The sequence below is a fragment of the Cricetulus griseus genome, chromosome 3 (assembly GCF_003668045.3).
Source record: "Cricetulus griseus strain 17A/GY chromosome 3, alternate assembly CriGri-PICRH-1.0, whole genome shotgun sequence".
In the NCBI taxonomy this organism is placed as follows: Eukaryota; Metazoa; Chordata; class Mammalia; order Rodentia; family Cricetidae; genus Cricetulus; species Cricetulus griseus.
Genome location: NC_048596.1, coordinates 199100631 through 199239229, shown reverse-complemented (window position 1 = coordinate 199239229; position 138599 = coordinate 199100631). Strand labels below are relative to the sequence as shown.

Here is a 138599-nt window from a genome sequence, read left to right as displayed (position 1 = left end):
ATTAGTTTGATTGAGGGCATATGGCCCCTGTCCTGTCAGCATTTCAAAGGTCCATTGTCTCTGATTTTTATTTTCTGTTGTGACATTGGCCTTTGCCTGTGCCTGGGCTGCATCATACCAAAGAGCCTTCCACTCCATATATTGTCCCATATTGGGGAGCACTGCCTTTACTGTTGTCTCCCAATCAGTGGGTGTCATAGCATAGTTGGCTAGCCTTTCTACTTGTATTGTTGTAAAATTGGCATTGACCCCATACTTCCGGACTGATTCAGCCAATTCTTTAATCTGATTATAGTCTACGGGAGTATGTACTCTCGCCCCCTCATTTTCAAAGACTGGAAAAGCCATCTGCAATTTCCTTCGCTCCTCTAATGGTAAAAAGGAGTCGGTACCAAATAATGGGGGTGCTGATGGAGGTACACCCGCTGGATTAACAGGAGATGGCCTCATATTTGCTTTCACTTTTCTATCAGGGTGGTATCTGTCTTGCTCTAGCTCTGTTTCCTCGCTAGAGTCTAAAATCTCAGAGTCTGAGTTGCTCAGCTCCAAGGCCTCTAGTTTCACCGTAGGGTAGAGGCTAGGTTTTGAGTCTTTATTTCTCTTAAATTTACCGGGGTGTGACCGGTTATTCCCTATTTTCTCTCCCCCTTTTTTTGTATCCTGGGGAGGGCCTTTTTCCTTAGACATGTCCTTCCTTTTTTGAGCTCCTAATCTCTCATCTCGTTCGGTTTCTGATATATTATCCTGTACCTCTTTAAGCGTTTTTTGACTCTCTGCTACCATGGGACGGCAAGCCTCAATCTCTAGACAGTTTTTAATTAGGTCTCTCTGTTTTGAAGAGCCCATTATGCTGGAGGCTACCTGGGGTAAGCTTGGTCGCGAACTGGAACACCAGCCACGGTGGGCACAATATAAGACCAATGTAATAAAGACTAGAATTAAGGCTTTTATTGATCCATCCCATAGTGGTGACAAATTAAAAGCAAAGTCAAAAAAGAAGGTGTCAGAATAAAGCATACCTCTCCGAACTTACCACCCTGCAGTTCTGAATCTGCCCCGTCCGAGGGGTCTCCGCAGTGCCGGCGATGTTAACAAGTTCCCGGGTTTCGGCACCAGATGTCCCATGCGATTGTCTCGCCGGCAAGAACCACACAGGACATTCGGATCCTTCTGCAGTAAAGCTTTAATGCGTCTTGAGAGGAGAGCATAAGCTTACCAGAGCGGAGACCCCGAGCCAAGAATCCCGTCCCCTTATAAAGGCTCACAAACTCTGAGCGATGCGTGTACAGCTGGGATAGGTGCATGACTCGTCACCCTATATGACGCCATGGAATAGGCGGGGCTAGGCAGTGGAAAAACACTGGGCACATGTATACCAACGTTGTTTACTTGATCCGGCAGCGGATGTCAGCGCCATCTTGTAATGGCGAATGTGAGTGCGGCTCCTCACAGTTTTGGTTTTGTTTTGTTTTCTGAGACAGGGTTTCTCTGTGTAGCCCCAGCTGTCCTGGAACTCACTCTGTAGATCAGGCTGTCCTCAAACTCACAGAAATCTGCCTGCCTCTGCCTCATGAGTGCTAGGATTGAAGGTGTGCACCACCATGGCTTCTTTTTTTTTTATTAGCTAATTTTTTTTTATTTAAATTGCAGCTGTCTTGAGTTCCCATGGTCTGATTTAAAGCTGAAGCCCAGCTAAAAGGGGAGGGCTGCTTTTAAAAACAAAAGACCACAATCTGTCCCTGCTTAGGTAAGCTTCTGCAGGTGTGAGAACATCCAGGGTTTTTTGCATTCATATCTAGAATTTCTAGCATTGTCTTAACAGCCTCAGGTTGCTCACTAAACTAGCTTCAGACCTAAAATGGAGTCCTCAGCTGCTATAACACCTGAACTTTGACCATCCTAGGAGAGTGCATCAACCAGGTGGTGTCCCTCACCACCTCTTCAAAATCAGTGTTTGATTTCTAGCAGCTTACCTTTCCCCATTACCTGTGCCTCCAGAGCCAGGCCAGAGTTCAGCTCTGTGGGGAAGATAAAGCATAATGTACAACAGGCTGACTTCCCTGCCAGTGCCCTGAGGGTGAGGTGCTCAGACAACTGCAGCTGTAAGAGAAACTGTAGGCCAATTAGCAGGATCTTAATTAAACAGCTTATTTGCTTTGCATCCAAATTATAATTTATATGTCCCATCTAGACTTGGGTACTTCTCCACTGTTTAACATTTTCAAGATAACTGTGGTGTTCCCTGCTGTGCACTGTTTGTTTGTCCCCTGGCAGGGCACTCCAGGAGACCCAGATCCTGGAACCCACTTTGATTGGAAGGTAGCCCCCAACTTGTCTGCAGCTCAGTCTAAGTGGAACTTCATAGTCTACGGCCTCCCTGCTTTAAAAACTGTAAACTGGGCCGGGCAGTGGTGGTGCATGCCTTTAATCCCAGCACTCAGGAGGCAGAGGCAGGTGGATCTCTGTGAGTTTGAGACCAGTCTGGTCTACAAGAGCTAGTTCCAGGACAGGCTCCAAAGCCACAGTGAAACACTGTCTCAGAAAAAAAAAAAAAATTTAAAAAAAGGAAAAGAAAAAAAAGAAAACAATAAAAAACTGTAAACTGCTACACCATCACAGGGGTTTTATACAAGGTGTTAAGAGACATTTGCTTAGGGAACTGCACTGCATTGCACTTTCCATCTCAGGCATCATTTCAAACGTAAACAAACCCTACAGTGTTGTCTCCCACTGGCAATATGGCTGGCTCTAGAGCACCTGAGTCATGAAACTTAGAGTAAGCTCTTGCCTCACAGTTCTCTGAGACTGTTGGAAGCTTGATTGGGGGCATTACCCATTCCCCATCAGTGCACTCTAAGGAGTAACCAGGGAGATCTGGGAGGGAAGGTCAAAGGCAATGAACAAGTTTGCACACAGGAACTGTTGTAGTGGAATCAGGTTGTACCTAGGAGAGATAGCCTCCGCAGCCAAACTACCTGAGAAGCTGCAGGGGTTGACTCCATGCTGCCTGGGTTCAGCCTTCCCTAGTCTAGTGACTCACCCTTACTCACTCCATTCTGATTGGTCCACTGTTCTCCCTGGCCACACAATGAGGGAGCTTTATGGAACTTTCAGGAGCTCTTCTCTGAGCCATTGATCAAAGTCAAGATGTGGAACTGCCCAGACTGTTTCATTTTGTTTTGAGCAGGGTCTCATGGAGCCAAGGCTGACTTCAAACTCATGATATTCCTGCTACTGCTTCCTAAGTTCTGGGATTACAGCCTAGATGCCCAGACTACTATTAAGAGCTTTTTCCCATAAGGGGGTACAGGAAAACTTGGGGAGACACCCAGAGTGAGCTGCCTAGCAGCTCTGAGCCTGAAGCTTTTCCCTTCAGCCAGGTGGCCATACTCTACCTGACTCATGTTCATTCATCAATGAACACTATAACACCCGGTATGGGGGATGTGTGAGGAAAAGGACTAGTAGGACATCTCTTGCTGCATGGGCTCTGGCTCTGTGATGCTCACTTGGTCTCTCTGGCTCTTGTTACAGGGCATTGACTTCTGCCCCGGTCAGAATGTCTCAGGAGTCACAACCCATACCCAGGAAGAACACACGGAGCTACCCCTGATCTTTCACCTGGGACGTGACCCAGGGGAGAGATTCCCACTCAGGTGAGGCAGGGGTAGGGTCTCCATGCTCCAGACACTGGCCAGACAGGCCAAAGGTGAGAACCACATCTGAGTGGTCTGTCTTCCATGGAGTTACTCCTCTGGTCTCAGAGGGAATGTATGCCTCTTTGAGGACATGAACTACACAGAGGGATCCCAGAAACCTCCACCTCCACCTTGGGCCATGGTTGCTTTGCTCTCTGGAAGCTCTCTTCTCGCTTTCCTTTCCTGGTTACTTCTCATCTCTGCCCCTTCTAGGACCAGTCCCAGCAATGGGTCCTATACTCTGAGCTACCTTCAGGGCATGAGTGAGGGATCCAGGCTTAGGATACATCTATCTGTACTAACTAGCCCTGGGACTGACAGGAGGGAAAGATTGAGAGTAGAAATGTTCAGGGACATGATCCTAGATTCTAGAGTAAAGTGCTTCAGGTGACAGCCAGCATTGTGGAGCTGAGGGTTGCCTGCTGGTCCCCACTGGGCAGGAGTCCTTCAATTCAGGAGTTGTTATCCCTGGCTACCCACAGTGACAAATTCTGGTGAGTTAAATGGCCACTGTAGGGTTCAAAGATACCCCTCCTACTTTCCCCTATTCACAGTGAAGATCACAAGTCACTGCACACACAGTGACTGGAATCACATCCACCAAACTCCAAATCTACTACGGCTCCTCAGCCAACTCTGGCCCAGTTCACTCTGGCTCTCCCTGGGAGGCTAACACAGCTCCCTTAGCAGGATGGTAGGTGCCTTAGGTCCTGGATTACAAGTCCTGTGTCCTATAGCATTCCTGCCAGGTTGGAAAACACAGCCTTCTGCTCAGTGACAGGCCATGGCTTGCTAATCAGAGATTATAAAACAGAGGACTTTAATACACCATAAGGATCACTAAGGCTGTTCCTACATCTTGTGTGAGTAGTTGTATGTCTCCAGCACCTCGGAAGGCAACCTTTTAGAAATTGGGTCTTGTAGATATTGTTAAGGTCAAGATAGCAATGAGGTTATCCTGGATAGTGGTGGGGCATTATTCTGAAAGAAGAGGGGAGAGACATCAAGGGGGAAAGTCTGCTTAAGGACAAGGCAGAGATAAGCCAAGGGGTTGGACCAGGCAGAAAGGTACCTCTCAGGTTCTCTAGAGGGAGTGTGGCCCTGTAGTGTCCCAACTTCAACCCTCTAGCCTCCAAACTGCGGCTGTGTGGAGCCTCTTTTCCTTTCTCTCAAGCAGAGACTGGTATTTCCTCAAGGCCCACTAGGGCATAAATGTCACAAACCACAAGGAGCTCTGTTGATAAGGGAGGGTGGAGCTGCAGGGTTGTTTGGCTCTCCTAAAAGATATGTGTCTTGATTGATCACCACTGGCCTCCTGCCCTCAGGATCAACCCAAGGGTCACAGTGTCTTACAGTGGTGCCCCTGCTTCATTTTCCCACATCAAGTTTATGCTCAGTTTGGGCCCTTGGGGAATTTTTCATTCTGAGATGCTTCTTCTCAAGGCCTGTTCACTTCCTAAAGGTAAGCCCTACCTACCAGACTCAGTGAAGGCTTGCACAATTCTACCACCTGCAGCAGCTGCCCAGCCCCTGTCCCAAAGCCACCTCCTGGCCCAAGGGCATGACTCTCTCAAGACAGGGCATTAGGAAAGCCAGAGGTGAATTTTGGAGAGAATGTCCCCATGGCAGACTCTCTATGGTTTTACCTGCCTTGCTGCTTTTCTGCATTGAGCCTCTTGAAAAGCAAGATGATAGTCACAGACTGGGAGCCTTGGGACAAAGTCCTTAGCACTAGCTGGCCATGGGACAACAGATGTATTTGGCCACAGTACCTGCAGGGATTTTGGAATGCCCAGGACTTGGAATTAACAACAAGCCATGAACACGGCAGCACACAAGAAGTATAGGGAGGTACCATACAAGGGCTGGAGGTTATGGGTATAGGCAAGCCTCTGAAGATCCAAACCCATAAGGAATTCACCCTGTGGCCCTGTCATGTTGTGTGTCTCAAGATACTCCATCTGTGTGGACAGAAAACTCTGATGCTAGAAGTTGGACTAGAACATAACTGAGTCCCAGGAGCCTAAGTCCTCTTCCTAGGAGGCAGCTGTGCTGGAAGAGGCCCTGCTATCATCAGGGAGCAGTCAAACCCAGTACAACGTTGGAGTACAGCCTAAGCCTCTGAAGTCCCTCAGGCCCCTTGGGGTCACAGTGATGGTTGGGGTACCTGAAGGGTAGGAAGCATATGGTCATCTTCTCACCAGCCATCCTGAGACATTAAGAAATATGAGGACTTGTTTCACATGCAGAATTCTCTCTGCCCACAGTTTGTCAAAGCTTGAGTTACAGATATCTGAGATTTGTCTGCACCCTGCATGTACACAGCCCTAGGCTCTGCCCTCTTTACTCCATGTGGGCATATCAGTGGTGTGTGTTGTGTGGAGCCATTCATCACAGAGTGAGTGTGCTATGGCTTGCTTCACACTCAGCTAAAGGCTCCCTGACAGTCCAGCAGATGGTTATGGCGTAGGTGTTTGGATGGACCTTGTTTGAATGGTCAGGTGAGAGGGCAATGTACAGAAGGGATAGGATAAGACACAGACTGGATATATAGCTCAGTGTAGAGTACTTGCCTAGTGCTTCCATCCCTAGCACCTCCCAAAAAGAAAAATAAATGTAATTGATCTTATCTGGGAGGGAAATTTAGCATTACATTTTTATTTATTTATTAGAGACAGGGTCTCAGTATGTAGCCCTGTCCTGGAACTCATGATGTAAACAAGGCTGGCCTCAAACTCACAGAGATCAGCCTGCCTCTGCCTCCTGAGTGTTGGCTATAAAGGTGTGAGCCACCATGCTCCCCCTTAGCATTAACCTTTGAGGAACCACCAGCCACTTCCCAGGGCTGGGGCCTTGGCTGCTCTTGTCCTTCCTCCCCATGCTGCCCAGAGACCGACTTGTTCCCATGGGATGTAGCAGCTCACAGGTTTTCATTTATAGTTACCTGAGGACACATGGTGTAGGCAACAGTAAACATGATTTAAAATGACAAAAACACTTGGTCCCCATAGATGTCCTTGCAACTTCATTGTAGGACCACAGTTGTTGATAATACAGAGGTTGCCATGTGCCATCTGCATGGGTATCCTGTCTTCTTAGTGAAAGGTTCATCAAACACTGGAGGTGCCTATGCTGGAACTTTAGGGCTGTGTGTGCTGTTTTCTTTCCATCTGTACCTGACCCCTTCTCAACATGAGACAGTCCCTTCTAAGGAAAAAGTATGTGTCATATGTGCATGTGTTTCAAAATAGTACCAACTGTTGTGGCAGTTCCTGTGGAGAGGCCCCAGTCCTCAGGACCGGTCTCTGACCCACACCCTGGGTTCTTATCACACACAGGTCATGTTGGCAGTAAACAGAGGACTCCCTGCCATGGCTCAGATTCCTAGGCCCTTATTTCCCTCCCCCGGTGGAGTCTGACAACAGGAGAGCAGCTCACAATACAGAAAGCTTTCCAGAGAGGGTCATGAGTCACCAGGTGGGAGCCCACAGCCCACTCTGACTTCAGACTGCCATCTTTGCTCTTCCCACCTCTGGAAACCAACTCAAGGTCTCAGGCTTTCCAGGCTAGACCATTTCATGTCCTAGAATGTCGGTGAACCTCCTGAGCTGCCTGCCAGGAGCTGATTGGCCTTAGACACAATAGTCCTGTAACCAGAGCTGCCTTCTCTACAGCTTTGCCAGTGCTGAATACCAGGATGTCCTCAGCAGGATCACCCAGGTTGTCCAGCAGCACCAGAAGTCCTTGGTCCCTGGACAGCCCCAGCTCAATGTGTGTAACCAGGCTGTCATGGTGAGTGGTCCAAGCATGTATGCTGGGGTTTGCCTGTGCTTGGCTACTGTTACCCATGCCAGACACTGGTCTCATCCTTGGCTCCCTGTACTTAAGCAGCTCACCAAAGTGAAAATCATTGTTCTGGGAGGGAAATGAACAACATCCCACTAATACTAAGGATTATTGGAGGGTAAGTAGCCTTGTTCAGGACCAGGCTGGGCACAGCCTCCTCTGAGGGTCCCACTGGGAACAGCTTCTTCACTACATTCACAGACTGGTGACTATGTTGTTGGTTATTGCTAAATTACTTCTCAGGGGGAGATGTAAACATCTACCCCTCCTCCTAAAGACCCAATAGCAAATGGAAGTACATTCCACCAGTGTTTACTCTGGGGAACCAAAGAATGTATAGGCTTTCTTATAGGACAATGGATGAAGAGTTACAGGCAGGAACATGGAAGAGGAGGGGGAGTTACTTAAAGTAGCCATGCTGGAAGGTCTGTACCCAGCAAGTATGACTCCCCCATTGCTGTGTAAATAGGGGTTCCTCCTATATATTCTAGCCCCTCCCCAGACCCAAAAGGCTGCCTGCAATTAGGGCAGAATTGCATGCAACTGAACAGAAGGAATGGCTGATTACTTAGATGAGAGCCCTATGCTTCCCCCAGTAGTCAGTCCTGAAAGGAAGTCAATAGTCAGCAAACCAACCTGTCATGATCTTCTGCAAGGAAGCCCAGCTAAACTCCTGAAGATGGTAGCAGTTTGGCTCAGGAGATAGTCCCCACCATATTAGTGTTCTGACCTCTAAATGACAGTGGTAGATCGAGGAGTTTCTTAGGACTACCAGGTTTCTAGGGCTTCAAGAACTCGGTTATCCTCATGGTAGGGCATTGCTGTTCCCATCTAATCTACAGCTGCTCTGTAGCTCAGGCTTAGTCCATTGAGTGGCCTCAGGGGAAAATATGGGTCTTTTCCTAACAAATTGCTGTAGCACTGTCTAGAAGTTTTGAACAGCTTCATTTTCTATGCCAGTCAATAATTAATAGGCTGGAAAACTCTGGAGTACAACAGGCAGCAGAGAAATTTCAAGCACCACACAGAATCAGCAGTTGAAGAAAGGCATTTATTGGGGGTGAGGAAACACACACATGTAGCAGACACACAGAAAACAAACTGTCTGTGAAGCAGAAAAATCCAGTCTCTTCCTAGGACTTGGGTTTTCCTTCTCTAATTTAGGGTTGGTCAGTTGAAGAAAGCTAGGGTGTATGATTGGCCCACAACTGATGTGTGGCATGTCCTGAGCAGGCCTTGAACTGGTTGAACCAGTCCATAAGCAGGGGGCCTGCTGGTGGAAGACATAAGTCTACAATGCAGACTGGAGAAATGGCTCAGAGGTTAAAAGCACTGGCTACTCTTCCAGAGGTCCTGTGTTCAATTCCCAGCAACCACATGGTGGCTCACAACCATCTGTAATGAGATCTGGCACCCTCTTCTGGCTTGCAGGGATACGTGCAGACAGAACACTGTATACAAAATAAAGTCTACAGAGCTTTTGTCTTAAGCTGTCAGGCTTTTGTGACAAGTGAGGGGGGTAAGGAAAACATTGCCGTCTTGGAAATTCACCATCTATATCACCTAGCCATGGCTTCTCCCCTGTCTGTCTATCTACCAAGGAGTCTGTCTAACTCCTAGTCTCTCAATGGTTTGGCAGCCTCTTCTTCCTGGCTTCCCCCACTTGGAAGCTGCCCTAGATGTAAGCAGTTGAGTGAAGTTCTCTCCTGAGGCTTCCCTAGCTGGGCTTCACTTTCCTGGCTACTTGCCTTCCAGTTGGAACCCCACCCACCCCCTTTTCTGCAGAGCCAGAGCTGCTGCTTGAAGAAGGTCCTGGGCTCCACACCCCTGAACTCTGGATGGCACTACAAGTGGGTGGGTAAGGTGGGAGGGCCACATCTTGTTAATTGTGCCCAGACGAGTCTGAATAACTGCAGTTTATTTTCTTAAATTTCATTTTCTAGAATTGGGCACCCCCAGGCTGTGAAAAGTTAGGGAAGTGTTTGACACCTCCTGAGTCTGTTCCAGAGAAGTGTTCCTGGGCCCATTAGCCAGAACAGAATCTCCAGCCAGCCCTGCAAGTGCCTACAAGACTTTGGCCTTGGGACTGAGGGATGACAGAGATCAGCTGCCCTTGGCCCACCACCACTGGTTAGATGGCCCCTGCAACCAGTAGCAAGGTTCCAAGTCTGCACATACTGGAGACCTAACCCTGAAGTCCACTTTCTAGCACTGCAGCCCATCTTCCCATCTGGCTATTGAAAAAGAAGCAGTTCATGGCCTTGACCATGACCCACTGCTCCAGTCCAGGGTCTGAAGGGGTGTCACTTTGCCTTCTCACTGTCCCTGCATATATTTCAACCTTGGTGTTGAAGACAAAGCTGAAGATTTCAGTGCTATGCAAAGGAGCCATCATCTATCTGGCCATCAGTCCTCATCCCCATGTCAATTCCCTTGAGTTACCCTCCTCTTTTCCCACTGGCTACACACAAGAGGTAAAGATATCACATTGTGTCAGGTGGTGGTGGTGCACACCTTTAATCCCAGCTCTTGGGAGGAAGAGGCAGGCAAACCAAGGCCAGCCTGGTCTACAAGAGCTAATTCCAGGTCAGCTAGGTCTACACAGAGAAACCCTGTCTCGAAAGACCAAAATAAATAAATAAATAAATAAATTAAAGAAACCACATTGTCCAGTCCAAGGGGAGATCTGTCACTGCCCCATGGAAACAGGAAGATGACATCCTAAATTTCTGGCTTAGCACACTGTGGAACCATTTCTGCTGTGCCTGCCACTGTCATGTGCAGGCTACAAGATATAATCTCCAAAACCCCTTCCTGAAGGCTCATGGGAGTTGTTCATCATGAACAAGTTTTCACATCTGTGCAATGATTGTAATGCCAAAGCTGAATTGTAAAGGTTGGGAAATGATAATGAAGAGAAATTGAGAGACCAAGAATAAAGGAACAGAAAGTGTGTTAGCTCTTTTATCCAGGTTGGTTTTCTGTTTGTTTGGGTTTTTGTTTTGTTTTGTTTTGTTTGTTTTTGAGACAAGGTTTCTCCATGTAGCCCTGGCTGTCCTGTAAACCAGGCTGGCCTCACAGCCAGAAATCCACCTGCCTTTGCCTCCTGTGTGCCAGGATTAAAGGCATGTGCCAACATGCCCACCTATCTTGGTTTTTAAAATAGAGATGATTAGATGATACTAATGATGGCCCATGTACCTTTTGCATGAACTTCCCCTGGGGAGACAAACATCTATATGCCTCAGACAAAATACCAATGACAGACCAAAGTAACTATTGCATCCAGTGAGTGAGTTCATTGCTTACAGGATCATGATGACCCCAAAGCAGCTCCATCACCCTAACTGAAAAGTCTCAACCCAGCATGGATGACAACTTCCCTATAGATGCATAGATGGAGCCTCCCTTTAACCTTACACCATATACATATACATACATACATACATACATACATACATACATAGTCTAACACCTCCAAAGACCACCGTAGATAGAATTACAGCAGGCAGGGAGGTGGGGGTGAGGAAAGGAATGATTGGAATCTATTAAAACGTCCTCACACCCTCTCCTTGATGGAACATAGGTCCAATCTGGAGGATTTCTTTTGAGCAATTATAACCGCACTGAATATGATAATGGCCATTATACTCAGAGAACAGTCTTCCACATGACTACCTGTAGGCCCAGGTACTGTGCTGGGCAGGTAGATCCCACTCCTCTGTCCCTGGCTATCCAGATCTTCTGGTCCCCTCTCCAAAACCAAGAGGGTACATCTTGCCGGGCGTGGGCGTTGATGGCGCATGCCTTTAATTCCAGCACTCAGGAGGCAAAGGCAGAGGATCTCTGTGAGTTCGAGACCAGCCTGGTCTACAAGAGCTAGTTCCAGGGCAGCCTCCAAAGCCGCAGAGAAAAAAGAGGGTACATCTTGTTGCACAGGAGGGTCTGTGGCCTCAAGGTAGGCACCCCTACCCCAACGTGCTACCCTGCTTTCCCCTCCATTCCAGGCAATACGCAATGTACTTGTATCTCTGGACCTGAAACTATCCACCAGTTTCCTGAAAGCAGGGTTGAATCTCAATCCTCGCACTGCACGTCCGGAAAGCAGTACACAGAGCAAAGGAACGTAAGGCGAAACCAGGCTAAGGGATCCGGACAACACCCACACCGGCCCCTCCAGGTCCAGAAAGCTGGCCCTGCGAGAAGCGGGACTGAAAAGGCTTGCGGGAGCCAGAAATCCAAAAGGGTGCCAAGGCATGCGTCCTTTTTCCACCCAGAAATAACCCCAGGCTTTCAATTTGAGGTTATTTCAATATCCAGCAAATGCGTTACTTCCTGCCAAAAGCCAGCCTCCCCGCAACCCACTCTCCCAGAGGCCCCGCCCCGTCCCGCCCCCTCCCGGCCTCCCCTCGTGCTGGATCGCTCCCTAAGGACGCCCCGCTCCAGAAGCCCCACCTACCAAGGACGCCCCACCCTTGTTCCCGGACTGGTATGACCCCAGCCTGCTGACATCCCTCCGCCCTTTCTCGTGCACGCGGCTATGGCGGAATCTGAGTTGCAGCTGGTGGCGCAGCGCATCCGCAGTTTCCCCGACTTCCCCATCCCCGGCGTGCTGTTTAGGTGAGATCACGAGCCAGCAAGGCGTTGGAGCCCTGTTCCTGGGCTCCCGGCGCAGGCGCATGGGCAGTCTCGGGGATCTTGTGGGGTCTCCGCCCCCCTTTCCCCGGCCACCAGCCTCTCCTTGTTCCCAGGGATATCTCGCCCCTCCTGAAGGACCCCGCCTCCTTCCGAGCTTCCATCCGCCTCCTGGCCAGTCACCTTAAGTCCACGCATGGCGGCAAGATCGACTACATCGCAGGCGAGTGGCCATGCCAGGCCGTGCTGGTCCCCCACTGTGCAGGCTCCCCTCCCTTCCCTTATGTCACCCTCAGTCCATCCCACACCTATCCCTTCTTTCTTCAACCCCTAACCCTCTTTTAGCACTCTGTTTCTCTTGCCTTGGTCCCTCGTTGACCCTGGATGAGTACTGCGTCTCCCACCCCTGCTAGGTCTCTGACCTCCGCCCTCAGTGCCTGTTCTACTAGAGATGAACTCTGCTCGGTCCTTGTTCAGGGCCAGCCCTTCTCTCTTGGGGTGTGAAGTTGGCTAGCAGCCTGGAGGCAGGACTGTAAGAAGCATACGTGTGCTTTGAGAACTTTGAGGAAGGCCCTGGAACCTCCTTGCTAGGAGTAGCACCTAAGATGAACTAGATGCTAAAAAATGCTGTATCTTTGGGGCACACGAGGGCATGCCTGGGCAGGCTTAGAGCCTGGTAGTCTCAGGGGCTGCACCAAAGTGTAACTCTTGTGCTAAATAACTTTCACTTACCAGGCCCCGTGCAAGCACGGGCTTCAGAAACACCCTAGGGTCGCTGAATGTCCACCAGGGGAGTCAGACATGTCCCAGAGGGTGAGAACCCCAGAGAATTCGGTAGCCCTGACATGTGCTACAATTACTGATGCCCACTTCCTACTGGTTCCTCCTGGCCATACCTCAGGAATTAGGGCATGCTATCTGCCTGCTACAGTAGCTCATCCTCCCTGGAAGTGACCCCAGACATATACCCTGAACTGTAACCGATAAAGTGCGCCTGGGCAGATGTATTTGAGAGGTGGCAAAAGTAAACCATAGGTGTCCCCGAGCTAGATACAGAAGGCAGATAACATCCCCAAGGCTAAGCTGCTGCCCCAATAGCCATCAGCCTTCTAGTTATAGCTAGTAAGACTTAGTATTCCTGGTCAATACTATTCACTCAATCCTTACACCTCAGCCCTAACACGCCCCCTCTCTCATCCTAACAGGCCTAGACTCCAGGGGATTCTTGTTTGGCCCCTCCCTAGCTCAGGAGCTGGGCCTGGGCTGTGTGCTCATCCGGAAGCGAGGGAAGCTGCCAGGCCCCACAGTGTCAGCCTCCTATGCTCTCGAGTATGGCAAGGTAAGCAGGCAGTGGGTAGCTGTCTAGGAGTAAATGTGGGGGCTCAGAGAGGTTAAGTCATCAGGCCAGGTTTATACCACCAGGAAACATGGAGAAGCTAGGGGTGGTGGTCACTTGTTAGCTACTAGACTCTCACTCTACTTCCTGTCTGCAGGCTGAACTAGAAATCCAGAAAGACGCCTTAGAACCTGGCCAGAAAGTGGTTGTTGTAGATGATCTCCTGGCCACTGGAGGTAAGAGCCACTCTGTAGCATAAAGAGGTTTCAAAGGGATAAGCCCTATCCGGGGTGCTGACTAAGCAAGAGCCTTACTACCTGTGTCTTTCCTCGTCCCTTCACCCCAGGAACCATGTGCGCTGCCTGTGAGCTGCTGGGCCAGCTACAGGCTGAGGTGGTGGAGTGTGTGAGCCTGGTGGAGCTGACCTCACTTAAGGGCAGAGAGAAGCTAGGATCAGTACCATTCTTCTCTCTCCTGCAATATGAGTGACTGGAATGGTTGCTGCATCCCTGCCCTCAGCATCTACGGTTGAACAGTGGCTCAGCCTTACCAAAGTGACCTTTGTGAGCCACCAGCTGCACTTTCTCTAACTCTATTCACTCATTTCTTTGGTCAGCTGATGGCCATGCCTATGGACCACCTGGGTCCTTGCATTTTATATATGTGCTGAGTCCTGGAGCAGAGCAGAGCTACTGTGGGTTATGACACAGCAGATCAATAAATAGTTTGGTACATATGGTGCTTCCTGTTGTCTTGTTGCATGGATCACGTTCCATAGCTGCCAGGTGACAGTCCCTGTCCCTTGGGATTCCCTGTGCAAATGTTCTCCACAGAGTCAATCCCACACACTGCCCCGGCCGTAGGGTCTTATAGAACCAGAATCCGTTTTAAGCAAAAGGCTTTCATCAGTAGTCTCTAGAGTGACATGATGGGAACAGGGGCTCAGTGTCACCTTGCAGACCTCTTCAAAACAGGTGGAAACCAGTAGGCACAGCTCTGTATAGATTTCACAGCCTCTAGGAAGTTTTCTGGGCCATTCCTTTAGGACCAAAATGGAGAGAGTAGCCCAAGGGAATACCTTATTCATATTTTGTTGAACATCAATACCAGGTTGTTTGTAGGGATGCTGAGCCACACCCCCAGCAAGACTGTTCCCATCCAGACTTTTACTGGCCTGGTCTTGCTAGCCATAGAAGAAAACATTGCAACAACAGCAGGGCATCATTTATAGGTATTTTATGGTGACCCATTCAGTTTAATTTCTGTATTACTTTTATTTAAATCTTACGTGACTTTATTAAAAGCCAAGATTAACAGTCACATCCAAGGTACAGAAGGTTAAATAAAAATTTTGATCTCAAAACCTATAGTTATTTCCATTATATACAGAAGGCCCAATTTCACTCTTGCCATTCAGAACTCTCTGTCCTTATGAAAGCTGGCCAGAAGCCCAAGTTCTCTGTGTGGGTCTTAAGGCTCTAAGCAAGACAGCAGCTTTCATGAGCATGGAGAACAGGCTAGGCTTTGGCCTAAGGCTCCCAACTGGACCTTGCCAGTACCTAGATGAGTAGTTTGTGGGACGGGCATCTAACATACTCTGCTCTCCAAATCTACTTCCCCAACACCCACACAAGTGCTGGGTCTGGGGTACCCAAAGCCTCAGGAACCAATTTAGCACTTTATGGGCACAATTGCTGCCCATACTGGCAGTAAGCCCTTGGGCCTGTGACACTGCGAGGGATGCTCAAGTGCATTGTACTGATAAAGGGAACAGACTATCAGGTAAAGAAATGAGTCACAACCCCTCAGTGTGGATCTGGTGGGTCAGCCTTTCAGTGAGGCCAGCTAAGTCAGCAGCTTTGTCCAGCTTGATGTAGGTGTCCATGCGAATCCGATGCAGGCTCAGCCAGTCTGGCAGCAACTCAGATAGGAGCAACACGTGTTTCTCCATCTCCCCTGTGGAAGTGCATTGTGGTTAACTGAAGCACAGTGCCTGGATGACTTGCTTAACTCACTTACCCAGCCTGGTGCCTTACACCCCTCAAGGCTTAACCTGTGTGCAGTGGATCCAAGCAGAGGCCTGGGCCCTGCTCTCAAACACCAGGGGGATGAACAGCAAGGGCAAGACACACATACTCCAAGCTTGGTGACAGCTTGCTCCAGGCCTGACAGCTGAGATGAGCCCCTAAGCGGCAGAACTGGGATTCCAACAAGTCCATGGCAAGCAAACTGTCCCTGGTCAGAAATGGACCCAGCTCCTTGCCAAGGACACAGTGAGCATGACCATGCCCACCCTCATCACCATCTCTTAAGTTTTACTTATTATATATGTGTGCAGTGTTCTGCCTCCATGTATGCTATGCCTGCAGGCCAGAAGAAGGCGCCAGATCTCATTACAGATGGCTGTGAGCCACCATGTGGCTGCTGGGAGTTGAACTCAGGACCTCTGGAAGAGCAGCCAGTGCTCTTAACCGCTGAGCCACCTCTCCAGCCCCCCCTCACCATTTTCTTGCTTTGTACAAACCTGGGCTCAGGGCAGCTCGGCAACTGTCCACCATCCTTGCACAGACCACCTCCATAGTGAGTGCTGGCTTGCGCTCAGACACAAAGACACCACGCAATACACGAGCCAGCTCTGGCAAGCGCTCTAACCGCTGCAGCCGAAGCTCCTGTTCTGGGCACCGCGTCATCTGTGCCAGCTGCTTTTGGACTTCCTTGGCCCTTATCTGTATGGAGTGGTTTAACAGCAATAGTTACCAAGGCCCCCTCTTGTCACCAATGCCCTCTACCCATTAACCAGGACTTACCCGCTCCAGCAAAGCTTGGGACACACCCTTCAGGGCACTGGGAGAAGCAGCTGGTGGAGTGGCTGGTGGGGTGGCTGGGAGTGCTGGACTAGAGGACCCAGGGCTACTAGACTCAGCCGAGCGCAGGACCAGGTTACTCAAGGCCTTCTCCATCTGCAGTGTTGGCACAGGTCAGATGTCACAAATGGTAACTAACTGCCCAGTCCTGTGAGGGGAAGCCCTTTGCCCTGCATGGGTCCCACCCAGGAATCCCCTCTCTCTCCAGGCCAAGTTCCCTAGTCTTGGAGGCCCAGCAGATATACACAGCCAGCTGAGCTGGTGCAGTGAGTGTGTGAGTGAGAAGGTTCGGGGCACATCTTATTTCTGTGTCCTTAGCTGAGAAAATATCAGATAACCAACCCAGAGGCACTCAGCTATTACCTCCACCCACTGGGGTCAGGCTGCCGTACTCCCTGAGGAGAACAGGATGAATTAGAGGCTAGAGAGCCTCACCTTGGGTGACATCAAGCTGCGGGCTCGGGCCAACACCTCCTGGGCAGTGGTGAGCTTCTCCGTGACAGGGGGCTGGGGCAATTCAGCTGGTTCAATATCAGGCACTTCATCCACATTGAAGCGTGGGTGCCAGCGTGTCAGCTGGTCTTCAGGCACAGCCATGGGGGGGTTCAATGAAGCAAGGAAAGCCTGGAGGAAAGGAGTGTTGGGCTACTCAATTCATTTCCAGCTAGAAATCCCTGGGCAAACAACTTAGCCTTTCTGTGCCTGGGTACACATAGCCAGGTATAAAGAGGCACGTTCCAGCCAGGCGTTGGTGGCACACGCCTTTAATCCCAGCACTGGGGAGGCAGAGGCAGGCCTGGTCTCCAGAGTGAGTGGCAGGATAGGTTCCAAAGCTACACAGAGAAACCCTGTCTCAAAAAACTAAAAAAAGAGGCACGTTCCTAGCATACAGGCACTGTTGACAATGACAAGGGAGCCTCCTCAGGGTCTCAAGGAAATCTGGAGGTCCCCAGCTTTTGGGTTCCAGGCAGCTCTGCCCCAGCTCCAGCCTATAGCATATGTCAGTAGTGGAATCAACCCTCCTCACATTTTAAGATAGCCATAGCAAGGGATTAATTAATAGAAACCTTTGTATTTGCAATCAGAACAGCCACTGAAGGGGGAGCGGGCCACTTTAAGACCATGACCTCTTACAGCAGGGATTGAACCTGCTCAATGACCTCCACAAACTCCAGCACTCACCTTGTGATGCTCTTTGACTCGCTCTACCAGGTTCCGTCGGAAGACCTGCCTGCGCTGCAAGAGGCACGTGGCTGTGAGCTGGGTGGCACCACCACTAGTCTCTGTAAGAGGAAAACAAGGTGATTCCAGGCCTGTCCAGTTGCCCACCCGTGACTCAAATCCAACTACCAGTGCTGATACCAGCGTGTCATGCTCCCCCACAAGAACAAGGTGAGTGAGCACACCCACAGCCTTGCCAGAGACTCACCCTGGTCCAGCAAGGGTTCTATGGTGAGTTGGTAATCAGATCTCTTGATGCTGTCCTTGAAAGTGGGGACATTGCATTCCTGGCGGAAGCAATAGGATGTGGGGTACACGGTTTTGATCTGGCCCACATTGCGCTCTTCAAAGCGTCTACAGAAGAAAGAGAGGGCTAGGTCAGAAGGACCACACAGACTGGCATCAGACTTCAAGGGCACCTAAGCCACTCTCCCTCAACACTCACTTGCGCATCATGTCCTGGACACCTTGTTTGACTTTAGCAAAGGTCACAGTCTCAGATCGATTGTGAAGCATGCCCACAATGGTGTCCATGCTACGGAACATCTCGGCCAGCACTTGATACTTGTAGGGCAGGACAAGGCCAGGGGGACCAGGCTGGGCCAGGGCATGGAAGCGCTGGTAGGCAGGGACTTTCTTGACACTGTCAACAGGAAGGAGTCTCACTAGACCATCAAGCCACACAATCTGAACCCCCCTCCCCGACGTCCCCACCAGACAACAAGGTAGAAGAGCCCTTCACAACCAGAGCCTTGTCCTCGTAGATCTACTGTGCCAGTGAGGACCACCAGAAAGAGACACGCACCAGCCTGCTCGACATACCAGCTCTGCCTCACCTGCCTGCCCAACACCCTCAGCTTGGAGAAAGAGAGACCCAGACAGGCACAGCATCCACAGCTGCCCATAGTGCCAAGAACAAGCCAAAGGCAGAAGTGACCATGTCCTTTTCAGCTGGGGGACAAGTGCATAGTGCTGGTGAAGAGTAGACTATATGTCTAGGCAATCTGGCTCCCAGCCCCATGGCCACACTAATTGTCTCCCGGGAAGTCATGGCCACCCATCCACTCAGGATCTACAGTGCCTCCCAACAGCCTGTCCTTCCCTGGACCTTGTGGCTCACTAGGACTCACCATGGTTGCTCTGTGGAAACCTTGGCATCTGATGTAGAAGACTCAACAGCATTCTCCTGGATTCTGGCCTTCAGGGCCCGAGCCTGGGCTCCCAACTTACGTGCCCGCCTCAGGCAGGACTGGAGCTCTGAGATGGTGTCTTTTGAGGGGACCTACAGACACAGATGCTGTTAGTTCTAACAGTTATTCATAACCCTACCCACAGCCCACCCTCAGTCCAGCCTCCTTACCTTGTCCCGCTGCTGAGCTGTGGCAGAAAGGCCTGGTCCTTCTGAAACAGTGGTGCTCTTTATTTTCTTGACAGGAGATGGGCTTACTGGGGAACTAGGGTCAGCTGGAGAGCTGGGATCAACTGGGGAACTGGGGCAGGAGTCCTGGTAATCAAAAAGCTACAGATGAATACACTAGGGTGGAGAGGGGTGGGGGGGTACCTGCTCTGCAAGAAGATCACTGGCCTTAAGAGCCAGAACCAGGTTGTCAGTGAACTAGACCCTAGGCTGGGGGGGAGGGGGTGCCTGTCAATTGATGACACAGGAAAGATCCACTGGTCTGGGGGGGGCTCCTCCTCCTCCTCCTCCTTGAAGTAGCCTCCAGGCCTGACTCTCTTGTGTTTTCTCTCCATTTCAGATGCTCCAGCACAATTCTTTGCGGAACTATCACCCCCAACCTTTGCCTGCTGCACCCTCCCAGCAAATCCAGGTTCCCCTCTGTAGGGCAGCTGTTGGCTCCCCTGGGGGAGACAGAGGAGTGCCTAGCCAGCTCCAGACTCTACTCCTCCCTCAGTCTTGGCGCCCAGTTCCCTGCCTCAGCTCCCGATGGTCAGTGTTCCTCTCCTAGCCAGGGGTCCTCTGGGGTCCCAAGTGCGCCTCACCAGTCCAGGAAGCCGCAGCCTCCGGCGCGCGGGCGGCGCGGCCTGGTCGCTCCTGGGTTCGGTGGAGGGACGGGCGCGCTTGCGGCTGCTGCTCCGGATGAACTGAGGGGTCACAAGCCCACTGGGGCTCGGGGTGAGACAGGCCGACTTAGCCCGCGGAGCAGCAAGGCCCGGCCGACGGCGCGGATAGAAATCGGTAACACGACTTTGCGCCATGGCGCCAAAAAGCTAGTTCCCGCGGATTTCGCGCGGTTTTCGCGGATTCGGCCTTGCCCCGCCCAGGCTGTACCATCACGCGCAGCTCTTGGAGGGGGAAAGGTGCATACTCCAGAGCATGCGCGCTAGCATGCACCAAAATGCGCGTGCGTCACGTCGGGCACCTCCCTGCCGCCTTCAGTTTGAGTGAGCGGGAATGGGAGCGGCCAGGAATGGGTGGACCGGAATGGGCTGGACTCATGACCACTGGCGCGCTGACGTGCGGCACAGCACATGCGCTGTCAGTCATTTACAAGCGCTAGCTAGGCTGTGGAGCGTACGGGTCTCAAATCCACGTCGCGCGCAGCACGAAGTGGGGCGACCGCTAGCCAATGGCTTCTGGCCCGGCAAAGAGGCAATCGGATGAAAGACGCCTTTGCTCCTGTTGTTCACATTTGCAGAATAGCCTGGTCTCGCATGCCAGCAAAGTAGCTGGATCGAGTCCCAAGCAGCTGCTGAATATCTGGTCCCAGACGCGCGATGAGTCTACACAGCACGGCTCAAGCAACAGAACAGGCTCCAAAGCATCTCGTTTCTCTTGCCACATCCGGGCTATAGAGTGCAGAGGTCGGCTCTGGGAGGGGGCTCCAGAGCAGGAAGCAGCCTAGAGGCTGGGAAATCAGGAAGGCCACGCAGAAGGACTGATTTCCTCATCACCTGATTTCCTCAGTCACTGCCACCCAACGCTCCCAGCACTCTGGAGGGAATGGCCATGCACATAGTACTGTCATTTTGGGCAAAGGTGGCTCCCAAGGAGGAGGGAGGGCATAAGGGGAGGGACAGCGCGGAAGCAGGACCTGGGAGACCTGGATAGCTGTAAGGACAAGCTGCACCGAAGGAGAGTTCCGAGGAGGTGGGCGCTTGTACAGTTCAGAGCATCAATCTAAAATGCATCTGCAGCTGTGGGGTGAAGGACCAGGATTTAGTAGTGAGTTTCCAGACTTGGTGCTCGCACCTCATGGGTGTGGTATGCCCTAGAGCCTCACAGCCGGCGTGAGGTCTTCTGGATGCTTCGGAGCAACCTTAGTAACCATTCCACATTAGTAAGGCCACCCCTGGAAAGTAGGCCTTTTGTATGACTCAGCATTGGAGCCCCTCAGGAAATCCTGGTTTGCCTCAGTGACAGGACAAAGCCAGCTGCCTCCTGGTCACAGCTGATAAGATAAGTGATGCATGGCTGAGCCAATCAGATGTTTTCCTAGGACTAGAGAATGCTCTGGGGTAGGAACTACCTCCACCCTGTGTGCTAGTGGCCTCTCAAGGTAAGGGCAAGCAAACAAGTGTAACTCCAGAGGACTCAAGCCAGACCCAGCAACTCAGGTGTTTTGAAATAGATCCCCTTTGTTTTTGTTTTGTTTTGTTTTTTGCAGAGATGAGGAATGGAACCCAAGGCATTACACACACAAGCCAATGGCACCCTACCATCTGAACTGTGTTGCCTAACTGTGATAGTTAATCTTCTTCATCAGCTTGACGGGGATTTAGAGTCACCATGCCTCTGGGCATGGGCATGTCCATGAAGGATTTCCTCTCTCTTCCTTTCTTTCTTATTTATTTTGAGTCAGGGTTTCTCTGTATATGAGTACTGGCTGTCCTGGAACTTGCTCTGTAGGCCAAACACAGAGATCTGCCTGCTTCACACTCTGGCCAGGCCCTCCCCCAAACTGGGAAGCAAAACAACTCCTTACATTTTATCAGATTTTTTGTCAAGGCCTCTTCCAATCCATGGAACCTTAATTAAAACATGGTCACAAAAAATCAAAGTAGCCTGGCAGTGGTGGCACTGGCCTTTAATCCCAGGCAGAGGCAGGCAGATCTCTGTGAGTTCAAGGCCAGCCTGGTCTACAAGGCAAGTTCCAGGACATCAGGGCTATTACACAGAGAAACTGTCTAAAAAAAAAAAAAGCCAAGCCAAACCAAACCAAACCAACAAACAAAAAAGCCACTCCACAGGAAGCTTGATTAAAGCCATTTGAGGAGGGAAGAGTTTGTTTTTTAGCCCATGGTTTGATGGTACAGTTTATCATGGCAGGGGAAGCCTGGCAGCAGGAACAAGAGGTAGCTGGGCACAGTGAACCACAGTCAAGAGAGATGAATACTCAGCTTTCTTCTTTTCATGTAGTCCGTACAGTGGCACCACCTACACTCAGGATGGGTCTTCCCGCCTCAGTTAAACCCTTTGGGAAACATCAGCGGAGACACACCCAAAGGCATGCATTGATGGTGATCCTAAATCCTGTTAAGTTGCTTTTGTTTTGTATTTTGTTATAACAATGGAAAAAATAACAGTCATCACCACTTTCACCATTATCATCAAGACCATCATCTTCTCACCACCTGAGGATCATTAGAGTTGCCATAGGTCCTCGGTATTGATGATAGTCACATTCTGACCTTGCCTCACTTCCCTAGAACCCACTCTGGTTCCCTGAGACTTGCTCCCTGCCAAGCTACAACCTCAATACAGGCACAGAATGAATGGTTGCAGGCTGTGCCCTTCTGTTGCATCCTGGTGTCACCCGAAAGAAACAATGACAAGAAAGTGTGACTGCACCGCACTTCACTGGCTTCAAATTCATTTAATGAAAGAGAATGGCTTCTGTCCAGGTTTGCTGAACAGACAGCTCTGCTTCCTGTTACTGAAATGGCTTCTCTGTCTCACTCAAAGTGTCTCTCTAGGTCAAACCGACATGCAGGTGAAAAAGCTGAGACTGCAGGCGTACAGCTGCTGAGCCAGTGATCTGGACTGTCCCTCCTACTTCCAGCTCTCCACTTGCTGCTCTCCTTCACACTCCCAGACAGGAAACTGTAACTGATGCTGGAACAACATAAAATCCCTCAGGGACCTGCTGAGGATCTGTGAGTCACCTGCAGCCACGGAGGAGCTTTTTGTGTCTTGGCTTTTAACTCAAAGTTTGTGGCCAAATATAGAGAGGCAGCTTTCACCTTCAATGAAGGCATTTGGGTCTCAGCCAGTATTGATCTGCACTTGGCTCCCTGTCTGCCAGACAACCTTGGAATCCGTTATGGATGGGCTAGAGCAGGATTCCTGGAGAAGATGCTATTGCTTGCCACAGGTTGAATGATGCTAGCAGTTTTTTCTCCCTCCAAGAGCCAGTCTCCTTGTCAGTACCAGGGTGTCTTGTCTTATGGAACCTGCTTCACAGCTACGTGAGGAGCTGAGAGTCTCGTTATATCTCAGTAACGACAAAGGCCCTCTTCTCACACTTGATTTCAGAAAGCAGCAGGTGGGGAGAGGCTAACTCTGCTTTAGCCCTCTTAGCTTCTTTCCTGTTGCTGTGATCAGATACCCTGACAAAAGCAACTTCAGAGAGAATTGATTCAGCTTGAAACTTCAGATTCCAGTCTGTCATGATGAAGAAGTGACAACAGTGGGGAGTCTAAGAGGGAGCTGGTCACATTACATCCAGAGTCAAGCACAGACAGCAAAGAATTAATGCAGCAAAGAATTAATGAGCTACTGCTCATTAGTATGCTGGTGCTTGGCTTGCTTCCTCTACTTCTACAGCCTAGGATTCCTGCCAAGGGAATGATGTTGCCCGTAGTGGGCGGGTCTTCCAATTAACTAATGTAATCAAGATTGTTCTTCATACGCATGCCTAGTGGCCTGCTTCTCCAGTGGTTCTGCATTCTGTCAAGTTGGCAAGTAACCATTGCATTCCTTGTGTGGGCATCTAACATTGCTCTGTTCAGTAGAAATGCAGCGTGAGTTGTGTGGTTCCAAGTTTTCTACTAGTACATTACAAAAAGTAGTAAGAATCAGGTGACAATATTTTGTTAAAGTTTTGTATGGTTTTGTATGGGTCTTTTGCCTGCTTGTATGTCTGTGCATTGCCAGTGGAGGTCCAAAGACATTGGATCCCATGGGACTGTAATTACAGTTGGTGGTTGTGAGCTGCTATTTGGATGCAGGATATCAAAACTGGAACCCCTGAAGGAGTAACCAGCACTCATAACTACTGAGCCATCTCTCTAGCACCAGGTTGCAATACTTGTAATAGCCTGGTGGTGGTGGTGGTGCACACCTTTAGTCCCAGCCTGGAATACAAAGTGCTTTCTAGGACAGCCAAGGCTGTACAGAGAAACTCCTTGAAAAATAAACAAACAAAACAAAACAATACATATAATAGTTAAATTGTATCAGTTATGCCCAAAATGTCTCTCAAAATAAATAAATAAATAATTTATTGTTTTGTTTGAGACAGGTCTCTCTTCATAACCCTGGCTGTTCTGGAACTCACTGTGAAGACCAGGCTGGCCTTGAACTCACACAGATTGACCTGCTTTTGCCTCTGCCTCCAGAATGCTGGCATTAAAAGTGTACACCACCACTCCCAGCTTCTTTATATTTTCCAGAGACGGTCTCACTATGTATCCTTCGCTGTCCTGGAACTCAGTATCCAGGCTGGCCTCAAACTCACAAGACATCTGCCTAGCTCTGCCATCCAAGTGTTAATATTAAAGGCGTTCAACACCATACTTGGATAATAGATTTTTTTAATGAGACATTTGACATTTTCCTTTATTATTGACCACCAAAATCACCTTGATTATCATCACCATCACTGCCATTACCACCCTCATCATCAGCACCACCACCACCACCATCACCATTGCCATTGCCATTATCATCCTGGCTGTGTTTACAGCTCCATCTCTATTGGTTGAATAGCCTTAGATAGAATGCTGAACCTCTCAGCATTCAACTCCTCTCTTGTCCCTCCTATTTCAAATGGAGCTGCAAAGCTTGGTGGAAGTAGGGCATGGTGAGAAGCCTAACCTAGACTCTGTCAGCAGGAAATGACCTATGGGTATCAGCCTAGACAGCAACCCACCCTGACCACAGCTGAGGTATAAAAGTCCCATGGGCACAGAATCCTCACTAGCTGCACAGTCAGCTATCAGGACCAACTATGACACAAGGCCCTGAAAGCACAGCCTGGTCTATTAGGTGGAGGGTCGAACAATTATAGACTTGGTGCTGCAATTGGATCTCTGGGCTCTGGGTGCCAGTGCCCTTCTTTAGGACCACTGGTCAGCTGGGCTAAGGTACCCAGCTGCCTCTTACCTGCCTGTTACCCCAAGTGCCCACTGAGGGCCACATACTTAGCCCCTAATTCATGGTGAAGGGGCTTTGAATTTTTATGAGAACTCAAGAGAAAATGCCTAGAACTGTCGGAATAACTCAATAAAACCCTGGCAGCACCTCCAACATTCTCCCAAACTACGGAGCTTCTAGGAGGAAGCCAGGGCTTGATCATGGTGAGACAAACAGGCTCATCCCAAGGCCCCTTCCCCTGAACCCTTTCCAACAGGCATTTCTGGGCTACCAATGCTTTGCTACTCCTCTGCCCAAGGTTTCATTGTCCCTGGAGGAAAAGCAGAAGCTCCCAGAGGCCCAGAAGACCTCACAGAGCACCTCCCTAAAGTACTGCTTTGAGTGCCCCAGCAAGCCTACATGGCCAACTCCTATGTATCTGCAGCCTCTGGGACTCTGGCTGTTTAAGATCTGTTACATTATGGAAAGCTCCCATGATTCCCTAGCTCCTAGAACATTCCAGTCTACATGAAGTGTTTAATTTCCTATTTCTGGCAGGGAGTCTGTATAGATCTGAGAGCTGGAGAGGAGCTGAAGTAGTTATCTGGAAAAGCCCACAGCATTTGTATCGCAGGTGGATGGCATTAAGATAGTCACTCAGGTGGCTGAGGCAGGATTGCCTCAAGTGTGAGTTACAGTGTGAGGCACTTATCTTACAAACAAACAAACAAAGCTGGGCATTGGTGGTACATGCCTTTAATTCCAGCATCGGGAGGCAGAGGCACTTGGATCTCTGAGTTCAAGGCCAGCCTGTTCTACAGAGAAAGTTCCAGGACAGCCAGAACTACACAGAAAAACCCTGCCTCAAAAAAACCAAAACGGGGGCTGGAGGGATGGCTCAGAGGTTAAGAGCACTGGCTGCTCTTCCAGAGGTCCCAAGTTCAACTCCCAGCAACCACATGGTGGTTCACAACCACCTTGAATGAGATCTTCTGGCATGCAGTCAGAAGACTGTATATATAATAAATAAATAAAATCTTTAAAACCAAACAAACAAACAAAAAAAAAACCAGAAAACAAACCTGAGGTCAGATGCAGCATGTTCGGGGCCTGAATGTGAAACTCAACCCCTCTTAGAAAAAGTGCTCACCACTAGCCTCACTAGGTGAAGTATAAGCCAGAGTAGGCCTGCCTTCTGGGCAGTGCTGAAGAACAGAACCCATCCACAGTTAGGATTGATGACAAATGTGATCTGACACCGTGACAGGAAAGGCAGCTCTGGCCCTGGCATTTGGGGAAACAATTTCTAAGCTGGGGCATTTGAGCTTTGAAGTCTTGTAGCTGGACCTGTGATCTTTAGCAACCTTTGATAAAGTCTGTCTGTGGTAAGGAGGAAGAGACAGACACACTTCAGGGAAAGAGGAAGGTCCCAGATCCTGGGCGGACATAAACAGACAGGTGGCAGATAGCAGAAGGAGTCAGTCATGGGCCCCACCCCTGAGAACACATTTCTGGTCTTCCAGCAGTCCATCCCAGACCTGGCGTCTTGGAGGGAATTCCCAGCATTCCTGCACCAGGCTGTGCCTGAGAGATTTCTGAGAGGGTATCTACATTTCCCCTTCACTTGGTCCAGCCTACAGATGTGCCCCTGCACAAAGAGGTGATAAAGGAGTCTGCAGGGGACTTTATCTCTCAGTGACCTGTCTAAAAGTCCAGCTCAGGGCTGAGGTAATGGGTGTTCACTGAGCCACTCTTTCTTTAGTAGAGAAATCTTCACAGCCAGAGGGAGTGAGGCATACCGGGTGCTGGCAGAGGCGCTGGGCCTGTTGACTGATGGCCCTGTCTCCCGTCCTCCCACCATAATTAAAGACCAGCTCAGTGAAGGGCTCAAAGAATCCAGAGGTGAGAGGGGGGTCCTAAGGGAGAGTGAGGGGACACAGACAGCTGCAATGGGGGATGCTATGTTCAGGAGTAAGGTGTGGAGCCTGCAGGGACCCTAGCTTTGAGGTCTATTTTTTTCTTCCTCAACAACTGCTGAAGTAGGTGAATGAAAAAGACGAAGACATGACTGCTCCTAGGTATGGTTGGGGACGTTTATTGTAGAATAAGAGAGAAAACAGCCAGAGGCATCTGGAAGGGTCCAGACTGAGCCAGGACAGCAGACTGAACAGGGCCATGAGAAGAGAGGGGGTGGGGCAGAGTGAAAGAGGTAGAGAAGGAGGCCAAGAGAGCATGTAACCAAAATGGCTGAGGTTATACAGGGTCAGAAGGCTGGGGAAGGGCAGAGCCCAGCCCCAAGGAGGGAGATTAGGGTAGAGGGTGGGGTAAGAAGTGCTGAGAGGGCTGGAGAGATGGCTCAGAGGTTAAGAGCACTGACCGCTCTTCCAGAGGTCCTGAGTTCAATTCCCAGCAACCACATGGTGGCTCACAACCATCCATTATGAGATCTGGTGCCCTCTTCTGGTGTGCAGATATACATGGAAGCAGAATGTTGTATACATAATAAATAAATAAAATCTTAAAAATGATTAAAAAAAAAAAAAGAAGTGCTGAGAGAAGCCACAGGTACTGAGTGAGACTTGTCCTGGGTTTCTTTGACACCTAACCATAGACACTGTGTCAGGACAGTGTATACACATGCCAATAAAAGCCAGTGCTACACACATGGCAGGCAGACACTCACACCACTGAGCCACACCCAAGCCAAGGGTTGGGGACTCTTAACCTGGAACACAGGGAAGCAGAGCTGGAGCTAAAGGCTCTGGCAAGGATTCTTCTGAGGCTGGTCCTTCAGGGAACATGAGTGGCAAGGGGGACCAAGAAAGACCAAGCAGGACAGATAGGGCCCGAGAGGCTGGTCTTGACTGGGCTATCTCCATAAAGCTGGACACTAAGTCACACTCAAGGGTACTATAAAGACCTGGCCATACCTCAGGGCTTGGGTATTTACCCACAGCTGTCAAAGGGCAGCTAGGCCCCATTAGAAATGGACATATGTGGGTGCAGGAGTGTCCTAGCCATCTTATCCTCCCTGCCAACAAAGAACTATAGCAGAAAGTAGGTATGGGTGGGGGCAGGATTAAGGTTGGTGTTGGTATGAACTCATTACTCTCCATGGATACAAGGTATGCAACTTGCTGGTTGGGGTTGGTAGTTAGCATTTGCTAACTTGATGTCAATGGCCCTTATCCTGTGATTCTCTCTGCTGGCCCTGGGTATGCCTAGTCACTGAGATGGCCCAGGAGCTCTAAGATCTATAGTCATCATGGTTACACCCAGGAGGTAGGGTATCACAAAGTTCATCCACCTTAGATGTCCAGACATGTTGACCAGGGCAGCTAAGGGGCTCATAAGTCATCCAGAAGAATTAGGAGTTTGGGGATGGCATCCAGGTGGCTGTATGACAGAGGGAAATACTCTGGGTGCTCTCTGAGGCACTAGTTAAACAGCAAAGATTGGTTAACTTGAGATCTGTAAGTACTGGTCATGGTCACCTGTAAGGACAGTAGTGACATAATCAGCAGTTAGGCCTTGGATGCCCAAGTCCTTACCTCTCATCTCTGCTCCTGACCTGGGTATGCCGTTGGGGCATGAGAGGAGGGCTATCCTCACTGTTGCCAGCATGGGTGTGCTTTCTGCCCTTCCCTGAAAAACAGGTAACTTTTCTTCCCCAGGGGCTGGAAGACACCTGGGCACCCTCAGCCTGCAGAAAGCCAGACCACGGAGGGATAGGTCAAGCTTCCAGAGTGGGGACGGACCTTTCTTTGTAACCCCTCCTGGAGCTTCTGAAAAGGAGGAATGGGCTGAGTTCATGAGCAGTTCCATCCCTGAACAGGGCCCCGCCTCCACACCCAGCTGTGGGCAGGAAAAGACTGAGTGGCAAGAGTAGCCAAGTCTGCACACAGGCCTGTACCTCCCCTGCTGGCTCTGATCAGGCCCTGGAAGAGGCCATGCTGTGCTTCCTGGTTCTCCTTTGGGAGCCAGACCTGGGGGAAGGGGAGTCCAAGGAGCACTCACCAGGGCTGGAGAGCAGGTGACAGAGTTAATAGCAGCACTGTTTCTTGCTCACTTTGTTCCAAAGTTGGCTTCAATTGGAAAGCCTGCTCCCTCCCTGGGAGAGCCACTCAGGCTATCATTGCTCCTTAGAGATAGTGCAATGGTTCAGGGCCAAGGAAGGCTGGACAGAGGTCATCAGTTTTAGCTCCTCTGTGGCCTGTCTAGAAACAACCTCACTGGGACATTTGTGCGGTTCAGTGCAGCTCTGGGCTTGGGTCTGCGCCATCAACCTCAGGTTGCTTTGGGCTTATCCCTCCAAAATCCCCACTCCAGTCCTGATCTGGTTTCACTGCCTAGATGGGCTAGTATAACCACAGATATCCTTCTGATGCTGAACTCATTTGGAAAATGCCGATGACTAATCTGGCCGCCTTCCCCCATCTTTCTCACATGAATGTGGGCTGAACACTGGCCCCTGCCCCCACCCTATTCCTGTTAGTAATTTGCCAAAGGTTCCTGGCCACAAGCCCCACTGGCATGCTTCCCAGAGGGGTCTCCACTACCAATCTTATTTTTCTCTATTTTTTTGAAAAACATCTATTTGGTGTGTGTGTGTACGTGTGTGTGTGTGTGTGTGTGTGTGTGTGTGTGTGTGTGTGTGTGTGTGTGTGTTTGTGCCACAGCATGTACGTTGAAGTCAGAAGACAACTTTTAGGAGCCAGTTATCTTCTTTCCCCATGTGGGTTCTGAGAGCTCCAAGTTGGGTAGTCAGACTTAGCTGCAAGCATCTTTACCCACTGAGCTCAGCCATCTTTCTGGCCTTTAGACCCTTAACTGTTTGTTTGTTTGTTTGTTTGTTTGTTTGTTTGAGGCTGAGTTGCAGGTAGCTAAGTCTGGCCTTGAATTCCTGATCCTCCTATCTCAATACTAAGTGTTGGGATAAGGGTTTCTCTGTGTAGCCCTGGATGTCCTGGAACCAACTCTGTGGACCAAGTTGGCCTCAAATTCACAGAGATCCACCTGAATCTGCCTCCCAAGAGCTAGGATTAAAAGCATGTGCCACCACTGCCCGACCATACTGGACTTTTAAATTTGTTTTAAGACATGGTCTTACTTTGTATCCCAGACTGGCCTTGAGTTTGCTGTGATGCTCCTGCCTCTGTCATCTGAATGTTGGGCTCACAATGTGTCCCACTATGCCCAACTTCAATGGTCAACCTTTTAATTCCACCTGACATTTAGGCAACAGGCAGATTCTAGATACAACTCCAAATAATAGATATGGAGTCGGGGTCCTCAAGATTCTTGTCCTAGCCGGGCGTTGGTGGCACACACCTTTAATCCCAGGACTCAGGAGGCAGAGGCAGGTGGATCTCTGTGAGTTTTTTTTTGTTTTGTTTTGTTTTGTTTTGTTTTTTTCAAGACAGGCTTTCCCTGTGGCTTTGGAGGCTGTCCTGGAACTAGCTCTTATAAACCAGACTGGTCTCGAACTCACAGATATCCACCTGCCTCTGAGTGCTGGGATTAAAGGCGTGCGCCACCACCGCCTGGCTGAGTTGTTTTTTTTTTTTTAAAGATTTTATTTATTTATTTATTTATTATGTATACAACATTCTGCTTCCATGTATATCTGCACACCAGAAGAGGGCACCGGATCTCATAACGGATGGTTGTGAGCCACCATGTGGTTGCTGGGAATTGAACTCTGGGAATTGAACTCAGGACCTCTGGAAGAGCAGCCAGTGCTCTTAACCTCTGAGTCATCTCTCCAGCCCCGGATCTCTGTGAGTTTAAGTCCAACCTGGTCTACAGAGTGAGTTCCAGGACAGCCTCCAAAGCTACAGAGAAACCCTGTCTGGAAAAACCAAACTAACCAACTAAACAAACAAATAAAAAGACTCTTGTCCAGTGTTATCACAAACAGGGATAGGTCTTCAAGTGGGAAAAAGTGGGGAAAGGACAGTCCTCTGACTACTGCCAGGCTCTGGAAGGTGAAGGTATCTATAACCATGTGTAGAGATTGGCTTGTGTGAAGGCAGGAGGGCAAGTGACAGCTCCAGGTATGTTCCCCAACATGAGTGTCCCAGGTTCTCTCAATCTAGAGAGACCTTCTGGGGCTATCAGCTGCTGATTCTAGATGGAGATGGGAATGCCATCTGCTGGGTGGCATCTTGATAAAGCTTATTTCTGTGCCTAGGCCAAAACAGCCCTTTGAAAGAGTCCTCAATCTGCAGGCAAAGGCAGGTACAAGCCAGCTTTCCAGTGATTGATGAATTTCTCTGTTTCTAAGAATGGGAACAGGTGCCGGGTGTTGGTGGTGCACGCCTTTAATCCCAGCACTCAAGAGGCAGAGGCAGGAGGATCTCTACGAGTTTGAGGCCAGCCTGGTCTCCAGAGCGAGTGCCAGGATAGGCTCCAAAGCTACACAGAGAAACCCTGTTTTGAAAAACCAAAAAACAAACAAACAAAAGCCAAAATAACAAAAAAAAAAAAAAACAAAAACAAAACAACGAATGGGAACAGGCATTTGACAGAAATGTACTCAGGGAGCTGAAATAATAGCTCCCCAAATATCACAGTTGTTGTCCAGGAGTCAAGGAAGCAAGATGCTAGAGAAGTCAGCAACGTGGGCTGCCTCTGGGGGTGGAGGCTGAGGATGTGCTATTTGAAAATCGTGTCAACAGGTTTGTAGGTTTTTTTTGTTTTGTTTTGTTTTTTGAGACAGGGTTTCTCTGTGGCTTTGGAAGCTGTCCTGGAACTAGCTCTCATAGACCAGGATGGTCTCGAACTCACGGAGATCCACCTGCTTCTGCCTCCTGAGTGCTGGGATTAAAGGCGTGCACCACCAACGCCCGGTGGAGTTTGTAGTTCTTAAAACTGTTTGTTATAGTAAATCACACAGCATCAACTTGGCATTTCACCCAGTTTTCTTTTTCTTTCTTTGAGATAGGGTTTCTCTGTGTAGCCCTGGATGTCCTGGAACTTGCTCTGTAGACCCGGGTGGTCTTGAACTCAGAGATCTGCCTGTCTCTGCTTCCTGAGTCCTGGAGCTAAAGACATGGACTACCACCCTCCACCATTTTAACCATTTTAAGGTGTGCAATCTAGGGGCTTTCAAAATCCTCTTCCTCTTCCTTCTACATTGTTGGAGATAAGGTGGCTCAGGCTGGCCTCATCTTGCAATTCTCCTGCCTCCTGAGAGCTGGGATGACGGACGGGTTTGTGCTACCATGCCTAGCTCCAGAAACTTTTAAGTTCCCATTAGCAATTTCTTTCCTCCCCACACTCTGTTCTGGCAGTCTTCTACTCTCCATGTCTGAACTGACTTAATCTAGATACTTTTATAAAGTCAGGCATGAACTCAGCACTCAGAGGCAGAGGCAGGCAGGTCTCTCTGAGCTGGAGGCCAGCCTGGTCTACACAGCAAGTTCCAGGCCAGTCAAGGCTACAACAGTGAAACCCTATCTCAAAAAATTAAGTAAAACATGGCCAGATGGTACTGGATACATACAGTTTGTCCAGCAGTCCTTGGGTGATGGACCTTTAGTTTGTTTCTACCTTTTGTTCTCAACACTCAAATTCCAAGCTCTGCTTGAAAATTGGTTTCCAAGTTTTCAAAAACCGACCAAACAACCAAAAACACACAAACAACCCCCCCTCCGGAATCACACTATTTGTGGCAGACACCCACACTTGGCTCAGTGTTTTCCAGATGTTTAGTGTGCAGTGGTGCCATAACTTGGTTTTCTGCTATAACCAGGTAATACTCAACTTCATGATGGTTCATGTTTACCCACCCATTCAACCACTAATAGACACATGGGTGTTTCTGCATAGAATTAACATTCCAGTATAGACAAGTAGGATGACTGGATCAGCTCTCAGAAAAAGTAGGAACTGTAGTGGGAGAGCCTAATCTCTCAGTCTACTCTGGCCCTGTTCTATCCTCCCCACCTAGGGAACATATTCCTAGCACTGCATTAACTCAGTGTGGAGATAGCACACTGGCTATCCTACACGCTTTCTGGTGGCTGTAGGAAGATGAGAGGTTCTTTATCCTTGGCTACCTAGCAAGTTCAAAGCCATGTCTAAAGAAAGAGGGAGAGGGATAAAAGTGACACAGAGATGCCAGGGCTGTGGGCCAGGCAGGCTCTTCCTGGCCCTGCCTGCTCCACCTCTCCCTGCTTGGCAAGCAACAAGTAGGAAAGTTCTGATCCTAATAATCTGGTCCGTTTTATTTGACCTAGGTAACACAGGTATGTGACTGACCATGACACCACAGGGTAGGAGGCTTCATGCAAGCTGAAGCAGCATGTTTGCTCTGTTGAATGGGAGGGTTGCACAGAAGGGTGCCACAATTTTTCCAATGGTAACACTGTATCTTACAATGCAGGGAGTCTTCAGATATTCTTTAACTGTTACAGCAAACAACACAGTAGGATACATTTTAGTTTCTCTGACAGTTTGCGCGCTTAGCTTTGGTCTTTATGTTTTTACCTTTTGTTACTTTGACAGTTGTGGGACACAAACATTTCAGTTCTACAGAGGTTCTCAGCCTTTGTAACGCTGCATCCCTTTAATACAGTTCCTCATGTGGTGACTTCCAACCACAAAATGATTTTATTGCTACTTTGTAACTGTAACTTTGCTACTGTTATGAATAGTAGTGTAAATATCTGATATTCAGAATATATGATATGCAACTCTTGTGAAAAGGTCCTTTGCCCAGCTCCCAAAGAGGTCACGACCCACAAGTTGAGAACTGCTGCTCTGGAAGAAGGTCTGAATGGATTTCAGAACCTTCTCCATGCCCTGGCAGCACCCCCTCAGAGCCAGACTACAGGTGAGTCTTGGAGACAAAGTTAGGTAATGTTTAAACACTAGATATCCAGGGAAAGCCCACATTTCTGGTGGTTTTGGAGAACTGAAGATTCCGGGGTGGTGATTGGTTGGCTTTAGCCTGCTGGTGCCTTGAGGCTCAGTAGTGGTCACACCATCTTTCCTGGTCCTTAATCCTCTGCCCCTAACTCCACTCACTCCCTAGTGCAGCTGAGTTTGAACATGCTGAACTTGGTGCAGCTGTACAGTCTTGGGCCCCTTTCTCTTTCTTTTTTCCTGTCCACCTTAATACGGAAGACTGAGCCAAAGCAGATGCCTTGGGTGAGGTTCCCAGCACGTGCAGGACTCAGACCTTGTCTGGGCACCAATGAATGGGACAGTAGGTGCTTGGCAGCATTTGCTACCGTCTATAGCACACTGATTAAGACCAAACCACACAGTGGTGCACGTATGACTTGGAAGCAGTCCCAAAGTCCCAATCCAGACCACAGTGGGATACAGCTGTCTGCTGCCAGTGTCTCTCCACCCCAAGTACCAAGTCCTGGCCAACGTGGCCGCCGGTGCCAAAGCCTCGAGAACTTGGAACAACTGACAACCCCCAGGGGGCGCTGCGTCCTCGCGGCTTGAGGAGCCAAGCGAAAAGTTACTCCAGCCACGAGGGGCGCAGTTGCGGTGGGTGCTACCGAGGGTCAGGGGAGTCAGGCCCTTGGGAGTCTTTTGTATTGCCCCAACTCCGGGTCCCAGGCTCCGCCCCCCCAGGGAGAAGCGCCCCACCGGCACTATGCGAGTCACTGCATGGGCTGTAGGGGGTCTTCTGATGTGTGTGGACCAGTCTCCGGCTCACAGGCACCAGGCAGGTCCCGAGGGCCGGCGCGCGCGCGCGCGGACTGCGCTGGGCAGCGAGGGGTGCCTGGGAGAGCCAGGCCGTCGAGGGAAGCGCGGAGGCGGGCACTCCGGGGAGGGCGGGGGCCGAGCTTATAAAGGCCCGCAGGCGGGTGCAGGGAGAGAGCCGCCGAGTCGCCGTCTGGCCCAGTTCGGCCTACAAGAACCGCCCGCCCTCAGTTCCGCCCGGGGCGGGCTGACACCCCAAGCGCGCGCGGGCTCCGGCCGTCGGTACCAGAGGGCGCGGCCGGCCCGGACCCCGGCCAGAGGACGAGGCCCGCGGGAGGTTCTAGCAGCGGCGCGCCACACGTGTGGAGACCCGCCCTGAGTGCCATGGCGCGTGGTTCCTCCGGCCCCCACACCTCCTTTTAGCCACGGCGGCGCGACCCCGGGCGGTCCCCGGGCCTCGGGGCATGGAGCCGCACGTGCTGGGCGCCGGGCTCTACTGGCTGTTGCTGCCCTGCACTCTCCTGGCGGGTGAGTGGAGGGAGCGGGTCGGAAGGCTGCGTCCGCGTCCCCCTGCGCTGCGTCGCCCGGCCCCGCGAGGGTGCGCGCGGGCGAGCATAGGCGAGGAGATTCCCCGGGACTCGCGGCCCAGGGCGCCCGCATTCCTCAGGCGTGAGCGTGCAGGCGACCCCGGCGTGCTGGGGCAGGGCACCGGGTGGAAACGCGGCAGGCAGCGGCGAGGCATGGGTCCCCGAGCGCCCCAGATAGCGTTGGGTGTTTCCGCGCGGGCTAGGAGGAGAGGCCCGGGCGAGGGGCTGTTAGAGGGGAGCGAGAATTTCTCTTCTCTTTTGTGTTTGAAAAAAAAAAAAAAGAAGAAGAAGAAGAAAGAAAGAAAAAAGTCAAACTTGCATCACGACTTCCTGACCAATCTGGGAGAAGGCGGCGTTCTGCCTGTAGCTTTTCAAGTCAGACTTTTTCTGATCCAGCTCTAGGCACAGTGTTCTTAGTCCCAGTCCCGAGGCTGACTATTCCATGCCTTGGAAAAAGCTCCTGTCTTCCTCATGCCCTACTTGGTTACCTTCCAAAAGGACTGGGGCACAGGGCGCCCCAGAAGTCTCTGGCCTGGTGTCTGAACTGGAGATCCCCAACCTTGGCATGTGTCCTTTGCTTGAAAAGAGCTCCTCTCCTTCAGTGATAGGGGCTGGGGTCCTCTGCAGCTCTCCCAGCCTCACCCAGGGCACCGTGCCCAACTGTTCACCCACCCTTATACCTCCTGGAGCAGTCAACTCCCCTCCAAATGTGACCGTCTCCACGCTCAGATTAAGCGATGGAGCGGTTTGTGTTGTGAAAGTTTGTCTGCCTATGTGAAATCCTTCTGTCAGAGGTGGGGGGATTGTGTTTGATCCCCTCAGTTCCTCCAGGGACACTGCTTGCTCACCCAGTTGTAGGTAGATTTCTTAGGAACAGGCTCCTGGGGTGTCAGGCATCCTGGCCAGACCCTACTGTGACTTCCAGACAGGCTGAGTTTTGATTTGTAGCACCGAAATGTGGTGAGACATGGGGGAAATTTTTCAAGGCAGGAATCAATGAAAACCATTGAGCTTGAAAAGGAGGGGCCAGGGGACACTGTCCTCAGCTCAGCCTGGACTCGGGAGAGCCAAGGTCCAGGGCCTACATTGGTGGCTTGTTTTCCTCACTGGGCTGTAGACAGGCAGACTGTAAAAACAAGCTGAATGGGTTGACCATAGTGTAGAAGACAGGTACCCTTCTTAAAGGGATAGCTGCAACAAGAACTGTTTCTCGGGACATCTGAGGCTCCTGGACTGTCTGTCAGTGCTTGGGGACAAGAAAAGCAAGGCAGGGAATAGGTGGTCTTGTGTGGGAAGAAAGACTTCATCTTCACCGCAGAGGTAGAGGTCCTTTTCTACCGACAGGGGCCTTCTTAAACAAAGTTGGCAGAGTTTTCTCTGACAGAGCAGATGGTTTATGTTTTCACATCATGAAATACTCTGATATTTTTTCCAGTGGTTAAAAAATGCACAAACCATTCTTAGCTCATGGGCAGTACTGAAATTGATCGTGAGCTCAGGTCCAGCCTGCAGCTAGTGACCCCTTAGGATCAGTCAGGGCTCTGAGGTCCCCTAGCTTTTCAGCTGCAGTGTGTGGGTGGCAGGGGAAGCTTCCAGTCTGAGTCTGGTTAGGATGTGAACCAGGTTTTGCCAGCTCAGGGGGTTCCCACCCAAGCTGTGTGTTAGTCACCTGGGGAGCTTTCAAAAGGATATTAATGACTAATAGTCTTGGCTTTCCTTAGGCCCAAACTGTCCCCCCAATAAAGTTCATTCACGAGAACATATCCAGGCACAGGCCACACCTACACTGACTCTGAGCCTAGGTGTGGGCTTGGACATCAACAACTTTCTTTATGTTGGAGGGGGGGTGGGCAGGGGACACAGAGTCAGCCAAGAGCACTGCATGGTGCCATAGGAGATGCTGGCATCCTGTTCTTTGCTATGGAGTATTGCCATCTCTAAGGGACTGGAGGTCGAACATTCACTCTATCTCTTGTGCAGGTTTCCTCACCCTCTACCCTCTGAACAGTTTGAGTCCTGTCCTGTGTTTTATAAATAAGGCCTTCACAGGTTAGTCATCCTATATGCTGGGTGCTAGCTCAGGCCTTCACAAAGGTTTGAGTCATCCTGGAGCGTTCAGCCCCCTTGTCACTCCCCTAACTGGATCACAACCTGGAAAGCCAGGCAAGGTGATGCCCCAGCCTCAAGGGCATAGTGACCAGCTCAGGTGACCTGGAGACCTAGGGATCAGGGACCAGGGATGGAAGCTTCCAGAGATGTCCAGAAGGGGTGTTTTGTGCTTGGGGGAGAAAGGACCAGAGAGGCCTCACAGGGAACCAGGAACTTAAATACCAAGCAAGAACCAGGTAGTAAGAAAGCTCATTGAGATTGACAATCAGAAAGACCTGTGGTAAAGCAACATGGTCCCTACTCTCAGGGTCCAACATATGGCACCCACCATAGTATGTGGGCATTGTTATATCCATGACAGAGTGGCACTTGAGCTTGAGTGATTGTCTCTGAGAAGTATCACTGTTTACAGCAGGAATGTTTTCTCAGAATATTTTCATTGTCACCATTTACTGTCCACTGTGGGAATATATCTGGCTTGCCCACCACACACACACACACACACACACACACACACACACACACACACACACACACACACACCTCAGACAGGAACTGTCTGTCCTCACTCAGTGGTCATGTCTATTGCTGAAGCTCTGGGCCAGCAAGGGCAGTAAGATGGCAGAGAGCAGAGCCTCTCCTGCCACTGGTGCTGGTCTTGGTAGTCACAGAATGGGTGAGGTCCACTTCCCCCTGCAGCACTGTGGGGGACTCCCTGCTGAGCCTTGGTGACTGGGCCTGGCAGAGGGGTGGGCCCCTGCCTCCATGCTGGGTCTGGGAGGGAATGAGTAAGCAGGACAAGGAACCCAGTAGGTCCCAGTATGTTTAGGGGAGGAGCTGGGGACCGTCTGAGAACTGAGGGAAGATCACATGTCATACCATGTTCTTGCAGGTGGTCACCGGCTGTCAGGGGGAGGGTCCTGCAGAGGAAGTGACCTTGCTGGGGTGGGCAGAAGTGCTAGTTTCTGATCCTGGCCCCAGGCTGTTTCCTGGGCGGTGTCTCCTCCTGCATGTCCTGACAACTCTTAAGTTTGCTCTCTTACTGTCAGAGTTGGGGCCGACAAGGCCTTTGACTCCACCTCTGGGCCCCGTGTGAGCTGCCTGCCTGCGGCTCTGAGATCTCCTTTCAGTTCTGTTACCTATTTTAGAAATGTGTAATCAGATGTTTGCTTCTTCATATACATTTGTTCTTCTCGCCAAAGCTCAGCTTTCACACCTGCCTTCTATTGCGCTATTGGCGTTTGGGCTCCGTGTCAGAATGCAGCTGTTTGGGATTAGGATGGATGATCAGAATTAATTCACAGGCCCAAGATCGTATGGATGGGAAGGGACAACCCTGAAATGAAGCTTCCTTTGCCCTCTTTGCTGGCAGGTACCTGTTTAAGGTCATGTACTGTGCTGTGGGTGAAAGACAGCATATAGCAGCCAGTTCTTTCATCTCGCTCTGAACTTCCTGACCTTTAACCTCTTTCCAGGCTTCATCTCCTCCCCTGTAAATGGAGCTATAAAAGCTTTAAGACCACTTCCAGACTCTGATCTCTGGTCCCTGGGCTGTGACTCTCACACCCAGGCTGGGGAGGTGGATGGGTCAGCTGTTTTTGGAGGAAGGCCAGTCCTTCATCCCGTGCTTCCTCCTTGGTCTTGGTGGCTAGGAGCCCCTGAGTGCTTTCCCATGTGTGCTGTGCAGGGCCAGGCATTGGTCATCAGTGGCTGGGTCAGGTCTCCCGGGAGCTGAGTAGAATGGGGGGGGGGGGAGTGTTCCACTGCCAGGTTCCCTTCAGCACAGATGATGATGATGCTTCTTAGGAAAAGTAGGCACTGGTGCCCTCACTTTCCATGCAGAGGACCTGCCCCCGAGGGGGTCTACAGTCCTGTACCCTGCGTGGGACACCAAGCTGCACACTCAGATAGTATGCAGCTTCCTGAACCCCCTGAGTTCATTCATGCGTCCTCTCATCTAGGTCTTGTGGGACAAAGTACTGGGTAGCAGCCAAGAGCCAAGTTCTGGTTCCAGGCCAGTGGTGCCTGTGCATAGGGTGGGGGTGGGGGACGGGACTGATGGATGTGGTGGAGTGCTGACTTCTTCCTGACCAGGTCTGAGGGCACTGTGAGCCCCTGCAGCTGTTCATAGGTAGAGAGAGGCTCAAAAGCAACAGTTACACCTATAAACAGGATCCCATTAGCTGTCCTCAGAGGGACTCCTATGAAACATTCAAAATGGTATTTCCCAGGAATGGTGTCCAAAACAGGGCCCCCAAATAGTCCCATCCCAAAGGACTCCCTAATAATGATATTCCAAACAGGTCTCCTCAACAATCCCTCTAAGTGTGGCACTCCAGAAGTGCCTTCCAAAGTAGTCTTCTCCCTCCTCTATCTGCACAGAGCAGTACTGGTGACCAGGGCAGATGACCTAGCTGCCTGGTGCTGGGTTATGAAGGCCAAGCTGGCCTGGGTGGGCAATAGAAACTCAGGATGAGGCCATGAGTTACAGGAAGAGGAAGGTATAGGATGGGGGGGTTAGCTAGTCTGGAGGGAAACAATAGGCTAGAGGATGAGGTCACTGTAGCATTCCAGGGCCCTCTGCCTCCTTAGAAGGAGACCAGCTAGAGAGCCTACTGCTAGATAGAGGCAGTGCTACCGGGGAAGGGTAGGGTCAGGAGAGCCCTCCCTGTGCCTGGCCCCTCTTTGCGGAGAGGCCTCCAGGGGCAAGAGCCCGGGAGGGAGGGGAGGCTGGGTGGAGCCTGAGGATGCTTCCCCCCCCCCCCCCCCGCCAAGTTTTCAATTATAGTTGCTCCCTTATCTGTATGGCACATGCTCCAAGACACCTGGTGGAGCCTGTCTTGGTATCTAAGGCCTATAATCCCAAATACCTTGGAGGCCAAGACAGCAGGATCACAGGTTCAAGGCCTGTATGGATCACTTACCAGACTCTGTTTTGAAGTAAAAAGCAAAAGGAGCCAGCAGTGGAATAGTACCATTATAGAGTGATGGCATAGAACCCAGGATGCCTGGGTTCAGTCCCCAGCACGAGGGAAAGCAAACCAAAAACCCTGGTGGACCTCTTGTAATATAGTCAATAAACTATTTTTTTCTTTTTCTTTTTCTTTTTTTTTTTCATTTTCTTTCTTTCTTTTTTTTTTTTTTTTTGAGACAGGGTTTCTCAATATTGCTTTGGAGGTTGTCCTGGAACTGGCTCTGTAGACCAGGCTGGCCTCAAACTCACAGAGATCCACCTGCTTCTGCCCCCCACCCCCCACCCCAGTGCTGGGATTAAAGGTGTGGGCCACCAATGCCGGGGTGTTTTTATCTTTTCTTTCTTTCTTTCTTTCTTTCTTTCTTTCTTTCTTTCTTTCTTTCTTTCTTTTAAGATTTTATTTATTTATTATGTATACAACCTTCTGCTTCCATGTATATCTGCACACCAGAAGAGGGCACCAGATCTCATAATGGATGTTGTGAGCCACTATGTGGTTGCTGGGAATTGAACTCAGGACCTCTGGAAGAGCAGGTGGCACTCTTAACCTCTAAGCCATCTCTCCAGCCCCCAGCTGTTTTTTTTTAAACAAATACCTATGGTAGATGTTTGAAATCTACCAGTGTACCAAACAAACTCCTTATATCGTCCATCGCTCTATATGTGCAACTGTGACAAGGTTTAATTTACATATTAGGCACAGAGGCTGACCACAATAGTTAATAATGAGATTAAATAATTTCAACCATATACAGCACTAACAGTTATTTAAGACAGGCATGGTGGCACAAGCCTTCAATCCCAGCACTAGGGAGGCAGAGACAAGATAGATCTCTGTGAGTTCAAAGCCAGCCTTGTTCTATTTATCAGAGTTCCAGACCAGCCAGTACTACGAAGTAAAACACTGTCTCAAAAAAAAAAAAAAAAAAAAAAAGTTATTTAAGGCTTGGCAAGATGGCTCAGTGGGTAAAGGCTCCCAAAAGCTGTCCTCTGAGTTACACACATACTTAGTACATGTGTACTCCCCATGTATATACACACAAATAAATAAAATATTTTTAAAACTTATGAAATGCATACTTCTAGAATTTTTCTTCTTTTTAATTTATTTATCTTTATTTTATGTGGTTGGGTGTTTTGCCATGGGTGTCAGGTTCCCTGGAACTGGAATTACAGGCAGCACTGAGCTTCCATGTGGCTGCTGGGAATTGAACCCGGGTCCTTTGGAAGAACGGTCAGTGCCGTTAACCACTGTGCCATCTCTCCAGCCCCCCACTTCTGGAATTTTTCATGTAGTATGTTTGTACTGTGACTGGGTGTAGAGAGATTGAAAGCTCAGGTCAACTGAGCATAAATTCCACTTTAATCCTTTTACTTATTTATTGGTTTATCAAGACAGGGTTTCTCTGTGTAGCCCTGGCTGTCCTGGAACTCACTCTGTAGACCAGGCTGGCCTTGAACTCAGAGATCTACCTGCCTCTACCTCCCAAGTGTTGGAATTAAAGGCCTGCGCCACCACTGCCCAGCTTACTTTAACCCTTTTAATTTCCAACCCCCATCCTTGTTTCCAGGATGGCTGGTCCTTCCCTAGCTCTTTCTTGTCTCAAGCACAAGGGGCATCTGCTGCTGTGGCCTATTGCTACTGTCCTGTCACCTCATTTTGACCTTCATAGTTAGAACATCCATGGTTGTTTTGGGTTCTTCCTTATGTCCTTCCCTTCAGTTGCTTCTAGGTTTCTGGTATCAAAGGCACCTCTGTCCTTTCATGTGTTTCTCTGGGCTGGATGCTGAGTCCTGTCGTATTTATACATGAAGATCACATGTGTCCAGGTAGCCACTCACACTGGTCCCTTGGGGAACTGGCTACCAAGGGGAAGGAAGCAAGCATTGCCTTGTAGGGGACAAGAGCCAGACCAGCCTCTGGGTGGTATCAGATGCCTTAGTCAATATGTGCTACCTCTTGACTCCCTGTAGCCATCCCAGGAACCCTTGCTGAGTGGGGTGGGTCCATTTTCTGGCATGTTTTAATAGCATAATTATAGGGGGTATTTTTGGTTCTCTGTAACAGGCTGACGGGGTCAGCCACGACTGTTTACCAGGCTGCAATGTGCACGCTATTTTTCTCTGTAAGTATATATAGCTGAGACCATGTCTTCTCTGGGTTCAGGCTGCTGAGGGATGGTGGCCACCTCAGCCTCCTGTGGTTTCCTTTGCCATTGAATGGGAGCCTAAAATGGTCCCAGGCAGCAGCTGTTGGGCTCTGAGGAATGTGAAGCTGGGGTGACCTGTCTTAGTTACTCTTCTATTGCTGTGAAGAGACACCATGACCAAGGAAACTTATAAAAGAAAACATTTATCTGGGGGATTGCTTACAGATTCAGAGGGTTAGATGTTCATGGTGGGAAGTGTGGTGTCAGGCAGGCATGGCGCTGGAGCAGTAGCTGAGGGCTTGCATCTGATCCACCAAGCAGGAGGCAGAGAGAGCATGAGACTGAGCCTGGTGTGGGCTTTTGAAACCTCAAAGCCCACCCTTAGTAGCACACTTCTTCCAATAAGGCCACACCTCCTAATCCTTCCTGAACAGTCCACTAATTGGGAACCAAACCTTTAAATACATGAGCCTATGGATGCCAGTCTCACTCAAACCATTATACCTCCCATCCAGGCCTTGAACCTTCCAGGTAGCCTGGTTAAGGCCTGAAGAGGGTGTGTGTTAGGCCTCCTCCCTGCTGCTTGGTTTTCCTCCTGTGTTGAGCAGCCACCTCCATCCTCCAAGCCTTGGCCATCCTCCAAAGAATCTTTAGCAGGAGAATTAAACTGCTAAGGAAGTAAATCCCCAGGGTCTCATTGAAGGCCTATGCCTGTTTGGGACCCGAGGATGAGGTATGGGTCCTGGACAAATGGTCTGAGGTGAGCCTTGGAGACTGCAAGCATAGGGTTTGGCATTCACCTCCTGGAACCCCCCCAAACCTGCTGTCTGTCTGCTGACACCTTGCACCCCAGCTCCCAGCATGTGTGTCTGCCTCTGTGCTACGGCTCCAGCATGCTCTGGGCCCTCCCTTCTCTCCGCTCTCTCCCCCCATTTACTTGATTTCTGTTTATGGCTAAAACACTGTTTAATAGCATCATCCTGATAACATTACGGGGAGTTTTAAAAGGGAAATGAGGGTCTGGCGAGATGGCTCAGCAGCTATGCGTGTGTGTGTACTGTACTTGGAGAGGACTGAAGTTCAGCTCCCAGCACACACATTGGACTGTTCCCAGTGATCTAGAATTCTAACTCTAGAGATTCAAACACCCTCTTCAGGACTCTAGGGGCACCTGCATTCACCCATGCCTTCTTCCGCCCTCCCCATACATACAAATTTAAAAAACAAAACAAAAAAACCTTTAAGAGGAAAGCAAGACCATCTACTAGCCTGACAGCCGTTTTCCTCACTAGCATGTCTGAGGGCCGATGACAGTAGTGACCCACATGACTCCTGTATGACACAATTTGTGCTATGATCTCTGTCCTGGGGAGGGTTTTTCTTGTCCTGTTTGTAGAGGAACAGGTTGACACTGGTTATCCCAGTTGCCCAAGCTCACTCTGTGGGCAGCTGAGTATACCCTGTCCAAGCCAGCCTTCTGTTCCACACATCACCTACAGTGAGATGGTCACATGCAGACTTACAACAGCCTTGTGGGCTGTGGCCCATTGCCCAGCCATATCTCCCCTGTCTGTGTGTGGGGCCAGCACTGTTTTTCCTCGCCGCCAATGTAGTCTAGCTACCTTGAGTGGCCAGTCTCTTGGGTGCATTTCTGCATGGTTTCTTCTAGATCCTCCCCTGCCTGTGGCTACTGAGGCCTGTGGCACCCACTGCTGTCCCTGTCTTCCAGGCACATGCCAGTGTCCTTTCCTCCAAGTAATCCCCAGAGCACTGTTGCCCACTATGAGAGCCTTGGGCCATTGACTTTCCAGTCTCACCTACCTCCCCAAGCCATGGCAGCAGGCGCCACAGGGTATGAGAGTGGCTTTCTAAGCGGGCAAGTCTTTGTTTCTTTTTAAATTATTTTTGTGCATGGATGTGCATGTGTGTACATATTCATGTGTGAAGTTGTGGGTGTACTGTGGAAAATATGTGGAGGTCAGAGGGCAACCTCAGGTGGTCCATACCTTGTTTGAAGTAAGGTCTGTCTTGTTTGCCGCTGTATGTTTACTTCAGGCTAGCTGGTTTGTGAGCTTCTGGAGGATTCTCCTGTCTCTGAATGTCTTCTCACGGCAGAGAAGAGATTGTAGACACATGCCACAGTTTACGTGGATTCTAAGGTTATGAGCTCAGGTTGTCAGGCTTGGGTGACAAGTACTTTTACCCACTGAGCCATCTCCCCAGCCCAGGTAGCCTGGTTTCTAAGATGAATATGATAAAGTGTGTATAGCATGGTTAGGGATACATAGCCTTGTTTAGAGTCAGAGTTCTGCTCCAACAGCCCTGTCCTCTAGTCCTAGTCTCTTCAGTGTGTCCCGTCAGCAAAAATCAGCAATTTCCCTGCTCTGCCTTTCTGGGTGGGTCCTCAAGAATGTTTTTCTAGGCATCTCACTCTCATCCAGGGCTGAGTCACTCTGCATCCTCCACCCCCCAGTATCTACTCACCTGTCCTCTCCTCTAGACATCTGGTCACTGCCCTTGGCATTCACTTGACAAATGCATCTGTAAGAACTGCTCTGGCCCAGGCTGTCTTAGACTTTGGGGTCCCACTCCCAGTTTCTGGTGCACCTGAACACTGAGGCCTGCACAAAGCCTGGAGTGTTTTCCATTTGAAGTGTTATCAGCACCCAATGGAACCCATAGTTCTGTAGTGCTCCCTGGTGAGGTTCAATCGGTGAAGATTTACAAACAACCATTCCAAAACAAGGCAGTGAAGGGACCATCATGCTGCCCTCCAGCTCTGGCTGCTTTGCCTGCATCTGGGATTCAGAAAGCCCACACACAGGTTATGTGCATCTCTGTCATCTTTGCTCATTCATTGTGTGAGATTCATCCCAGCGGCTGTGTGCTACTTCTTCTTTGTGTTTTTAGACAAGTTCTCACCATGTAGCCAGGATGGCCTGGAACTCTAAATCCTCCTGTCTCACTCCACAAATGCAAAAGCATTTATTCACTGTTCTGTTTGTGTTATGATATGGCTGTGAAGAGAGGACTTCAACTTTATGAGGTGCACAGGGCCACCCTTCCTTGCTGGAGAAGAAGTTGTGTGTGTAAACTCAGAGGCAGCCTCTAGCCTCTATGTCCTACCCACATGAGTGAGGCCCTGGTGCCCCACAACCTATGTGCAAGTTAGTGAAGAGGGAACTCCTGTGGCTTCAGTTTGCTTTCTGTGACGCCTGCTGAGCTGTTACTTGTGCCTAGTATGCAACCCTTTCTGACTTCCTTGTGAAGTATCTCTTCATGTCTTCCAGCCATTTAAAAAAAAAAAAAGCTGAGTAATCTGTTTTGGTCTTCTCTCTCTCTCTCTCTCTCTCTCTCTCTCTCTCTCTCTCTCTCTCTCTCCCTCCCTCCCTCCCTCCCCCTCCCTTCCTTCCTTCCCCCCCCCCCCCCCCGTGTTTCTTTGTGTAGCCCTGGCTGTCCTGGAACTAGCTCTGTAGACCAGGCTGGCCTCAAACTCACAGAGATCGCCTGCCTCTGCCTCCCAAGTGCTAGGATTAAAGGTGTGTGCCATCACTGCCCAGCTTGGTTTCTCTTTCATTCTTTCTTCTGGAGTGTGTGTGTGTGTGTGTGTGTGTGTGTGTGTGTGTGTGTGTGTGTGTGCATTTACAAGGAGGCCAGAGGTCAACCTCAAGTGTTTGTGCTCAGGAAGTGGCTGCCTTATTTTCTGAGAGATTTCTCAGCAGCCTGTAACTTTCCAGCTAGACTAGGATCACTAACCAGCAAGCTCCGAGAAGCTACCTATCACTGTCTCCCTATGTGATAGCATTGGTGTGCATTACTGTACCCAATTTTTTTTTTTTTTTTTTTTTTAAGATAGGGTTTCACTATATAGCCCTGGCCAGACTGGACCTTGCTGTATAGGTTTGGCTTGTCTCAAATAAACAAAGATCTGTCTGCTTCTGCCTCTTGAGTACTGGGATTAAAGACATTTGCCACCACACCAGGACACCCAGCTCTTTAAAATGCGGGTTCTTGCTGGGCGGTGGTGGCACACGCCTTCAGTCCCAGCACTTGGGAGGCAGAGGCAGGTGGATCTCTGTGAGTTTGAGACCAGGACAGCCTCCAAAACCACAGAGAAACCCTGTCTCAAAAAAAAAAAAAAAAAAAAAAGTTCGCTCTTGAGGCTAAACTCAGCTCTCAGTGCTTACAGCACAATCACTGCTCTGAGCTGTCTCATCTCCTCAGCCCTGTTTTTAATATTTGAGACAGGGTCTCATACAATTCAGGCTGACCTCAGACTTTCTACGTAGCCAAGGGTGTTCTTGAACTCCTGACCATCCTCTTGCATGCTGGGATTGCATGCATGCCACCATGCCTGGTTTATAGATTACTAGGATGTAACCTAGGGCTCCATGCTTGCAAAGTAAGCAGATGACCAACTGAGCTATATGCTTAGCTCTGTTTGCTTGTGAGCTTGTTAGCCCAGGCTAAACTCAAACTCTTGATTCCCAACCCCCTCCAAGGGCTGGCATTACAGGTATGTGCCGCACATCTGTTTTTGATCCTTGATGTTTGTCAAGAATTTGACATTTCGCTGGGCAGTGGTGCTGCATGCTTTTATTCCCAGCACTCGGGTGGCGGAGGCAGGTGAATCTCTTTTTAGCCCTCCATCAACTGTGTACCATGTGTGTTTTTGTGCCTTTGTAGCATTCCTATTCCTACTTCATGGTGTTGTTTTAGGGGCAGGCTCTTTTAATCCAGATGGTATCCAGTTAACCTATGTGACTGCTGCCTGCTCTGTGTAGATGGCCACTTTTCCACAAGAATGTTTTCACTCCTTAGTCACTCCCTGCCTTGCTGTGTGGCTGGACCTTGTCCTGCTTAGCACCTGCCTGGATGCCTTATGGAATGTCCTGTTTCACCCCCCACACACACACCACCTCTCACCCCTATGCTTAGCCTTTAGTCTTTGGGTCACAATTCATTCTCCATGGGCCTCGTCCTGCTGTCAGAGTGGCTCTTCCTTTCCTGCTTGTATTCACTCCAGTTCTAAAATTCATAGACCTGACCAGGGCCCTTGTTCCATCCTTGCAAGATGGCCTCCTTGGTCTCCTGGGCCTGGGGCCTTCTGTTTTAGTGTCCTCACTCCTCTTGCCCTTGTTCCTAGGGGCTATCTTTGTACCCTGGCTATTTTCCCTGCTTTGTGCTGTGCCCATGCAGATCCCCCAGGCATCAGTATGAAGGACAGGATAGTTTCTGTGCTTGGCAGATGCTGCACCAGGGGCTCACAAAGCATAGATGTGGGTTTTGTCCTGTGCATCCAGGCACTCAGGTAACCCATGTCTGGTGGGTTCTCTAGGGACCCCAAGCAGTCCATGGCCCCCAGTCTCCCCAGAGGCTGTGTGCTAATTAGCTGTGTTGTCCCTCAGTCCTCAGTGTCCTTATCTGGGACAGCATGCTTCGGGGTCTGAGTGCAACCTCTTGCCTCCTTTTCTGCCTCCCCAATCCAGCATAGCCCTTGGCTGGCCCTACAGGGCTGTTCCTATGTCTGCTCCACTATGTGAAAGTGACTAGACTTACTGCCTGGAGCTTGGACCTGGGGACAGTGGCTGGGCCTCACATGTCCACAGCCCCGTACGGCACTCCTGCCTGTGTCTGGTGCCATGCATCTTGTTCCTGTCTGTGTTGGCTTAGTGGGGTCAAGGAAGGTTGGGAGTTGCCATCCTGTAGGTGGGAAGAGAATGTCAGCAGAGGCCAGGGGGAGGTGACAAGGTGGATGTTGCTCCAGGTCTCACCTGTCCAGGCTTGCCTGGTGACATGGTCCCATGGTGACCACATTCCAAGCCGTTCTAATTTCATTTCTGTTGCTGTGATAAAGTATCTAGACAAAAAAAGCAATTTAGGGAAGAAAGGGATTTATTTTTAGCTCATGATTCCAGGCTATAGTTCCTCACTGTAGGGAAATCACAGCAGAGGAGCTTGAGACAACTGGTCATGTCACTTCCACAGTCAAGAGCAGAGAAAATGAATACATGGACGGTTACTTCCTTGCACTCAGCCTGATTTCTCCACTCTTACACAGTTCAGCACCCTCTGCCTAGGGAATAGTTTTATCCAGAGTGGGTCTTTCCCACACCAATTAATAATCAATACAGTCCCCCACAGACATACCCACAGGATAACATGACCTAGACAACTCCTCGGTTAAGGCTTTGTTCCCAGGTGACTGACTCTAGCTTATGCCAGGTTGGCAGTTAGTGCTAACCATCACACAGACCTTATCAATGGGCGCAGACCTTCCCAGCGGGTGGGAGGAAGGATAGTTTGGTAGGCTCTAATCTCTAAGGATCAGTGTGGGGGAGAGGCTCACAGTGTTGTGAGAAGAGGGACCTAAGAAAGTTGTTGATGATCAAAGTGTGGTAATGCCTGGGGGAGGCTTGGAGGAACCTGGACCCTTAGGCAGCTTCCCTTGAGAAGTCTCTGAGCAGTTTGATCTGTGACCTCTGTAAGGACCTCCTGCCTCAGTTTCCAGTTCTCACAGTAAAAACAAGCCTAGAAAGTAGATAAGTAAAGTATATATGGTAGGGGCAGCTCTTTGTGGTGGTCAGAGGTGCTGTGGGTGGGCTATCCCTGGGCTTCGCTAGACCCTCTTTCTGACAGCCTAGGTAGTAGACACCAGGGCTCTCCTTTGTTGTTACACTGACAGTCAGGGGTCATCCCCTCCCTTCTGGAATGCTTTCTCTCAGCCTGGGGAAGCACCAGCCATCATCATCATCATCTTTTTTTTAATTATTTATTATGTATACAACATTCTGCTTCCATATATATCTGCACACTAGAAGAGGGCACCAGATCTCATAATGGATGGTTGTGAGCCACCATGTGGTTGCTGGGAATTGAACTCAGGACCTCTGGAAGAGCAGTCAGTGCTCTTAACCTCTGAGCCATCTCTCCAGCCTACCAGCCATCATCTTCATTGTGCACTCCTTGGTGAGGCTGGGTTTCTGCAGGACCACACAGCCGGAGTCTTCACTGTGAAAACTATCCCCCTGATTTTAAAGGCAGGCTTCTCTTTCCCCCTCCCACCTCTACCCTTGTCTCATACTGGGTGGGCAAACTCTCCAACCACCTCCATTGAGGCCCCTCTGCACCTCTCCTACATCCTCCAGCTCTGCCTCGACTGAATAAAGCACAGGACTTAAAGCCAAAGGTAAAGCTGTGTCACCGGATTCCCAGGTGACTGGAAACACCTTGGCCTTGGGACTGTGGGAGCTCTGAGCTCCCTGGAGCTTCTGGACCAGCAGGTTGAGTTACATTCCAGAGATGACAGGCCCTTCCAGGGAGGCCAGTGAGGAAGTACAGATGCTCTTGGCCCCAAGTGAGGCTGAGATACCGTGGTCCTTCCCATCACTCACTGGAGGAAGACTGGCTCTGCTGAGTGGCCTCACCAGCTTGTAGTTTTGCCTGTGGGATCGGGATAGACCTAGGTGGGACCTAGGTGGGTCTCAGGAGATGGTGATGAGATAGGTATCTCCAACCATCTGATGGGGCACAAGCCAGAGCCCTTTACCAGACTCAGCTTAAGCACCATCCTGAGATATTCTAGATCACACAGCCCACCTGCCTGTTGTCAGGGCCTGGTGGTGTGAATATAAATATAAAATAAAAATATATAAATATAAAATAGGCCTACTATCCCCAGGTCTTTGGTTATTTGTGACCCCAGAGTCCCTTTCTTCACTGATCTGTGTTCCAAGCTACATTAGCTCCAGCTGGAGACTAGCCACAAGGACCCCCTGGGCTATGCAGAACCCTGGGTGGTGGTTCTGGATAGCATTTTAGAACTCTGGTTGACAATGTTGTATGATCTCTTCCTCATGTAAGGTAGGTGGCAGACTGAGGACAGACTTGGCTTCTTGTGGAATCTCCCCCTCTATCTTCAGATATTTTGACTCCACTCTTGGCTGTGCTGCTAGATGTCTTTAGGCAATTTACATAGCTTCTCTGAGTTTTGAACCCTTCATCTTTAAAAAATTTAACATAATCTTTATCTTTTTAAAATCATATTTCTGCTCTTCTAAAGGACCTCAGTTCAGCTCCCAGCACCCACATCAAGCAGCTCACAGCCACCTGTAACTCTAGGCCCAGGGGATCCAACACTTTCTTCTGGACTCCACTCACATGCACAAACCCGTACACAAATGCACACATATTACATAATTTAAAATAAAAATAAAATCTGTAAAGTAGCACATAAGGTATTAGATAGCATCATTGCATTTTTGAACAAACTAGGTTTTAGTAGACTCTCCTCCCTCCTTTCTTAAATTATTTATTTATTTATTTTTGGTTTTTCAAGACAGGTTTTTCCCTGGCTGTTCTGGAAGTTGCTCTATAGACCAAGCTGGCCTTGAACTCAGAGATCTATCTGCCTCTGCCTCTCAAGTGCTGAGATTAAGGTGTGTGCCGCCACCACCCTGCTCTTTAAATTTTTAAAATTATATTTATTTTATATGTGACTGTGTGTGAATGGATGGTATGCATGTAGAGGAGCTGGAGAGATGGCTCAGGGGCTCCCAACCATCTATAGTGGGGTCTGGTGCCCTCTTTTGTCATGCAGTCAAATAAAGCACTCATATACCTAAATAATTTTTTTTTTTAAAGAGCTGGGTGGGGAGGCAGAGGCAGGTGGATCTCCATAGACTCAAGGCCAGCCTGGTCTACAGAGTGAGTTCCAGGACAGCCACGGCAGTTACACAGGGAAACCCTGTCTTGCAAAACAGAAAGGAAAGAAAAGAAAAGGAGGGAGGGAGGGAGGGAGGGAGGAAGGAAGGGAGGGAGGGAGGGAGGAAAGCCCGGTGGTCATCTGAGCATAGCAGTTCACAGCTATAACTCCCAACACTTGGGAGGGTGAGGACTGCTCCTCACTTAAGGCTGGCCTGGAGTACCTAATTACAGGTCGGCCTGGGTTCCTTGGCCCCACACCTTTATGGGACAGCCATACAGGTTACATGGGTGGAAATGCCTTGTAAAGTCCATCTTGGGGGGAGGCAGGGCTGGTGCACAGGCCAGATCTCTCACTCTGCAGGCCAGGTTGCATGTGCTATCGTTAGCCGTGCATCTTGAGGATGGTAAAGAACATACACATACATGCTCATATCATTGCCTGCTGGCAGCGTGTGCCTTGGGGCATTCTGATGGCTGGCCAGGTGAGGAGGTCATCTGGGTATCTGCACCTGGAGACAGGGGTGATATTGGACGTCTGCAGCTGGATGCCTTTATAGGCTTCTCTACACTTTGAATCCTTCATCTTTAAAAATGGGCTGGGACCAGTGAAATGCCTCAGTAGCAAAGGCAATTTGCTGCCAAGTCTGATGACTCCCTTGCTCGAAGCAGCCCACAGCTCAGGGATTGAGCTAGAACTCACAAAGCGAGGTGCAAGGCCATGGTGCCCTCTATGACTTCATCCACTCTGAGACCCTCTGGTCAAATGTCTGTGGGCAAGCCCTACTCTAAACTCCATCTGTGCTGTCCCTACACTGTCATAGCAGCTGCTGTTCTCAGCCCTGCTGTGTAGGTCACAGGCCCTGGGAGGCTGAGCAAGATCTTCTGACCATAGGATGTGGCCATCTAGGGAGTTGACTACAACTGGCATTAGCTGCAGAGACCCTGAGATTCACAATGTGAGCTGAAACTGGATGTTTCGTGGTTGTCCGTACCATAAGCTCCCTCTGGGCTTAGCAGGTTCTATCTGTACTAGACTGTGAGGACCAAACCTTTGAAAGGGAAAGTGATGGGTAGATGTTTAGCCATCAGGGTTAGTGTGAGTGTTATTTCCTGCCCAGCAGGAAGGAGGCCAGAGGTGTCAGACTCCCTTTGCTGAGGCCTGGCTGTGAGTTGAGAGCCCCTCCCTGCCCCCTAGCCCTGATGTTGGAACAGGTCTTAGGAGCCACAGTATGTCTGCTGTAGGGAATGGTGAGTAGGACCCAGAACCCCCAGTAACGTGTCCATGACCCTCCACCCACACTAACCTCAGTGGAAGCAGCACATGACAAGCCCTTTAGCCACTCACCCCCTTTCTATCTACTCAAGGAGTAGAGGAAACTGAGGCCTGCCACGGCCCCACCCTCCCCACAGGTTTCTTGCCATGGATAGCCCCTTAGGAAGCTCACCTGTTCTTTCTGTGTTACCATGGCAGCCTGACCCAGGGATAGGGCAGGCTGTGTTGTCCTCAGGCCTCTTCCTTTCTGTGGAGGGCCCGAGTTCAGCTTTGACCAATTGTAGTGACCCTTAGAGGCACACAGGAAGCCAGGAAAGGCTCTTTGTGGTCACAGACCATGGGAGTCAGGAGTCAATCTCAGAATTCCATGGCCTGGTGTTTCCAAGGCTGCCCAGGGGCTCAGCAGCCCCATATGCATACACAGGCAACAGTTTCCAGGAGGTGAAGAAGGAAGTTTGGTGTGGTTACAGAGGCAAGAGCAAGCTGTCAGCAAGCCACAATGTGTGCAGTAATTCTCATTTGTTAGTCTTTGAAGCAGATAGGATTGTTGACCCACTTTACAGATGAGGAAACTAAGGCCCAGAGGTCATTCAGAAGCTGAGCAAGGACGCTGGACAAGGCTGTTCTGCCCACAAGGCTACCATGCACAGCCCAGGTCCTGGGACTAAACAATGTCCCCAGTGCTTTTTGACCTGCCTGTCCTGAGCAGCATCCCCAGATGACAGCTGTCCCCATCCCTAGACCCACTGAGGCCACCCACATGGTACATAGTCTAGCCCAAGCTTGAGCTGAGGATGAAAAGCAGCCTGCATTTCACTGGTGGGAAGGCCCATTGATCCAGCTTCTTCTTGGGAGGGGAGAATGTGGCAAAGATGGGAGTTCCACCTTCCAGGGTGGGGCTAGCAGGGAGGGTGGCCACTCTGGACACTGGGCAGAGGGGCCTCACTCTATGGGGCTGACATTGAGGCCACTGGAGACCCCCAGGGGATGTCTGCTGCTGGTTTCATCATCAGGAATTAGATTAGTTTTCCATAAAAACAGGATGTGGTGGTAGGAGAATTGCCCGCCCGTCATTTTTCTCACTCCTCTTTTTCCAGGAACTGAACATATAGCCCTTGGCCGGCACTGTCCCTGTCCCCACCCTGCCTGCCTATGCAGGGAACAGCCCGCACTCTGCTCTTAAGTGGCTTCTTAATCAGCTTCTCTTGCTGGCGAGGGGAGCTCACTGCTTCTCCTGGAGCCAGTAAGCCTCTGTGGGGATATTCTGGCAGTGTTCAAGGACCAGGCATGGTGTAGTGTGGGAGGAAGGAAGTGTTTGGGTCACTGAGAGTGACTGACCTCCTGCCTCTGATACTTTAGCCCCCTCCCCAGAACACATCACCAGGCACAGAATTAGGGATCGTGGACCCCTCTGTGAGCTTCTGCTCCAGAGGCCGCAGACTTAGAGGAACAATGCCTACTGTAAGCAACTGTGGCATTTCTGAGGAAGAGTGTCCAGGCCATGGCCTGAACCTGAAGTCAGTAACAAAAAGTGATATGTACGGGTTGCTGGCCATGTTAGGAGTGTCCAGCCATTTGATGGGAGGCATGGAGCGTGTTTGGTGTGAGGGTGGTGTTCAATGGGTGATAGGTCCCACAAAAGAAGCCGGTAGAAGCTGAGTTCCAGTCTTCCTCACTCCACTTCTGACTTCTGTAGGGTGGGGCAAGGTCCCTGAAGCTGACATAGTGGTACATTTCTAAATGGTTCTGTCCCTCCTGGCTTGGTTCATCCTCCACGGGTGGGGACAGCCCCCCTCCTAGGTGTCCCAGGTTTGCCCTGTGGTTGCAGGACCTGCTCCTTGGCTGAGAGTTGTAATGCTGCTTCAAGGCTCTGTGATTTGAGGGAAGGGGTGGAGTTTTCCAAGAAGTAGAATGGCAACCACTGAGCACTCAGCACCCTAGTATCCTCAGGGGAATGGTGATCAGAGCCAGAGAGAGCCTATATGTAGCCCTGGTGAACTGGGCTGCTCACCAGTCCCCTCCCTGCTGGTCTGGGACTCCTGTGGCCTCTGTATTCTGGTCTTGGAATGGCTGCTGAGGGTTGGGCAACACAGCTATCCTGCCAGGCTCTGTTAGGTCCCTCCTCAGGCCAGAAATGCAGCTGTTTTCAGCTATTCCAGTCCCAAATATTCTGCAGCCACAGGCCTGGAATGCCCTTGGAAGGGACCCTGGGTAAAGTCTTAGTGCAGAAGCAGTTCTCTTGAAAGAGTTCTAGGGAGGCAGGAGGACTATGGGAGCCTGGTAGAGAACTCCAGCTTTGGTTGGTTCTGATGGGGAAGGTGTAACAGCAGGGAGTGTGTCCCCACTCTCTTTTCTTCTTTATTTTAAAGTCTTGAAAATTAAGACCACAAAGTATTCTGAGAGTTGGTCACCGGTCTTGCATGAAAGGGGGAAACTGAGGCTTGCTGGGCCCAGGTTTTCAGCATGCCCCCAGTGGTCATCTTCCTTGCACTGTTGGGGTAGGACCAGGTATGGCCACTAGTCTGGTTGTTAGAGCTGATATCGTTGATTTTTCCCTTGGTTACTTTACAAGATTATCTACAGTACATGTGGGGCCCAGCACTTTGCCACCCTGCCTGTGGCCACAGCTGTTGAGAGCAGCACTTGGGTCCAGGCCTCTGGCTGGCTGGCTGTATTTGGGCCCATCTCATGTTGTTCTTCCTTGAGGCCATGTTGGGGTGCTGGGACTAGGGAGGGGTTACCTGTTGCAGAGTTTCAGAAAGATGTGTTCCAGCTGCCTATATTTGTCTTTATCATCTATTTGTTTATAGTCTGTCTGTCATCTATCATCTGTCCATCCGTCTTCTATCTGTTCTCCTATCTATCATTTACCCATCCATCATCTCTACATCTACTGCCTATCATCTCTGTTTACATCGTCTGTCCATCTGTCCTGTGCTGCCATTTACCAAGATGTGGCTGGGAGATAAGGACACCAGATGCCACTTGCCTGCTGAAAACAGAAGTGATGCAGATGCCAGGTCTGGGAAGGGGTACCTGGTCAGGGAACTTACCTCATCAGGGACTTCCTGGGCCAGTGACTATTTCCTGCTGTGCTAGCAGCAAGAGGCAGTCAGGTTACATTCCTCCAAGGTGCCAGAGAGGCCCTGGAGAGCTGGATGGCCTATGACCAGGCCCTGGACAGCTTACATAAGGTAGGCTGAATGGGCCAAGAGGTACTATGGTGACTCACAGGGCTGACTCAGTGGTCTGCATCAGTGTACAGCCTGGAGCTAAGGCTACACGGGAATGCGAGGTGGCTAGAGCTATTTGCGCCAGGTACCCACATCAAGAAGGAAACCATGGCCCTAATGAGTGGTAGCCAGAGGGCTTTCAGGTGCCAGAGCGCCTGTGTAACTCACTACCTTTCTGGGACAAACTGCTGCATGCTGTTGCTAGTGGAGTTACTCAGAGATGGCCATGGTCTCTGTGTCCTGCCAGCAGCTGTAGTTCTGGGTAGCTTGCTGTAGGATATGCTGGTAATAGCATTCATTTATACAGGCTGTAGCAGGCAGAGTTGGTTAGAAGTGTGGCCTGGGGCTGGAGAGATGGCTCAGAGGTTAAGAGCACTGGCTGCTCTTCCAGAGGTTCTTAGTTCAATTCCCAGTAACCACATGGTGGCTCACAACCATCTGTAATGAGATCTGGTGCCCTCTTCTGGCCTGCAGGTGTACATGCAGGCAGAACACTGTGTACATAATAAATAAACCTTAAAAAAAAAAAAAAAAAAAAAGTATGGCCTGTACTGAGTCTCTCTCCCTCAAGGGAGCCCATAGAGAGCACCCTAGGACTGGTGGTTTGGATGAGAATGCCCTTCATAGGCTCATGTGTTTGAATACTTGGTCCCTAGTTGGTGGAACTGTTTGGGAAATATTAGGAGGTGTGGCCTTGTTGAAGGAGATGTGTCACTGGGGGTGGACTTTGAGATTTCAAAAGGCTGTTCCCAGCCAGCTCCCTGCCTCATGCTTTTAGATCAGATGTAAGCCCTCAGCTACTCCTTCAGTGCCATCCCTGCATGCCTGCCTGCATGGTCATGGACTCTAACCCTCTGAAAGTGAGCCCCAATAAACTTTCTTCTATTAAGTTGCCTTGGTCATGGTGTCTAGTCACAGCAATAGAAAAGTAACTAACACACTTGAGATTCTGCATTCCCATGGGTTCTCATGTGAGGCATAAAACCTCACCTAAGGACTTGTGCTCTGTAGGCTGGGTAATGCTTAACCTGGGCATAGCAAAGCAGATAGTGGGATGTGTGGCCATGTGTCCAATAAAGGAGCCTGTTCTGTTAGTGCCATGCCTCACTGCAAGTCCTGCCCCCGTCACCTTTGCACTTAAAGCTTTGACTACTGAAGTCCCACAGTGCAGGACCATCCAGTCACCATGTCTAGTTTCAGTGCCCCCAGGGAATCCAGCTTGTGATGCTCCCTGTATGTACTGGTTTATTGTCCACCATGGCCCTGGGAAACCATGGGCTCCTAAAGGAAGTTCTTGCCCCTCTTTGCACTCCCCACACACCCACAAGGTTTCTCTGTGTCACCCTGGATATCCAAGAACTCACGCTGTAGACCAGGCTGGCCTCAAACTCAGATCCGCCTGCCTCTGCCTCCCAAGCGCTGGGGTTAAAGGTGTGTGCCATCATGCCTGGCTCTCCTTGTTCCTTATTACATCTGCTCAGTGGCCACATGACCCACTGGGAAACTCCTGTGTTATTGGGCCTCATATCTGCAAATTCTGCGTCTGTGAACCTTGAGTCTCATTCCTCTGCTCTGAGGTTATGGTAATTGCCTCTCTACTAAACTGTACAGGTTGTTTTTCTTGTCATTGTTCCCTGAACAACTAAGCCTAATAACTGTTTGTGCTGCATTTATGTCATGTTACATATTATAAGTCATCTAGAGGTGACTTAGAGTACTGGAGAAGGGAGGATGGCCATAGGTTCTGTGCAAACCATTTGATTGAAGGGCATGAGTGCCATGCTGTGCCTTCAAGGGTCCCAGAACCAGTCTGCCCTGTGTATTGAGGTTGCCCATATTATTTTTGTTTATTTTGGGACAGGGTCTCAATTTTGTACCCCAAGATTGCTTGGCACTTTCCATGTAGATTAAATTAAATTCACAAAAATCCTCCTGCCTCAACTTCCCTAGTGTCAAAATGACAGGTGTGCACCACCACACCTGACCTGTATTTGTGGTAGATCTGGATCCCATACTGACTCATAGTCCCTATCTAATGTCAGTCTCAGGTAGGTTTCTGCTGTGAGAATTGTGGGGCCCAGGCTTGTATATACTACAGTCTCAGAATATAAGTGTGGGGTATGGTGATGGAGGGGCCCATTCTGGCTCAGAGAGGGCCAGGGACCTGGTGCTGCAGAGACCCAAATGTCCAGGTTTCCTAAGCCTCTCCACCCTTCTCAGGTACCCTGTCTGCCTAGAGCTGGCAGTGAGGAATCCTGCTTTCTGGTAGCTTGGAATTCAGGGGGCAGTGCCTCCAGATCAGGAGCTGGGTTGTTTACCCAGAGCTCAAGGCCAGCCCTTCCATGCTAATCAGTGTGGTTCAAGAGGCTTCTGGAATGTGCTGTCCACTCTATGGGGAAATTGCCTGTGGTGACCTATTACCCGCCCAGCAAGTGAATGGAGGTGCTCAGTGCTTTGCCCAGGAGACCTCTCCCATGCATGTCTTGTTAGAGCACCCCCTCTCTGAGAGAGAGGAGGTGGGGCCACAGCTGCCTTTTCCAGGTTCTTAGAGACACCGGGCTCACCCATTGGTTTGGAGCCTGCTCTGCTCACCAAGGAGACCATCCCTCATATACTCAGGCAAGCAGTCATCAAAGCCCCCGAGGCTCCTGGGACCCAACTGATGTCATCACTGAGCATTGAAGAACTACTGTTTGTTCACTGTGCTGGCTTCACCCTGTCACTGCTACAGCTTACCATCTGGGCACTGGGCATGTTTGAATCATAACCTGGAACTCCAGGAGTCACTAGGCCCCACACCCAAACTCAGGTCCTGGGGTAGTGTTCATGGTCAGCCTGCTTCTGTTTGCCTCATCCGTGGCACCCATTGTGATGCTCTCAGATGGCTCTAGTTGGAGAATTATGAAATTGGAATCGACCACTGACTGTACTGACCTGGGGCTATGTGAATGTCTAGATGGGGTGTGTATAGTGGGGTTCCAGAGTCTGTGTGAGTCCAAGGAACACCTGTGCTGTTGCCAGTGGATCAAGGGACTGAAAATGCCCTGGCCTGGTTCTTTTGTTTTGTTTGTTTTGGTTTTGGTTTCTGCAGATAATCCTAGTCTGAAAGAACAGCTGAAGCTGTGAAGGTGCTATGCCCCTTGTGCCTCAGTTTCCCCATCTGACAGACAGTGCATTGGGTGGGGGAGGGAAGACTTCTGTGTCCTTGCTTTTCTGCCCTGTGTAAATCATGTGATGCCTTTGCAGGTCAGCCCTGTACTCTTCACAGCTTCGAGGCCCAAATACACTTTTCCTTCAAGGTCGTAGGAGCTCTTGTCCCTGGGAGTCTTGAGTAGCCAGGATCTGGGAAGTGGTGACTTGTGGTCAGGCGAGGGCAGTGGACAGGGCTGACCCTTGTGGAGGTTCTGTGAGTGGTTCATTGTGCTTGTTTTAGGCTCTGGAGATCTCACAGTAGTACACTGTACAGGGCTTGCAGTAGCCCCCTTCCTAAGCTAGGCTTCCTGCTGAGACCAGAGACCCCTGCTGAGACCAACTGAACCTGTCCTGGGAGGAGGGTGTCACCTTCATCAGGGGCAGTTCTGCAGGTCTAATTCCCTCCCAATGGCATAGAATCTATCTTGGACCCATGTACTTCTGGGGTCCTGTTCATGCTGCACCCTGCCTGTTTACTTGTGGCAGCCAGTAGAGATGGCTGTAGATATGTCCAGCTTCCTTCCTCCTGGAAGGGAAAGACTCACAGGTGGGTGGTGAGGATTGGATGGCTGATATGGAATGTGGCCCATCCTGTGCCCTGGAGTTCTCTCCTGCTTTGTTGATAGGTGTCTCCTGTGGGTAGGTCATTGGGGTGGCTCTAGTCCCAAACCTCCTGGGCACTAGTGTGGAGTATAGACTATGCCTCAGTATGATGGGCAGTGTGGGTTGTTTGGGGGAGGCTGTGGGCAGGGTCCCTGGGCAGAGTGTAGCTGCCTAACAGGGGCCAGCCTAACTTCTGCCGTAAGGAAGCCCACCATGGTCAAGTGAGCCTCCTCTCCTGTCTTCTTCTGTATCTCCAGTCTCTGGCTGTCCTGAGAAGTTTAGGATGAGAGGCAAACAGCCCTATGTCAACTTGTCTCTGCCAGGTTGCCAGCAGTAGCTTGTGTCATCCTTACCCTCTCTGCCTGATTCTGGTCTGGTTGAGAGCTGGGGTTCAGTACCAAGCCATTTCCTGCAGGTTCTTCTGGGGAACCACCTCTTCCAGCAGCTCTGATATGCTCACCCATGCATGCTGTGGTTGCCCCAAGTTAGTGAGAAGCTGAGGGGCTAGTAACCAGTGCCGTGTAGGCCACATCCGGCTCCCTGGGCAGTGGCCACCCCTCCCACCTCCACACGTGTCCATGTTCAGTTTGGGACTACTGTTCCTTTGTCACCTGCACAACCACCTTGTCTGCAGCCAGTTCCCTCTTGCCCTGCAATTTCCTCAAAGTATCACAAGGTCGCTGTGGGCTGAGGGAAACAGAAAGGTAGCTAGCTGTCCAGGCTGGAGTATGTGACTGTGGGTTCCTTGCTTACTGTACTGTTGCTACCAGGCCACCCTCAAGCTTGACCATTTAACTGGTGCAGAGGGAAAGCCAGGCTGACTCGACCTGCCCCGTGCAGGTCACATGAGCCATGAAACCACATTTCCCAGACACCACACTAATTAAACCCCCAACACTGTGGTAATTAAACGCTCCAAGATCCCCAGGCTGTTTGGCTGGGCTCCAAGTAGGTAACACAGTGTTCCTGTGCCTCTCTCTACCCTTGCTGCCCAGGCTGGGGTAGCTCCCACTTTGACCCTCTGCTCATTCATCCAGGACTGGTCTACATGCCCGCCTGATACTGCTGTCCTGTTGTCTGAGCTTTCTCCCAGGGGCATCAGTTTTCTCTCTAGCAAAACAATAGTCCTGTTATATTTAGTGCTCCATAACCCCAAAGTGCTTTGAAACCATTCCTTGTGCACCACCAAGTCTAATTTGTACCCTGAATGAGGTGTCAGTTAGGCATTCTCAACCCCTTGTTTTTCCCTGTCTCCAGCTATCTCTAGTGCAGGTCAGAAATGGCACCAAGGATGGACCAGCCAGATCAAATACATCTGTGGATAGTTTGTATCCAACTCTGAAATTACCAAGGGCCTGAGGTCCCTGCTAGTGTGGGTGGGTTGGGCTTTGGGTACAGAAGATAGAGGCCAGGACCCATGGCCTTCTTCTGGGGAGTTTACATGACTACCAGGATCAATGTGTCTACCTGGGGCTATAGAGGTGACACGTGAGGAATAAGGACAACTTCAAATGACCAAAGGAACTTGCAGAGTAGGTCCAATCCTCTTTCCTGCTAACTCCACCTGGGCCTGATCTCAAGGGTCTAACATATCTGAGCATACTGCACGTCCTAACCCAGATATGAGCCTTAGTCCCAAGCCTTAGGGATATATCCAGGCAGCTGGCTTCCTCATGTGCCCTCAGCTGACTGAACTAACCCTCTTCCAGGAAGGGAGATTGACCAGAGCCCTCTGGTCCTGGCTTGGCTTAAATTTTTGTTCTCTGCCTCTCTTGGGGTGGCAGGTGTGGCAACTGGGTTACGTTGGCACCATAGTCTGAATTGCTCCAGCAAAGAGAGGAGCTGACCTAGCTGCCTCCGGAATCCTCTGCCACGTCCTCCCCCTTCCTCTTCCTCCTCTGCCTGGCCCCACCCACTGGCAGAAGCCTTACACAGAAGTGTTTATGGTTGCGGCCCAGGCCAAATAAGGCAGACAGGCAACCGGGAATTCCAGTGGGTTGCAGGGAGCAGCCAGGGTGTGGATCAGGACCCTAGTCCTATAGCCTTTCTGCTCAGCAGCAGTTATCAGGTCCTCCCTTGCTCCCCAGGTAGCCAACTGGCATAGCAGAAGGCAGGATCTAGCAGGGTGCTCACCTAGATCTAGAGATATGGGTTCTCGTGTGGTTTATTTACTCATATATTTCATGTACTGGGTGGTTGAGCCTGGAGTTTCAACACATGCTAGGCAAGTACTGTACCACTGAGGCCCTGGATCACATCTCCAATCAGGTCTTGTATAACCGAAGCTGACCTTGAATTTCCTAGGTAGCTAAGGATGACCTCACTGATCCTCCTGCCTTGATCTCCCAAGTGCTAAGATTATAGGGGCACATACCTGGTCTCTACCCCCCCCTTTTATTTTTAGGCAGAGTCTTGCTGAGTATTCCAGGCTAGACTGGAACTTGTGAGCCTCCTGCCTGTGTATCCCTTGTAGCTAGGACCCCAGGCCTGACCCCCCAGACCCAATGAGGATGCTAGTCTGGTAGCCACTGTGTGCTCTGGGAGGAAGACAGCTTGTGACCTTCCCTGCCCTATCCACTTCTGTGAAGGACAGACAGGGTCAGACACCCCAGCCTGACCACAGTCGGTTTTCTCAGTCAGTTCACGTGCTAACCACTCTAGTAATCTGTGGCAACATTCTTTTTGTGAGAAAAGGGGATGTCAAATTCCAACTTTTAAAAAATTATATTTTTTATGTATTTTGGTTTTTGAGACAGGTTTTCTCTATGCAACAGCTCTGACTGTCCTGGAACTAGCTCTGCACACCAGATTGGCCTCAAACTCACAGAGATCTGCCTGCCTCTGCCTCCCGAGTGCTGGGATTAAAGGCGTTTACCACCACCGCCTGTCACTTATTTTAATTTTATCATGTGTGTATGTATAAGTGTGGTGTGAGTGTGTCACAACATGGTTGTGGAGGTCTGAGGACAGATTCTGGGAGTTAGTTCTCTCATTGTGGGTGACCTGAGGATCAAACGTAGGTCATCAGGCTTCACCTTTACCCACCGAACCATTTCAGGAGCCCCTAGGAGAGGTGTTAATGAGAAGATCCAGGGCCCCCTTCTGCAGAGATCATGGGAACCCTCTGAGCCTTCCTTTCTATTTACAAAGATCAGGTATATGGGTGGTTTCTTGCTTACTTTTATTTATTTATTTTTAATTCAATTTTTTTTTAAGTGTATGGATGTGTTGCCTGCAATATATACCTGTGACCATATACATTCCTGCTTCTGCAGAGGCCAGAAGAGGGCATTAGACCTCTGAAACTGGAATTACAGATGGTTGTGAGCCACCGTGTGGGTGCCGGGGACTGAACCTGGGTCCTTGGAAAAGCAGCCAATGCTCTTAATTTCTAAAGCCATTTCTCTAGCCCTCTGGTTTGGTTTTTACATAAAGGATTCAATGGGTGAACTTGGCTCACCATATCTGTATCTCTTGCTCAGAAGTGTGTGTTTTCTGCCAGGTGCTGTATCCAGCATAGTATGCCTGCAAGAGTTCCATAAGTGGGACAATTGGGACTCTTGAAGAATGACTAAGCAATGTGAGATAGATTGGACTTATCTGTGGCTGTCAAACAGAAGTGAGGAATCCAGGTGCCCTGTGGCATCAATTTTGCAGGGCATGCCCCATTTGTGGGGTCCCTGGTGCTGTATACCCCAAGGTCTAGTGTACTGGTAGACAGGAAGACTGTTGCTGAATTTGTTGCTCTGGTTGCTGGGCTTGTCACCTCTTACAGGTCCACAGCTGTGTTTCTCCAGAGTGGTGATAGTGAGCTGTTTGTTTTCAAAATGCTGTTCCTGGCAGAGGCTGCAGGAAAAACAGTCATCTGTGAGTTTCTATAGGCCAGTGTGATGGACACCAGCCTCAGTGAGCTGAGTGATAGACAACAGGAAGACAAAGGAGAGGTCAGGGCACTGCCCCAGCCAAGGTTAGGCTACAGACAGCACATTGGCCTGTAGAAGAGCAACAGAAAGGCCACAAGGTTAGGTGGTCACATGAGGGCCTACAATAACGATCTTGAATGCCAGGCAAGAAATCAGGTCTGCACCTGTCTTTGAGCTATGAGCACCATCGTCCCTTCACCAACAATAGGAGAAAAAGCAAGAGCAGCCCCTGCCTAGGGATACAACCTGAGTTGTAGGCATGAGGCCAAGGGATGGAGGGAACGTATTTCTAGCTTTTCCCTGCCGTATCCCACTTTGCTGGTTAGGGAAGTGGAGATGGTTGGGCTAGTTGACCAGGCCTCCCTGAGGCATCTTCTGGGGTGGCTGGAGTCTGTGACACTTACATGGACTGGCTCTGGACTTTCCTGCCTCCCACACCATCTGCTGGAGTAGGGCTAGGTGGACCAAGGTCACTTACTGTCCTGGGCTCCCCCATAGACCCCCTGTTCCTACACTGTCTCAGGCTCCCAACCCTAAGGGTTGGACACAATAACATGTTTAGAGCCCAGCCCTTTTTTGACACTAGACCTTTGGCACTTTTTACTGAAGAGGAAAGAGGAAGGGCAGGGTTCCAGTTGGGTGCTCTAGTCCTGCTCTCCTTGTCTCTTCTAGAATCTCTTCCTATCACCTTGTTCTGACCGCTTGCCTCCCTGCTGTCCCCAGCGTGCACTGTATCCTCACCTCCACACTAAAGGGCCCCACCAAGCCTCACAGAGTGTGCAGGTTACAGTGATCAGAGCCCTCTAAAGTGGCCGTTCTCAGAATTCATTTACACACAGTTTCACTCACCCCAAAGACGCATCACGGGCTTCTGGGCTGTTGTGATCCCTCACCTCACATGTTCTTCCTCCTATCCCAGGACTCTGCTTGGCCTCTCTGGGTCTGAATTGAAAATCCTAGTCTTGGAGCTGGAGAGATGGCTCAGTGATTAAGAGCACTGACTCCTCTTCCAGAGGACCCGGGTTCAATTCCCAACACTGACGTGGCTGCTCACAACTGTCTGTAATTTCAGTTCCAGGGGACCCAACACCCATGACAAAACACCAACGCACATAAATAAATTTGAAAAAGAAAACCCAGGGCTTTCCTTAGTCCTGAAACATCTTTTGCCTGTCTCAATTCTTCCTTCTTACAAGTGCACACAAACCACATTAGGGACAGGGCACTTATACAGCCACTGGTGACTAGGCTCTTTGTGGTCCACTGTGTGGGCAGGTAGGTGCCCAGTACTTGAAGGAGGGACTACACTCAGAGGTCCTTATGACTTACCAGCTGCTCAGCTCCAATGTGGTCAGTGCTGGCCATCATTGTGTCCAGAGCCCTGGTCAGATGGACTTTGGGGCATGGAGATTGCTTCCTCTGATCCCTGTCTCTGATTCTTGAAAACCTCAGCTTTCGGGGCTCCTTGTGGGTCTGATACCCATCCAAGACCTGTGCCAGACACTTGGCTGAGTGTGGTATTGTACAGATTTGTGCAATGCTATGGGATGGGGCAGATATGTTCCCTCCAAGAAGTAGTATTCTGAGGGCATAGGCCACTCTTGGGCCCCAAATGTGCCTTGCAAAGCCTCTCTCAGCCTGGGAGCTATGGCTCTCTAGACAGCATGCTCATCTGTGGGACCCAGGCTTTCTTAGAAAAGGCTCTGTTCCACACCTGGACAAGGCTGCTGCATAGGTAGGCTGCTGCCCTTAGGGACTCCAGATCCTATAGGGCTAACTGACTCCAGGCCCTGATCTGCCTTAACAGTCTCTTTGCCAATCTAGACACCACTTCCTCCATGGCTGACTGCCGTGGAGTCACTGCCCCAATGTCCCAGGTAGGTCATCTATACCTCATTCTCTCTCTTCTGCAGGTAGGATTTGTTTTAGGGTTTTTTTGTTTTGTTTTGTTTTTTGTTTGTTTGTTTGTTTGTTTGAGATAGGGTTTCTCTGTGTAACAGCCCTAGCTGTCTTGGAACTCGCTCTGGAGACCAGGCTGACCTCAGACTCACAGAGATCCGCCTGCCTCTGCCTCCGGAGTGCTGGGATTAAAGGTGGGCACCACCACCACTCAGCCAGGGTGTGGGGTATTATATGAGACACACCATCCTGTGTCTCTGCTGGACTGTGGTGTTAGGGCTGAAGTGTGTCTTCCACACCTAACCTTCCCTTGAGGAGTCCATGCTCTTTGTCTCTGCCTGGGTCAGTCAGCTTCCTATGTCACTAGGATACCTTGTGTGAGCCTTCACTATATTCTGCCCCTGCTGTTACAGGCCATCTGACCCATTTGTCTCAACCACACTGGCTACTGCCTTTCCACACCTTTCCTGATCTCTGTTCCACACTGGCTATGGCAGGGGAAGCTCCCAGAAGTTTCAGCCTCATGCTTCAAGCTGTGTTCCATTTCCAGAGCCATTTACCAATGAGTCTGGCATTTGTCTCGGGGTCACCATGAGGCTTCTTTGAGCAGAGGCATAGGGGATGCCCATACATGATAGTTCTCTGCGCTGTCCTGCTTGGCTCACTCTGCACTTCAGGGGAGACTGAGAGCTGAGTGAGGAGCAGCTTGCTCCAAGAGCCTTCATGGAGTGCTGAATCAAGGAGGTCCAATGGATTCTCATCTCCTACCTAGAACTTGGGCTAGGCTGGAGGATGTTCTTAGGAAGCACATATTCACAGGATCTTGCGTAGCTGAGGTCCCATCCACAGCCCTATCTGCAGGCCTGTCTTCCTGCGTACTGTGGGAGGAGGGGTGGTAATCAGCCTTCTGTGTGGAACACTCTAGGAATCGTGTGTGGTCCTGTTGACTCCTAACCCTGTCTTCCTGACCCAGTTCCCAGTAAGAGCAAAGGTCAGATCTGCTCTGGGTCACTCAGAGGCCAGGGCAACCATCGTGTGGACTTCAGTACTCCTAGCCATGAGTGGAGGGCCCTAGAGTGGATGCTAGCAAGGGTCTCTAGCTTTTACTGTAGGGTGTGAGTCTATAAAGGGTTAAGCATGTACTGGCCTGCAAGGGGCCCTTCCTGCCTCTGTCTGTCCTATTGTTTCTGGCTAAGGAAAGGCTCATTTCCTGTGAAATCACAGGCTTTGCTCAGCAGCTCCACCAGAGCAGGCTTAGGCTCTGTCCTCTTCTAGGAATGTCTTTGTCCTCCGTGACCCTTTCAGCAGTGAAGATGAAGCTAACCTTCAAGGGCAAAAACAAGGCTATCTCTTCCAGGATCCCTGTAATGATGCCTCACCTCTGGCCTTGGCACAGTTAAAGTCATGGTTATAACAGTCACATGATTGTGCTTCAGCCAGTAATCCCACCAGGACAGGGGAGCACTAGGAACCCTGGCACCCTGTCGCAGCCTGGCTATGTTAGTGCTCTTTCCTCCCTTCCCAGGAGCTAAGGCTTCATCTGAGTGCACCACTCTGCCTTCACTCCGCGCTGGCCCAGGGGTCACTCTTCTGGCTGGCTTCTTGCCCCATACAGCTCTTGAGCATGATAATATGGGAGGAATGATGGCTGGAGATAAGCTCACAAAGCCCCTTCCCTTGCTTGTCCATAGCAGACGCTACAGCCAGAGGCCCAACCTTCCCTGCTCTCATCTTCCAGAGATGACTAGGTGACTGTCTGCTCAGACCAGCCTCCTCACTGGGCTGGTGGCAGAAGAGAGAATCAGGAAGGCCAGCCAGACCCTGGCACCTGAATCTCACAGTCCATCACAGTAGACTGGCTGTTCTGGGGGTGTGGGCAGCTACCTTCCAAGACACCCCAGTACCGCAGGCACTAGCAGCTCATGTTTTGCCCTCTACCCTCTGAGCCTGTTTGCTCGCGTGTTGGGTAGAAGGTGAGTCTCTAGATGTGGCCTTTATTTAACTGTGCAGTGATGGGGCCAGTTCTGCACTCAAGGGAAGGAAGGAAAAGAGAAGAGAAAGGGAAGAACTCGGGGCTTGTGCCTCTCCCAAGCTGACCTGTGTGGAATATGGCCCTCAGGGCAGGGCATTACTCTCGGCCTGGTGCCTAGTGCCTCACCTCAAATTTCCTAACTTTAGCACATACAGCTATTTAGGGTTCTCTTGGCCCTACCTGGGGTTGGGAGTAGTGTGGAGGCCAGGCCTCAAGCTCATTGGTCCATATAACATTTCCTTTTTGCCAGTAGACCTGGCATGGGCCTGTTCCTACCCCTTGCCATCTTGGGTCTCTAGCTTCTGGAATCCATCACAGATTTTGAACACTATTCATTTATTTATTCTGTTAGAAACATATGTCCACGGAGTTTGCCATCTTCACCTATTTTTGAAGGGATAGTGCAGTGACACTAGGCACATCCCCACATGATGCTGTCACTACTGACCATCAAACCCGACAGCAGTAAAATTCTAACCCTCCCCCACTACCGCCACCACTACATACTCGGTGTCTGTATTTTAAGCTTACCAAGCAGGCTGGAGGGCAAAGAGCTGTTCCTGCTCCCCAGAGCCTACACTTCTGCCTTCCTGGTACTCACACCATGCTGGCTGCCCTTCATGGGCTCTGCTTGTGGAAGCCAGAAGCCAAAGTCAGGTGTCTTCCTCCTTCGTGCTCTACCTTACTTTTGGAGTTCATCGGTTGGCTAGACTGGCCAGCAAGCTCTGGAGATCCACCTCTCGCTGTTTCCCACAACCTCCCAGGCACTGAGGTTACAGGTCTATACTACCATACAGCTTTTTATGCCTCTATTGATCTATCTTATATAACCTAAGTGTGTCTGTGTATCTGTAAATTCATATGTGTGTGAACACGGGTATGTACATGTCGCAGCATGCACATGGAAGTCAAAGGGCAACCTTGGGTGTAGGTCCTCACCTTGTTTGACACAGGGCTTCTCTCTTATTCACTGCTGCTTTTGCCAGGTTAGCTGGCTTGACAGTGTCTGGTGATTCTCCTTTCTCTGTTGCCCATTTCCTGGTACAGGTGCACCGGGGTTACAGGTGCACTGAGCTTATAGGTGTGAACTGTGAATTCATGCTACACAGGTGCAGTGGGATTACAGATGCACTGACTGGAATTATAGGTGCATCTGGCTTTTATACAGCTTCTGATGATTCAAACTCAGGTCATTAGGCTTGTGTGGCAGTCCCTAGCCTGGCTTTTCATCTGTGTATGTGGGTTCTGGTGATCTGAACTTAGGTCCTGATGCTTATGTGGCAAACATTTTACGGACTGATTCTTCTCCCCAGATCCCTGTAATGGGTTTTTGATCACCACCCCTCATGTACGTGGACTGGCTCAGTGCTGGCATTCCTGGTATATCAGATCCAGCAAGTGTCCCCAGAGGCAGGACCTGTAGTGTTGGGAAAAAGCTCTCAGGGACCTGTGGATGAATGGATGGGTGGGCAGGTGGCTTCAAGCTAGGTGGTCACATGGATGAATGAACGGACAGCTGGATAGTCATCCACCTGCTTGGAGAAGCCATCCCGGCTGGTGTGAGGGGAGAGTGCTGCCTTCTTGAGATGGGCTGGACTGCATTGATGGGGCTGAAAAGCGAAGCCCTGAAAAGCAGAGGGATTTTGGAAAGCTTTGCCATAAATGCACTTCTCTCCTGCCTCTTGGGCCAGAGAAGATTGATTTTTTTTAAATGTGTTATTGTTGAAATTTTCAGATTTAAGAGAGCTGAGTGTGCATGGTAGCCAATGTGTATAATGGGAGAAGGACCTCACCCTGACTCCAGGGAGGCCCTTTGGAGCTGAGAGAAGTGCTACCCATGACTGAAACCCCCAGCCTCCTTGAAGCAGCAGGTGCTTTGGAAATTTGGATCCATCTCATGTCCACCATGATCCTGGAGGAAGACTAGGGGCCTTTGGAAGGGGTGTAGGGTAAATTCAGACGTGCTTAGAGGAGTGTTCTTCATGGAGTAACCTACCCAAAGTGGGCAATGCCACTCTATTCTCTGTTCCCTAAGGACATGACCTGGCTCAACTTATTTTTAATGCACTGTGCACTCTGGGTCCCTGCCACTTCTTCCAGTAGAGCCTGTTTCTGTGGCCAATTTCTGTCTCCAAGTTCAGGTCTGCCCTGGCTGTTCAGAGCTGTTGTTAGGCTCATGGTTCTCATACTTGGGGAGTGTGAGTATGGAGGACACCCCCTGAGGAGACTTCTCTCAGCAGGATAGTGAAGTAGGGTTGACAGGAAGTCTAGTCTTGGGATTGTGTTGTCCAGGAGGGGATCAATCGATGCCCCCTGGCTCCTAGCTCATGTTCTGCTCTCCCTATTAGTCTAGGCAGTCAGTTTCTCTAAGTTGAAATTGCCTGAGGTGTAGAGGGGAGCAAGGGGATGGCTTGGAGTTTATGAATGGCACTGTGTGTGACTGAAGTCAGGTAGAATGTAGAATCTCTTTGGTCTGGCTCATTTTGTAGCCCTTAGGACAGGTAGAATGGCCTAGTATTCCTGGGGCTGAGAACTGCATAGGGTCTCAGAACCATGTTTCTGGGAAGAAACTTGCTCACTTGGTAAGTGGCCAGCCATGTTATCTGCTTTCTGCATCAGGTTCTTTGGCGTTCCTGGAAGACTTCACCAGGGCAGTGTGGGGCAGCATGGGTGTTAGGGAAGTTCTCAGAGGGAAGCTGTGTTGTATGTTGGCACAGGTACGGATGCAGATGTTACAGAGTGGCGGGAAGCTAGGTTAAGTATTGCTCAGTTGCATCAGTGACTCAGGAGGAATTCCAGAAGTCTCTGTGTCCCAGTAATTTCCCATATGTTAGTTTGTGGACCCAGACATCAGTTGACCTGCCTGCCAATCAACAGACAAAACTTCAAAAAGCAAGTTACAAGGGAGTGGACACCAGAGCTCTGTGTGTGTAGGATTGTATCTAGTAGTCAGAACCTTGTGTGTATACATGTATGAATACATGTATTGTGTTGGAAGAATCCTGTGGTATCATGGAACCTGTGTGACAAGAACATAGATTTTTTTTTGTCTATGGTGCATAGGCCTTATGTATTCAGGTTTACAGGAGTGAAAAGGGGGCGAAGGGGCAGTCCTGCCCCACCACTCCTCAGGATGAGGGTTGGTCCTTTTGCTGCTGTACTAACCATTTGTTTCCCCTCTAGCCTCCCTGTTGCGATTCAACGCTCTCTCACTGGTCTATTTGCTGTTTCTGCTGCTGCTTCCCTGGCTTCCAGGTCCCTCAAGACACAGCATACCAGGTAAGAGGCAGGGGCAGGGGCAGGAGGTGGTTGGGGTGGGAATGGAGCCCAGCTCCTCTGGGGAGGGTGGGTAGACTTTGACCACAGGGTGTAGGGGGCTGGGTTTTTGGATAAGCACTGTATAGCCACAGGCTTGACTCAGTTTTAGCAGCTTGGTAAGTATTGAGAAGACCGAGAGTTACTTCTTCATTGCAGACCCATAGCCAGTTTAGGTTTGTTTTTTGTTGTTTCTCTGCTGACTGCTTGTCATAGGGGCTCTGTCATCCTTGAAAGTGATAGGGGAAGAGTTGTATATGGATCCCCATCTGTCACTGAATATCCCTCAGAAGATAGAGGAAATGAATGCATCCTGATGTCCCAGCCAGGTAGAAGGTTTAGAGATCTGCATTGGGGTCTATACTGTCTTCCAGCTAAACTCCCAGGACTACATTGCTTCTTCTTCCTGGGGAGGCTCTGGCCAGCTTGTTTCTATCACCCTGTAAAGTCAGGCTCTACCTTAACCCACCTTGCTATGTAAGGAATTGGACCACTGTGAGCTCCATCAGGGCCTGAGCTGGGCAGGGATATGTTTCTCTGTTTTGTGCCTTCCAGACAATAGACATTCTTCAGGCCAAAGCCAAAGTTATGTCCATAGAAGGGACTGGACAGTGGCACCACAGCAAATTAGGGGGAGGCTACTACTGTGCCTCAGGTTCCCACATAGGATGATGTGGGAAGGGCAGGACCACTGTGTTCTAGGGAGAAGACCACAGGCCAGGCGGGTCTCAGTGGGGCAGGATCTCTTGAGACCCTTCATCTAGCTCTGTCCACCTATGCTATACATAGGTGCCTAGAGTCTGTTTTGTGGTATTCCATAACAGTAAGTGCTCAGTGACCCATCCCCAAGTGTACCTGCATTCCTGAAGTAGAGAAGGCCCTCTGTTGTGCTCTGGGCTTAGGTGGGGAGGCCATGTCTGCAGCTTATGGCAGTGACATGGGGAGCACTAGCATCAGAGTGAGAGACCCTGCTCCCGGGAGACACAGTGAATGTGACATCCAATGCCTGTGGGGCAGCAAGGGTCAGAGCTGGTTGTGACTGCCTGGGCCCAGGGAAGGCACTTGCACTACCCTCAGAGGTGCTGGATTCAGTGTGTCTAGCTGTGTGGAGTCCCAGTGAGAGTAAGCTTCCAGTGGTTTCTGTAACTAGTCACCCTGCTGAGAACCACACCCACTGGCTGGAGTCTCAGTGGCTTATGGGGCTGCAGTCAGGATGTGAGCGCAGCTGTGCCTTTTTAGAGGGCTCCAGGGATCAGCTTCCTGTCTTTTCTTGTTTTGGGGCATCTTTGGCTCAAGTCCCAATGCCCTGCAGCCCTCTTCACTCTGTGATGACAGCAACTGAAGGTCCAAGACAGTCTCCCCTTGTTGAGTTAGCTGTGACATCAGTCCCACCTCTGCCATGGTCCCTTTCGCCATGTGAGTCACATGTGCATGGGGGCAGAGATTGTGCAGGGATGCCTTTGGGTCCATCATTCTGCCAACCAGAGCAGGGAGGGCACCTCCTGCCTAGCTCAGTGTGCTTTGGAACCAGAAGGGGTAGAACATGGGTAGGACTTGAGGATTCAGGGGCAGATACTTAGGGAATTCAGCCTGAACAGTGTATTGGCCACCACTGGGGCCCTGGGTCAGATCTCTCCAAGACACACAGCCTGGGCACTGGGCCTTTTCTCCTGTGTTGAGCCTCTAGTGAAGGTCTAGCTTCCATACTCTGCTCACCAGAGAGTTCACTCCTCTGTCCCCAGGTCCCTTTTTGGAAAGCACTTGTGTCAAGACTGTTTCATGCCCTGTGAGCAGCTGGAAACACTCTTGATCAACTGTGGGAGGTACAGACTCCCAGCCAGGCAGGAGGGATCATGTGGGAGACTTGGAAAGCAGGGTGGGGAATCTTTCCCCCTCGACCCTCCATCCGTCTATCTGTCCAGCTCAGAGGCCCTTCAGGGACATGATGCTGCCTGGTTTTTCCGGGTGTGAGAGGAAAATGTGAGGCCCGATGGTGCAGAATGGAGCGCCCTGTGTGCGTTTATGATTTGTGCAGCTGCTGCCCTGGCACTGGCCCCTGGAAGGTCTGACACTGCTGGGCCCTGTTCCCCACGTAGGCGGCTGCCTGATTCTCAGGGTCTGTGCCTAAGCTGGGCTTCTCAGAGAGGAGATGTTGGACCAGTTTAGGGCTGGGTGTCCCCGGCAGGACAGGGCAGAGTTGGGATGCATCAGAACCTGGGATCAGTACCAGCCACTTGTTTGTAATTAGAGCTAGGAAGCCCACTCCCTGCTCTAGCAGAATTCACCTCCCAGGCTACTTTTGATCTCTGACCTGGCCCTTCCTTCCTTCCTTCCTTCCTTCCTTCCTTCCTTCCTTTCTTCTCTCTCTTTTTTCTTTCTTTTTTCTTTCTCTCCTTCCTTCCTTCCTTCCTTCCTTCCTTCCTTCCTTCCTTCCTTTCTTTCTTTTTTTTCTCTTTTTTCTTTTGCCTTTTCGAGATAAGGTTTCTCTGTAGCTTTGGAGGCTGTCCTGGAACTTGCTCTGTAGACCAGGCTGGCCTTGAACCTACAGAGATCTGCCTGTCTCTGCCTCCTGAGTGCTGGGATTAAAGACATGTGCCACTACCATCCATTTCTTACTCTCCCCAAGGGGGCCTGCTCCAGTCTTAAGCCTTCCAGTCCCTTTGTAGTCTTTCCCTGCAACACACACATAATTCCCGGCCCTGTGTAGACTTCATCTCCTGCTTTGGATGCATTGTCTCCTGTCAGCCCTGGGAAGCTTCAAAGCCCTCTTTCTCACTCTGCTGAGCCCTGTCCTGCTGGTGCCTCGGTGGCTTCTAGCTGTTAGGTACTATGTGAACTTCCTAGGCCTATGACTGAGAGAGGGATACTGGGTGACAAACAGTTGATTGGTATGTAACCAAGTGACACTGGGATCCCAGGCCTGTGAACAGACTGCCTTCCCCTCCCAGTACAGAAACCTGCACCCTGGGATAGAGTTCAGGTATGCTGGGTCACAGCTGGCTGCTGCTTCTTCTTCTTCTTCTTCTTCTTCTTCTTCTTCTTCTTCTTCTTCTTCTTCTTCTTCTTCTTCTTCTTCTGATTTTATTTATTTATTATGTATACAACACTCTGCCTCCATGCATGCCTACAGGCCAGAAGAGGGCACCAGATTTCATTACAGACGGTTGTGAGCCACCATGTGGTTGCTGGGAATTGAACTCAGGACCTCCGGAAGAGCAGCCAGTGTTCTTAACCTCTGAGCCATCTTTCCAGCCCCACAGCTGGCTTCTTGGTCTCTGGGTTATCCATGGTTTCCTCCAGAGAAGATGGGAGAGGCCTACCCCAGCTTCTTCCCCTTGCTGGGTGAGCCTCAGCTCAGACTTTTGGTGTGATCCCCATCCTATGCTCTCTTCATCCCTTTTCAGATGTACCAAAGACTTTCCCTCTCTAGGACCCTAGGCAGCCCACCCTGGCCCAGCTCACATTAGAAAGATAATAGTTGCCAACAGTATCATGAGATACTGTGGAGTGGTGCCTCTGCCTGGGGGCTGGGAAGTGCTCGAGTCTACTCTGAGTGAGGTCTGGTGGGGGCTGCAGTCACTGGGGGCAGGACATGAAAGGCTCCAGAAGGTAGGAAGGAGGCAAGATGATAGGAAAGCAGAGAAGAGAGGGAGAGGCACCTCTGAGGCTATACTAACTGATCAATGGATCTAGGAGTTCCAGCTGGGTCAAGGTCATGGGTCAGGTGCCAGATCTGCTGCCCTTCCTGTTGTTAGAATGCCCCCCTCCCCAGCTCACTTCCATTTTTTTTCTAGAGAGCACCCATAGTAGTCCATCTCCTTTTACTGGTGGATATTCATTGCTGTGCTAAGCCTCTTCCTTGCCTGAATGGTACAGGGGTATCACCTGCCCTAGTGTGGGATGACAGTCCCTTCCTTGAAGATGGGCTCCTTCCATCAAGCCAATGGGTCAGGGCCCAGACTGTGGTAGCAAAGAAAGGTGGCCAGGAACAAAGGTGGCTGTCATTCAGGGCCTTGGGTGAGCTTAGGTACGTCCAATGCACTCTCTTCCCCCAGGACAGGGGAGTGGCTGGGAGCAGTCAGGCTGGTAGAGGAGGCCCTGCCTGGAAAGGAGTAAGATGTGGTGTGACAGGAGATCCGGCCCATGGAGGCACCTGGATCTGTGCAGGGATGAGTGCAGATCTGGGTCTGACAGTTTGTGGAAGGAGTAGCTAAGCCTGGGAGTTCACCTATCTCTTGGAGCCTCCACTCACTCTCATGCCAGGACCAAGCAAGGGTTGACTCTCAGGTGCAAGTGGAGATTCCCAAGGCTCAGCAGGATGCCCTGACCAGCTGGTTGGTGGTGGTATTGGAGAGCTCTTTCTAGAGTTGTCCATCCAGCCATCTCCAGGAGTCAGGGTTATTCTAGAGGTCAGGGTTTATTCTGCAGAGCCTGCCACACTGAGCCACCTGGTGTAGCCCCACATGCAGTTAGACTATAGCATCCTCAGCCCACTTTCAGCCCCTGTTATGACCACTGCCTCTGTAAGGTCTGGCCCAGGAGAACTCTCCCAGAGACTCACTGCCCTCTAACTTCGGCGGACCTTCTACTACTGAGATAACCTACCTCCCTCCTCCACATGCCTTCTCCCTCATGTCACCTCAGTGGCAGCCACCTCTTACCCCCATGTCCTCTCTGTGACAACATGGTGGTACCCCTGCAGTTGTGGTTCTCATGTAATAGTTTTGAAGAAGGGCCGTGCCTTATAGGATAGATCTTCCACAGTGTATGCTGTGCGATTCATAGCTGAGCTGGGACAGCTCCTACCGCTGCTCATGGCACCTGTCTTTCCTAGCACTCAGGACTTACTGTAGGTTCCTTAGGGCTCTCCTTTCTGGTTCTTCTGGCAGGAACCAGCCATACCTTCACCCCTCAGTGTCACTGGAGCCCTGTGTGGGCCTGATCCTCCTAGCCCTGATGTCAGGGTTGCTCTTGGTGCTGGTCTTGTCAGATGGTTGGGCTTGTCTATCCTCTGTCCTCTGATACCTTCCCAGAGGTTGGGCACTGGAGAGTACCTGGGCCACAGCTGGAGTACCTCCTTGCCCTCTGGTGCTCAGGGAGTCAGTGAGAGAGGGGCACCTGGCCATACGCACAATATGGCTGAGTCCCAGAACCTTCTGGGGTGGGACCTACAGGAAGAAAAAAAGGAGTAGTGCCATCCATAAGGCAAGCCCAATAGGGACCAAGGTCAATTATGAGTCTATTCTATACACTTGACTGTGCCCAAGAAACTGCAGAGGACAGACATACTGGCAGTGGTAACCATGGGGAGAGAGGGGAAAGGTGTGAGGCTCCTGGGCTGTCTTAATGCGAGAGACCTGTGGTTCTGAGGCTTTCCAAACTGATGGCCTCTGTAGCCTTGTGGCCCGGTTTGACAGGGCTGCTACAGTGGGTTGACTGTCAGCAGGTGAAGAGCTAGAAGCTGGCCCCAGTCTCTGTTCAGTTGTCAGTTGCCCACCTACTCTAGGAAGAGAAAGGCAAGGACCAGGGCCCTGTGTCCTCCCTGACCAGCTATGGCCACCTAGCCTAGTCTGCAGCCAAGGGCCTCCCTGCTGGCTGGGATGGCTGGGGTGGCTGGAGGCAGAGCAGGACTGCTAAACACCCTTAGTATATCCCTATGTGTCAGGGTCCCACGGTTTGAAGGCTGACTCCTAGCCTGTTTCTTTCCCATGAAGTAATCAGTGAAACAAGATCTTTGAGGGCTGGCACTCAGCGGGGCCTGAGGCTAGGGCTTGCGGCCTGGGCCTGTGTCCTGTTTGTCATGGCTTTGTATGACTGTGGAAACTTCTGCACCCCAGATAGAGGCAGCTGGAAACCCACTTCTCTAGGGGCATCTGGCCCCCACCACCCAGGCCTCTTCTTTGGGATACCACCTTCCTCATGCCTTCATTTCCAGTCTCCATGCAGGGTCAGGTGGGCATGGCTGTGGTAGACAATGACTTCCTATTTCTCTGCTTGTTTCTTCCACCATGTTTCCAAGACCTAGCACTGACATCCCTATGATAGCTAAATAAGAAAATTAAATTGTGTCTCTCCTGTTTAGTGTTGGTCTTTTGAGGGGCAGGGTGCCTCTGCATGTAACAGGACAGCAGGGAGCAAAGCCAATGTAACTGGCCAGAGTTGCTCCCTAGAGACCCATAAACAGTCTCTGCCAGGCCCTTCACCTTTCTGGGATGACATCCTTATCTATAAATGAGGGTTACAACAGTGTCCACCAACCAGGCACCAGGAGGGTTTAGTATGGCCCTCAGGAGGGAACAAGTACCCTGTGTGGGCTACTCTGGTCTCTGGAGTCTCCCGTTGCCTCCTGGAAGGTGCCGTAACTCTTTGTTCATTGAGGCTGGTCCCCTTGCCCAGACCCTATGTCCATGCTGGCTGTATGTCTTAGGCACATGGACAAGGAGGCTACAAGCCGAAGCAGTATCCACACTCTCCTTGTTCTGCCCACTCTGCCACAGGTCACACAGGCCGCCTGCTTCGTGCACTGCTCTGCCTCAGCCTTCTCTTCCTGGTGGCCCACCTTGCCTTCCAGATATGCCTACACACCATTCCTCACCTGAAACAGCTTCTGGAACAAAACTGTAAGTGATTGAGGAGCAGAGCCAGTGAGGGGCACTTGAGGACAGCAGTCCTGGGGTAAAGGGGATGAGCTGCCAGCTTGGAACTCCAGGCCTCCAGTCTCATTGGGCCACCCTGCCTCACTCAGGCTTCACCTAATATGGGCTGCCCCTGGTGCCTGGCCACGATTTATGTCTGACCCAGATGGCCTAGCCTGCATACTCCTGGCAGTGATGTGGTCAGTGGGGCCACGCCATTCCCAGAGTGGCATCAGATGGGAACAGCCTCAGGCTCTCTGGCGTCCCCACCTGTCAACATCTTCCTTCTGTGCCTACTTGTAGCTTTAGTCGTGTGGCTGTATAACACTAGGACTTCTCTGTGTCCTTGTCCAGCCTTAGTGTCCCTGCCGTATACCCATGGACAGTGTATCCACTTTTAGTCAGGCAGGGACTGATACCCGCACCCCATCTTTGTGTGTAGAAGTCCTGGGCTTCAAGTTTCTGCCACTCTGGAGCCCAGGCCAGCTTCACAGGCCATTTTCAGCTGCACTTGACTGAGAATCCCTGCCCTGCCACTCATAGCCAATGGGCCAACCAAGCAGCACGAGTACCTGGCTGGCCTCAGTTTCCCTGTCTGTAAAGATGGCTTGGTGGTACACACTTTCACTCTTAGCACTTGGGAGGCAGAGGCAGAAGGATCACTGTGAGTTTGAGGCTAACCTGTTCTACATAGCAAGTTCCAGGACATCTAGGACTACATTGGAGAGACCCCGTCTCAAAAACAAACAAACAAACAAACAAACAAAAAGGCAACATTTTCAGCATTTCCGAATCATTGGTACTCTGTTCTATGTGAGATCCCTAGCAGCCATACCCACAGGGCCCCCTGGCCTCACCGGAACAACCACTGGGCATCCTGCCTGGCCTGGAGCCTCCTTCCTCAAGTCTTTTCTCTACAGGCAGCCTTTGGGAGACTGTGTCTCGACACATAGGGGTTACGAGGTAAGACCCTCATTCTCTCCTCAACCCCTGCGAGCCTTCCTCTGGGTTTCTCAGTGCTGAGGGTAGCCTGGGCATGTCCCCATCTCCTTACCGCACTCTGTTCTCCCTGTCCTTTCCAGGCTGGACCTGAAGGACCTGAAGGACATCCTTAACACCACCAGGCTGGTGGCGCCTGACCTAGGAGTCCTAGTGGTGTCCTCTCTGTGCCTTGGCCTCTGTGGACGTCTCACAAGGAAAGCTCGGCAGAGCCAGCGCACCCAGGAGCTGGTAAGGGACTGCAGCAGCCAAGATCATGGTGAGGGTGTTAGTGATGAAGTCTCATCCACTCTGACAGTTTTGATTTTAACAAACTTGGACATTTAAAGTTTGGAGAATATTTACATTAGCATGTGAAGAGGAGGGGTATGGGAGAGGAAAACGTTTTGCCACGTTCTCCCACATTTAGTCATGTGTCTTTGTTCACTGGAGACCTGCTCTGCAGGACCCCAGTTCTCAGTCACCAGAACCCCAAAGTGGGTCTGTTCTATGGGAACTGTCACATGTGGGCATCAGTCAAGCTAAAATATGCTGGGTAAGAACCTGAGAGGTTGTGGTTTCCTCCCTGCATGACCTGAGGCTCCAATCAAGCTTATTTTTAGGGAGAGACAGAGTTCTGCCACTGTTTCCAGGGACCACAGCTGGACATTCAGCACCCTTGAGCCCTGTTCAGGGGCTGCAGTTCAGCTTTCCCACACCATGCCAACCTTAGCCTATTCCCCATCCCCCGAGCTGAGATAAAATTTATGGCCACCCAGGTGTCTTGGTGCAGGCACACCCTGCTCTCAGACACCAGGTCTCAGCATCCATTTATCAACACCTGACACTTACTAGGCTCTAGAGGAAACCAGAGAGTGAAAGGGACTCCAGAAGCCTCAAGAGGTTGGGGGCTGGGTAGAGCTGTGAGGATCAGGTGCCTGGGGGCATCTTCCCTCTGTCAGCAGCTATCATTGTCTTCCTATGCCTGGAATTGCTCATTTGTCCCAATGCTTCTCAAGAGGTTCCCAGGGCCTCCAGGCCAGCCAGGGCTAACAGTGAGACCCTGTCTCAAAAATAAAATCCATAAGCTGGGCAGTGGTGGTTCATACGTTTAATCCCCAGCACTTGAGAGGCAGAGGCAGAGACAGGTGAATCTCTGTGAGTTTGAGGCAAGCCTGGACTACAAAGTGAATTCCAGGACCACTAGGGCTACACAGAGAAACCCTGCCTGAAAAAAAACAAAAACGAAAACAAAACAAAAACCAAGAAGTTCCCAGGGCCTAGGCCAGCTCATCACATATTGCACCCCAGGGGCACCTCCTCTCTCCTTGACTGACAGAGTATAGCTATACCTTCCCCCTCAGCTCCAGGTCCTCATTGGCCTTACTTCCAATTCTATGGGCTTGTAGAAAGGGGAGCTCATCTGTCTCCTGGCCTGACCTCCAGCCCTCATGCTTCTAGCCTATGATAAATGGTACATCCCTGGGACCTTGATGGCTGGCTCATCTTTCATGCTCAGGCTCCACAGTTCTCTTTGCAAGATGGGAAGCAGACTCAGAGAGGTTAAGCAACTTTCGTTAAGGCTATGCAGAATGGAGAAATGGCCATGCCATATAGCTCCAGAACCAGTACACTCAGCCCAAGTACCCAATAACCCCTCAACTGTTCCCACAGCACAGCTGAGGACATGGGCTGCCAGCAGCTGGCTTGAGCTAGGGCTGCTGACGACAGTTTGTGTTCTTTTCCACCATCCCCTGGCTTTTCCTGAGGCCTGGGATGCAGCTCTGTTCTGGGAAACCTTCCGATGGTGCCAGGGAAAACAGGTCCTGTCAGGTCTCAGTCTCCTGCCCCAGGCTGGGACTGTTTCCTTTCTTCTCAGGTAGTTGGTCACTTCTGTCATTCTGGAGGGTCAAAGAGGGCAGTAGCAGTCCAGAACATGGTACCTTCTCTGGGGTGTGGGAAGCCTAGGAAATGCCTAGTTGGAGATCTGGAAGTCCTGATGCTGCTGTGTCCCCCAGGCCCCCAGCCCCCCCCTCCCTAGAGGCCTCATAAGATACAAATGTAGCCATGTTCCCCCTTACCTGTGGGATTGGGACAACTACCTGTTGCCTCTGGATCAAGGATTATGGGTCTAAAGGTGCTCTAAAAACTGTAGTGTAGGGCATGTGGTATGCATGTGTACATGTTCTTTCCTCCTTCCTAAACATCTCTTCCCAGGAGACTAACAAAACTGACACAAGGTCTTTAGGGGCAGATTTGGAGTCTGGGAGACTGTCCTGCCTTCTAGGGCATCATGACCAAGATGGGACAAAAAGAGACGCTTGAAGTGTTCTAGAACAGCTGGGTCATCCTGTGCCTGGCTCTGAGGGTGACACTGGCAGAGCTCTAGTGGGAAGAAAGAAAGGCTTAAGCAAAGAGGCAGTTCTGCCGCGGGTTTCAGGCTGTGGGCGACATCAGAGGGGCAGCTGTGGGACCAGCCTTATCTCTTACCTTAGCTAGGCAGATGAGGCTGGAGCAGCCTTGAGGTAATGATCCTGATGTCGCCTCCCCATGACTTTAGCAGGATGATGACGACATGGATGCTGCCCCAGCAGTGCGGCTGCAGGGAGCCCCTGCCCTGGGAACCAAACGCAGGCTGTGGCTGACCTCCCGTTTCCGGGTCACAGCCCATTGGTTGCTGGTGGCTTCTGGAAGGATGCTAACCATTGTGCTGCTAGCTCTAGCAGGTACTCTGGGGCAGAGAGTAAGGGTGGGGAGATGACTCAGAGGTCCCTGATGGCCAGGCCAGGTGTGACCCAGAGTGCCTGTGTCCCCTTCTCCCTGTAGGTATAGCCCACCCTTCGGCCTTCTCTAGTGTCTACCTGCTGGTCTTCCTGGCCATCTGCACGTGGTGGGCCTGCCACTTTCCTCTCAGCTCCTTGGGCTTCAACACACTCTTTGTCATGGTGAGCTGCTTTGGCGCCGGCCATCTCATTTGCCTCTATTGCTATCAGATACCTTTTGTCCAGGATATGCTACCACCCGGCAGCATCTGGGCCAGGTAAGGCTTCCACGTAGGCCTTCCCACCCAGCCATGGCTGTGCTGCTTTCAAAGCTGTCAGTGACATGCCCTCTCTCTGAACAGGGTGTTTGGTCTCAAGAACTTCATAGACCTACCTAACTGCTCCAGCCCCAATGTGCTGATTCTCAACACTAATCATTCCTGGCCCATCTATGTGAGTCCTGGTATCCTGCTGCTGCTGTACTACACAGCCACCTCTCTCCTGAAGCTCCGTAAGAGCCGTCCCTCAGACCTGGTAAGTCCCTGCCATCACCTCTGCTGGCATCTGGGACACTGGTGAGACAGATGTCCTGAGGCAGGTCTCCTGGGACCCTCCCAGCCCCAGGACTGCACTCAGGATTCTGGTCTCTACAGAGGAAGGAATCACCTAGGGAGGATGAGGAACAAGAGCTGGAACTGGACCAGCTGGAGCCAGAGCCCCAGGCTAGGGATGACACCCAGGTGAGCAGGTGGTCCTGGGAAACCGAAAGTCATGGGGAGCCTGCCTGTAGCAGCTAGCTTACCCACATATCCTCTGCAGTGTGTGATGCCCACGTCCACAGGACCTGACATTGACAACTGTACCGTGCACGTCCTAACCAGCCAGAGCCCCGTCCGCCAGCGTCCCAGTGAGTTATAGTATAGGCCCGGTGGCTATGATGATGCCTTCCTATGACAGCCCGTTTGGTCTGATCTCTCTGTGGGCAAGTCTAGGGCTGCCCCCTGGTGGCCATAGGTCTTATACACACTCCTTGCCTTATGCCTAAACCTCTCAGGGCCAGTTCTGTGGCTAAATAGCTGATCCCCAAGACCCTTTGGGTGGCCCGCTAGGTCTCCTGTTCCCATAGCCCAGGGTCCCAGGAGCTTCTGTCATCCTGGAAGTGCTGGCCTGGGAGTTTCACTGGTTTACATTTCTGTGGAGAGTACTAAGTCTTTTTCAGGGTCTTTATTTATTTTGAACTTAAAAAATCTTTAATTACACTTATTTATTTAATGTGTGTGGGGTATCAAGCTATTGTATGCAAATGGAAGTCAGAGGGCAACTTTCAGGAATTGGTTCTCTCTGTACTATGAGTCTTGAACTCTGATCCTCAGGCTTGGTGGCAGGCACCTTAACCTGCTGAGCCATCTTGCAGACCTCTCTTCTTTGAACTCTGGTGTTGAAGTTATTTTATTATACTGAAGATAGACAGTGGGACCTTGTGTGCCAGACTTTATACTGTAATACTGAGCAACATTTCCAGACTTTCACTTTGTCATGCATGTGAGTCATAGATCTGAAAGGGATGTCTCCTGCATCAGTCTTAAAAAGTGAGGCCAATAGGGTCACATGGCAACCCAGTAGGGTCAGATTTTTCTGCTGTTTTGCCAGCATCCACTATGGCTGCCTGGTAGGCCTTGCCTCCTCTAACCTCTAAGACCCTGCCAGTGAAGGTGGCCTGCTCCATGCTTTAGAGTCACATTGAGTATGGGGGAAGGACTCCAAAAGGTTCCTATGTTATAGCTAATCTCAGTCCCACCCCCAGCACGCCCCAGGCTGGCTGAGCTGAAAGAGATGTCTCCACTACATGGCCTGGGCCACCTCATCATGGACCAGAGCTATGTGTGTGCCCTGATTGCCATGATGGTAAGGAGCAGACCCGGGGGCCACTGTAGTTTTCTTATAGGATGCAGGGAGGTGGGATGTAGATCATTTTAGAAACTGAGGTCCACAATCTAGTCACCAGAAACAGTGCTGGAATTGCCCATGGAAGTTACCATCATCCCACATCTGTGTGCAGTGCATGTATACACAGTGTTGTGTGTGGGCTCCTTGTGGGGGCCTTACTGTTGGGAGCTGAAGAGCTGGCCCAGGTATCCCATGCAGTCCCTGCTCACTGGTCCTGGCTGTCCAGGTGTGGAGCATCACATACCATAGCTGGCTGACCTTCGTGCTGCTGCTCTGGGCCTGCCTCATCTGGACAGTGCGTAGCCGCCACCAGCTGGCCATGCTGTGCTCGCCTTGCATCCTGCTGTATGGGCTGACGCTCTACTGCCTGCGCTATGTGTGGGCTATGGAACTCCCCGAGCTGCCCACCACCCTGGGCCCTGTCAGCCTGCACCAGCTGGGATTGGAGCACACACGCTACCCCTGCTTGGACCTTGGTGCCATGGTGAGTGTCATCTGCCACATCTGGGCAGTAGTGGAATTTTCTGCCTGGGAACCCAGGAGGATAATAGTGTTAATTCGTCACTTGTTCAGTTGGGTAGAGGATGTAAGAGAGTATGTCAGAAGTCACCATTGAGTTACTGTGGGTCCACCCTAGAATATAGAAGTTATACTGGGCGATAGTGGCACATGCCTGTGATCCCTGCACTCAAGAGGCAAAGGCAGGTGGATCTCTGAGTTTGAGGCCAGCCTGGTCTACAGAGTAAGTTCCAGGAAACCAAGGCTATACAGAGAAACCCTGTCTCAAAAGAATCAAATATATATATATATGTGTGTGTGTGTGTGTGTGTGTGTGTGTGTGTGTGTATGTGGGCTGATGGATTATAGTATATCTGGAGAGGCCGAGCCTATATGTGTACTAGTATGAGCATTTGTATGCAAGCCAGTGTAAACATGTGAGTTTGACCAAGCTGTGTAAGATTGTGAACCTGTGTGTGTGGATCTGTGGCCATGTAAACCAACACATGTGAATGAGGTTGGATTTGTGGTCATGGGAGGGGCTGAGGGCTTCCCATGGCCCTGTGGTGATACCCCTGCTCCCCACAGCTGCTCTACCTGCTCACATTCTGGCTCCTGCTGCGCCAATTTGTGAAGGAGAAGCTGCTAAAGAAGGCAAAGGTGCCTGCTGCCCTGCTGGAGGTCACAGTGGCAGACACAGGTAAGTAGCATGTGGGGTGAAGCAGCCTCCACCCTCACTGTCCTCTCTACCAAGGCCATCACTCTGCCTTCTGTCCTGTTCTGCAGAGCCCACACAGACTCAGACACTGCTGCGGAGCGTTGGGGAGCTAGTCACAGGCATCTATGCCAAGTACTGGATCTATGTATGCGCTGGCATGTTCATTGTAGTCAGCTTTGCTGGCCGCCTGGTGGTCTACAAAATCGTCTACATGTTCCTATTCCTGTTATGCCTCACACTGTTCCAGGTGCCCACAGTGGTGGGCGGGTAGGGCCGGTGAGTGGGGCACTGTTCCTCACTTGCTCTGCTCACCAGTCACCACCTGCAGGTCTACTACAGCCTGTGGAGGAAGCTGCTCCGTGTCTTCTGGTGGCTGGTGGTGGCCTACACCATGCTGGTGCTCATTGCAGTATACACCTTCCAGTTCCAGGACTTCCCCACCTACTGGCGCAACCTCACCGGCTTCACGGATGAGCAGTGAGTTGGGGCAGCCGTGGCACCTTCCCTTGTTCCTGTCCCGTGCCTAGGCTCCGCTCCTGTTCACAGTGGGTGCGGGACAGGGCAGGGTGAGGTACTGACGGCTCTCTTCTGCCAGGCTGGGGGACCTGGGCCTGGAGCAGTTCAGCGTGTCGGAGCTCTTTTCCAGCATCCTGATCCCTGGCTTCTTCCTGTTGGCCTGTATCCTGCAGTTGCATTACTTCCACCGGCCCTTTATGCAGCTCACTGACCTGGAGCATGTGCCCCCGCCAGGCACCCGCCGTCCTCGATGGTCTCACAGGTTCACTGCCTGCAAGGGCCGTGGGTGCTGAGTGTTTCTTAGTTTGAGGGACTGGGGATGACATTGGGGGCTGTGTCACAGGGTTTGCTGACCATTCTCAGCTTGAACAGGAGCCATGATACTGCTTTGCTCCATGTACACTTGGCCTAAATAAAGTCCACAGGTGAAACACAGCGGGGGCGGGGGCTGCCCCGGGGAGAGAGGAGACAGGAACACAGGAAGTGACTCTTGGGCTCTCCCAGGCAGGATGCAGTGAGTGAGACCCCTCTGCTACAGCAACAGGAAGAGGAGGAAGTCTTCAGGGATGATGGGCTGGGCGTGGATGGGCCCCATCAGGCCACACAGGTCCCCGAGGGTGAGTCTGGAAAGAGTGGGCAGAACATAGCCCCACAAGACACACGGGGTGCCAGGAAGTGGATCTGTGTTCAGTTCTGCCACATCTTGAATGTGGATTTGAGGAAGGCACACATAAGCCCCAAGAGCTCCAACCCTCCTCTCTGGCCCTTCCCTTTTGTCCTTGAGCCTAAGCCCCTCCTCACCAAGCTGTATCCCTTCCATACTGAGCTCCACCCCATCCCACCCCCACTAAGCCTCATCCTCCTCACCAAGCCCTACCCCTCTGAGTCTTACCCCTCAGACTGAACCCCACTCTCTCCACCCGACCTTCATCACTGATTCCCTCTCCCTTCTACAGTTCACTCTCTTGTCAAATCTCACTGGGTTTCTATCTCCTTATTACTTCTGCCCACCCATTCACCAAGCCCTACCCCTCTCACTGAGCCCCGCCTCCACAGGTGCAGCCAGCAAATGGGGTCTGGTGGCTGACCGGCTGCTGGACCTAGCAGCCAGCTTCTCTGATGTCCTCACCCGCGTCCAGGTGTTTGTGCGGCGCTTGCTAGAACTACACATCTTCAAGTTGGTAGCCCTCTACACTGTCTGGGTGGCCCTGAAAGAAGTGAGTGTAGCATTCCAGGCTCAGTTTCCTTGTCTGAAGCAAGGTCACTCTGGGCCTAGCATTGCTGGCTACCCTAGAGCCAGACCTGATGGGTTGTGACAGTTGTCCTGGAGTCTAGTCCAGGTGCTGCCTGGTTTGCCAACCACCTTGTGCTCTCCACAGGTATCTGTGATGAACCTGCTGCTGGTGGTGCTGTGGGCCTTTGCCCTGCCCTACCCGCGCTTCCGGCCCATGGCCTCCTGCCTCTCCACTGTGTGGACCTGTATCATCATCGTGTGCAAGATGCTCTATCAGCTCAAGATTGTCAACCCACATGAGTACTCCAGCAACTGCACCGAGGTACAGGCATGGGGGCGGGGGCATCCCTAGGGCCCAGAGGTCTTTTGAGGAGTCTTTTCTATTTGGGCTTTTATTTACACCTCTGGCCTTGGCCTGTCCCCTTCCCCATCAAGGTGGCCCCAAGACCGACAGCCCTGTGAACCTCTGGTAGGGCAGCTGTTGTCTACCCTGGACCCAACTTGGAGCTTCAGCTGTGGGATGGGTTTCACATAGTCCCTACAGTCCCCACTCCATCCTGACCTAGGACCTGGGGCTAATGCTCACCCCTCTTTGCAGCCCTTCCCCAACAGTACCAACCTGCAGCCCATGGAGATCAACCAGTCTTTGCTATACCGTGGCCCTGTTGACCCTGCCAATTGGTTCGGGGTGCGGAAGGGCTTCCCCAATCTGGGCTACATCCAGGTGAGTGGGGACTATCACCAGGGCAGATGGTCCTTAATGGTTCCTGATGGTCCCCACTGACTCCTGACCCCCACTTTCACAGAACCACCTGCAGATCCTTCTGCTGCTGGTGTTTGAGTCTGTGGTGTACCGGCGCCAAGAGCACTACCGCCGGCAGCACCAGAGGGCCCCTCTGCCTGCCCAGGCAGTGTGTGCAAATGGCACCCGCCAGAGGCTGGACCAGGACCTACTTAGCTGCGTCAAATATTTCATCAACTTCTTCTTCTACAAATTTGGGCTGGAGGTGAGGTTGGGATCCACACATCACTCCTTATGGCAGGACTGATATCAAGAGGCTCCATTGAGCATCCATCCATAATGATGTCTAAGTGCTCCAAGCACAGCTTACCCTGAGGCTAGCTGAGAGGCTTGCCACAGTGCTCAGGAAGGGAAGGCCAGGGATGCCAGACTCTGTCCTCCCGGCAGAAGTAGGTGAAGGCTAGCCACTGTCTGAAGTTAAAGTCTTTCCCATCCATGGAGCCCTTCATCCCTGAGCCTTGACCTACTCCTACAAGTATGGTGGAGATGTGTCTATCCTCTGCTGCCCTCTTAGGACGGTGGCTTAGGTGATTGGCCCCCAGTAAAGATGAGTCCCTTCTTACCATTATGTCCATCCCGTGTATCCCCTCCAGATCTGCTTCCTGATGGCCGTGAATGTGATCGGGCAGCGCATGAACTTCATGGTGATCTTACATGGCTGCTGGCTGGTAGCCATCCTTACACGCCGGAGCCGTGAGGCCATCGCCCGCCTCTGGCCCAATTACTGTCTATTCCTCACATTGTTCCTGCTGTACCAATACCTGCTGTGCCTTGGCATGCCACCCGCACTATGCATTGGTAAGGGGCTTGGTACATGGGGTTGCATGGAAACTCATGGTCTGTTTCCTGTCCGCCCTCCTGGATTTTGCTCAGGTCCCTTCCTGGCCACACCTGGATTCCTGTCAAGGGCACCAGCTATATCCTCTGTGACCTGTACATTGTCTCTGGGCCACTTGAGCTATAGTTGTGCCATTTCACACACAGTGATGGCTTGAAGTTGGCTTTCTGAGGGCAGGGTGACCCTATGCCTGCAGGGCTGGGGCCTCTCATGACAGCCTATTGCACAGTGCCATTGTCAGGTGTGTAGTCTGCATTAAAATGACACCAGTTCTTTCTTGTAGCTGTTTTCAGTTTGGCCTCTGCTGTATTGTAGAAGGCTTCCTTTTGTGCCACCAACCAGCTCCCAGATCATGGCATGGAGACTTTTTTTTTTTCTTGTTTTTTCGAAACAGGGTTTCTCTGATGTAGCTTTGGAGCCTATCCTGGCACTCGCTCTGGAGACCAGGCTGGCCTCGAACTCACAGAGATCCGCCTGCCTCTGCCTCCCGAGTGCTGGGATTAAAGGCGTGCACCACCAACGCCCAGCTCGCATGGAGACTTCTTCTTCTTCTTGTTTTTTTTTTTTTTTTTTAAAGATTTATTTATTTATTTATCATGTATACAGTGCGTGCCAGAAGTGGGTACCAGATCTCATTACAGATGGTTGTGAGCCACCATGTGGTTGCTGGGAATTGAACTCAGAACCTCTGGAAGAACAGTCAGTGCTCTTAACCCCTGAGCCATCTCTCCAGCCCCGCATGGAGACTTCTTATTAGTTATGAATGCTCTACCTCATCTTGGGCTTGTCCCACTACCTCTTATAACTTATTAACCTGTTTCTTTTCATCTATGTTTTCCCTCAGAGCTTTCTACCTTTCTTTTCTTCTGTATGTCCTATTTGTCCTGCTTCTTCATGTCTGTCTGTCTGGCAGCTACCTGGCTGATTGGCTCTGGGTGTCACCCTCTTTTTCTCCCTCATTCTCTGGAGCCTAGATTCCTCCTCCTCCTCCTTATTCTCTCTGCCTGCCAGTCCTGCCTATCCTTCTACTGGATAGCAATTGGCTGTTCATCTTTTTATTAAACCAATCAGGTGCCTTAGGCAGGCAAGGTAAAACAAATGAAAACACATCTTTATATATTTAAACAAATGCAGGATAAACAAATGTAATACATCTTTGCCTAGTTAAACAAATACAGTACAAACAAATGTAACACATCTTTACATAGTTAAAGTAATATTCTACAACACTGTATTCTCTGTCCTTTCCATCCAGCTTTTCCCATCCCTGTGACATTTCTGGACAACCAATCTGGTGGCTTTGCTACAGGCCCCAAGGGTTGGATGTGCCTGCCTACATCTGGGTGCCACAGCCATACAATTTACACAGACTGCCTACTGGTCCATTGATGGTCTTTCTTTCTGTTCTCATGTGCCTTCAGTCTTCCACTAGCTTCTCTATAGGGGAGAGCTTGTACTTTTTTCAACCACCTGTTTAAAGTTTTGTTGTTGTTGTTGTTGTTGTTGTTGTTGTTGTTGTTGTTGTTTTAACATCCTCAGGGTAGAGATGGAACCCATGGCTTCACACATGATAGGCAAGTACTCAGCCACTGAGCTACACCCCAGCTCCTCTTCTTTGTTTTGAACAGATTGGAAAGCATTTCAGGTCCCCAGACTGTTCTCCTACCCCAGGTTGTTGCTGAGACCCAGCAGGCATCCTGGCTCATCCTGCTCTGCCAGCTGGGGTGATTCCTGGGGTTTCCCTTGTCTTCTGTGTCCTTGAGGAATGAACTATCACTCCTCCCTGTGAGATTGCCTGGGATGTCTCCCTTAACTTGGTTAGGTACCTGGGACGGTTCCAAATACTTCAGACAAGTTCTGAGAGTGTCCTGGAGAATATTGTGTCTTCTTTCTGGTGACCTTAACCTTTGTGACTCAGTTACAGTGTTATGTGCTAGGTTTTTCCATGGACATTTGTGTTTTTCACCTTATAATTAATTAATATCACAGGGGGATGCTTTAAGATTATGCAAATCTCATTTCTCATTCAGCATCTTTTAAAAGAGAGAGCTATTGCTCCTTCTGTTTATTCAGATGTTTATTTCTGTGCTGAGATGACTGTGTTTTCCCTTTCTCTACTCTGGGGCCTTTGCTGTGTACTTTGTCTCTCACATATCTTAGCTTTGCTGTAGGCATGCTCAGCCCTCTCATGACCTGGCCTTCTCAGACACATTGACATTTCCTGCTCCTGGGGCCCCTGTCTCATCTTGTGCCCCAATGCCAACCCCTGACCATGGAGCCCCAGTCCTCTTCAGACAGAACTTTAGAACAGACCTATTGTGACTGTAACCCTAGGTGCCACTACCTATGGTCCATGTGGCTAGTGGTGCATCCTTCTCTTGAAGCATGGTTTTCTGTGACCCTAATTGGTTCCTTTCTTCCCAGCACCTTCTGAGGTCTTCACTCATTGATCTCCCAGTTTGTCCCTGTCTCCCTCCAATACCTAGACCACTTTCTTTTGACATAGTGTGAGTCATACTGTGGTATTCCATCCTTCAGATATGATGAGTTCACAGAGGGTCCTGGTTGGCTCACTTATTTATTTATTTATTTGCTTGCTTGCTTGTTTGTTTGTTTAGATATGTGTAGCCGTGGCTGTCCTGGAACTCACTCTGTGGCCCAGGCTGGCCTCAAACTCAGAGATCTGTCTGCCTCTTCTTCCCAAGTGATGGGATTAAAGGCATGACCCCCACTGCCCAGCTTGGGCCCTGGTTCTTGACAAGAATGCCAAACACCCTGCATGCCCCTTCATGCAACCCTTTGAAGTCAGCCCTGCCCTTTCTTGGATACCAGTCCAAGAATGTCACAGGGTAGAATAGTGCAGTGTGCTGTTGCAATTGGTTTCTTTCTCTTAGTGGGTGCAAGCAAAATTCCTCAGGTGTTTGCTTTCTGTTAGCAGGTGATGACAGGATCTCTCAGGTGTTCATATTCACTTAGGCAGAATTCTTCCAGGTGATGTTGCCTCAGCAACAATATCCAGGGTGTTTGGTACCATAGTAGTTGAAGGATTTCTGTATTATTTCCAGCTTTGGGTCATTATGTTTCATGCTATTAAACATTTTTTGAACCATAATTCATTCCAAATACTGGCATCTCCTTGGGAGGTACCTGCCTTGTCTCAGGTGAGGTTCACCATGGTCCTGCCCTCTGACCCATTGGTGGGCTCCTCTGCCACCCCTCAACATCCCCGAGCCTGGTGTAGTTTCTGCTTAGAAATCATGTCCTATTAGACTCTCCAAATCTGTGGGTCAGTGTTCTTGAGACTGTGTGAGTGGTGTTGAGAACAAGAACTGAAATGTGTGACACAGTCACAGCTTCTGAGACTCCTGGTAGCAGATGGGATGAGGACAGCTTGTGCCTTTTCTGATGTGTCCCCTACCCACAGACTACCCATGGCGCTGGAGCCAGGCCATCCCCATGAACTCTGCTCTCATTAAGTGGCTGTACCTGCCTGACTTCTTCAGAGCCCCTAACTCCACCAACCTTATCAGTAAGTACAACTCCACCACCTCACCCCAGGGTAACTGCCCACCCCACAGGAGAGTGTAAGGACTCCATAAGCAGGGTGCTTGCTGGATACACAGGAAACCAGCCTGAAACCAGCAAGGGGACAAGTTGTCTAGGTGTTGATAGTTGAGTGGTGCTTCATTCCATAGAAGACACATGCCACCCCAAGGCCTCATCCAGATGGGGCTGAAGGTCTGACCCCGACACAAATAAAACATGTCAAAAGAGTATATGGGTGAACATAGTGTTGCAGACCTGTGTGGTCACAGGTGTGCACCCTGATGGCCCCACAGTGTGCAGGGAGAACCACGGCAGCCCATGTTCCCTGACACATGTGCAAGTGTACAGCACACATATAGACTGGTATGTCCTCAGTCTGACACCTTCCTGTTTCCAGCTTTTATGTATAGACACTTTCTCAGTTGTGAAATGGGAGCAGTCCGTCAGTCCCTGACAGTATAGTCTTCCTCATGTGCAAGCTGCATGCCCTGCAGCAGCTCTCCTGTTCTGCAGGTGACTTCCTTCTGCTGCTCTGCGCCTCTCAGCAGTGGCAGGTATTCTCTGCTGAGCATACAGAGGAGTGGCAGCGTATGGCTGGCATCAACACTGACCACCTGGAGCCCCTGCGAGGGGAGCCCAACCCTGTACCCAACTTCATCCATTGCAGGTAGGTCCCACACTGCCCACTCTGAAGCTAAGAGGGGATAGCTGGGCTGACCCAGCAACCTCAGTGATGTTACCACTTGCCAGGTCCTATCTGGATATGCTGAAGGTGGCCATCTTCCGCTACCTCTTCTGGCTGGTGCTTGTGGTGGTGTTTGTCACAGGGGCCACCCGCATCAGCATCTTTGGACTAGGGTACCTGCTGGCCTGCTTTTACTTGCTGCTCTTCGGCACTACCCTGCTACAGAAGGACACACGAGCCCAACTCGTGCTGTGGGACTGCCTCATCCTCTATAATGTCACAGTCATCATCTCCAAGAATATGCTGTCGGTGAGCAGACTGCCCACTTAACCCTGCCCCAGGCCTCCCCAGGAGCCCTGGATTAACCTGCCCTCTCTCCTGGCTCCAGCTCTTGTCCTGTGTTTTCGTGGAGCAAATGCAGAGCAACTTCTGCTGGGTCATCCAGCTCTTCAGCCTCGTGTGCACAGTAAAAGGCTACTACAATCGTGAGTGGGCGAGAAACGTGGGTGAGGGGCCGGCACAAGACGTTCCACTGTTTCTGGGGCTGACCCCTAGCCGTGATGGCCTCTTGCCTCACAGCCAAAGAGATGATGAGCAGAGACCGGGACTGCCTGCTGCCTGTGGAGGAAGCTGGGATCATCTGGGACAGTGTCTGTTTCTTCTTCCTGCTACTGCAACGGCGCATCTTTCTCAGCCATTACTTCCTGCATGTCAGTGCTGAACTGAAGGCCACTGCCCTGCAGGCCTCCAGGTCTGCCCAGCTGCTTCACCCTGCGGTGGGGAGGAGTCCCTCATCCTCAGCACATGTTTCCCCTAGAATAACATCTTCTCTCAGTCCTGTCACCAAAAGGGAGAGCAAAGGACACCTAGTACCTTGGTATCATCAGACCTTCCCTTATTGCCCATGGCTGAGAAGACAGTGTGGCCCTGCAGTGTTTTAGCCTAACATATGACCTGAATTGGCCTGAGTGTCCCCCAGCTGGAGGGCTATGACATGGTATCACACTCCCAGCAGCAGTCTCTGCCCTTAGAGCTGAACCTAGGGGTCAGCAGATTCATCTGCCTACCCCAGAGTTGCCACCCAGTGTCCCTTCCTGTGATGGTTTACTCCCCCAGGAAAAGAGATGGCAGAAGATATTTCTTCTCTCAGCAAATGCCTCAGTATGAGTAGGAGAAGCAGCGGGCTCCCTGGGGCAGGGGCTTGAGTTCAGACAATCCCAGAGGGAGAGAACCCGTGCATCTGGAGATGTGTTGACATCTCACTCTTCCTTGTAGGGGTTTTGCCCTCTACAACGCAGCCAACCTTAAGAGCATCAACTTCCACCGCCAGGTTGAGGAGAAGTCCCTGGCCCAGCTGAAAAGACAGTAAGTGTCCTCTGGGTTAGGGACCCTTTGACCCTTCTGGCCAGCCTGGCACTCAGAGCACCTTCCTACTTGTAGGATGAAGCGCATCCGTGCCAAACAGGAGAAGTACAGGCAGAGCCAGGCAAACCGTGGTCAACTCCAGTCCACAGACTCCCAGGGTCCCAGCCAGGAGCCTGGTAAGCATGGGAAAAACCCAGCACTTCAGAGGGCACCCCACCCCCACCCCACCCCCCGCCGCACACACACACACTGCACCCAGGCATGTTCATGCTGCTGGAGCCTCCCTGCACCTGTGCAAGTGACGTGCCATAGGGCTCCATACCCTTGTCCTGCCCTGTGCTGTGTGTCAGTGATGTGACACGAGACCCTGCTCCCTGTGCCGTGCTGTGTGTAGATGGTATGCTTCAGGACTCCGCTCCCAGTCTCCTGTGCCATGTGATGTGATCCCCTCTGTCCCAGCAGGCCACATGGCCACCTGGGAATGTCCACCTGCACTTGTGGCCCCTCTACCGTCCCTCCAAGGCTCTGAGACATGTGGCACCACATGGAACCTTGTCACTGCAGGAGTTCTGTGTGTCTGTTTCTGTCTCTGCCATGTGCCCTGTGCCCAAGATAGGCTGCCCTTACAAGCCTCCCTTGCTTGTTCACGCTTGCCTTGCCCCTCCACAGGGCCTGACAGCCCAGGGGGCTCCTCCCCGCCACGAAGACAGTGGTGGCGCCCCTGGCTGGACCATGCCACAGGTACCCTGCCTTGACCCCTCTGCACTTCTGCTATTGACCCTAGCTGTTCCTTGTCCTGTCTGGTCATGTCAGGCTCTCTGACCTGTGTTCTGTGCTTGGACCACCTTCCTCATCCTGCTGAATCCTGGATGGGATGGTTCTAGTGGGAAGGGTGGCACTCAAGCAAGGCCATGTGGGTGGGAGATGCTGAGGGGGAACACCATCCTTCACAATGGGTCTGCTACCACCCAACTCAGAACTGAAGATAGGAATTCCAGGATTGTCAGGGTCTGACTGGGGAGGAATCAACTCTGCCATGGAGACTGGCTCTCACATACACACATACCCTTCCCTACCCCTGCTGACTACAGTCATCCACTCTGGGGACTACTTCTTATTTGAGTCGGATAGCGAGGAGGAAGAAGAGACCCTACCTGAGGACCCCAGGCCTGCAGCACAGAATGCCTTCCAGGTGAGCTGGAGCCTTGCCTTCCTGCGGTCTATGGAGTTCCTGTGTGGGGCAGTTTGGAGGGACAGACATCTGAGGGCCTTGGAATCCAGCTTCTACATATCAAAGAAGTCCACCTAACCCATCAGACCTGTCCAGGCAGCTGGAGAAACAAGCTGTAGATGCAAAGGTCATGCCCCTCTGCTATGCAACTATGGCTCTTTGCTACATTCATGAAAGTCCTGGCTCTGACATCCTCTTCCTTAACTCCTGGGCTCTGTGACTGCCACCTGGTCTGAGAAAAAGGCTATATGTGTGATGGATACTGGTGTCCAGGAGAGGCCCTTGTCCATCTTTGAGGCCCTGGTACTGAGGGGTAGGCCATGCTGTGCAGCTGCATGTCTTTCTTCCTATCACAGTCTCTGGAGTCCATTTCCAGAGAGGGCTTGGGGAGGTGAGGACCCACAGCTGGATAGAGAGCAGGATCTAGGATCTGGTCCATGGCTGACCAGATCTAGTATATGGCTGTCCCTCCATCCTCTTCCTTGGGAGGGGACCATGATGCCAGGCTGAATGGATATCTCAGCTAGAGATGCCAGAGTCCTAACCAAGAAATCTGGCTGGCAGATGGCATACCAGGCATGGGTAACCAATGCCCAGACAGTGCTGAGGCAGCGTCGGGAGCAGGCACGGCAGGAGCAGGCAGGACAGATGGCTTCTGGTGAGTTGTGCTTGGGGGCTCCAGTAGGGGAACTGAAGGGCTACCTGATACTGATTATCCCTGTGCCCAGGAGGTGACTTGAGCCAGGAGGTGGAGCCAGTAGAGGTCCTAGAGGATGAGATGGCAGGTATGTGGGCTTGCTGGGAAGCAGGCAGGGGGCTGAAGTCTCTTGTGGCCAGCCAACCCTCCAGCACCATCCTGCTGTCTTTGTAGGCCACAGCCATATGATGCAACGTGTACTGAGCACCATGCAGTTCCTGTGGGTGCTGGGCCAGGCCACAGTAGATGGGCTAACACGCTGGCTGTGCACATTCACCAAGCACCACCGCACCATGAGTGATGTGCTGCGCGCAGAGCGCTACCTGCTCACCCGGGAACTTCTGCGGGTAAGGGCCACTTAAGCCAAGCCCCTCCTATACCTCATCAAGGCCATACCCATACCTACTGCCCGCTAAGCACATGTGAGCAGAGCTGGGCCCATCCCAATGGCCTAAGAGCTTTTCCATGCTCTCTGCAGGGTGGAGAGGTACACCGAGGGGTGCTAGACCAGCTTTATGTGAGTGAAGCCGAGACCACACTGCCAGCAGGTCCCATGGAAACCCGTGATGGACCCAGCACAGCCTCAAGGTTGGTGCAGAGCCCAAGGGGCCTGGGGTGAGCCAGGGTCCCCATTTCTTGTCCTCTGGCCCAAAGCAGGGACTGATCCCTGAGCTGCTGACAGGTCATCAGGATATAGCACTGTTCAGTCTCAACTACCCCTTGTTATCCTCCAGGCAGCATTCCTGTATCCTTCCCCAGAGCCCAAGAATTGGCTCTCTCTGTAACCTTTTCTCCCACAGTGGACTGGGAGCCGAAGAGCCTTTAAGTAGCATGACAGATGACACCAGCAGCCCCCTGAGCACAGGCTATAACACCCGCAGTGGCAGTGAGGAGATCATCACCGACACTGGGGACCTCCAGGCTGGGACCTCCCTGCATGGCTCCCAGGAGCTTCTAGCCAATGCTCGCACACGGATGCGCACAGCCAGTGAGCTGCTTCTGGACAGGTGGGGCAGGGCTAGGCTGTGTGCAGGTTTTCAAAGGAATTCTGAGTAAGAAGCCCAGTGGGAGGAGCTGGGTGAGAGGCAGGAACTAGTCAGGCCTCAGGTCGGAGTCTATTTGTTGCCATGGCTGTAGGCTGGGCTCTGCACCCTAGGGGTGCTCCTGGCTCTTGCCCCCAAACTCCTGTGGTCTTGTGGCAGGCGCCTACACATCCCCGAGCTGGAGGAGGCTGAGCAGTTTGAAGCACAGCAGGGCCGGACACTGCGGCTGCTAAGTGCCATGTACCAGTGTGTAGCGGCACACTCAGAGCTGCTTTGCTACTTCATCATCATCCTCAACCACATGGTGACAGCCTCAGCTGCCTCCCTGGTGCTGCCCGTGCTCATTTTCCTGTGGGCCATGCTGACCATCCCAAGGCCAAGCAAGCGCTTCTGGATGACAGCCATTGTCTTCACTGAGGTGGGTGGCAGCTTGTAGGGTTGGGGCTGAGTCACCTTCACCTGGCCCATGCTGAGTGCCCTGTCCTGCAGGTCATGGTGGTCACCAAGTACCTGTTCCAGTTTGGCTTCTTCCCCTGGAATAGCTACATGGTGCTGCGGCGCTATGAGAACAAGCCCTACTTCCCTCCACGCATCCTGGGTCTCGAGAAAACTGACAGCTATATCAAGTATGACCTGGTGCAGCTCTTGGCCCTCTTCTTCCACCGCTCCCAGCTACTGGTGAGCCCACAAGCCAGTGCAGGGGTGGCAGGGACTCCTTGGAAACTCCAGGCGTTCTTGAGCCCAGTGGCAAGTCTGGATACTTGAATGGCCCAGCATGGCTCTGGTCTAAGTATGACCTAGTCTGGACTCCTGACTGCTCCTCCATATTCTCCATAGTGCTATGGCCTCTGGGACCATGAGGAGGACAGTTTCTCCAAGGACAATTGCAGGAACAGTGAGAAGGACCAGGAGGCTGAGGAAGAGTCAGAAGCTATGCTGGAATCACAGCCTGAGGCAGGCACTGGGCATCCTGAAGAGCTGGTGTTGACTGGTACCCCCAAGGATCACATCCAAGGGAAAGGGAATGTTAAATCCAAGGATGGGATCCAGGAGGCCCTAGAGGACCTTAAGCCCCAGAACACAAGGCACATCGGCATACGCTTCAGGAGGAGGAAAAAGACTCCAAGACCCAAAGGAGCAGCAGCTACGGGTGAGAAACCAGACTAGACCCCTGCCAGATTCCTCCTGGTTGGGGAGGAGACACAAATGACTCTCAGTAGGAGATGACCAGTCCAGCACAGGGACGACCCATTGGGAAGCACAGAATTGCTCAATACTCTCCCTGTATCTGTCCTTGAAGTTGTCCCTGTACTCAGGATAAGATGTCTATGGGCCTGAGCTGAAGTCTCAAGCCTACCCCAATAAAGGACATGGCAGCAGTTGCTCTCTCACTGCTGTGGGGAAGTTCCTGTGCTGTCTGTAAAGTGGGGTGATGTCAGCTTGTTGGAGTGGGCACCCAGTCCCTTAGTGGGCTCACTGGCATTTCCCTGGACATACACACTGACAGAGGCTGAGGAAGAGGAGGAGGAGGAGGAGGAAGGAAAAGAAGCTGCAGGGAGAAAAAGCCCACATCACACTCAAGGAGGATTGAAGGTTCAGGAAAGAATGAAGGCAGCTGGGCGCCGGCTGCAGAGCTTTTGCCTGTCACTGTGAGTGACCTGGCTGGGAATGGTGGGCATTGGGGCAGGAAGGTGGTTCCCAGCTGGATACCCTCTGAGGCTGTCCATCCACAGAGCTCAGAGCATATATCAACCCCTGCGGCGTTTCTTTCATGACATTCTGCACACCAAGTACCGAGCAGCCACTGATGTCTATGTTCTCATGTTCCTGGCTGACATTGTTGATTTCATCATCATTGTCTTTGGTTTCTGGGCTTTTGGGGTAAGTTGACCTGGGTCCCCAGAGTGGAAGACTGGCTTTTAGGCCTTTGGAGTGGGTGGCCTCAGAACTCTCAGGAGCACTACAGCTCCATCTCCCCAACCTGTGCCCTCTACTACAGAAGCACTCTGCAGCCACGGACATTGCGTCCTCACTGTCAGATGACCAGGTGCCGGAGGCCTTCCTGTTCATGCTGCTGGTCCAGTTCAGCACCATGGTCATTGACCGTGCCCTCTACCTGCGCAAGACTGTACTGGGCAAGCTGGCCTTCCAGGTGGTCCTGGTGGTGGCCATTCACCTCTGGATGTTCTTCATCTTACCAGCTGTCACTGAGAGGTAGGTGATGAGAGGCACTGCACCCAGGAGCCTCAGTCTACCCTGATGCACTGTACACTCTGGGTGTGGCACAGTTTGGATTGGCCTCCAGAACTGTTTCTGTCAAATTCACCCTCCCTGACATCCTGTCCTGTTCCATTCAGAATGTTCAACCAGAATGCGGTGGCCCAGCTGTGGTACTTCGTGAAGTGCATTTACTTTGCCCTGTCTGCCTACCAGATCCGCTGCGGCTACCCCACCCGTATCCTGGGCAACTTCCTCACCAAGAAGTACAATCATGTAAACCTCTTCCTTTTCCAGGGGTGAGTGTGGTCTGCCTGGGGATCGTGGAGAGCAGGTGGAAGCCATTGTAGGCTGTCTCTGCTGATGGAACCCTGGCCTTGGCAGGTTCCGTCTAGTGCCATTCCTGGTGGAGCTGCGGGCAGTCATGGACTGGGTGTGGACTGACACCACACTGTCCCTGTCCAACTGGATGTGTGTGGAAGACATTTATGCCAACATCTTCATTGTCAAGTGCAGCCGAGAAACAGAGAAGGTGCCAGGGCAAAGGGTGGATGGATATCTCTTGGGAGTTTACAACCTACCTGCACAGTAGCCCAGACAAAGGCGCTTTCTAGATCTCATGGACAGCTGCAATGGGTCTAGGGGTCATCAGGGGACAGTGGACTGGGCCCTTGGGTCTGGTGGTGGTGGCGGCAGGCAGATATTAGCTGTTTGTTACCAGGGCTATGTTTTGTGATTTAGTATATCTGCAAAGTACGCACAACTCACCACTGCAGCCAGCTTTAGGATAGCCCCACCCCTCAAAGAAAACCTCTCCTTTTTGTTAGTTGCTTCCCATCTCCCCTCTCCATCCTGGGTGGTCTGTAGTCTACTTCTGTGGGTTTGTCTGTCTGATAGCACAGAACCATTTTGTACCAGGCTTCCTCCCTCAGCAGTGTTCTCAAGGCTCTTCCTTGTAGTGAGTCAGTACTTACTCCTTAGACCCATGTAATAGATTCCATGGAGTGCAGAAACTCCAATGTGTCTGTCTACCTTTCATGGATGGACGGCTCCTGTTTGCACTGTATCAGCCTATACATGGCACTTAGGAGGCACTGTTCAGTCATTTTGAACTGTTTTTGAAGTGGCTGCATCTCTCACCAGCAAACTGAAGTTCCAATGTTTGACAGTTCATGTGCTGCTGGCTGATTATCTTCCTTAGAGAAACATCTATTCAGATCACATCCTAGATGTGGTCAGGTCATCTGTTAGGTTTGTAAGCATTCTTTGTAGGCTCTGGCTACTCCATCCCACCACATGGCTGCTCTGCACTCTCCCACGTTCTGGCTGTCCTTGCTTTAAAAAATGATTTCTATTATTCTTGATTATGTTTGGGGGGGGGGGGCCTGGGGATATGTACACAAGTGCAGGTGCCCATGGAGGCCAGAAGAAGGCATCAAATCCCCCTGGAACTGGAATTATAGGCAGTTGTAAACCACCCAGCATGAATTCTGGAAACTGAACTCTGGACTTCTATAAGAGCAGCACATTCTCAATATCAAAGTTAATTTAAAAAATACTGTTTTCCCTTTTGTGTTCACTTCTGGTGTTCCCCAGAGGTCCCCAACCATAAGATTGCAGAGATGTCTGTCTTCTAGGAAATTTAAACACACATCAAGCTCTCTGCTCCAATATCCTTGCTTGCAGCTGTGCAGAAAGTAGGCTCCCTTCTCTTATGAGTATGGCATGCAGCTAATGTTCCAGCCCCATTCACTAAAGCAGCTGACCCTATTCAGGGTTATTTCTGGACCCCAGACCTATTCAGTGACACAGCCTGTGGCCAAGAGGCTGGGAGGGTGACCACTATCTCCCTTCCAGAAATATCCACAGCCCAAGGGACAGAAGAAAAAGAAAATTGTCAAGTATGGTATGGGTGGCCTCATCATCCTCTTCATCATTGCCATCATCTGGTTCCCACTGCTCTTCATGTCACTGATACGCTCTGTGGTGGGTGTCGTCAACCAGCCCATTGATGTCACTGTTACCCTCAAGTTGGGAGGCTACGAGGTGAGTAGCCAGCCTCCATTTCCCACTAGTGAAGTAACATCCACTCCTTGCGGACTGTGGATGGCTCCATACTGATCAGGCATCCCATCCCTAGCCGCTGTTCACCATGAGCGCTCAACAGCCATCTATAGTGCCTTTCACGCCTCAGGCCTACGAGGAGCTGTGCCAGCAGTTTGACTCCTACCCAGTAAGTGGCCTGCACCGCATCCACTTGGTGTGAGGTGGGCAGGCAGGGAAACGGTGGCCTGCTGCCCCTAACTGAGGTATGCTCCACACAGCTAGCCATGCAGTTCATTAGCCAGTACAGTCCTGAGGACATCGTCACTGCACAGATCGAGGGCAGCTCTGGGGCACTGTGGCGCATTAGCCCCCCAAGCCGGGCCCAGATGAAGCAGGAGCTGTACAATGGCACAGCTGACATTACACTGCGATTCACCTGGAATTTCCAAAGGTGGGTCCTGTGCTTACAAGCGCCTGGGGCATGCCCCACACTGCCTAACACTGCCCATTCCCCCAGGGACCTGGCCAAGGGTGGCAAGGTGGAGTATACCAACGAGAAGCACACCTTGGAGCTGGCCCCCAACAGTACAGCACGGAGGCAGCTAGCCCAACTGCTTGAGGGCAGACTTGACCAGTCAGTGTGAGTGGAGACCACTGTGGGGCAGGTGGGCAGGAGGGGTTAAGATGCCCCTGACTTGCTGACTCCTCCCACAGGGTCATTCCCAACCTCTTCCCCAAGTACATTCGTGCTCCCAATGGGCCTGAAGCCAACCCAGTGAAGCAGCTGCAGCCAGGTGAGTGTGGAGTCAGGGTGCTGGGACACAGCTTAGGCCAGGGATGGGTGAGAGCCCCAGACTCCAACTACCCCACTCAACTCAGATGAAGAAGCCGATTATCTTGGTGTGCGCATCCAGCTGCGGAGGGAGCAAGTGGGTACAGGGGCTTCTGGGGAACAAGCAGACACAAAGGCCTCCGACTTCCTTGAGTGGTGGGTTATTGAGCTGCAGGACTGCCAGGCTGACTGCAACCTGCTACCCATGGTCATCTTCAGTGACAAGGTCAGCCCACCCAGCCTTGGCTTCCTGGCTGGCTATGGGTAAGTACTGCAAAGGAACCTCCTCTAGCTCCCCCCACCCACAGGGGAATTCTGAGTGGTCCTGGTTCTCATGCCTCTCCCAACAGGATTGTTGGGCTATACGTGTCCATTGTGCTGGTCATTGGCAAGTTTATGCGGGGCTTCTTCAGTGATATCTCACACTCCATCATGTTCGAGGAGCTGCCATATGTGGACCGTATCCTCAAGCTGTGCCAGGATATCTTCTTGGTGCGGGAGACCCGTGAGCTGGAGCTGGAGGAGGAGCTGTACGCTAAGCTCATCTTCCTGTACCGCTCACCAGAAACCATGATCAAGTGGACACGTGAGAAGGAGTAGGAGCCCAGCTCCTGGGCACCGGGAATGAAGGAGCTGCCCCAGGGCAGCATGGCCACCAGGGCTGACAGAGCTCCTTGGATAGGAGTGTAGCTGCCTAAGGCCACGAGCTGTGACACATCCTCCTGGCCCATCAAGCCCTGATGATGCTGCTGTCAAAGGGATGCTGTGTCCCTACCTGTTGCGTCCCCACCTATTGGGCTGGGGGCCCAGTGTAGCTCAGGGCTAGCCACACTGGGTCTGGGGGCCTGGCTCTCCCTTCCCACAAGTACTGTAGAGTTTTCTAAGTAAAAACATTTTTATTTATACAAATGGACCATCATAGACCAATCCCAGTGTTTTCTCCTTCCTGCTTGATAGCTTTGCATGGTTGGGTATGCCCAGGCTCAGCCCTGCTTTCCTCCTCCTCTTCCTCATCATCGTCTGTAATCAGATACTCCTGAATTTCCCGAGAGACCCAGGCCCTAAGGGAGACTGCAGTGAGAACCAGTCCTGGGGGTCTCCCCAGAAGTCTCCCCAAAGAGCAGGCATTACCTCTGGCTGCGGAGCTGAGCCTCTGCCAGGACGTAGGGTGGCAATGGGTCCAGGGAGGGCTACAAGAGATGGCAATGTGAGAAGCCAAGGGGACCATAGGGACAGCTCACAGGAACATATGGACAGCCACTCACCAGGTCCTTCATGTTCACCCGGCAGCCATAGCACAGCTGTTCCATGATGCAGGCCTGCACATCCTCCCTGTAGAAGCAGAACTGAACTCATGTGTCTGGTCTCATTCTGAACTCTGTTTAAGGCCACAGTCTTCCAGCCCCCTCCACCCCTGTCCATAGGGCAGGACACAGGCAGGGTCTTACCTTCTGCCAACTCCCCTGTGGCAGCTCTGGGCCTGACCCTCCCCTGCACCACAGTTGGGCGGGGTAGGCATCCCAGCCTCAGCAGGCAGCATCTGGGAGAGATGTGAGGAGGACTGAGCCCCAAAGGCCGTGGCACTGTCTGCAACAGAGAGGGGCTGAGGGGACCCTGGGGCAGCCAAATAACCACCCCACACAGCACTCTAAGAAGGCCCTGCACGTACCAGCAGTGTCAATGTCCAGTGTACACATGCAGAGGAGGCAGTTGGGGCCCGAGGGGCCAGTGGCACAGCTGTCCCGGGGAGCCTTGACCAACTTCTCACTTGTCCTGTTGGCAGGTACACAGGAAAACAGGAATAGGTAACAAGTATGTCCCCAGCCATGGGTTCTACTCCCCTCAAGTGCAGGGAGCAGGTTTAACAGCAGCCCCAGTGGCATACACACCTGTACACAGTACTGACTGTAGAGGGGAACAGAGTCTGCAATCTCAGGATAAAAGCTTCCATCAGCCGGTGGATGCTAGCCTTTTCTGGAGCCTAGGGACAATCGGGTGGGGGGAGGGAGTAGTTAGAAGGGCTGAGGGGCACCTAAAGCAAGTACCATGGACTTCACATGGCCAGTCTGAGAGGACTGAGACCAGTACAGGATTCAAAGATGACAGGTCCTCTTGCCACCTCTTCACCTCAGGGACAGACTAACCCTCTCCCTCCAAGCCACCTCCTTAGGGGTACCAGCCTGCTCTTCTAGGATACAGGGCATGCTTGGAGGACCCTTGGATACACAGACACTGCTACTGGTCTTTCCAGAGGCAGGGCAGCCGGCGCTAAAGTCACAGAGAACAAGCTGGGACCTCAGGGCCAGCCCTAGGAAAGAAAGGGCTGAAGCTGGCTGGCAAGGATTCAATTCAAGTCCCCAACAATGCACCAGGGATTTCTGACCCTATATGGAGAGGCTGCCCCCAACCAGCCCAGGCAGTTCTCCACAGGCCCACCTTGGTATCAATGGCTGGTGTGAAGACTGAGGGAACACCAAACAGGTGGTTGTAGAAGGCCACTTCCTTCAAGGTGTAGTCCCGCATGGGCCTCACCAATACCACATCCCCATGCCGCTCATCTGAGAAGCCCTGAGGAGCAGACACTATGGCTCAAATCCTAGCTCACTTCCTCTTACTGCCACCACCATCTTCAGTTGGGTCCCCGGCCTCTCCTCTTGGAAGACCTCAGGAAAACCCAAAGGTACTTTCAAATGAAAGAGGACAAAGAGGCAAGGGATACCCTGGCCTCTAGGCCCTGCATACCGTGTCCCAGGCAAGGAAGGCTCCTCTCCCCAGGGCTAGGTTGGTCATAAGCTTGATGGCCAAGCGGGTGCAGCTCTCCCCAGTCATCACCTTGCCGTAGCCATGGGTTCGGGCTACATGTACAATCAGATGGGTCCTGTGATGGGGTGTATTAGAGAAACTGGAGCTGGAATCCTACAAGCCAGGCAGGACTAGGGATGGTGAGCTCACCTCAGGGTCTGCAGAAGCTCCTCTTTGGCTGTCAGTGTCCTTATGGAGCTGAACAACCTAGACAAGGCCTCAGTCTGAGCAGCTATGGGGGACCCAGCCATGCCTAGGGGTTCCTGGCTGTGGGATGGGTGTGGCTGATCCTCTCCTTGAGCTGGGCTGGCATAGCCCTCAACCCCTAGCACATGTTGCTGTTGCAAGAAGCTGTCCACAGCCATTTTGTAGGCCTCCTCTGTCCCTGCTGGCTCTTGGGAAGCACAGCACAGCACCGATGGTGGCAAGCTGAACACCTTCCAGGAGTAAGAAGGAACACTAAGTCCAAGGCCCATAGCTGCCTCCAAAAAACAAGCATGTGGCCCTGATGGGTATCCCCTCCAAGGTCACAACAGGTTATCACTAAGGCAGACCCACCTACCTCCTCTAAGGCAACCACATGCCATGGGAAGCCAGTGTTCTGCAGGATCAGCTTCACCTCTGCCAAGGTCTTCTCTCTGTCCTTTAGGCTCTGGCCACAGGCTGCTCCCTCTGTAAAAACCAGGTGGGAAGTACATAGGATTCACAGAGGAAGAGCCTGATGGGACAGGCTGAGGTAGTCAGTGCCACACACAGAAGTCCCACCATGTCTACTCTTCAGAGAAAGTTTCTGTAAGGGTAGGACTGGCTCCCCTCACAGCTAAAGAAATTGCCTAGACTTCCATCCCCAAAGACCAGCTCTAAACTCACCTTCCTCAATTCCTAGGCCCTTCAATACAACTAGGAAGGCACCTCTGTCCCCAGTCTGTTCCCTGAAGGGCCTGTTGGGGTTCACCAATCATCGTTGGGGACTGAAAGGAGTGGCCAGACATACCATCAACATAGATGACTCCTGGTACAAAGCGTAGCCGTTTTGCAGAACCCTGACTCAGACCCTGGAAGAGAAACATCAGGATGCAGACCTGGCTAAAGGCATTTCTTTGGACTTTCCAGACAGTGAACAAAACTGCCTGAGTATTCCCTCCTCAGAGGGATGTGAATGGGCCCAAGTCTCCCCTCCAAACAGCAGAAAATATGAACCTGGGTCTTTCTTCTCCACAGGAGGGTATGTGGATACAAGTCTTGCTCCCACATGAGGGCAAGCCCTGTCTGTATCAGAAACTTCAGAATCCACCCTCTCCAGTCTGTTTCTGACACCAAAGCAGCCTAAGACAAACATCTGGAGCATGCATGGGGCAGTGGGGGCACCTCAGAACTCTCAGAAAGTGTTTTGGTATGTAAGAACAGAGGAGGCAGCCTGTGGAAGGCAGGAACAGAGAGTTCTAAGAGGAGTGGTATCAGACACTGACAAATGGCTTCATGGTGAGCTATCTCACCTCCACATGTACAAGTTTAGGGAACCAGCAGGTAAGACAAAAACTCCAGACAAGTACCACACAGGGTATTCACATTGGAACAGCACTGCCACTTACCAAATTCAGTTCAGACCACTGACTCCTATCCTATCAACTACAGCCTGTACTCTGGCCTCTCTAGTTGGTCCCTCTTCTGTGCCAAGGCCCCTCAAGGAAACCCTGCATACCCTCAGCAATGTCAGGCATTCTATCTGCCTCACCCCCTTCTACCTAGGCCACTTCTCCCTGTTTTCAGCAAATACTATTCTCTGCCCACAAGTCACAATTGGTTAAACTTTGATACTGTGTCCTAACAAAGCTAAACAAGGATATACCTGGGGACCCTACATAAAGCTTATGGATTGCACACCTGCTGAATATACATGTGAGATCCTATAGGTGTCTCAGCTGGGGTAGGGGTGTTCTGTCTGGTGTCAATCAAAAACTGTAGTGCAGGCTGAGGAGAGAGGCCTGTTAATTCAGTCCAGAAGCTTAGGCCCAGAGGATGGTGTGGACATACCTCAAGAACTTGCCAGACCATGGAGCTGGATGAAGGCCCCCCAGACCATGCCAACAGCACCTGGGGTGGGGAGAGAGCATCAGCAAGGACATGCATCTTCAATGTGAACAAGTCTGCTTCATTTCTTAGACAGCTCCAGATACCAAGTCTACCCTCCAAGTTCAGAGATAGCAGGCCAACTGAAGAAATGCACATACAGGAAATCAGCAGAGGCTAACAGTCAAGCACCTAGGCCTCACGTGTACCTTCTCGCCAGGAAAGATGAGTCGGTTCTTCCCAAGCATGGCTCTGAACTTGTGAACATAGAATGCCTTGAAACAATCCCTGTAACAGATACAAAAAGACACTGCTCTGCACCTGCCCACCAGCCCAAGACCCTGTGGCAGTATCCACCCTTAGAGGCAACATCTTCACACAGACACTCTGTCAGAGCTTGGTGAGGGAGTTGGATGAAGGAGCTTTCCTGGTTGTGACTTCCAGGGCTCCACCTAGATAGACCCAATCAAATGTAAGCTGCAGAGTGCCCCACAGGTACTTAGGAAGGATTCAGCAAAACAAAGGCTGAACCAAGACTGGAACAAAGTGAAGTCACCAAAGCCTTTTCAAAAACACGTTGATGCTCTGTTTTAAGGCTGCCACAGTTAGAAGCACTGCCTCTCTGAGGTGCAAAGGGGAATCAGGGAGAACTCAGAACCCTGTTTGACAGAGAAGTCCTCTTTTTCGGGTATTTATAAGTTGTTAAATCAGTACCTACCTTGCCCAGGTCATAATTCCCAGTAACACTACCTTTTCTTTCAAATCTGGGCTCCCAAAACATGGTGGGTGGGTGACAAGAAAGTTCTGGAAATCAGTTTCCCCCCCTTCCACCAAAATCTTTTGTAGAAAAGTCTTTAAAAAAAAGAAAGAAAGAAAGAAAGAAAACAGACTCGGCACTCCCAACACTCAGGAGGCAGAGGCAGGCGGATCTCTGTGAGTTTGAAGCCAGCATGGTCTACATTGCTAGTTCTAGGACTTTGAGGGCTACACAGAGAAACCCTATCTCTAAAAACCAAAAAACAAAAACAGACTCAGAGATTCAAAGGGACTTAGAAATGTGAAATCCTCATTCACTGAACAAATATACAGTATACAAGGCTACTGCTGATACCACCAGGTATTAGAGGAGTGATATTGGAGATACATGTTCCTGCCATTGGAAAGCTATAGCTCCCGTTAAAACAGTCAAACATTAAAACAGTTGTAACTCGGAAGAGGTAACCCATTAAAGTTACAGATAAAATGTGAGTCCTCCTGCTGTGGCCCCCATGGGAAAAATCTCTTGTTCCTGTCCAAAGGCCTGAGAGAAGACTGAGTTCTCCTTCCAAGTCTGTGTGGCCGCAAGATAAAACAGATCTTGTGTCCCATGAAAGAAGGAACAACTTCCACCCAGAGTACCTCCCAAGATGTTCTGATCTGCCCGGATTACAACTGCCCCAAATGCCTGTCTTTCAACGCACCTTTACCTCGAGTCTGAACACTCCATAAGCTTCCCCAGATATCCTCCTACCACTAGGCCCAGCAAAGAAATTTGTGGGATTCTGTTTGACAGGGCCTCGCTGTAGCCCAAGCTGGCCTCGAATCTGAGGTAATGCTCCTGTCACAGGATCCCTAGTATTGGAAATGCAGGCGTGAGCCTAGTTTAGATGACTAGGGTTGTTACCCACCACTAAACTTGTGGTCAGGTACAATGTGACAAGCACGTACAAAGTAACCGTTCCCTTACCAGAAAAAAAGCAAACCTGGAAAGGGGGGCTGCCAAGGTCTCACCTGCAGAAGGCATCTCCCGCTCGTATCACCACCACCGGCAGGCCTTCTGCGCACTTCACACACTTCTGCTCCCGGCTTTGGAGAGAATAAGAACATACATGGCAAAATCTCCCACCGCAGCGAACTTGGGGGAGCCAGTGTCTTGCTTCCCAGCCTGAGCCAGTGGCTCACACACCAGGGCCTATGCTTAGTTCTAGCTGCCGACTCAAAGAGGGTCGCAGTGACCAGGTCTGTGGCTACGCGGGCCGAAAAGGGCTGCCCTTGGCCTTGTATAGAAGGCTCTTACCCCGGCCGTGGCACGGGCGGAGGCTCCCGCTGAGCCGGCCCCGCGTAGTCCTCACCGGCCTGACACATGGAGGTGCTGGGCTGGTCCGCAGTAGTGGAGAGCTGGCGCGCCGAGATGACGTCAGCGCAAAGCAGACGCTTTCATGACGTAACAAGGGGGGCGAGCGGTGACGCCAGCGCGGCGCCGTCGCGGCAGTGACGCCAGCCTCCCGGCCTAGATAGGGGGCGGCGGCGGCGGCCTGGCCGGGGATGGCGATGTTCCGTAGCTTGGTGGCCTCGGCACAGCAGCGGCAGCCTCCAGCTGGGCCCGCGAGCGGCGACAGCGGCCTGGAGGCGCAGTTCAGCTGTCCCATCTGCCTGGAGGTGTACTATCGGCCGGTGGCCATCGGCAGCTGCGGCCACACGTGAGCGCGCGCGCCGGGAGCCCACGGGAGGGGGGTCCGGGCCGGGGTCGTGGCGGGCGGCCGCACGGGGACATGGGGAAGGAGGTCCTGCCCCTACCCGCCGGCCGCGCGCCCCCCGCACCCGGGCCGAGGGAAGCCCTGCACCCGCCCCGGCCCCGCGCGTTGCCAACGGCCGCCGGCTGCTTCGAGGGTGGCGAACGCAGCCGCTGCGCCAAGCGCGGGCGTTCGGGCTTTTAGAGATCGGGCGGGCCGTTGTAAATAAATGACTTGTGGCTTTTGCAATCCACTCTTATCCACCCCATGTCTGCTCGTTTTGACTTCCAAGGAAATGAGTTCCCTAAAGTTAGGAGAGGGGCTCGTTTGGAGCCTGAGGCTGTTTTGTTTTGAAGGACTAAGCCTATTCTGAACCTGAAGCTTCCAGACAACAGGGCCTAACCCAGACACCAAACACCTTGTTAGGTGCCCAGCTAAGCCAGGACCTCCCCAATCTGGCTCCTCCTCCTCCGTGTTTCAGGAACAAAAACTTGAGGATGTGACTGCTCGCTGGAGGGAGCAGTGCTCTAGGCCTTCACAGCTCCAGCCTGGTTGGGCGGGAGCCAAGATAGAGCGTCTGCTCCATGACCTCCCTACAGTACAGCTCTTGAGATTAGCAGCTGGAAAAAAAGGGCAGGAGGATTTCTCAGTAGAGGGCCACGCTGCTGAGGAGGTTGGGCTCTCCACTGCTTGGAACTGGACAAGGTGCACGCAGATTGGTGGAAGGCATTTTGCAAACAGAGGCAGCTGATTTTGGAGGCTCTGATGCAGAGGGAACTGGAACTGCTTGGGTGGGCGTGTGCCTGCTAGTCATACTGGGAGGTGTCAAGGACCTTGTCTCCATCCAGAACTTTCCCTGCCCCCGTGTCAGGCTGAACAGGAGTCCCGATCCCACTGGAGAGTTCTGCTGAACTGTCTTGTAAGGGCACAGCTCCTACTCAGTCTAATGCTACTGTGACATTCTAGCAGGATCAGGACTTTTTTTTTTTTAACACATGCATGAGTAGGCGTTTTATGGTGTGTTCTGTGAAGTTTGTCATTTTGAAAGCCTTGTCTCCAGCCCCTTTCCTCAGTGTACACAGGCCACTATGTTTACAGTTTCCTAGTATTCACCCAGCAATTTTTGCCCCCTCCCCCCAGTCCTAATATGCTGTCCTCCTGGCAAGGTAGAACATAGGCTTGAAAAGCATCTTCCTTGTAAAACTGTTCTACTGCTGCTTCTGCAAGCTTTTTCCAGACAGCCTTCACCTTGGAAAGGTGCGCCTACTTTCTTTGCTGGTTCCATTTCCTCAGCTCTTTTCACCTACCTTTAGTTTGCAGTGTCTGTTAAGTGTAGCCTATGTTCAGATAAGTGTGAGGTTTAAGTTTCTGCATCACCTTTTAAAAATTCACATCTTTGAGCCACCTGACTAGAAGCCGTTTCCTTCCTGAGGTTTTCTTGTGCACAGAACCCTGCAGAATTGCTGCCCCTGCACCTGGACAAGAGAGGGAGGGGATGTGGGGAGGGCTTTCAGGTTGTAGGTACATGCAGAATGCCTGACAGTAGAGCCCTGCAGAAGTATGGAACTATCCTGAGGCCACATAGGAACTGTGACTGGGATGAGGACAATCTTGAGACTGCTCAGCCCCAACCTTGCCTGAGGGACTGGCCACCTAGAGGGTGTCTGAATGTTTGCCTGTCCAGGAACACAGGAAGGGGAGATGCATTGGTGGGGCCTTATCCCACACTTATCCCCTCAGGTGCTTCATTTGGTAGACAAGCTGCCCATCTCCAGACTCTGTAGATGCAAGCAGGAACTCTGTGTGAGAAGTGTGCCCTGGAAACTAGGCTAAGAGCTGCACCTGGTATTTTATTCTACCTCCTCTCCTTAGGGGTTGTGACTCGGGAGAGTCACCCTGTAGGCAAGCAGTGTTCTTGAGACTTCTTGCATTCTTAGAGGAGAATGAGCACCTTTCTGTCTACACCAGCATCTTCCTTGAAGACCTGCTCTTCCCAGATCTGCCTGGGACACTTTCCCCTTTTCCCAGTGTGGCCTTGCTTTCCCTGTGGGTTTCTTTGAGGTACAATTCAGTGTTGTATAGTTTGCTCATTGAGATTGTGGACACCAAGCAAAGCATGGTGGCTCATACCTGAAGGTTGGTAGCATTCCTAGTATTTGGAAGGCTGAGATAGAACAATAATGAGGCACAAAGTGAAACCTTACGTTAAAATTTTTAGAGTTTTTATTTTTTGTTTATGGGCATTTTGCCTGTGTGTGTGTATGTGTGTGTGTGTGTGTGTGTGTGTGTGTGTGTGTGTGTGTGAACGCATGCACACGCGCATCGTGCATGCACTGCCTGTGGAAGCCAGAAATGTTGTTGGCTCCCCTTAGGACTACAGTTACAGGCAGTTGATAGCCGCCATGTGGGTGCTGGGAATCAAACCAACATCCTCTGAAAGAAAAGCCAGTGTTCTTAGCCAGTGAGCTACAGAGCCATCTCTCCAGCCCCATGTCTTAAAAAAATTTAACCCATTATAATGTTGACTAGAACCCATTGGTTTCTTATTGTGTTTAGAGTTATACAACCTTTAGCACCATTTAGAACATTCCTCCGGTCAAAAGAGAAGCCAGTGCTCACCTCCCTCCACAGTCTCGGCAGATACTCACCAGTTTCTCTCGCTCTCTGGATTGGTCCATGCTGCACATTTCATATAAATGGTACTATGAAGTACATGACATTTGTGTCAGGCTTCTTTTCCTCAGTATTCCACTGCAAGGTCTGCCTCCCTTTTCATGACTGAGTGACATTCCTGCACAGCTTTGTACACCCTCTGCCTAGTGATGCACACCTGGGTTCCTTTGTGAACACTGGCATGTAGGTTTTCATGGGGCCCCATTATATGCACTATCAAACCAGCACCGGTAGGGATTGGCTGGCTGTCCTACTCATGAAATCTTAGGGCCAGTGACAGAGACCATCTTGAACTACTTGCTGGGGCCCCAAGGGCTGGGTGTGTGGTTGCTGGTGCCATCTCACCCTACTCTGTGGGGGTGAGGTAGGTGACAAGGAGCCACTTTTGACTGCAGAAAAGTGCCTCTGAGAATCCCTTCATGGTTGCTGGTGTCAGGTCTCAGGCTGACCTTGCCAGGTGGTGGCTCCATCAAAAACGAGAGTGCAGGAACTTTTGACACTGCCGTCCTCATTGCAAAGGGACCTTTTCTTGAGATCTCATAATGCCAGAGGGACATTGACTAAGTCATCCACAAATTCAAGAAGAGTCTCACATCCCTTCTGACCAATGTGTCTTCTCATCCCCAGTCCAGAGCCTGCTAAGAAGCCACAGAGGAAAGGAAAACTTCACACTGGCTTCTTGCAGTCTCCTCACAGTCTTTGAAGTTGCCATCTTTCTGGAGGCTGAGTCAGTTTTCCTTCCTCCTATCAAGTGCCATCAGCACTTGTGATTCTGTGCAGAAATCACACTTTTAAACTGTGAGCTTCCATATTAAACCTGGAATCTTCACTCAATGGACCCATATCAACAGACTCAACCTGATCCAGTTTTATGTTCTTCCACGTTATCCCTCACCCTTAAAATCATTCCTACACTTTTCCAAACTTTTGCTTGAATGAATTAGCAAACTCATTAAGCTCTTTAAAGTGTAATACACTTCCTCATGGACTACAATTTCTGTCTCTCCTCTAGGAGCATGTAAATGTACTTTTATACTCACTTAAAAACTTCAGTCTGGTTGTAGGTCTAGAGGCACCTATTGATAGGCCCTGAGAGACATCAGTACTGTCTTACCTGGCATCTCATTCAGAGAAAGTGACTGCTGGTTTAGCAGACATTGGAGGATTTCCTCAGTCAAAGGTGGAAAAGGCAGTATTTCAGGGGGTTGGTGGAAGTGTATCTTCTGTTGAGGGTGGAGAGGCTACTTCCTCAGGTGAGATAAACCCTTAAGAATCTGAGGGTCCAAAGTTCTCAGCTTCAATAGGGTCCTCCCACACATCTCCATCCCAGATTACAGGATCCCATTCTTTACCAGTTAATGCTGACACCCTCAGTGGTTGAAACTTCTAACCAACCTTCTAATGAGGTTTGATTTTTCTGCAATTTGAGCTCTGTGGCTGCTGGACAGAAGCTGCTCTTCCAGGACACAGACAAACCTTTAGACTGTATGCACATCTGGAGCTGGTCAATTTATTACTGATATCATTGTTGTCCTTTACCATATGAGATGCTGGAAGTTGGTTAATTTTACCACAGAGCTCATTCTTTCCCCTTGTCAATTTATCCAGAGATGCTAGGAGCAACTAACCAACACTCTCATTCCCCTTATTTTTCCACAATTGCCGCCAAATCCATTGCCTCTCACAGTGAATCAGGATAATAAAATCCCATTTATCTCCTTAAGTTTATAAAACAGTTTGCACCATGAACTTTCAGTACTCTCTAAGCTTTTCAGTAACTAGGTTTTGGCAAATTGGAAATCCTATTCCAGATACTTAAAAAGTTCTTCCTTATACTTCTCTTGCTTTAAAACCAATTCTGACACCAATATCTGTATTAGTATTCTCTAGAGAAACAAAACTTATAGAATGAATATATATATATATATATATATATATGTACATATATATGTGTGTGTGTGTATATGTATATATAACTATAAAGGGGATTGATTAGAATAGCTTACAGGCTATGGTCCCAACAATGGCTATCTACCAATGGAAAGTCCAAGAATCCAGTAGTTGTCATTCCACAAGGCTGGATGTCTCAGTTGGTCTACAGTGTATGCCAGAATTCCAGAGAGGCTCTAATGCCAATGAAGGAATGGACTTGCCAGTGAGGGCAAGAGCAAGCAGGCAAAGAGAGCAAGCTTCCTTCTCCCATGTTCTTTATATAGGCTGGCCCAGATTAAATTCCCACCTCAAAATATCTGGATTAAGTCTGGGTGGTGGTGGTGATGGTGGCAGTGGCGCACACCCTTGATCCCAGCACTCGGGAAGCAGAGACAGGCAGACTTCTGTGAGTTTGAGGCCAGCCTGGTCTACAGAGCAAGTGCCAGGACAGGCTCCAAAACTGCACAGAGAAACCCTGTCTCAAAAAACAAAACAAGTCTGGATTGAAAAGGGGTCTTCTGCCAGGCCCTTAATCCCAGCACTGAGGGCACAGAGACAGGTGGATCCCTTAGTTAGAGGCCACCCTGGTCTACAGGGCAAGTTCCAGGTCAAAAAAACTCTGTCTTCAAAAACAAAACAAACATGGGTCTTCCACTTCAAATGATTTAATTAGGAAGCTGTCCCTCACAGGTGTGCCCAGCATTTGGATTGTAGTTACTTCCAGATACAGTCAAGTTGACAACCAGGAATGGCCATCAACTTGCACAATTACACTCCATTCCTTTTTGTTCCCCACTGGTATGTGTATGATGAATAGAAGATATTACAAACACCAGCTGGGGGTGGGCAGGCGAGGACAAAATTCCTGCTGCTGGCATCTGGGAACATGGCAGCAAGAGATTGGGCCCCTACCGGTCCTCAGTGCCCCATGTTTGTGCCCAATACTTAAGCCAGCCTAAGCACAGTCCCTCCTGTCACCAAGCTTTGACTCATAGGATACAAGAACCCCCTGCTGCCTAGGACCCTGTCTCAAGGCTGGCCAGCTTGACCATGTAGTGAATCAGGGCTCCAGGCCTGGCATTTTGTTCCCTGCAACCATTAGTCACTTTACTCCCTGGCCCCCTGGACTGATACCCTGACCCCTGAGGTTTTGTCAGTCACCACATGATTTTGTGACTTTCAGGAGAGAAGTGGGCATTCTGCCCCAGAGATGCTGTTCTCGGGGTACAGGCTGAAGGGGGTACACCAAATACAGGAAGGCTGTACTGTCAGAAGAGACAGCCCACCTCTTAACTATGTCCAGTTGCGGGGTGGGGGCGTAAGCATAAGATTATCTCCAGAACTATTAGTAGCAATTGGGGAGCCACTCTGTACATGCTGGCATGGAGGAAGTAGCCTCCGGTCCATGTCACCTGCAGGTTCTGCGGGGAGTGCCTCCAGCCATGTCTGCAGGTGCCATCCCCTCTGTGCCCGCTCTGCCGTCTGCCCTTCGACCCCAAGAAAGTGGACAAGGCCACTCATGTAGAGAAGCAGCTCTCATCTTACAAGGCACCCTGCCGGGGTTGCAACAAGAAGGTACCCGCCCTGCTCAGGTTTCCTAAGGCTGGGGGGCTCTGGGTGGGGCAGCTTCCGCCCATGGGTCCCACTCTCCCATAGAGGAACTGGGTGCATGGGCTCACACCCCTTCCTGTTGAGTAACCACATCTGCTCCAGTGTGAAACCACCTGCCAGACCCTCTCAGAGCTCCAGGGGAGCAATGCTGTCACAGCTGCCTGACCTAGGCTCAGCTGACTCTGCATCCTGGCTGATGCAGATCCCGCAGATGCAGACTGAGCACTCAGGCTGTAACAGACAAATCTGGGGAAGCAAAGAAGGATCTGGGGCCTTTGAGGTGGCAGGTGCAACCAGACAGAGTCAGGGCCTTTCAAATATGAGCTCTTTGTACCTGATGCCACTGTCTGTCCTGAGGAGAATGGCATGAGCACTGTTCCCTTTGTCACCACAAAAGATTCTGCCGCTTGTGTTGGGGCTTAACAGGCCTCTTTCCATCCTATCCCCAGAGCCTGCCTTGCTCCTACCTTGTCCTTTTGTTCCCAGGGAAATAAGCATCTGTGAGTACACTTGCAATTTATGTTGCAGACATCCCTGTGTCTCTATAAATTGTGTTTGTGTTAACTTGTCACAACGTCCTAAAGGTCATCAGGCAGATGAACTGGTACTACCTGGGCCTGGAATAGTGAGGCTGTGTTAGTTGCTGTGGTCCTCCTTGGTGCTAGGGTACCCTAGTGATACTTTCCTAGGGAGACTTGAGGTCAGAAAGCCTGTCAGTGTCACATGTGAAGTGACATTCCTCACTTGAACACCTCAGTTTCCAAGCTATCTTCTGAAGCAAATGTCCCTGCATGGATACCTAGCTGTGACGATGACTCAAGGGGACCTTCTTGGACCCCTGCAGGTCTTGGGCACAAACTCTGGATGCTGAGGACATGTGCTATACCCACCTGCCAAGGCTGGTGTATTAACATGACCTCTTTCCCCCTCGGTCTTGTGAAGTGTCTTCCCCTGCACCGGGGACAGGGAAAGGCTGGCCATGGATTCTGTTCTCTCTTCTGGGTTACTCATTGAGCCCATGTTGGGATGAGCGCTCCCTGATGAGCATCCTCTGCCAGTTCCCCATCCCTTGCCTTCAGGCCAGGCTGCTGCCCTTGGCCAGCTTACTCTGGCATGGTGGTGACTTGATATGGCCAGCTGAGTGGTAATTATCACACTACATTGTGAGCTTCACCACACAAGGCATTTTGTCAGAGGAGGTAGTCTTTTCACTGGTTTCCCCCTGGGGGGTGTGAGCTTTTTTTCCTAATGAGCATGGATCCTGTCTAGTCATTGGAACAGCTTCCCTGAGTCCCTAGACCTCTCTCTGTGACTCAGGCATGGGGCCTGCTAGTCCTGTCCTGGGGGGTTAGTGGCCTGCACCTGCTCTATCCAACTACCCTGAGAGCCATGAACACTGCTGTGTGCTCTGTAGAGACCCTTGTGTCTTCTTGTGTTATCTCTTGTTCACCAGGGTCCCTTCCAGAAATCCCCATTGTAATTTACTGCTCAGAGCCTTTGATTATTTTAAGAGCAGAAGGGATGGATCTGATGCTTTTGCTAGTCATTCTCTGTCCCTGCTGCCTGAGGTCATGACCTGCCCAGTTCTGCTTCTCCTCTCATCTCATAGGTGACTCTGGCAAAGATGAGAGTGCACATTTCCTCCTGCCTGAAGGTCCAGGAGCAGATGGCCAACTGCCCTAAGTTTGTCCCTGTGTTGCCCACATCCCAGCCCATCCCCAGGTAGGCAGCCTTCAGAATGGGGACCCAAGATGGGCAGAGTGGGGGTACTTCTTAGGCCAAGGACCATATAGTCATCTCCTCGCTGTCATGGACATATCCCATTAGTCTAGTGTGTGGGATAAAGGAGAGGACCAGGAGTTCCCTTACACGGCATATGGTCCTTCTTAGGCTGCAGGGGATGGGTCAGGGCCAGCCTGTCCACAGAGCGGAGGGTGGGCTTCAGGAGGAGTTGGGTTGAGTACTCTCTGCCCTAGCTTCGCTCAATGTCCTCCCACCCCCAGCAATATTCCCAATCGGTCCACCTTTGCTTGCCCCTACTGCGGAGCCCGCAATCTGGATCAGCAGGAGCTGGTGAAGCATTGTGTGGAGAGTCACCGCAGTGACCCCAACCGTGTGGTGAGCATCAGCAGCACAGGGCTTCTGCCTGAGGGAGACCGGGGGGTCAGGTCTGGGCTGGGGAGAAGGACACACAGTATGTCCTTTAGGTGGTGGTGCTCTGCAGGCCATACTATGGTTGGGTGGGTGGGCAGGCAGCCAGGAGAGAGGCCCACTCCCTGCTACCTCCAATCTCTTTGTTCTAGGTGTGCCCCATCTGCTCAGCAATGCCCTGGGGGGACCCCAGCTACAAAAGCGCCAACTTCTTGCAGCACCTGCTGCACCGGCACAAATTCTCCTATGATACCTTCGTGGTAGGTACCCCACCTAGCTCCTTCAGGGTCTCCTGCTGGGCTATGACAGTGCCAAGACTCAGTGACCACTGGAGGGCACCAGGCATCCAAACTTGTCAAGGGCTTGGACTTACATGAGGCCAGCTGCTCTGGGTCACTCTGGGCCATCTGAGGCAGCAGTACCTTGGTTTTGTAGCAGCTTCAAAGACTGAGTCCCTGGTAAGCTATTTACTTCAAGGTTATTGTGAAGAGGAGCTGGAAGGGTTTTCTCAGGGGCAGCTGCCCACCCCGAACTGGGTCAGGAGGGTATAGCCCACTTACAGGCCCCTCACCCAGGCTTTTCTAAACATCCCCCATGTATCCTATCACCTGCATCTTCCAGCCAACTAGGTTTTCTTTCCTCCTGGTCCCCAGGGCTGGAGAGCATGTTGCCCTGACTGAACTTTCATCTCAGAAACTCCAGTTCTTGGCTGAGAAAATGGGTCAGTGGATAAAGGCTCCCGCTGCCAAGCCTGGCAACTTGTGCTCAATCCCTGGAACCCATAAGTTAGAAAGTCCTCTTACTTTCTTTTCTTTTTTTAAAAGATTTTATTTATTATTATGTATATAACATTCTGCTTCCATGTATATCTGCACACCAGAAGAGGGCACCAGATCTCATAACAGATGGTTGTGAGCCACCATGTGGTTGCTGGGAATTGAACTCAGGACCTCTGGAAGAGCAGTCAGTGCTCTTAACCTCTGAGCCATCTCTCCAGCCCCAGTCCTCTAACTTTCAAACCCACATTATGTCACACACATGCCTGCACATATACACACACACACACACACACACAAAAAAAAAAAAAAAAAAAAAACTAATCTGTACAAAGGAACGAAACCATCTGAAGGAAAAACCAACTCATTCATAAAACCGCTCCTCATGGTCACAAATCTGCAGACTACTGACCTGCAATATGATCCTAGGATAACTTTGGGAAGCCACTGGGGAAGAACTGGGAGCTGTAGGGCTATAGCATCCCAAGGCATTTTTTGAAAGGCTTGGGATCACAGAATGTTATTGGGGTGGACTAGCATGGAAAGTGGTCTAACTGATGGGAGCCATCTGGTCCTCCCAACCCCCCCCCCCAACTTATCTCTGCTTGTTTCTAGGACTATAGCATCGATGAGGAAGCCGCCTTCCAGGCTGCTCTGGCTCTGTCCCTCTCTGAGAACTGAGGCACAGCTTGGCCACCTGCCTCAAGTCTGGGGCCGAAGACACAATCCCGCCTCAAGGGATAGGGCGGTTGCCCTCCTGCCCTGACACCTGCACAGGAACACGCCTCACTGGGCTAAGTGGAATTTCACACAAGGAGAGCTGGTCTCAGAGCTCCCAGGGCTGGGATACTGGCTAGCTGGCCCCTTGCCATCAAGCAGGGCCACTGGGTCCTGGCCGGCAGCACTGGGTCATCGGTGCTTCAAGAGGCAGGTGCTGGCCGTTGGGTTAGAGCAGTTGGCTGCCTTTCCCAGCCATGATGTCCTCGTGTGGGGAAGGATGAGGTGCCCTAAGCTGTGCCCCAGCAGGACTAGGGGAGGAGGCGCCTAGCCAGGCTGCCAGCCCACCCAGTCCCCAGCTTCGCTTCCACCGTAAGCATTTGGTACTGGCTTTTGTGATATTTAGGAATCCTGCATTTTTCTATCTTATCCTGTGTGATAATCTTTTCACGTTTTATAGAGCAAAGACAAAGCAGTTCCTCTTCATACCGCAATACCTGTGTTTGACTAGGAAGAACAGTATTTTTATGGAGCATTTACAAAGTTATATTTTTTAAAAAAAAATAGTCAAAAATAAACACTTGTGTGGGATCAGTGCAAAGTGGGAAGGAGGGTGGGTGTAGCCAGGGCTTCATCTATGTGTGAGAAAGAGGTGGTGCCCCCAAGCCACTTGTTCTTTGAGGAGGAGGCTCTTGTTTGCTGTTTCTTTATGATGATGACCCAGAGGACATCCTAGCACCCTGGCCACTTGCTGCTCCCAGCAGATGTAGGACAATCCAGGCAGAAGGGGACTCTTCTCCTGCCCCAGGAACTGTCCATGGCTCCCTGTCACCTTCCAGAGCCAACCACATCCCTCCTCAGGCAGGGACTGCACTTAACCAGTGGTAGAGCCCTCAGAGGCCAGAGAGGCCTTCAAGCAGGCCAGGCCAGAAAACATTTGTTGGCATTTTGTTCTGTTCATGGCATAAATTGCTGTCTTTTCAAAAGAGTTTAAATAAATTGTTTCCAAGCATCCACAACAGCCCCGGTGCTGGGTTTTACTGTCAGTGTCAGCTGGGGGCTGCCAGGCTCCATAGCTCTTCCTTACCTGAAGGTGCTTTTTCTCTGATAATTGTACCACTGTGTGCCCTTGGTCACCTTTTCCCCGGCCTTTGGGTGGCCTACAGAGTGATGGGGACATTAGCACCAGTTCCTTTTCTCATAGTCTTTGGCTCCAGTTTCTTACTACTCAGAGGCTGGATCCCGGATCCTGTGAGGTAGGCCAGCCATTATGACTGTTCCAGGGGCCACCTCCCAGGCACAGGGTGCCTTGCTGTCATTTCACTCACCAAGGGTTTCTAATAGCCGAGGAGAGCTGAGTATGGTAGCTCATGCAGGGAATACCCAGCACTCAAGAGACTGAGGCAGGATTTCTATGAGGCCAGTCTATGCTACATGGCAAGCTCCAGGAGGTCAGTAGGGACTACACATAAGACCTTATCTCAAAACAACAACAATGAATAAAAGCTGAGGAGTCACCTGGCAGCCAGGTTCATCACAGCAGATGATATGGGTCGACTGCTGGCTGCCTTACTGTCCCACTTTGTTCTGTTGTGGCACCCAGTGGCAGGTCTCTGTTTAACAGTTCATACTTAAGTGGACATGGGCAAGCAAGTCAAAGCCTCCCACCCATAGGCTATAACTTGAGAGGGACTGGCTGCAGACAAACATATACCCTGTGAGAAGCAAAGTCACCTTCAGTCTTCCATCTGGGAAGGTTCCTGTGGCTGGGGGCGTGTCAGGTTGTGGGGTGAGTAGTACTGCCCAAGGCTCGCCTCCCCTTTGATTTCCAGAAGTGGGCCCTCTCTGAGATATCAACTACATCTGATAGCCCTCAGATCAAGGCTGGTCTGTGCTCATCCCCTGGCTGCACATATAAGCCTACCACTTCTTGGGCAGGCACTCACTGTTCCAACAGGAGCTGAAGTGGTGCTCTCACAGATCCAGGCCTGTGCTATGACTGACACAGTGACACAGGGAACCATCAGAGGGCATGATCTCGATCTCTGGGTGCACAGGAAACATTGGAGGCAGCTGCAGGCCACTCCCAGTAGGCCGTGACCTCAGCAGCAACCTTGTACTTGAGATGCTTCCTGATTTCCGTGGTACTGCCCCTGTGGAGGCCACTTGCAAGCCCAGTCTCTAAGGCTCCCCAAAACTGCAGAGTCTGCACACCTGTGGGGGTTGGAGAACTCTAGGGGAGTGGCTGGTTGTAAAGTCATGGTCACATGTTACATGTTGGTCAGGGGTACAGGGAAGCCTGATCTCCCAGGTTGTGTTCTGCTTCCTGGACAGCACAGGCAGTAGATCTTGGGACTCACCGGATCAAGTGTGAGCTCATTAGCCCCTTGTACACTGTGGTATATGGTCTTATCCTTCAAGAAGCTTGAAGGAGAGGAAGAGCCACAGCCATCTATACTCCTGCTGTTGCTAGGAGCAGAAGCAAGGGGCAGGAAGGGATTCCTTTCCTGTGTCCCACATGACTAGCTACTTTTCGAGTACATGGTTCCCATTCACTTGGATAGATGACAAACCTACCACAGGTTAGCAAGGTGTGGTAGTGCACCCCTTTAATCCAATCATTTAAGAGGCAGAGGCAACACAAACAGCTGACCTGAACAAGGGGGAGCTCATGGACCCCAGACTGATTGCTGGGAAACCAGCATAGGACTGTTCGAGACCCCCTGAACGTGGGTGTCAATGAAGAGGCTTTGGCAATCTGTGGGGCTTCTGGTAGTAGATCAGTATTTGTCCCTAGTATATGAATGGACTCTGGGAGCCCAATCCACATAGAGGGATACTCTCTCAGCCTAGACACATGAGGGAGGCCCTAGGCCCTGCTTCAAATATGACAGACTTTGAAGATCCCCATGGAAGGCCTCACCTTCTCTGGGAAGCAGACGGGATGGGATAAGGGGTTAGTAGGGGGCAGGGGAGGAAGGGAGAGAGGGGGAACTGGGATTGGCATGTAAAACAAGCTTTTTCTAATTTAAATAAAAAATAGAAAAAAAAAGGCAGAGACAAGTAGATCCCTGTGAGTTTGAGGCCAGCCTGGTCTACAAAGTGAGTTCTAGGACAGCCAGAGGTGTTAGACAGAGAAACCCTGTGTCCAAAAACCAAAACAACAAAAACCTAACCTACCACAGGCACAGCAGTCCCTGAGTGAAAAGAAACAACGAAAAGTAGGTATCAATCTCATTACTTGCCCATACCTCCCCAAATGTGTCCATTATTTCTAGAACACCCCATGATGAAATTTTTCTGGACTTGTAGAACTCCTGATTCCTTTCTTTGATTTGGTTCATGGAAGCCCTAAGGCTGCCCTTCAAGGCTGTAGGATATGATATGACAGACACCTCCTGTGCTCAGAAGGGCCTACACCCTTCTCAGCTCTGTGTTTGAGTTTTGAGGGTAGTTACCCCCTTAGCAAAGCCATGAGGTAGCATCCATCTGAAGATACTACCTCAGTCTTGTTCCCCTATTGGTCTGGGCACCTTCAGGTGACTCCACATCTAGGTGTTTCTGGAGGGACATCAGAGTAAACCCCAAGCAGGGTAGGAAATCCAGACAAGGCAGATGTCAGCAGATCCATGCCAGGTGAAGCAGTCTTAGATTCAGAAAGTAGCCAATATTCCCTTGTATTTTCGGAAGGAAAAAAAAAAAAAAAAAAAAACCTCTTTGGAGACAAGTAACTAGAATCTGCAATACTAGTGGGGTGCCCCTTAGAACAGAGGGGCCACAACCCTTCCTGAGAGTATTACACACAAACCTACTGCCATATAGTCTGCCAGAGGGAGGGACAGAATAGTCTCCCCAGGCCATGAGCAAAGCTAATGGGCACAATATCTGCAAGCAGGTACCCCTGTCCTTAGATGTGGCTCACGTCTAGGCTGGAAGTTCAGCAAGTTAGGGTCTTTCCCCACCTTGGACTGTTCTATAAGTAGTAGGAAGCCACCTGGGTCTCCTGTCACCGACCCCCACACACACACACTCAACCATCCTCCCCCAGACCATGCTGCTATGCCCTGTGGCATCAAGGGCATCGGAAGCCTGGGCAGGCAGCAACATGCCCTTAGTTTCACGTTATGCAGCAGCACCAGAAGCTAGCACCCTGCTTCCTAGAAAGCACCCTGATCACAGGTTCCTGGATCTTCCCCTTAGGAAAGGGTCAGGTGGCCAACTAGAGGCAAAAACCAGAGCATGGGGATCCTCAGCCTCAGGCCTCCGAGGAACTGTCAGTGATCTCCACATCTGGGTCTTAGGAGATCTGTGTGCTCCCCCACAGCACCAGAACAAACACAGCGCTGTGTGATTTTCAAGGCTTTAGCACTGTATGCCCAAGAACCTCACTTCTTAACCAAACAACCAGTGCCCAACCTCCCTGGCTGCAGGAGTCTTGGCTTCCCATGAGTCTTCAAGCACATTTGTATGGTATGCTTGGTGCTCACCTGCTTAGTGTAGGAACACCCTGGTTTGAGCTCATGAGGCCTTGGAGAAACAATCAGAAACCACTGTTACCATTGGATGAAAAGATTTTGAAGAGCCTGCCCCAAGCTTGTCCAGGAGAGGACAAAGTGAAGCCTTCCTGCTTCCTACTCAGCTCACCTGGAAACCAAGGCATTGCAGAGGACCCAGATCCTCAGCTGAGGATGTCATGCCAGGAGGGGGTTGAGAAAGGCTCCTTGTATATGAAACACCTGGGTGGGCCAGGTTTGGGCGAGGGATAGTAGCACAAAGTCTGTCACTGAGTTGCCCTCCTCTTGGGCCCTCCCCTGCGACATGTCAGCCCTCTCTCCGAACATTGAAAATGCTGGAGAAAAAGGCTTCATCCACACATGGTAGGTGTCCAGGCCTAGTGTGGTTCAAGGCCAAGGAATATCTGCAACTGGGATCTTTTGGTAGTAAGTGGGAAGACTGAACCAACTCTCAACACTCAGGGAAGAGCAAGGAGAAGGTGGGCTGGTGAGGCTGTTTGCAGACCACACCTCCCTCGTGTAATCAATCCAGTTCTGAATGCCAGAAGCCCTGGGAGACCCCAGGGGAGGCTGTGTCCCTGGGAGGATGAGGCACAGAGCAGGGACAGTGACAGCACTCTGTCCCCCACACGCTCTCAGAAATGCACTGTGGAGCTGAGGACTGCAATGTGCTCATCCACAAACTGCCATGTTTCTGCAGGCCAGACCCAGCCTGCCGCTCCCATCTGTGCAAGTGCCATGGGTGCTGGAATACCACAAAGTGGGAGAACACCGGGAGTGTGTTTGGAGGCCACAAGTCCCATGTGGAGGTGTGTCAGAGCTGGGAGGGAAGGTGACAAGGGCTCCCCAGTTGCTGACCCCTTGCTCAGGCCTTAGGCCTCTATCTTGACTCTCCCACCGACCCTGTACAACCTCTGTCCTAACAACAGGCAGCTCCCTACCCTATGCACACTCAAGTCTAACTGTGCTCTCTGTCAGGACATTGATCACTGGGTTAGAACCCATTCTAATTACCTCCTCGTGAATCAGCATCTGCAAAGACAGCATTTGAATCAAATCACACAGTTGTAGCCCATTGAATTGACATAGTTCAACCCATGACACCATCTATCAGCTCAGTCAATACATCAGAGACCAAGGCATGGACAAACCATGACTTCTCTTGTGGGCATGTTAGTGGGAGCCCCCAGTCAGGTAGCATTTGGAGTTAGTTGTCACTGTGATAAGGGGGTGAGTGTCTGCCTCACTGTTGTCAGAGCTGCTGGTTTTCCTGTGGCCTGTTCCACAGGTCTTGAGGTTTCTGGGAGCTCCATGGGGACCGACAGAGCATGCTGAAACCTGTGAGTTGGTTCCCAAACCTGGGTCTCTGCTAACGGAGGTGAATGACCAGCACAGCACGTAGGCAATAGGTAAGACTCGGGCATCTAACCAGCATGTCTTTCTGAAGAGGCTTGTGATGACTGAGGCAAGCCTCTCTCACACTGCGGAGGCTTCCCACTGCAAGGGGCTTAGAATTTTAAACCCCACTAAGGGAGACAACTACTCCTTCTTCCTGGGGCTGCATGTGGTAACTGTGAGTCACAGCTAAGACTGAGCTCGCACAGCCATAAGGTGAGGGAACCTGTGAAATGAGGGTCTCCAACTTCCTTCAGGGTAATAGCTCCTGAATGCCCAAAAGCCCATTGACCCCACCTCAAAGGTGGGCCCAGAACTCTTCACGAAGCTGGCAGTTTCTCTCAGATGTGCCAGATCCTCTCTCATTAAGGGGGTTAGGAGATGAGCTTGGAGGATTGGCCAAAGACCACACAATGGGCGAGTGGGAGCTGGTTCAGGAACCATAGGCCTTATCTATGCCTGGAAGGAGAGAAGTCCAAAAGACTACAAATAGACTCTTACAAGTCTAAAGAACAGGTGAGTGGGCAGCCAGCAGGCATGTGTCCTCAGAGAGCCTCCCTACAGATGTCCTGCTTCCACACTTCCTTCCAGAAGAACAAATGAGTACTCACAGCCACATCTAACCAGCCAGAAGTGTGAGCCAGTCCCCATTCTGTTGTCCACAGACCTCTCAGAACCTTGGTTTTCTCCTGTGCGAAGTAGAATGGAATGACTCCCTCCACCTACTGTGCCCTGAAAGCCAGGGTGACTCAGTCCTATTTCCTCGCTGTCTGCTACTCTGCAGACTCACCTTCTCTTCCCACATCAGCCCACAGATGCCAGGGAATAGCGTGTAAAGCTCATTTCTGGCCAAACAGCCCTGCTACTCAGCCACAGGCACACCCAGGTGGTGCTATGTCCACTACCCACAGACTGTCCCACCAGACCCCTAAAGTCGTAAACATCCTCATAGAGAACCTAAACAATCAGACAGTGTTGTTCCAATTGTCCCGGGCATGGATTAGAGGATGCTGCAAAGGATAGGGACTAGGCTTGTCCCAGTAGTTGGCTAGTCACTGTCACCCAACCCTGAACTCTGCTCTTTCATCCATGGCAGGTCGATAGACAGCCCCCGCGGGGTCGGTGCGTGACCGCGGCCCGGGCCAGCCAAGTCCCGTGGGGCAGACACCGCCGACCACGCGGCGGGTTCCCCGCCCGCGCACCTGTCCCGGGCGTGGCTTCTCGGCCCCGCCCCGCCGTGCTCCGTTCTGGTTGGTCGAGGTGGTGCGCTATGCTAATGAACCTGACCCTTCTCGCACCTGCGGGCTGCGCTGCCGCGGGCACCGCGGGACGCTACAGCCCTGCACTGCAGCCCCTATCCCGCTGCAGGCTCGAGATCCTGCCACCTCTAGGGAGGAGACCATGCCGCGCTCCTTCCTGGTGAAAACGCACTCCAGTCACAGGGTCCCCAACTACGGGCAACTGGAGACACAGAGAGGTAGGGGCTGGCGGGAACTCCGTCCCCAGCTCTCAGTGCTGCGGGACGGGACAGGAGGCTACTGGGAAGTCCTTGGGTGCTGGGTCACACCTCTCGCAGGTGAGAGGGAAAGGGGTCAAGTTTTCCAGCACAATAGGGAACTGGGTTCCCTTCTGGGCTAAGACTGGAACTCCAAGAGGGATGTGCTCAGGGCAACTTCTCTGGAGACGTGGACCTTAAGGCTCTTCTCACTTGAAAGTTTCCTGAGCCCGGGTCTCCCTGAAGCTCTCCCTGTGTACTGCCAACACTACCGCTCCAGCTAAGGAGACCCTGAAGGCTTCCGTGTAGGCCTGGAAGAGTCCAAATTTAAAATATGTCCCAGGTGCTGTATACACCCACCCAGGGAAGGCCTCACTGACCACAAGCCAGGAAATTTGTCCTACCCCCAGAGGGTGGCTGGTGAGAAAAGGCAGGACTCCCCCAGAGCATCCTACCTGGGGGTAGTGAACTCATTGATAGAGCAAGCAGAACCTCTGGCGGCCTTCCCTCCTTCCAGAAACTCCCTTGCTCTCTCCCGGTGCAGTGACCAAGGCAGAGCACTCTCCACACACAGGCTCAAATGTTCAACATTCCTGATAGGCTCAAGGGCTTGAGGTCTGAAGCATCTGGGGCGAGAACCCTTAGTCCTTAGAGCCAGCCTGCTGCCGTAGGTCAGAGCCATCCCTACCCAGGTGGGCAGCTTCTTGGAAAGACCCACTAGGGACTTGCCCAGTGCCTGGGATACTTTGGATCTCAGGGCTCAGGCTGGCACCCCTGACCTATGTGGTCTTACCCAGAACCCCAGTTGCGGGGAGAGGGGATTTCCTTGAATCAGGCCCCATCACCCATGTTGCCACTAGAGGGTGCTATCTAGGAATTCAATTTAATGAGTCACCACCAGTAATTTTGTAACAAAAGAGAAGCTACTAGAGTGCGATAAAAGCTTTCTTTTAGTTGGGCGGTGGGTCTTCTTATAGAGGAGGTAGAAAGTTGTATTTACAGTGAATGCAGTGTTTTTCTTGTACTGAGGATGCAATCAGTGCCTCATACAAGGCTAGTCAAGCACTCGACCACTGAACCGCACCTCTAGCCCCAAGCCATGGTTTTGAAAGTTTAAAACCTTAGGGTACACTCCTACAGCACATCTCAGCTTACCACTTAAATGAGCAAATCAGATTGCCCTGCAGTGCTCTGTTGCGGGGTAAGGGTTTGTTCAGAATAGCCTCGAAGCCCCTTAGAATTCCATCTTGGCTTTCCCAGGACACCATGGCCCCAGTGGTTCTCCTCCTATCAGGATGTCACCCTAGAGTAGGACTTGAGGTGCTGAAGTAAACGCCTTTTAAGGGGCCTCAGAGATTCCTTGAGCCAGAGTGCACTGAGGACCTCATCTCCCAGGTCCCCCGCTCCATGGGTCCCTGTGCTCTGCCTGGGTCTCAGCGGTACAGATTTGCCTGCAGACAGGACCCCAGTGAAACTTCCCAGAATGGTGGCCTCATCCTACTGTCCAGAGCTTTACTGACAGTCTCTGCTATCCCGCACTCCTCCCCAACCAGAGTATTGTGTGTTTTATATGCCAGCTATACAGTTAGGGGGAAATGTGTGAAAGAGCTCAGGTAGGGAGAGAGTAAATGGATTTAGCTTTCTGGTTCTCCACATCCTCACCAACACTTGTTGCCTTTTTTTTTTTTTAAACTTCTAGCCATCCTTGTAGTATGAAGAGGGATCTTAACATGGTTTTAATTTGCATTTTTCTGCTATCTAACGATATTGGGTATTTTCTTGTGTGCTTATTGCCCACTTGTATATCCTTTTTTAAATTAAGAAAACTATATTATTTGTGGGTGGGTGTGGATATGGGGTATCATGGCGTGTGCAGGGAGGTCAGAGAATAATATGCAAGAGCTGGCTTCCCCTTGCATCATATGGGTGGAGATAAAGCTCAGGTTGTCAGAGTTGGCTGCAAGCATGTTTGCTTGCTGAGCCATCTTGTCAACTTCACGGTGTGTTGTCTTTGGAGAAATAGATATTCCTATATCCCTCCACTGTTTTTAAGGGGGGATGTCCCATTATCACAGGCTAACCTTGAACTCTGTAGCTGATGACTTTCACCTTCTGATCATGGTGCCTCCACCTCCCTAATTAGGATTACAAGTGTACAATGTCACACCCAGTTTGGAGAAGGAACCCAGAACTTCTTGCGTGCTGGGCAAGCACTCTACCACCTGAGCTATGTTCCCACCCTTCTGTACCTATTTTTAAATTGTGCTATTAGACCTTTCATTGCAGCTGTAAAAACTTTCTTTGTACATATACTAGTTTCTTTTAAAAAACTTTCATGTACATTGGTTTGCCTGTATGAGGGTATTAGATCCCTTGGAACTGGAGTTACAGACAGTTGTGAGCTCCCATGTAGGTGCTGGGAATTGAACCCAGGTCCTCTGAAAGAGCAACCAGTGCTCTTAAACACTGAGCCATCTCTCCGGCCCCCATATACTAGTTTCTAATTGAGCATTTCATTTGGGAATATTCCCTCCCAACCCATGGACTGCCACTTCTACCCAACGCATTGTCATCAAGGCAGAAACAAGGCTAGAGATTTGTCTGGCACGGGTGGATGGAGGACTGATTGGTGCTTCTGTCTTTGGGGAATCCAAAGTTTGCCTGGTCTTTTTGCATGTGGGGAGGGATACTGGCATTATTTGATTAAACACATGAAATTCTGACTACAAATACAGGAGCCACAACCAAAAGACACATAAAGCCAGGACTAGATCTGATGCTGCCTAGTTAAGCAGCTGCCACCAGCTCCAGCCACTTTCCTGGCTGGTTGGACATGTTTGTGCAAGTTGACAAGTAGCAAGTGTGTGCTGTCCAGTGGCCAGGGATGTGGCTGAGCACAGCACATCATGACACACTCAAGGAGACGCCACAGGGGTGGGTGACCCTGTGGTGACTGGAGGCTAATTGCTGTGGGGGTGGGTGGCTGTTTTTACCAGGTTCCTTTTGTTCTGAGCTCATATTTCTGTGTGGGAGTCCAAGGGTGCTAACCCCAGCTGCTGCCCACTGTCCAGATGTAGGACTGGGGCTCTGTAGACAAAATGCCCAGACACAGACTTAGAGCAAGGACTCCTGTGAGGAGCTGATTCTTGGGGTGTCTTATGTAGCCCAGGCTGGCTCAGACTTGAAATCCTCCTGACTTAGTCTCCTGAGTGCTAGGTTTTCAGATGTGTACCCCCATGCCTGGCTATGCAACTGTTTATGTTCCTAAGTACTGGAGTTCCTGGAAGATATTTCCCTTTCCTCGCTTTAAACAAGGAAACCCAGTCCCCTTTCTAGTGTCTGGATTTGCATAGTTCATGCATTCCTCGGATTTTGCCTCCCATTATCAACACCTTGTATGGATCAGAACAGTAGGTGAAGGTGAGAAAGCCTGGCTGCTGTAGGAATGATGGGTTCATAGTAGGCATTTGTAGCTCTGGCTTCCTGCTGGCTGCTGATGACCTAGAAGACTGGCTGGACTGCAGTTAGATAAATGAGCAGAGGTTTGTAAGCCCAAGCACTGTGGTCTAATTCCTCACTGTGTGTTCTCTCTCCCTTCTGCCCTTCTAGAAGCTGATGGCTCCTGCTCTGCCTGTGAGGAGCCGGTGGGATCCTGCCACCTGCCAGATGAGGAGGCCCCTTCCTCTCCCAGTGACCCTCTACAGCCCTGGGACAGCACCTCTGCCATTGCCTGCATCTCTCTGCCTCTTCTGCCACAACACGGGGAAGCTCTGGGAGGCTCTGGGCCAGAACCCCAGGAAACTAGCTGCATGGGCCCTCGGGCTGGCCAGGCCCCCAGTGTTCCCCTCAAAGACAGCCTCAATCTGCCCCCGCTGTTGGTGCTGCCCACACGGTGGCCCCCAATCCTAAACCCGGATGGAGCTCTCGATAAACAACTAAGGGCTGAGGGAACATCTCAAGTCCCAGATAGTTTTGAGTGCATCCACTGCCACAGACCCTATCATACACTGGCCAGCCTGGCCAGGCACCAGCAGCTGCACTGCCACCTGCCGGCTGGGCCCACCTTCACCTGCAGGTACTGTGACAAGGAGTATGCCAGCCTGGGTGCCCTCAAGATGCATATCCGCACCCACACACTGCCCTGCATCTGCAAGGCATGCGGCAAGGCCTTCTCCAGGCCCTGGCTGCTCCAGGGCCACATCCGCACCCATACAGGTAGGATGGGCAGGGCTGCAATCCCAGAAAAGGATCTGGGTTGGAGAAGGGGCTGGACCATGGGCAGAAGGAAGGAGAGGCTGGTCTCCACATTGGCAGGGTCCTGGCCTCTCCTGCAACTGCTGACAGACAAGAGCACCACAAACATGTCACCTCAAGGTCCTGAGGCCAGAAACCTGAAATCCAGGCATGGCCAGGCCACATTCTTCTAGAAGACTGTAGGAATGACATTTCTTGCCTCTCTTGTTTCCTGGAAGCCACCCTACTCATTGGCAATTGGCCACATCTGTGTCTACCCCTGACCTTCTAACATCTCCTCCCCATGTGTCTGTATCTCCACTGTAAGGGGAGGGAGACCCCTGTAAGTCATAAAACTAGGCTCCACACAAATGGCCTGAGCTTAACTCTGTCATTTTTGCAAAGGCCTCATTTCTGAGTAGGGTAGCTGTCAGGAAGTAGGTCTATCTTGAAAGACAAGACTGAGGACTGCAGGTCTCCAGGGGCGCCTCTCTACCCACCTTTGGTGGCTTCAGGGCCAGCAAAGTGTGTGAAGGTGAAGAAGCCTGGCCACAGTGGAGACCCCAACAGGAAGGGCAGACTGTAGATTTGGAGAACTGTAACCAGATAGGATACAAGTGCCCCTTGTGGGCTGCAGAACCAGACACACAACACGCAATGACCCCCTTGCCTTCCACTTGGAAGGGTTATCCTGGAAGCCAAGGTCCCAGCAGAAAGATTTTGTTCCAATCCTTAGTGGCCCTGATGGAGATGGTGCCTGTGTCCAGGAATAGAGTGCCCTCCATCCAGCTCTGTCCTCATGGTAGCTCAATATTATGCTGGTCAGTGGCCAGGAAGGGCTGCCAGAGGCTCCCAGTACTTCTCCTGGTCACTGCCTTTGTCTCAGAAAGTCTGATACTGTGATCTTTTCCAGAGTGACACTCTGACTGTCCAAAGGGCTCTGACCTTGGGTGCTAGGGCTGTGATGATCCAGGGGCAAGTTACTCATTGATAGACAGGGACATTTCACCATTGGCCACAGCCTGTGGGATTTGCCCTAGCTCTGGTCCCTCACCCGGCTTCTCATCTTCCTCCCACAGGTGAGAAGCCCTATTCTTGTCCTCACTGCAGCAGGGCCTTTGCTGACCGCTCCAACCTGCGGGCTCATCTGCAGACTCATGCCGGTACCAAGAAGTACCGCTGTACTGTCTGCTCTAAGGCCTTCTCCCGAATGTCTCTCTTGGCACGGCATGAGGAAGCTGGCTGCTGTCCTGGCCCCTAGAGGCACAGCAGGGTGGAGGGGCCAAGCCTGACAATATTCTCAGTGGTTCTGTATCATCCAGGACAATCAGAGGAGGCAGGGGCTTAGCCCACTGTTACCTGTGTCCATCCAGATGCAAGAAGCCCTGTGGAGCCTTTGGGCACCTTTTTCCAAGGCCTACATTCAGTAGATTCACCACAAGACTCACCAAAACAATAACCAACAGTTCCATTTTCAGCTTGGCCTGTCTGCTGGACCTGTTACAAAAAAGAGAAACTATTGGGAAGTGACTACCACTGGACAAACCCCACTATGACACCAATGAGCCTGGCCAGCTGGGTTCCTTTGTGTGCAACTTGAAATGACCATTTTTACTTGAGGAGAGCACAATGTGTGTATCACCTTGGGAAGCACAGCTACCTCTCAGCCAGCCTCACTTGCCTTTGCCCTGGGGTTTGAGACACATTTTCTCCTGCCCCTATGTGCACATGCTTGTGTACACATGAACACACACACATCCTGGATCCTCTCCCTGAGACAAGGCAGGGCCAGGGAGGATGGGGCTGAAGCCAGGTCCTGCCTTGTCTGTGCCTCATCTCCCTCGCTCTGCTTGGAACTGGCCTCAGTGGCTCTTAACATCTCAGGAGAGCAGCTGTGGGGGTGACAAAGTCCTCCTGTCTTGAGCCTTGAAGTCTTGAGTCTTTACCAATCCCCTAGATCTATGGAAGAGGCAGACTTCTCCAGGGGCAATGGGATTCTGGATAACTTGGGCCCTTCTGGGCATAAAGCAGGCAGGACACTGAGTGAAGGCATCTTGCCAGAGTGTTTCAGAGCCCTGTGAGCAGTGAGCTTGGGGCCTTCACTGGAAGAAATGGAACCTGAGAGGGAAACTGCATGAGGTGGCTTGACCTGGAGAAATGAAGATGAGTGTACAACTAACACCAGGATTAAGGGCCCAGGGAGGATGCTTGGATGGGACCAAGGCTGACAAATGGTAGGGTGGCTATGTGCAGCTGAGTAGCATCCCGAGCACAGCACAGGACAGGGCAGGACTTGCTTCTTCCAGTGGATATGACTGCCTCTAGTTGGCATTTAGACAGAAAAGAGACTCAGAGAGTCCAGAGAGAGAATTTTTAAGAGTTTTTTTTTTTCATTTTCCAAGACAGGGTTTATCTGTGTAGCTTTGGAGCCTATCCTGGCACTCACCTATAGACCAGGCTGGCCTCAAACTCACATAGATCCACCTGCTTCTGCCTCCCAAGTGCTGGGATTAGAAGTGTACACTACCACCTCCTGGTTAGAATTCTTGACATCTTTTAGGTAAGAAGCTGTGGTCACTCCACTTCTGGCCCAGGACAAGGGACATGAGTCAGCACCCTTTGTCCAGGCCCAGCAGCACAGGTTCCCAGCTTCTCCGGAGCTTCCAGGAGCCTTTTAGAAAGCCCATGGGTCATGCAGGTACCTTAGCCCCTGGTTTTACAGCTGCTTCAAGCCAGACTTAGTAGTGAGCATCTGGCTGTGGTTTGCTGGTGTTAGGGTGGCTGTCTAAGAGGCCTTGGGGACTCTCAGAGGAAACTTGACCTATTTGGAGAAAGTCTCAAACAGTCTCAGTCTATAGCCCACACTGGCCTTGAGCTCACAGCAGTCTTCCTGCCTCAGCCTCCCAAGTGCTGGGATTATAGGCATCAGCACCATTCCTGGCTTAGATACTTGACCTTGAGGTTGGGCTTCTAGACCAGGAATAACCGAAAATGCATAAATACCCCCACTCTGACTCCTGTGAGAGAGATGGCTGCAGACTGATTGTACCAGACCTATGTCATCTGGTAGAGGAACACACTTTTGAGACAGACACACTCATGTTTTCAGACCAAGACCATTGCCTCCCAGGGGAATGGGTAGGAACTGGACGTGGGAGTACCCTCTGAATGGAAAAGCACCCACCAAAAGTTCTGGAGGCCAGAAGTCTCAGCTCAAAGTGACCTTCAAGGCAGCAGGTGGATGTTGTCCTTGGCTTGTAGGAGGAATTCCTCCATTTCTGCCTCAGCTATCACACTGCCCTGTCCTGTGGGTCTCTCCAGAGTGACCTTATCTTAACATCTGCAAAGACCTACTTCTAAGGTTGCATTCTAAGGTTCTAGGGGTTAGGATTTCAACATGGATTTGGGGTGGAGGACTGCTGTTCAGCCCAAACATCTGAGAACATGTGTTTTGACAAGTCACCCTCCCTGTGACTTGTCCTCTTCGACCTAGGCAAAGGGATCTAAATGATCCCTTCTCAAAGTCTACACAGGATCATAGGATAGTCAATTACCTGAAATAATCTCATAGATTGGGTAGGAATCCCCCTCTACCCCCACCTCCTTTTCATCTCTCTGTCAAAGCAAAGGAAGTAATCTTGTCTCCAAATGTCTGGCTCTTCTGGAAGCAGGTCAAGATCCCCCAGGCAGAGGGGCCCTCAGAACCTCAACCAACACGAGCCTGGATTCCTCACAGGAGTGTTCTTTTAAAATAGCATCCAGATGCCCAAAGGAAACTATATTGTAGATTGTGTTCTATTTCTGGTTCCTCATGTCTAAATGGGGCTGTCGCACCTGTTGGGTATGAAGCAGGGAATCTCACAGCCTAAAATAAAGTGGAATGTTTTCCCCCTTTGGTTCCAGCCCATGGAAAATGCTCTTGTATTTATATCTGGGCTGGTGGAGGGCTGAGGTAGCAGAGGGTGGGGGTTGGCAGAAGGAGCACGAGGAGGGTACCTGCCAGGGAACTGACATGAAATGAATGGAGGACACTTTCCACTCGTCGGGCCAGGCTGAAGTCAGGTCACAGTGGCTGAGCAGCCCTGCCTACAGACACCTGTGCCTGCCCAACCAGCCTGGCACTCCATGACTTTCTCCTTCGCTGCCCCTCCTCATTTCACACAGCAGAGCAAAGGAACTGGGGAGTTTGCCTCTCACTTGATTTCTGGGCCCAGACTATGACTTGCAGAATGAGGATCAGGAAGGGGGGTGGTCCCATAATCTTGGTCAGCCTTTTTTCTGGGGGTTGTTTGCCTTTCCTGTCTATCCCCTTCTACCAAATTACTCTTCAAAGTCCCCTTTCCTCCTCCTAAGGAGGGTCTTTTGAGAAAACTTCCAGGCCTTCTGTTAGAACCCCTCTCCAAAGTGGTAGACATGGGCCCAGGAGAGTTGGAAAACAGGTGGTTTAGTCAAGGGCCAATTTTATCTATTGCAAGCAGAGGCTTAAAAGCACAGTGATGGACAAGATAAATATATAACCTATCACATCCTTAAGCTGGCTGTCCTCCCAGGAGGGTGGGGCGTCTCACAGGACAGGTACTTGCAGAGAGAACGTCTGGGTCTGAGGGCCACCACTGTTCTTCCAGTCAGGGTTGGAAGCAGAGACCATCTCTGGCTTTCTGGAAACAGGTGTGTGAGGGACAGCAGGCCTTTAGGTGACCCAGCCCTTCTCTGGGCCCACAGCCTGTTGAAAGAAGCCTCTTCAGAAAGCCAAAGAGGCACTAAGGTTATGGCTTTTGCTTCCAAAAGCCCAGTGGATTCTATAAATATCATTTTGGCCTGGAATATTCTAGGGGGTTCTCTAGATGCTTGAAATAGCCCACTTGTTACTATCTATACTCAGAGCACCCACTCCTGGCCACACCCACATGGCTAAGTATAGCTCACTGGCGGAGCTCGATGGAACACAAGTTTCCAGGCTGCTGTGACTGTGGAACATCCAAGGAGAGTGCATGGCTGCTGAGGCAAGCAGCCACACCCTTGCAGCCCAGTCCTGAATATCCAGTGTCTGCTCAATTAATCATATAGCTGCCTTCTCCATGTCTAGAAGAACCACTGGCACTGGAGAGATGGCTTAAGGGTTAAGACAGATACATCAGACAACTTACAACACCTGTAACTCCAGCTCCAAGGCTCCAAAGCCCTTTTCTGGCCTCCATGAACACCCACACACATGTGACATACAGGCACACATACATAAAAAAGAATCCTTAAAAAGAGAACCACACAAAGTTCTATGTCAGAAGTAAGAGCAACAGGCATAAAGATCTTCAGCTACAGAATACAACTAAGGCCTGGGGTTAGCCTTGGCAATGAATTTTATATCTTACTTTATGTATCTCTGAGCTGAGGACATGGTTTAGTGGTAGGAGACAGGCCTAGCATGACTAAAGACCCAGGGAAATGAAAGAAAGGGAAGGAAGAGAAGGAGGATAAATGAATCCTTAAGGCATGTAAAACACAATCACTGTACCTTAAACTCTGTTAGAACAGTCCTGCCTCTTAAAGACAGTAGTCACTCTAAAAGGTCAGATCCCATACCCTGAATAAATCAGACCACACCTTCCTGCGGCTCTCTTTGGGACAGAGTTAAGAAGTAGTCTGTTAGCTGGGCATTGGTGGCACACACCTTTAATCCCAGCACTCGGGAGGCAGAGACAGGCAGATCTCTGTGAGTTCGAGGCCAGCCTAGTCTACAAGAGCTGGTTCCAAGACAGCTTCCAAAGCCACAGAGAAACCCTGTCTCAAAAAACCAAAGGAAGTAATCTATTAGCTGGCACCAAATCTACAAACATCCTGTCATCTATATGATAAAGCCTTTTCCCAGATAATGATCAAGATAACACCACAATGCAATGTCATAGACCACCATCTCATAATGATTAGTGGGGTTACAAAGATAGCCCGGGAGAAGCACCCTGAAAGCGTCGGGTCATCATAGAAGTTCACAACTAGTAAGAGTGTAAGGTAAAACTTGAGCAAGGTCTAACACAGCAGGGCAAGATACCACCCATTTGAATCAATTGCTTCCTCTATAAATCAAGGTTGGGTATGATTGTGTGGATAGGAGGCACTAACTTCTTAGCTCTCCACAGTCCTCAGTCATTCTCTGAGCCCTTCTGCCTCCATTTGCTGAAACCCTTCTGTGTGGCCTCCCTGTATTTCTCCACCGCTGATGAACTCAGTGCGGCTCAGCTCTACCCAGGGCTGAGTGGCCCTACCCACGCATTGCCCTCCCCTGATGCTCCTTCTGGGTCTAGAGACTGTGGCTATAGCTGCAGCTGTTGCCTCCACCCACCACACCTGGCTACTGGAGGAGCTTGTGGCCTGGTAAATAGTCTTGACCCTTATTCTAACTGTTTGCAGGAGGGGCGTATACCCTGCTTAGTCAGAGGATAGAAAACTACCCATCCCTGGGAAGGGTTTGCTCTTCTTCATGTGAATGATTTTACCACGATGCCTTCTGTAAACTGCTCCTCATACTCTAAAGCCTTCCAGTGGCTCCTTAGTACAGAAGTTGTCAATTTTTTCCCTAGAACTCAGACAAATCTTGACTCATTTGCTCTGATTAATCCAGATCTCTCTCGCTCCCTCCCCTTCTCTCTCTCATCTCCTCTAGGCCACTCTCCCACTCACTAACATTCTCTAGCCTAGGAGACTTCCCTTCTTCATAAAACTTCTACCCCACCAAGGGGCCAGCAAAGCTCCAAGCCAGATTCAAAGTCCCTGCTGAATCTAGTTCTTCCTTGAGTATCAGTGAACACTGTCCTCTCAGGCCCTGTGTCTTGGGTACCATACATTGCTTCCCTCATACCTGGTTCCCTAAGCTCTACCTAGCTCTATTCTCTATTGGCCTCTAGCCCCTGATATCCACGAGGACCTCCATGCTGATGACCAAGTGTCTTAGTCAGGGTTTCTATTGCTGTGATAAAATACTCTGACCAAAAGCACCTCGGGGAGGAAAGGGTTTATTTGGCTTCAGAAGCCAAGGCGGGAACTCAAACCAGGCAGGAATTTGGAGGTTGGAGCTGATGAAGAGGCCATTCCATGGAGGTCTGCTGCTTACCGGCTTTCTCCTTGTGATGGGGATGCCCCTCTGTATGCTGTGAATATGTTTTACTACCATTGGTTAATAAAGAAGCTGATTTGTCCAAGCAGCCAGGCAGAATGGGGCCAGGTGGGAAATCTAAACAGAGATACAGAGAGAAAGAAGGGTGAGTCAGGGAGACACCATGAGGCCACCAGAGAAGCAAGATGTGAGGTAACAAGCCATGAACATCATGATAAAAAATAGATTAAGTGGGTTAATTTAACTGTGAGAGCTAGTCAGTAATATGCCTGAGCCATTGGATGAACAATTATAGTTAATACTAAGCCTCTGAGTGTTTATTCGGGACCTGGTGAGCAGGAGAGAAACCTCAATTTACATCCTTGTAGCTTGCTCAGCTTGCTTTCTTATAAAACCCAGGATCACCAGCCCAGGGTGGCTCCTCCTACAATGCAATTGCCCCCATCCCCACCATCAATTGCTAATTAAGAAAATGGACATATCTGGGTGTTGTTGGCATACACCTTTAATCCCAGCACTCTGGAGGCAAAGGCAAATCATTCTCAATGAGTTCAAGGCCAGCCTGGCCTACAGAGCAAGTTCCAGGACAGCCAGGGCTACAGAGAGAAACCCTGTCTTGGAAAAAAGAAGAGGAGGAGGGGAAAATGCTGTAATGCCCTACAAGCTTGCCTGCCTTCAGCCCAATGCTTATAGTTCCTTCTTTTCATATGACTCTAGCTTGTGTCAGGTTGGCACAAAACTATCTCTAATGTCTCCTATGAGCCAGCCCATCAGGGATGGATTCCTCCTGTGCAGCCTCAGGTATGCAGCGGGGTTTCGAGGATGAATGTGTGGTTACTCTCTCACTTTCCTGCTTCTTCGTTGCTCACGCTGATCCCACCTGCCCCCATAGCCCACAGCCTCACAAGTCAGACTGTGAGAGAGTCTTCTGTTAACCTGTTTAAAGTTTTCCCACGCTGAATGCTCTCTGATTACATGATTTCCCACATCCATTTGCTAAGACCCCTGTGTCTGTGCACACTGTGCACACCTTTCTCTATGGAAGGAAGAGCTTGAAGGGCATCTTCTGTGGTCTCTATTTCACTCTTCCTCTTTACCACCTGACTCCTCCTGTGATTCCAGGCTTCAGGGTTCCAGAAGGGGAATTTTAAATGCAGTATTCCTTTACCCTTCGGCCTTCAAGCTCTGAGAAGAGGCAAAGTAACACTGCCATCTCCCCTCTCTTTTATCCAGCTTACTCTCTAGATTAGAGGCCAGCACAGAGGATGTGAGCTGCCTGTGACTTCCTCCCTTTGCCCTGAAGTCTCCCTCCCTCTGGGCTGCCACCACAGCCTCAGATAGATCTTGTGTTACCCGTAGCAGTGGCCAGGCTGCCTCTGCAGCTGCTTGCTGATATCCCTGCTCCAGGGTTTGTGATGTCTGCTCCAGACCTTCAGCTGTTCTTAAAGCATCTTTATACTCCC

The 138599-nt window shown here is 51.0% G+C and overlaps 7 protein-coding genes and 1 long non-coding RNA gene across 16 annotated transcripts in view; 6 read left to right on the top strand and 2 right to left on the bottom strand.

The window, feature by feature from the left end:
- Positions 1-10511, top strand: part of Galns (galactosamine (N-acetyl)-6-sulfatase) — a 39276-nt gene extending 28765 nt beyond the window's left edge. For 2 of the 5 annotated variants that reach the window (XM_027410648.2, XM_027410643.2), the window contains 3 exons: positions 3535-3656; positions 7373-7490; positions 9488-10511. In XM_027410648.2, the coding sequence (XP_027266449.1) occupies positions 3535-3656; positions 7373-7490; positions 9488-9574 (327 nt within the window). In that variant the 3' untranslated portion in view covers positions 9575-10511. Of the gene's footprint in view, positions 1-3534; positions 3657-7372; positions 7491-7589; positions 9034-9487 lie in introns of those variants that run through there. The other 3 variants (XM_027410645.2, XM_027410644.2, XM_027410647.2) reach the window with 3 other exon arrangements.
- Positions 10512-12000: 1489 nt separating this feature from the next.
- Positions 12001-14251, top strand: Aprt (adenine phosphoribosyltransferase). The gene is made up of 5 exons (XM_027410653.2): positions 12001-12164; positions 12296-12402; positions 13385-13518; positions 13673-13751; positions 13862-14251. The coding sequence occupies exons 1-5, from the start codon at positions 12085-12087 to the stop codon at positions 14002-14004; spliced, it is 543 nt and encodes a 180-aa protein (XP_027266454.1). The 5' UTR covers positions 12001-12084; the 3' UTR covers positions 14005-14251.
- A 1059-nt stretch (positions 14252-15310) lies between these two features.
- Cdt1 (chromatin licensing and DNA replication factor 1) lies at positions 15311-19817 on the bottom strand. Its single transcript, NM_001246718.1, is given in 10 exon segments — positions 15311-15471; positions 16040-16241; positions 16323-16475; positions 16815-17003; positions 17562-17662; positions 17809-17954; positions 18046-18243; positions 18731-18882; positions 18961-19104; positions 19602-19817. Coding segments are annotated over 10 exon segments (1662 nt in total).
- On the top strand, positions 16999-23659 carry LOC118237970. The gene is made up of 3 exons (XR_004769300.1): positions 16999-17771; positions 18365-18899; positions 19358-23659. It is a non-coding gene; the product is annotated as an uncharacterized LOC118237970 (long non-coding RNA).
- An 11161-nt stretch (positions 23660-34820) lies between these two features.
- On the top strand, positions 34821-102080 carry Piezo1 (piezo type mechanosensitive ion channel component 1). Of its 4 annotated transcripts, none has more exons than XM_027410658.2 (51): positions 34821-35109; positions 70446-70541; positions 77075-77197; positions 78133-78175; positions 78295-78442; positions 80754-80916; positions 81017-81230; positions 81315-81486; positions 81606-81692; positions 81772-81859; positions 82757-82857; positions 83126-83383; positions 83986-84097; positions 84184-84362; positions 84444-84592; positions 84711-84893; positions 85136-85248; positions 85688-85848; positions 86011-86187; positions 86464-86589; positions 86672-86872; positions 87261-87465; positions 90930-91034; positions 91565-91718; positions 91802-92045; positions 92125-92221; positions 92316-92487; positions 93012-93101; positions 93177-93277; positions 93771-93842; positions 94193-94293; positions 94897-94990; positions 95061-95117; positions 95204-95376; positions 95508-95617; positions 95830-96036; positions 96232-96490; positions 96562-96750; positions 96910-97222; positions 97580-97721; positions 97806-97953; positions 98072-98286; positions 98430-98588; positions 98674-98821; positions 100147-100335; positions 100430-100522; positions 100614-100786; positions 100853-100975; positions 101050-101129; positions 101215-101431; positions 101518-101767. In XM_027410658.2, the coding sequence occupies exons 1-51, from the start codon at positions 35046-35048 to the stop codon at positions 101765-101767; spliced, it is 7638 nt and encodes a 2545-aa protein (XP_027266459.1). In that variant the 5' UTR covers positions 34821-35045. The 4 variants fall into 4 exon arrangements, with proteins under 4 accessions (XP_027266459.1, XP_035298625.1, XP_027266458.1 ...); XM_035442734.1 differs by having other exon boundaries at positions 34822-35109; positions 80751-80916; positions 84711-84884; positions 101518-102080; XM_027410657.2 differs by having other exon boundaries at positions 34823-35109; positions 80751-80916; positions 101518-102080.
- Ctu2 (cytosolic thiouridylase subunit 2) lies at positions 102049-108233 on the bottom strand. Its single transcript, XM_027410660.2, has 15 exons — positions 108096-108233; positions 107810-107884; positions 106249-106327; positions 106004-106063; positions 104964-105024; positions 104532-104641; positions 104120-104406; positions 103910-104045; positions 103604-103735; positions 103057-103148; positions 102837-102940; positions 102616-102754; positions 102433-102499; positions 102299-102357; positions 102049-102228 (listed from the first exon to the last, which is right to left on the bottom strand). Exons 1-15 carry the CDS (start codon positions 108161-108163, stop codon positions 102084-102086), a joined length of 1614 nt encoding a protein of 537 aa, XP_027266461.1. The 5' UTR covers positions 108164-108233; the 3' UTR covers positions 102049-102083.
- A 54-nt stretch (positions 108234-108287) lies between these two features.
- Positions 108288-119412, top strand: Rnf166 (ring finger protein 166). 2 transcript variants are annotated; one of them, XM_027410661.2, is made up of 6 exons: positions 108288-108498; positions 114555-114711; positions 116357-116469; positions 116751-116865; positions 117051-117158; positions 118290-119412. In XM_027410661.2, the coding sequence occupies exons 1-6, from the start codon at positions 108344-108346 to the stop codon at positions 118353-118355; spliced, it is 714 nt and encodes a 237-aa protein (XP_027266462.1). In that variant the 5' UTR covers positions 108288-108343; the 3' UTR covers positions 118356-119412. The 2 variants fall into 2 exon arrangements, with proteins under 2 accessions (XP_027266462.1, XP_027266463.1); XM_027410662.2 differs by lacking the exon at positions 114555-114711 and having other exon boundaries at positions 108370-108498.
- A 3797-nt stretch (positions 119413-123209) lies between these two features.
- Snai3 (snail family transcriptional repressor 3) lies at positions 123210-132455 on the top strand. Its single transcript, XM_035441701.1, has 5 exons — positions 123210-123268; positions 123606-123714; positions 125405-125876; positions 129336-130010; positions 131108-132455. Exons 1-5 carry the CDS (start codon positions 123210-123212, stop codon positions 131287-131289), a joined length of 1497 nt encoding a protein of 498 aa, XP_035297592.1. The 3' UTR covers positions 131290-132455.
- The last annotated feature ends 6144 nt before the right edge of the window (positions 132456-138599 follow it).

Bases quoted from the DNA above. Each gene is read 5' to 3' on its own strand.
- Piezo1 (XM_027410657.2), top strand. From the start codon at position 35,046: ATGGAGCCGCACGTGCTGGGCGCCGGGCTCTACTGGCTGTTGCTGCCC. The intron at 81,487-81,605 runs GTAAGTCCCTGC...TGGTCTCTACAG, and splicing joins AGAGCCGTCCCTCAGACCTG to AGGAAGGAATCACCTAGGGA. The intron at 98,822-100,146 runs GTGCCAGGGCAA...TCTCCCTTCCAG, and splicing joins GCAGCCGAGAAACAGAGAAG to AAATATCCACAGCCCAAGGG.
- Ctu2 (XM_027410660.2), bottom strand. From the start codon at position 108,163: ATGTGTCAGGCCGGTGAGGACTACGCGGGGCCGGCTCAGCGGGAGCCT. The intron at 104,642-104,963 runs GTATGTCTGGCC...TGGTTTTTACAG, and splicing joins AGGAGTCATCTATGTTGATG to AGGGAGCAGCCTGTGGCCAG. The intron at 102,500-102,615 runs GTAAGACCCTGC...CTGCTTCTACAG, and splicing joins CACAGGGGAGTTGGCAGAAG to GGAGGATGTGCAGGCCTGCA.
- Aprt (XM_027410653.2), top strand. From the start codon at position 12,085: ATGGCGGAATCTGAGTTGCAGCTGGTGGCGCAGCGCATCCGCAGTTTC. The intron at 12,165-12,295 runs GTGAGATCACGA...CCTTGTTCCCAG, and splicing joins ATCCCCGGCGTGCTGTTTAG to GGATATCTCGCCCCTCCTGA. The intron at 12,403-13,384 runs GCGAGTGGCCAT...TCATCCTAACAG, and splicing joins CAAGATCGACTACATCGCAG to GCCTAGACTCCAGGGGATTC.
- Snai3 (XM_035441701.1), top strand. From the start codon at position 123,210: ATGTCAGCCCTCTCTCCGAACATTGAAAATGCTGGAGAAAAAGGCTTC. The intron at 123,715-125,404 runs GTGTGTCAGAGC...GCAGGTCGATAG, and splicing joins GCCACAAGTCCCATGTGGAG to ACAGCCCCCGCGGGGTCGGT. The intron at 130,011-131,107 runs GTAGGATGGGCA...TTCCTCCCACAG, and splicing joins CCACATCCGCACCCATACAG to GTGAGAAGCCCTATTCTTGT.
- Rnf166 (XM_027410661.2), top strand. From the start codon at position 108,344: ATGGCGATGTTCCGTAGCTTGGTGGCCTCGGCACAGCAGCGGCAGCCT. The intron at 108,499-114,554 runs GTGAGCGCGCGC...TGTCACCTGCAG, and splicing joins ATCGGCAGCTGCGGCCACAC to GTTCTGCGGGGAGTGCCTCC. The intron at 116,470-116,750 runs GTAGGCAGCCTT...TCCCACCCCCAG, and splicing joins ACATCCCAGCCCATCCCCAG to CAATATTCCCAATCGGTCCA.